Source organism: Pongo abelii, chromosome 2 (assembly GCF_028885655.2).
Source record: "Pongo abelii isolate AG06213 chromosome 2, NHGRI_mPonAbe1-v2.0_pri, whole genome shotgun sequence".
NCBI classification, from domain to species: Eukaryota; Metazoa; Chordata; class Mammalia; order Primates; family Hominidae; genus Pongo; species Pongo abelii.
The window spans coordinates 110,059,653-110,163,540 of record NC_085928.1 but is presented as its reverse complement, the minus strand read 5'-3'; the positions used below and the strand labels follow the sequence as shown (position 1 = coordinate 110,163,540).

The window sequence follows — 103,888 nt, the reverse complement described above, 5'->3', positions numbered from 1 at the left end:
AATGGTTTTCCTTTAGTGTATCTTAGAATACTAGATGAGTTTTGAAAATTTATGTGCATTACACTAGATAAGACACAAATATACCCAAAACTTAATTAAACAAGGATTCTTCCTTCCAAACCAATTTAGGAAGTTAAAACTCTTCTGAAGTCATATTCAGAATCTGTATCACATTCTCCAAGGTGGTAATCCTCATCTTTGATACTTTAAACCGTAACTTAAAATTATTTAGATTTTAAAAAGTGTGAATAAGGTGAGTAATAAGTTGCAATTAAGGGGACTGAAAGTATTTTTTTTTCCTGAGAAAGGGTCTTACTCTGTGCCCAGGCTCGAGTGCAGTGGCATGATCAGGGCTCACTGCAGCCTCAACCTCCCAGGCTCAAGCAATCCTCCCATCTCAGCCTCCCATGTAGCTAAGACTACAGGTATGCGCCACCATGCCCAGATAATTTTTGTTTTTTGGTGTTTTTTTGTTGTTGTTGTTTTTTTCTTGAGATGGGGTTTTGCTATGTTTCCCAGGCTGGTCTCAAACTTCTGGACTCAAGCTGTCTGCCCACCTTGGCCTCCCAAAGTGCTGGGATTACAGGCATGGGCCACCGTGCCCAGCTGGACCAAAAGTATTTCTTAAGGGAGTTCACAAAATATGGTAAATAGCAGCATCATTGGAATAAGTCTGTAACATCACAAGACTAGGAAGGTTAAATCCTAGCTCTTGCCAAAATGCCAGATTACTGTCGATGAAATGTAGAATGAATGCCATCACAAATGGGATATGAGGAAGTGAGGCAGGTGACGTCAAGAAGGATACCCAGTTCTTTAGTATGAAGGAACTGGGTGACTATAACCTGCCATTACTTCAGTGGAGCACCTAGGAAATGAATTAGGTTTGGAGATCATTTTGAGGCACCTTTGAAAACAAGGGGAGAATAGAAAGTGGGCATTTGTAAATTAGTCATTTACAAATGACTAAGAAAGGAATTAGAGAAATTCTTCTAACCCTCTCTAACCCTAAGAAAGGAATTAGAGAAATATGTGACCACTGAGATGCTGGTGGCAAAGATGTATTAGGATGAAGATGCAGGAGGGAAAGGATGATAAATTAAGGTTTTAGGAAAAATGGGATTGGATGGAATGGTTTACAAGTGTCTGGACTGGTTTCTAATGACAAGAGCCTTATTGCTGGAACAAACAGAGGCATTTTTGCCTGTCAACAGTGCCAAAAGATGGGAAAGGATTGTTAATCATTGCTGGGTGAGGTGTCAAAGCCCCGAAAACAAAAAGTGTTGGCTCTCGGGTAGTAAGAAGAATTTACTGACAACAGTGTAGGTTTGAAAAGGAAGTTTCATTAGATAGATAGAAGGATGCAGAAGGATGCAGCAGGGTGCTTCAGCAAGAGAGGACAGAGCTCACCACAGTGGATTTTTCCTTAGGAGTATTTATAGAGCTTAAAGCAGGAGCTTAAGGGTAATTTGGACCATATTAGCCATGTAGCCTCTCTTCAGCAAGAGAGGACAGAGCTCACCACAGTGGATTTTTCCTTAGGAGTATTTATAGAGCTTAAAGCAGGAGCTTAAGGGTAATTTGGACCACATTAGCCATTAGCCATATTAGCCAATTGGACCATATTAATCATGATAAATGATTATATTTGTAGACATTTTGGTGCCTTGATGTTAGCAAGGGTTGCACAATGAGTTTTGACATGCATGCATTTGGAGATGTATAGAAATTCTAGTTACTAGAGGAGCCAAGATGGCCGAATAGGAACAGCTCCGGTCTACAGCTCCCAGCGCGAGCGACGCAGAAGATGGGTGATTTCTGCATTTCCATCTGAGGTACCGTGTTCATCTCACTAGGGAGTGCCAGACAGTGGGCGCAGGTCAGTGGGTGAGTGCACCGTGCGCCAGCCGAAGCAGGGGCGAGGCATTGCCTCACTTGGGAAGCCCAAGGGGTCAGGGAGTTCCCTTTCCAGGGGTGACAGACGGCACCTGGAAAATCGGGCCACTCCCACCCGAATACTGTGCTTTTCCGACGGGCTTAGGAAACGGTGCCCCAGGAGAGTATAGCCCGAACCTGGCTCAGAGGGTCCTACGCCCACGGAGTCTTGCTGATTGCTAGCACAGCAGTCTGAGATCAAACAGCAAGTCGGCAGCGAGGCTGGGGGAGGGGCGCCCGCCATTGCCCAGGCTCGCTTAGGTAAACAAAGCAGCCTGGAAGCTTGAACTGGGTGGAGCCCACCACAGCTCAAGGAGGCCTGCCTGCCTCTGTAGGCTCCACCTCTGGGGGCAGGGCACAGACAAACAAAAAGACAGCAGTAACCTCTGCAGACTTAAATGTCCCTGTCTGACAGCTTTGAGGAGAGCAGTGGTTCTCCCAGCACGCAACTGGAGATCTGAGAACGGGCTGACTGCCTCCTCAAGTGGGTCCCTGACCCCTGACCCCCGAGCAGCCTAACTGGGAGGCACCCGCCAGCAGGGGCAGACTGATACCTCACACGGCCGGCCAGGTACTCCAACAGACCTGCAGCTGAGGGTCCTGTCTGTTAGAAGGAAAACTAACAGAAAGGACATCCACACCAAAAGCCCATCTGTACATCACCATCATCAAAGACCAAAAGTAGATAAAACCACAAAGATGGGGAAAAAACAAAGCAGAAAAACTGGAAACTCTAAAAAGCAGAGTACCTCTCCTCCTCCAAAGGAACGCAGTTCCTCACCAGCAACGGAACAAAGCTGGACGGAGAATGACTTTGACGAGCTGAGAGAAGAAGGCTTCAGACGATCAAATTACTCCGAGCTACGGGAGGATATTCAAACCAAAGGCAAAGAAGTTGAAAACTTTGAAAAAAATTTAGAAGAATGTATAACTAGAATAACCAATACAGAGAAGTGCTTAAAGGAGCTGATGGAGCTGAAAACCAAGGCTCGAGAACTACGTGAAGAATGCAGAAGCCTCAGGAGCTGATGCGATCAAATGGAAGAAAGGGTATCAGCCCTGGAAGATGAAATGAATGAAATGAAGCGAGAAGGGAAGTTTAGAGAAAAAAGAATAAAAAGAAACGAGCAAAGCCTCCAAGAAATGTGGGACTATGTGAAAAGACCAAATCTACGTCTGATTGGTGTACCTGAAAGTGACGGGGAGAATGGAAACAAGTTGGAAAACACTCTGCAGGATATTATCCAGGAGAACTTCCCCAATCTAGCAAGGCAGGCCAACATTCAGATTCAGGAAATACAGAGAACGCCACAAAGATACTCCTCGAGAAGAGCAACTCCAAGACACATAATTGTCAGATTCACCAAAGTTGAAATGAAGGAAAAAATGTTAAGGGCAGCCAGAGAGAAAGGTCGGGTTACCATCAAAGGGAAGCCCATCAGACTAACAGCAGATCTCTCGGCAGAAACCCTACAAGCCAGAAGAGAGTGGGGGCCAATATTCAACATTCTTAAAGAAAAGAATTTTCAACCCAGAATTTCATATCCTGCCAAACTAAGCTTCATAAGTGAAGGAGAAATAAAATACTTTACAGACAAGCAAATGCTGAGAGATTTTGTCACCACCAGGCCTGCCCTAAAAGAGCTCCTGAAGGAAGCGCTAAACATGGAAAGGCACAACCGGTACCAGCCACTGCAAAATCATACCGAAATGTAAAGACCATCGAGACTAGGAAGAGACTGCATCAACTAATGAGCAAAATAACCAGCTAACATCATAATGACAGGATCAGATTCACACATAACAATATTAACTTTAAATGTAAATGGACTAAATGCTCCAATTAAAAGACACAGACTGGCAAATTGGATAAAGACTCAAGACCCATCAGTGTGCTGTATTCAGGAAACCCATCTCACGGGCAGAGACACACATAGGCTCAAAATAAAAGGATGGAGGAAGATCTACCAAGCAAATGGAAAACAAAAAAAGGCAGGGGTTGCAATCCTAGTCTCTGATAAAACAGACTTTAAACCAACAAAGATCAAAAGAGACAAAGAAGGCCATTACATAATGGTAAAGGGATTAATTCAACAAGAAGAGCTAACTATCCTAAATATATATGCACCCAATACAGGAGCACCCAGATTCATAAAGCAAGTCCTGAGTGACCTACAAAGAGACTTAGACTCCCACACATTAATAATGGGAGACTTTAACACCCCACTGTCAACATTAGACAGATCAACGAAACAGAAAATCAACAAGGATACCCAGGAATTGAACTCAGCTCTGCACCAAGCGGACCTAATAGACATCTACAGAACTCTCCACCCCAAATCAACAGAATATACATTTTTTTCAGCACCACACCACACCTATTCCAAAATTGACCATATACTTGGAAGTAAAGCTCTCCTTAATAAATGTAAAAGAACAGAAATTATAACAAACTATCTCTCAGATCACAGTGCAATCAAGGTAGAACTCAGGATTAAGAATCTCACTCAAAACCGCTCAACTACGTGGAAACTGAACAACCTGCTCCTGAATGACTACTGGGTACATAACGAAATGAAGGCAGAAATAAAGATGTTCTTTGAAACCAACGAGAACCAAGACACAACATACCAGAATCTCTGGGATGCATTCAAAGCAGTGTGTAGAGGGAAATTTATAGCACTAAATGCCCACAAGAGAAAGCAGGAAAGATCCAAAATTGACACCCTAACATCACAATTAAAAGAACTAGAAAAGCAAGAGCAAACACATTCAAAAGCTAGCAGAAGGCAAGAAATAACTAAAATCAGAGCAGAACTGAAGGAAATAGAGACACAAAAAACCCTTCAAAAAATAAATGAATCCAGGAGCTGGTTTTTTGAAAGGATCAACAAAATTGATAGACCGCTAGCAAGATTAATAAAGAAAAAAAGAGAGAAGAATCAAATAGATGCAATAAAAAATGATAAAGGGGATATCACCACCGATCCCACAGAAATACAAACTACCATCAGAGAATATTACAAACACCTCTACGCAAATAAACTAGAAAATCTAGAAGAAATGGATAAATTCCTCGACACATACACCCTCCCAAGACTAAACCAGGAAGAAGTTGAACCTCTGAATAGACCAATAACAGGAGCTGAAATTGTGGCAATAATCAATAGCTTACCAACCAAAAAAAGTCCAGGACCAGATGGGTTCACAGCTGAATTCTACCAGAGGTACAAGGAGGAGCTGGTACCATTCCTTCTGAAACTATTCCAATCAATAGAAAAAGAGGGAATCCTCCCTAACTCATTTTATGAGGCCAGCATCATCCTGATACCAAAGCCTGGCAGAGACACAACAAAAAAAGAGAATTTTAGACCAATATCCTTGATGAACATTGATGCAAAAATCCTCAATAAAATACTGGCAAACAGAATCCAGCAGCACATCAAAAAGCTTATCCACCATGATCAAGTGGGCTTCATCCCTGGGATGCAAGGCTGGTTCAATATACGCAAATCAATAAATGTAATCCAGCATATAAACAGAACCAAAGTAAAAACCACATGATTATCTCAATAGATGCAGAAAAGGCCTTTGACAAAATTCAACAACCCTTCATGCTAAAAACTCTCAATAAATTAGGTATTGATGGGTCGTATCTCAAAATAATAAGAGCTATTTATGACAAACCCACAGCCAATATCATACTGAATGGGCAAAAACTGGAAGCATTCCCTTTGAAAACTGGCACAAGACAGGGATGCCCTCTCTCACCACTTCTATTCAACATAGTGTTGGAAGTTCTGGCCAGGGCAATTAGGCAAGAGAAGGAAATAAAGGGTATTCAATTAGGAAAAGAGGAAGTCAAATTGTCCCTGTTTGCAGATGACATGATAGTATATCTAGAAAACCCCATTGTCTCAGCCCAAAATCTCCTTAAGCTGATAAGCAACTTCAGCAAAGTCTCAGGATACAAAATCAATGTACAAAAATCACAAGCATTCTTATACATCAATAACACACAGACAGAGAGCCAAATCATGAGTGAACTCCCATTCACAATTGCTTCAAAGAGAATAAAATACCTAGGAATCCAACTTACAAGGGATGTGAAGGACCTCTTCAAGGAGAACTACAAACCACTGCTCAAGGAAATAAAAGAGGATACAAACAAATGGAAGAACATTCCATGCTCATGGGTAGGAAGAATCAATATCATGAAAATGGCCATCCTTCCCAAGGTAATTTACAGATTCAATGCCATCCCCATCAAGTTACCAATGACTTTCTTCACAGAATTGGAAAAAACTACTTTAAAGTTCATATGGAACCAAAAAAGAGCCCGCATCACCAAGTCAATCCTAAGCCAAAAGAACAAAGCTGGAGGCATCACGCTACCTGACTTCAAACTATACTACAAGGCTACAGTAACCAAAACAGCATGGTACTGGTACCAAAACAGAGATATAGATCAATGGAACAGAACAGAGCCGTCAGAAATAATGCCACATATCTACAACTATCTGATCTTTGACAAACCTGACAAAAACAAGAAATGGGGAAAGGATTCCCTATTTAATAAATGGTGCTGGGAAAACTGGCTAGCCATATGTAGAAAGCTGAAACTGGATCCCTTCCTTACACCTTATACAAAAATCAATTCAAGATGGATTAAAGACTTAAATGTTAGACCTAAAACCATAAAAACCCTAGAAGAAAACCTAGGCAATACCATTCAGGACATAGGCATGGGCAAGGACTTCATGTCTAAAACACCAAAAGCAATGGCAACAAAAGCCAAAATTGACAAATGGGATCTAATTAAACTCAAGAGCTTCTGCACAGCAAAGGAAACTACCATCAGAGTGAACAGGCAGCCTACAAAATGGGAGAAAATTTTCGCAACCTACTCATCTGACAAAGGGCTAATATCCAGAATCTACAATGAACTCCAACAAATTTACAAGAAAAAAACAAACAACCCCATCAAAAAGTGGGCGAAGGACATGAACAGACACTTCTCAAAAGAAGACATTTATGCAGCCAAAAAACACATGAAAAAATGCTCACCATCACTGGCCATCAGAGAAATGCAAATCAAAACCACAATGAGATACCATCTCACACCAGTTAGAATGGCAATCATTAAAAAGTCAGGAAACAACAGGTGCTGGAGAGGATGTGGAGAAATAGGAACACTTTTACACTGTTGGTGGGACTGTAAACTAGTTCAACCCTTGTGGAAGTCAGTGTGGCGATTCCTCAGGGATCTAGAACTAGAAATTCCATTTGACCCAGCCATCCCATTACTGGGTATATACCCAAAGGACTATAAATCATGCTGCTATAAAGACACATGCACACGTATGTTTATTGCGGCATTATTCACAATAGCAAAGACTTGGAACCAACCCAAATGTCCAACAATGATAGACTGGATTAAGAAAATGTGGCACATATACACCATGGAATACTATGCAGCCATAAAAAATGATGAGTTCACGTCCTTTGTAGGGACATGGATGAAATTGGAAATCATCATTCTCAGTAAACTATCGCAAGAACAAAAAACCAAACACCGCATATTCTCACTCATAAGTGGGAATTGAACAATGAGAACACATGGACACAGGAAGGGGAACATCACACTTCGGGGACTGTTGTGGGGTGGCGGGAGGGGGGAGAAAAAAATAAATAAATAAATAAATAAATAAATAAATAAATTCTAGTTACTTAAAAATTGGGGGGAAAGAAGCCTGGTACCAGATGCCAGGTTTTGATAATGGGGAAGTCTAATCACTTCTAAATTCCTCAGGTAAGGAGTTTTGCCTGCAGATGGTCTGCTTGATGGCCACCAGGTGATCTTTGCTTTCCTCATTTTCCCCCTGACAGATATCTTGGTCAAATATTTGACCCTTTCTAATCCCCCATGGTCCTCTGTACCTTCTGCCTATTATGGTTTCAAGAGAGGGGAAACAGCACAGTGAAGAGGGGTGTCAGGTCTGTCTGGCTACTTCTTGCTGAAAGGGATCATTGAGGGGATAAGTCACATTTTTCCCTTTCTTGCTCTCTGTCATGAAGGGTTATGAAAAACTTATTGGGGACAGGAGACACCGGATTCCATCAAGAGGCTCCATATAAGTGGAAGTTGCTGTTGCAGGCTGGTATTGGGATTACATAATCTGTAGGTGGAATCATTGTAATCTGGAAGACAGAAACTTAATGAGAGCATTAAAGAGGCAGGGACCAAATATTAGAAGAAGAATAATAAGGAATAAAGGTCCAAGGAATGGGAGAAGCCAGGTGATTTTTGGAAACCAATTAGTAAGGATTTTGGCCCAGTTTGGGTTACTTTGAGAAGGTGTGTGTAGCCATTTGGTTTGTTTGAAAATTTCTTGGACATCAGTTTCCACTTCACCAGACACATTAATGTAGGTACAACACATTTTGTTAATGACAGCACAGACTCCTTATTCAGCTAGGAGGTAATCTAGAGCTCTTCTGTTATCAACAACCATTCCTGCTAGTGAGGCTAAAGACTTTTCTAGTGCTGATAGACTTGTGCTAGTTTTTGCTATTTCGAGGGAGGCAGCAAGTTCCCATAGTGTGATTTCATGATAAGTACAACCTCCCCAAGGGGTGAGAGTTGTGATGATTCCCACAACTCCAACAATAAGTCCTAGGGCCCTTTTTCATCTAGAATGGGATTCTAGATTGGAAGTTATGTTTAAGACAGTGATTTGGGCAGGAGCTATTGTACCCAGGGTACAATCATCATAATGAAGAGCATTATCAAGGTGGGATAGAGCCAAAGCTTGAAAAGGATTTAAATAATTAATAGCAGTGCCACAAAACCATAAGAGTCCAGGAGGGGCAGGTAATACATTTTTGAGGCTTCTTGGACTAAGGGCCACTGCTGCTAAGGCTCTTAAGCCATCCCTGAGATACTAGGTCTAAGGTTTTTTTTTTTTTTAAATATGCTATAGGTGCCAGGCACAGTGGCTCACACCTGTAATCCCAGCACTTTGGGAGGCCGAGGCAGGCAGATCACGAGGTCAGGAGTTCGAGACCAGCCTGGCCAACATGGTGAAACCCTGACTCTACGAAAAATACAAAAATTAGCTGGGCGTGGTGGTGCACACCTATAATCCCAGCTACTTGGGAGGCTGAGGCAGGAGAATCACTTGAGCTTGGGAAGCAGAGGTTGCAGTGATCCAAGATCACGCCATTGCACTCCAGCCTGAACAATAGAGTGAGACTCCATCTCAAAGAAAAAAAAAATGCTGTAGGGCACTTAGAGGGCCCCCCAATCTTGGGCTAAGACTCCCAAAGCTATTCCCTTTTGTTCATGTACATACAAAAAGGCTTAGTCAGATCTGGTAGGGCTGAGGTCAGGGCTGAGATTAAAGCCTGTTTTAAAGTGTTTAGAGCATGCTTCATATCATTAGTCCAGGATAGAGAGTGTTCATGAGTTCCCTTGAGGGCTTCATATAAAGGTTTTGCTATTAACTCGAAGGAATCTATATTCTGCAAAACCCAGCCTTACCCAAAAATGACTGAAGCTGTTGTTTAGTTACCACAATTGTCACGTTTAAGATCTGTACAAGCACTACAAAGGCTTTTTCACTGGGAATTAAAATAAGACCCCAAAATTGAACCCTTTGTGTGGATATTTGTGCTTTAGAAGGAGATACTTTGTACCCACAATTAGCAAGTTTGTTGAATACTAATACTATATTTTGGTCTGGAACAGCCTTGTTAGGACTAGATTAGTAAGTCATCCGCATACTGAAGCAGATTGCTATCTGGGAGAAGCTGCAGGGGCTCTTCTGGTGAAGTGTTAATACAGCTAGAAGGTGGGGCCTTAGCTGTAAATTAGCTTGTAATTTTGTAAATCACAACCTAATGGAACAGGGCTAAAAAGGAGTAAAGGAATAGCCTTTCATTTTACAAGGGAGTGGCTGTGTGAAACAGCCTCATTGGGGTTTTCCATCAATATCCATGAGGAAAATGGAGGACTGGCACATCGGGCCATAGTAAATGTTTATAAAGCTGAATAACTGTCCCTTGTATCTATGAATAACATTATCTGTTGTTCAGCCACAATCAGATTTGCCCTGGGCTCATCCACAGAGATGGAAAAGACAGGGCCGTGGATGGCTTCAAGGCCCCATCTAGAGGATGGATGACTGACATTTCAGAGGCTTGATCATAATCCAGGAATAGAATTAGAGGTGTTTGCCCTTGCTCTCGCCCTCACCCTCACCCTCGTTCTGCAGGATCCCCTTGTCAGGTAGGTTGGTGAGACTGTGGCTGTCATAGCCTAGAAGGAAGAGGTGGCCCCCCTTCACGAGGGAGGGACACTCATTCTTCCAATTTGCAGTGAGGACAGGGTCCCAGGGATGGCATGCAACCTGGAGGTTTGGGACATTCTCAACTTCAGTGTCCTTAAAGGCTGCTTTTAATAAAGTACAAAAGGGAGTTTGTGGGCCTTTGGAGTTTTTGTCTGATGTCTGGGGAAGCCTGACTTATAAAATGTACAGCCAGAAGGGATTGGCCCTCAGGGCTTTCAGGATCTAAATCTGTGTATTTATGCATGGCCTCCATTAGTCTAGCTTGGAAAAGGGAAGGGTCCTTGGTCCTGAGTGATCTCTCATAATTTAGAAAAAGTAACAGGTTTTATTTCATTCCTTCCAACAAACATGTTATCATACAATCTTCTCTTCCCCTGTCTCTGTTTGGACTGGCATTGGCAGTGTGGTATTACCAATTGGGTTCTGTGTTGGGTACAGCTTCTGCCCCGCCTCTGTTATTAGGATTGCCAACATGAGCTTCGTCTGCCCAAACTCGAGCTAAAGACCGTGATTTTTTCTTCGTGGGAACAGCAAACAGTTAATACCACAAATGTGTCTTGCCAGGTTAAATCAAAGGCAATAAAGCCCAAAATTCTTGAATGAACTTAGAGGGATCCTGGCTAAATGAACCCAACTTGGATTGAATTTGCCAAAGATGAGACAATGGAAAAGGGACATGAACTCAAATTGTTCCCAAATCTCCGTTTGCCACCTTGTGGAGAGGCATAACACTTGGGGGATTTTCTGAGGACTTTGTACTAGTGGCATATGTAACTCCTGTGCAAGTATGTGAGGGTGATAAAGTATCTGGATGGTAGGGGGCAGGGGGTGATTGGGGCATGGAGCAGATGGCAAGGGGTGCACAATGAGTTTTGACATGCGTGCATTACGGAGATACACAGAAATTCTAGTTACTTTTAAATTTGGAGGGAAGAAGTCTGGTACCAGATGCTGGCTTTAGATAACAGGGAAGTCCAGTTACTTCTAAATTCCTCAGGTAAGGAGTTTCTGCCTAAGGATGGTCCGCTTCATGGCCACCAGGTGATCTTTGCTTTCAATTCTATTTGCTTGATTTCATCTGTGGCAGTTTCTGGGGGAATCAAAGTTACAGGAACAAAATAAAACTAACAGTAAAACTTTCATGCTGACTGGAGAATGCTTAACGTTTAAAAATAGGTGCTGAAGGGGCCAAAGCCAAACAACGCAAGCCGGAAAAGAAATGTTTAAAAGTTAGCTATATTTATACAAGGAAAACCAAAAGACTTAAACGAGACTTGTAAAATTCGAGGCTCTCCACTGAGACTTGTTCCCTGGCGCCAGCTCCGGGAGTTCCGCAGAGCCTCGCCCCCTGCCAGGGCGCCCGGGGCGAAGGACCGCACGGCGCATGCGCGCGTCTTCCGGCAGCCCCTTTCCTCTTCTTCCCCAAGATTCAGCGCGTGCTCGGTTGCCCTTCTCCGTTCCCTGCAGGCCCTTGGGTCAGGACCCACCACCTGCCGGCCCATCACTTTCCGAGTCCCTCCGGCCTAGTCGGAGTGCTCGCTCGCGCCTCCTAAAGCTTTCAGCCGAGCGCGCCGAGACCCCTCAGGGCGGCCGGTAAGAAGGCGGGGGGCGGGGGCTCAAAGCGCGCGGGAAAGGTGCAGCAGTCACCACGGTGCTGACGTCAGCTAGAGGCAGGGCACCGCGGAAGGTTGAATCCACGCCCTGGCTGTGCGCAGGCGCCATAGGGGGAAGGCCTGGCACGCTCCAGCCAACAAGGGCGTCACCTGCAGCTCGTCCCCCTGCCCGGGCTTGCCTCGAGCGCTCTGCCGCCGCCGGAGCGGGGAGGGTGTTGGGGGCAGGTGGAGCCGGGAGGGCCCAGCTGAGAATTCAGGGTTGGGGGCTTAGAGGGCACTGCGGCTAGGAGCCCGTCAAAGCCTGTCGCCCAGTGGGGCGAGGGCAGGTGGGAGCGCCTGGCCGTGCGTCGAGCGCTGGTTGGCCGGATGACGCCCCAGTGCGCATGCGCTCCCGAACAGCCCTGCGGGCGGAGCGACTGTCCTCCCTCCCGGTGTACTGGGTGGGAGGTGGAACTGGTCGGACAAAGCCCTCGCGTCGGATCCTTGCCAGAACTGTAAGGAGCAAGAGGGGAGGGGCTCCGGTGGTGGATTCATGCTTCTCTCAGGGGGGAAGCGGGGTCGGAGGGGAATGCTCAGAGCCACCTTAGCGCAAGGTGCTAACTTTTGAATTGAGGCAGTACCAGGGGCCGCAGTATCCGCATCGGATCTACATTTTAACTCGCTGTGAAATGAGAACGCAAAGACGATTTAGGTTTTATTGTTTCCGACTTATATTTTACTGAGGTCTTTGATTTACGGGAAATTGTTACGTACTAAATCGCATATAGCAAGAGATTTAGAAAAGGAAGCTACAGAATCTAGGCTAATTTATCTAATAGCATTTCCTGCTTTTGCTCTTTTTCTTTGCCTTTTTCCCCTACTCTAAGAAGTTCATTTACAACTGAAAAGCCATGAAAATTACCGCTTTTATCCCTCCTTGATATAACAAACTGCTTTCAGAAACCTTACAAGATAGTCACTAAGGGACTATCAAATGAGAGTGGCATGATATTAATTTTGTTAAAATAAATTACTTTCAAATAAAAGTTGTGCCAAATGGTCAAAGCTCAATCCTGAGAGCTCTGTTTGGCACACACTGTTATTCTTTCGGTGTTAGTTGAAAGTAAGCAAAACAAAACCGTTTTTCGTGTACTCTTCCATAATTTGGATTTTTCACTGATTTACTTATCTTTCCACCAAATTTGGTTTGAAACTGCACAGATTTAATGCGTCACTTAGAACAGATTTTAGGTAAAATTAGAAATTTTCATTTTATGAAACAGAAGCTAATATCACTTAAGTAGATTAAAGTAGTCATTTACAATGGTTTGTAAATAAATTTTATCCTTCCCGGTCCTCTGCCCCCTTCCAGGAAAGGCACCATTTCCTTAGAGAAGACCTTCCTGAGCTCTCCCCGCCCCATTCTAAGTGTAGCATCTGGGAGTTTCTCATATTCTGTGCATGTTTGTATTATTGCATTTACTGCGTTGTTTTATAGTTATCTGCTTGTGTCTGTTTTTACACTCCCCCCTCCCTCTAAAAGTCTTTTGAGTGTTAGAATTGTCTTAATATTTTTCTACTCCCAATGCTTTACGCAGGACCTGGCCCATAAGTGGTGATGAATGGGTGAGTCAAAGACTCAGTGTGCCTCCCATGTGTGATAAGACAGTGCAAACTCTTTAGTTATTTTATAGCATTTTCCAAATGGAAGTATAGTGGGCTAAGTGCAGTATGGACAGGAACCACCTATGTAAGAATTTATTTGAAGACGAGAAGCCTGCAGTTGATGTGGATGTCCCAGACTTTTGGAGCTAGTGTCTGAATGAGAGCACCCAACTCTACTCTGAAGCAATGTGTCTTCAGTCAGCTGATAGTAATTTGATTTTCTGTGTAGCTAGTCCTGAAAGGAAGAACATTAGATCTGAATCTTCTAGTTGTCTTAGCAGTTATAATATCAAAGTAAATTTACAGATTGACATTCTAGTTATCAGGCCTTCTAATTTAGCTTCCCCGAGGCCCGCGTATTTCTGTCTTGAAGTGATAAAATTGGGTACTGTTCTTACAAGGTTGAAGACTAACCCAAGATCTGGGTGTTGTGAAGAGGCAGGCAGCCATGCCTGCCAACCTGCTGGACGTTGTCTCTACTTAGAATTTTGTTTTTTATAATCTGAAAAGTACATAAACCAGGAAACAAAGAACTAATTCAAGCAAAAACTTGAAATCCTCCTTTGATTTTTAGCATAAATTGGGTAGCTAAAGATCCAAGTTTGTATTGAATAATTATTTTTAAAGAATTAAAGCTTAAACATTAACAGATGCCACAGAATCCTCTTTGGTGATAGAATCAGGATTCCCTAATACAGTGGTTCTCAAACCTGAGTGTGCATCAGAATCCCTGACAGTGTGTTAAAACAGATTCCTCGATCCCACCCAGATTCTGATTCTGCAGGACTAGGATGGGACCTGATAATTTGCATTTCTCACAGATGCTGTTGCTGCTTTGAAAACCACTGCCCTAAGAGTTATTTCTTTCTCTCCTTCCTACCCTGTCCCTTTCCTCTTTTCCAAAACTGGATCGTCATCTGTCACTTAGTCGTCAGAGCCCATTCTTGAAGAGCTTATAGGAAATACTCAAAAGACTCATAGGACTCGGTTTTTCATTCTTATTCTTAAACAGAACGAGAAAATATATTTTTAATTTTTTCCAATGATTTGTATAGGAAGTGATCATCTTAGAGCAATAATTTTGTTGAATGGATAGCAGAATTATTAACTGAATATATTTTTATGTATATAGGCATTTTCCTCTAGAAATATGAATTAGCTGCCATTGTGGGAGAGAGGAGAATTGTTGGAAAAAGGAAAAGTCACATTCCCTCGCATTTCTCCCCTATTGCTCTCTCATTGTTTCTCCATGACCCAGAACACTGTCTTTAAAAAGTCAGTATTAATTCATAAAAAGACAATTCCCACAGCACAATATAACTTTATCATATTCACTTTAGGTTTTTATTTTGAAGAGAGAAATGCTACTTCCATCAAAACTTGTGTTTTTATTGGTTAGCAAGTGCTACCTTTGTCTTCAAATGGTAAAAATAAACAAGTAGCTATTTTTTAATTCTGATGAATTATAAGTATTTTTCTAGAGAAAAATTTGTGAAATTAGGTTATTCATTTGTACTTTTTGAACTGTATGTAGCCTTGGCAAAATTGTCTACTACCTTGTGTTTTTTAAGACCTTCAGACATTGACTCCTTATTGTGATAATTCTGAGTTTTTCAACAAAGTTTTTCAAAATTTGTTTTCAAATAAAATGTTGTATTGAACTGCATGTTTGAGCAATATGTTATCCGACATTAGGTGGAAAAAAGAATTGTGCCATTTTTTAATACACTCTGACATAATAATAGTTGCAACTTTAATGAATTTTTTATTTACTAAATGTGGCTAAATCCCTTATGCATATTATTTTGCTTAAGCTTCACAAAAGTTCTATGAAAAAGATAGCCCCTACTTTCAAAAGTGATGTACCCCTGAAAACACGTACACAAAGTCAGATGTGGGATTCCACATCCAGAGTGCTTAAACATCATTATTAGGTTCTAAATTAGATTTCACCTTTTAGAAAAGTCTTATTGAATATTTCTAGCATTTTGTCTGTGTCTTTCCACCATTTTATCTTAAATGTGCTGTCCAGATAACTTCAGTTCAGTGAGCATCAGATACAGACCAAATATCAATAGAGATAACGTTTTCTTATTTGTATTTCATTTCGTATTCTTTATTACTAGTATTAGAATTGTAATTTTTCTTTTTTATAAAATAAAGACAAAATTCAATAAAATATTCACTAATTTCATTGACTGAATTGTACTCCTGTCTAGCAGATTAGCGTTGTGTTAGCTCAAAGTATTCTCTCGGTTAATGAAAACTTAAGATTCAGAATTAAAAGGCAGTTTGGAGTGGGGACAGAATGTTTATATATATCCACATGTTTCTGCTGTAATGCCATACTTGTATTCCTGGAAATCCTGACATGCTGCCAAACAATAAGCAAAAGTAACAGTTTGTGGAGAAAAAGCACACACCACTCAAAACTGAACAAAATTTTATAAGAGCCCTAACAAAAACCCAACCCTAATAAACATGGTAGTATAATTAAATCTAGTTTAGATCAGTTTCATCAAGATTAACATTCTAATCTAGGAGTAGCTTTATTTATCAATCAAATTTTTTTTTAAAGACTTGGAAATCTCTAGCTTTTTCGTTTATCCTAGCACATTGCCAGATGGTTTGATGAAGTGGAAAATGTAGCCAGACTTGAACCCCCTGAACATCTGCTTCTTAAACCAAAAGAAAGAAATACCAGGAGATTTTTTTTCCTTAAGGTCTTTACATATCACTAAAGCCTTTTTTTTTTTTTAATTGTAGAAAGCCTACCTCTGATCACTTCAAATCGGTAATATGTTGGGGGTAAAATGCGTATATAATGTCTTTCCCCTATTGACCAATTGCATATAAGCTGATTCACATTAAATAAACGTTTTGAGGCTGGACACAGTGGCTCAGGCTTGTAATCTCAGCACTTTGGGAGGCCGAGGAAGGAGGATCAGCTGAGGTCAGGAGTTCGAGACCAGCCTGGCCAACATAGAGAAACCCCATCTCTACTAAAAATACAAAAATTAGCTGGGTGTGGTGGCAGGCGACTGTAATCCCAGCTACTCGGGAAGCTGAGGCACGAAAATCGCTTGAACCTGGAAGGCAGAGGTCGCAGTGAGCCGAGATCATGCCACTGCACTATAGTGTGGGCGACAGAGCAAGACTCTGTCTCAAAAAAAAAAGAAGAAATGTTTTGGTGTTACAACAGACTTTTCTTAACCATCTGTGTTATTTAAGAGATGAGGAAACAGACTCCAGAAGGTAACGTAACTTGCCCTTGCTCACACAGTCACTGAAGATGTCAAGATTTGAATACAGATCTCAAGCGCCCTAGCCTCCATTTCCTAACCATTGTGCAAACTACCTACTTTGACAGTCACATTCACTTAAAGTGTTTAGATCAGCACGGTCCAATAAAAATAGAATGTAAGCCTTGGATATAATTTAAAATTTTCTAAAAACTAGATGTTTTACTTTTTAAAAAGTAAAAGTGGAATTAATTTTAATAAATTATAATTTCAACACATAACCAATATGAAAAATTATTACTGAGATACTTTCCATTCTTTGTACTGAATCTTTTAAATCCAGTGGGTACGTTAAGCTTAACACATCTCTATTTAGACTAACCACATTTCAAGTGCTCAGTAGCTACATGTGGCTAGTGGCTGCCTACTGTTTTAGACAGCAGAGGCCTAGATTGTAATTCTATTACTCTACTGAAATGTAAACCTTTTTAGGAAATAGCCTGCTTACAAAATAAGCAGATAGAAAACACCTAATTCTCGACCTGTCATTTTTTTTAGTGCTCTCTTTCTAAATCTGGAAACTGTGATTTAATGTTTAGATTTGTATTTGATAACATTTTATTTTTGTTGGGAAAATCTATTGTCACATTTTCAAGTGCTAATGTCCTTTATTAGTCATTTCTCAGTAGTAGTTTAGTTATACTCTATGATTACAAAGGGACTAGTGGATGAATGTATTTTTCTAGATAACTAAAGACCCTGTACTTTACACAAATTTTATTTTGCTTTGATTATTTTTGATGGAAATGCTTTTTTTTTTTTTTTTGAGAGAGAGTCTCACTCCATCACCCCGGCTGGAGTGCAGTGGTGCAATCTCAGCTCACTGCAAACCCCACCTCCCAGGCTCAAGCAATTCTCAGGCCTCAGCCTCCCAAGTAGCTGGAATTACAGGCGTGTGTCACCACACTCAGCTAATTTTTTTATTTTTAGCAGAGATGGGGTTTTGCCATGTTGGCCAGGCTGGTCTTGAATTCCTGCCCATTTTCACCTCCCAAAGTGCTATGATTACAGGGATGAGCCACCATACCGAGCCTCAGAAATGCTTCTGAAATGCTTCTAAAATGTGCTACATAATTCCATCTTACACACAACATACTTTATCCTCCATGATTAAAAGTCATTAAGGATACTATCTTAGTCTGTTCGGCTGCTGTGTCAAACTATCATAAACCAGATAGCTTAAAAACAACAGAAATTTATTTCTTGCAGTTCTGGAGTCTGGGAAATCCAACATCAAGATGTCTGCAGATTTGTTGTCTTGCTGTAACTTCACATGGTAGGGAGCAAGACAGCCCTCTGGGGCTTTTTTCTTTTTCCTTTTTTGTAATTTTCCTTTTTTCTGACAGTTTTGATCAGAGGACAGGACTTTTTATAAGCACACTAATGACCTTATTACTGTCACACACGTCCATGTGAAGAGACCACCAAACAGGCTTGGTGTGAGCAATAAAGCTTTTTATTCACCTGGGTGCAGGCGGGCTGAGTCCGAAAAGAGTCAGCAGAGGGAGTTAGGGGTGTGGTAGTTTTATAGGATTTGGGTAGGTAGTGCGGAAAATTACAGTCAAAGGGGGTTGTTCTCTTGGGGGCAGGGGCGGGGGGGTCACAAGGTGCTCAGTGGGGGAGCTTCTGAGCCAGGAGAAGGAATTTCACAAGGTATTGTCATCAGTTAAAGCAGGAACCGGCCATTTTCACTTCTTTTGTGATTCTTCAGTTACTTCAGGCCATCTGGATGTATACATTCAGGCTTGGGTTCAGAGGCCTGACATTCCTGTCTTCTTACATTAATAAGAAAAATAAAATAGTGGTAAAGTGTTGGGGTGGTGAAAATTTTTGGGAGTGGTATGGAAAGATAACGGGCGATGTTTCTCAGGGTTGCTTCGAGCAGGATTGGGGCGGTGTGGGAACCTAGAGTAGGAGAGATTAAGCTAAAGGAAGATTTTGTGGTAAGAGGTGATATTGTGGGGTTGTTAGAAGGAGCATTTGTTGTATAGAATGATTGCTGATGGCCTGGATACGGTTTTATATGAATTGAGAAACTAAACAGAAGACACAAGGTCCAAATAAGAGAAGGAGAAAAACAGGTATTAAAGGACTAAGAATTGGGAGGACCCAGGACATCCAATTAGAGAGTGCCCAAGGGGGTTCAGCATAATTACTTGCTTGGTTGGCGAGTTTTTGGGCTCTATCCTTGAGTTTTTGTATGTTGTCATATACCAGGCCAGATTGATTTAGGTAAAAACAACACTCTTTGTTTAATATACAGAGTCCCCTTTTTTTTTTTTAGCAGTGACTAAGTACGAGTCCTCCGTGATTTTGGAGGAAAGAGAAATACAAAGCCAGCAATTGTTTGTTAAAGAAGGATTAGAAACGGCTAGGAGAGAGTGAGTGAGATTGATAGTGTGGTGGAGATAGCTGGGGAGAGGCAGAGGGTGGCATAAGAATGGGAACAAGAATAAGAGTGAGTTTAAAGTAAAGAATAGGACTTCATCAAGGTGAAAGTATTGGAGTGTACCTGCCAGCAAAGATCATCTATCCACTTTAAGAGAGACTTAAGGGTGGTGGTTTGAGGTAAAACCAGAAGGTATCAATTATGATGGTTTGAAGGAAAAGTGTAAACCGGCAGTGTAAACAAGGGCAGGGCATTTATGAGTAGTTGAGAATGGTGAATAGGAGTATGACTAGACAGAAGATAGTAGGGATGACAAGTTTTTGGGGTACAGTCCAAGTTGGGCTGGTGTCTGGAATGAGACTGGGGCCTAATAAAAAGGAGCATCCATATAGGAGCTCAAATGGGCTGTATCCTGTAGCATCCCGAGGACAGGCCCAAATTCTGAGAAGGGCAAGTGGTAAGAGTATTGTCCAGTCCTATTTAAGTTGGAGGCTGAGCTTGATGAGGTGTGTTTTTAAAAGACCATTAGTCCGTTTTACCTTTTCCAAAGATTGAGGACGGTAAGGGGTATGAAGGTTCTACTGAATACCAAGAGCCTGAGAAACTGCTTGGGTGATTTGACTAGTAAAGGCTGGTCCGTTATCGGACTGTATAGAGGTGAGAAGGCCAAACCAAGGAATTGTGTCTGACAGAAGGGAAGAAATGACCGCAGTGGCCTTCTCAGACCCTGTGGGAAAGGCCTCTACCCATCCAGTGAAAGTGTCTACCCAGACCAAGAGGTATTTTAGTTTCCTGACTCGGGGCATGTGAGTAAAGTCAGTTTGCCAGTCCTGGGCAGGGGCAAATCCCCGAGCTTGATGTGTAGGGAAGGGAGGGGGCCTGAACAATCCCTGAAGAGTAGTAGAATAGCAAATGGAACACTGAGAAGTGATTTCCTTGAGGATAGATGTCCACGGTGGAAAGGAAATGAGAGGTTCTAAGAGGCACGCTAGTGGCTTGTAACCTACATGGAAGTTATGAGAATTGTAGGGAGTGAGTTGAGCATAGTTTGTGATTTTGAGGGCCTCTAAAAGTATTAGAGCAGCAGCAGCTGCCGCGTGCAGACATGAGGGCTAGGCTAAAACCGTAAGGTCAAGTTGTTTGGACAGAAAGGCTACAGGGCGCAGTCCTGGCTCTTGTGTAAGAATTCTGGCCACACAGCCCTGTACTTCGGCTGTGTGTAATGAAAAGGGTTGGGATGAGTTAGGGAGAGCTAGTATGGGAGCAGCTTTTAGGGCTGTTTTTTAAAGAATGGAAAGGGGAGCAGGGAAAGGATTTAGGATTTATGGTGTCAGCTAGGTTTCCTTTTGTGAGTTTATATAATGGTTTAGTCAGGATGGTAAAACTAGGTATCCAAAGGCGGAAGTACCTAACCATGCCTAGGAAGGAAAGGAGTTGTTGTTTTGTAGAAGGGGTTGGGGTTTTGGAGATTAGCCAGACACGATCAGCAGGGAGAGCATGTATGTTTTTATGAAGAATTTATGCCGAGATAGGTAACGGATGAGGAAGAAATTTGGGCTTTGGAGGACGACACAAGATATCCTTTTGATAACAGATGTTGGAGGAGTAGGAGGATGTCCTCTTGGGAAGATTTATAGGAGGGGCTATATAGTAGAAGGTCATCAAAATACTTAATAAGGTGCGAAGTAGGTGGACAGAAAGAGAGTAAATTATGAGAAGGGGCTTGACTGAAGTAATGGGGGCTGTCCCTGAAGGCTTGCAGCAGTACAGCCCAGGTAAGTTGCTGAGACTGATGGATGTCAGGGTCAGTCCAGGTAACAGCAAAGGGGGGCTGGGACGAGGAGTGCAGGGGAATAGTGGAAAAAGCATGTTTTGAGATCCAGAACAGAATAATGGGTGGTGGAGGGAGGTATTGAGGATAGGAGAGTATATGGGTTTGGCACCACGGGGTGGATAGGCAAAACGATTTGGCTGATAAGGCACAGATCCTGAACTAACCTGTAAGACTTGTCCGGTTTTTGGACAGGTAAAATGGAATTGTAAGGAGAGTTTATAGGCTTTAAAAGGCCATGCTGTAACAGGCAAGTGATAACAGGCTTTAATCCTTTTAAAGTATGCTGTGGGATGGGATATTGGCCTTAAGCAGGGTAAGAGTGATTAGTTTTTAATGGGATGGTAAGGGGGTGCGTGATTGATCGCCAAGGAGGGAGTAGAGGTGTCCTGTGCTTGTGGATTAAGGTGGGGAGACACAAGGGGAGGATGTGAAGGAGGCTTTGAACTGGGGAAAAGGGCGGCAGTGAGGTGTGGCTGTAGCCTAGGAATACTCAGGAAAGCAGATAATTTAGTTAAAATGCCTCCACCTAATAAGGGAACTGGGCAGGTGGGGATAACTAAAAAGGAGTGCATAAAAGAATATTGTCCAAGTTGGCACCAGAGTTGGGGAGTTTTAAGAGGTTTAGAAGCCTGGCTGTCAATACCCACAACAGTTATGGAAGTAAGGGAAACAGGCCCTTGAAAAGAAGGTAATGTGGAGTGGGTAGCCTCCATATTAAGAAGGGGACGGACTTACCCTCCACTGTAAGAGTTACCCAAAGTGTCTGTGATGGTCCAGGAGGCTTCTGAGGCCATCAGGCAGCATCAGTCTTCAGCCGCTAAGCTGAGAAGATCTGGGAAGGAGTCAGAGAGCCTTGGGCCAGAGTTCCAGGGGCTCTGGGAGTGGCTTCTGGGCAAGTTGGACAGTGCGATTTCCAGTGGGGTCCCACACAGATGGGACACGGCTTAGGAGGAATCCTGGGCTGCGGGCATTCCTTGGCCCAGTGGCCAGATTTCCAGCACTTGAAGCAAGATCCTGGGGAAGGAGGTCCTGAAGGAATGCCTGACCACTGTGGCTTAGGTGTTTTGAAGTTCTTGTGTGCTGGAGATGTGGCTGGGGTTTCTCTCACAGCAGAGGCAAGTAATTGCAACTCTTGTCTCTTATTGTACACCTTGAAGGCAAGGTTAATTAAGTCCTATTGTGGGGTTTGAGGGCCAGAATTTAATTTTTGGAGCTTTTTCTAATGTCGGGAGCAGATTGGGTAATAAAATGCATATTGAGAATAAGACGGCCTTCTGGCCCCTCTGGGTCTAGGGCAGTAAAGCGTCTAAAGGTTGCTGCTAAACGAGCCATGAACTGGGCTGGGTTTTTATATTTGATTGAAAAGCCTAAATGCTAACTGATTTGGGAAAGGTCTGATAGAGAAAAAGGAGCATTAACCTTGACTATGCCTTTAGCTCCAGCCACCTTAAGAGGAAATTGTTGGGCAGGTGGGGGAGGGCTAGTCGCGGAACGAAACTGTAAGCTGGACCAGGGGTGAGGAGGGGAGGTGATAGAAGGATTATAGGGTTGGGGAGCGGAGGCTAAGGAAGAATTGGGACCTGGCTTGGCCTGGCGAGGAGCAGCCTGGGGAGGAGGGGAGAGATCAGATGGGTCCATAGAAAAGGAGGATTTAAAGGACTCAGAGTTTGGGGTGGAGACTGAAGGAACAGACAGGAGAGAAAGAAGAAAGATTTGGGATGAGTCATATTGGAAGCAGAGATTAGGAAGGGACTGATGTGTAAAAGAATGCCTGGACATCAGGCATCTCAAACCATTTGCCCATTTTACGACAAGAATTATCTAGATCTTGTAGGATGGATAAATTGAAAGTGCCATTTTCTGGCTACTTGGAACTATTGTCAAGCGGTATTGCAGAAGAAAATAAGGCATTTAGGTTTTAGATTAGGTGTGAGTTGAAGAGGTTTTAAGTTCTTGAGAACACAGGCTAAGGGAGAAGAAGGAGGAATAGAGGGTGGAAGGTTGCCCATAGTGAAGGAGGCAAGCCTAGAGAAAAGAGAGGGTAGAGACATGGAGAGAGGGGGGTACTTACCCCCCAAGGGAGGTGGTGCTTGCCACCAAGGTGAAGGATCAAGGCAGGTGTCCCTGTGGTGATCACACACCTCTGAAATGTAGGTGAATAATCAGGCAGGCCTCCCCGCAGTGATTAAACACCAAGGGAAGACTGTCTTCCCAAATCTGTTACTGGTGCCGGAGTTTTGGGTTCACGGATAAAATGTGTCTCCTCTGTCTCTACCAGAAACGGAAAGGAAATGAAATTAAGGGAAGGGAGAGATTGAAGGGTGGCACCAAAATTGAAAGGAGAAAGAAGTTGAGGGATAGTGAGAGAGGCTGGAGAAGAGAGTAAAAAGAGGCCACTTACCCGATTTAAAATTGGTGAGATGTTCCTTGGGCTGGTTGGTCTAAGGACCCAAGGTCGTAGGTGGATCTTTCTTACAGAGCAAAGAGCAGGGGGACAGGGGATTGATCTCCCAAGGGAGATCCCCCGATCCGAGTCACAGCACCAAATGTCATGTGCGTCCGTGTGAAGAGACCACCAAACAGGCTTTGTGTGAGCAATAAAGCTTTTTAATCACCTGGGTGCAGGCAGGCTGAGTCCGAAAAGAGAGTCAGCAAAGGGAGTTAGGGGTGGGGCAGTTTTATAGGATTTGGGTAGGTAGTGAAAAATTATAGTCAAAGGGGGTTGTTCTCTTGCAGGCAGGGGCGAGGGTCACAAGGTGCTCAGTGGGGGAGCTTCTGAGTGAGGAGAAGAAGTTTCACGAGGTAATGTCATCAGTTAAGGCAAGAACCAGTCATTTTCACTTCTTTTGTGATTCTTCAGTTACTTCAGGCCATCTGGATGTGTATGTGCAGGCTTGGGCTCAGAGGCCTGACAATTACCTCCCAAAGGCCCCACTTCCTTCTTTTTCATTTTCTTTCTTTTTTTTTTTTTTTTCTTTTTTTTGAGACAGGGGTCTTGCTCTGTCTCCCAGGCTGGAGTACAGCAGCATGATTGCAGCTCACTGTAGTCTGCACTTCCCAGAGTCAAGCCATCCTTACCTTAGCTTTCTGAGTAGCTGAGGCTACAGACAAGCAACACTACCCAGCTACTTTTTTGTTTTTTAGAGACAGTCTCACTATGTTGCCCAGAGGCTGGTCTTGAACTTCTGGCCTGAAGCAATACTCCTGCTGCAGCCTCCTGAATTACTGGGGTTACAAGTGGGGACCATTATATGCAGATGATTTTTTTAAGAACATATTTCACATGTTTGTTGTAAATAATATAGAAAATAAGAAGCAAAATGAAAACATTTAATATCCTACCACATAGAGATAGCCATTGTTACAGATTGCATATTTTTCTAGTCTTTTTTTCTTTGCAAGCTTGGGGTCTGGCACTTGTGCTGTCTTAACTAAATCTAGGTTATTTTGTTCATCTTATGATGAAGTTTGGGTGAGAATTTAGTCCCTCACAGGTAACACTGAACCTTCAAATAGTCCAAAATTTTTTTGTGTTTTTTATTGTTGTTGTTGTTTTTGAGATGGAGTCTCACTCTCTTGCCCAGGCAGTGCAGTGGTGCGATCTTGGCTCACTGCAACATCTGCCTCCCGGGTTCAAGCGATTCTGCCTGTAGCTGGGACTATAGGCACACACCACCATGGCTGGATAATTTTTGTGCTTTGGGTAGAGACAGGGTTTCTCCATGTTGGCCAGGCTGGTCTTGAACTCCTGACCTCAGTTGATCCACCTGCCTCAGTCTCCCAAAGTGCTGGGGACCCAAGGTCGTAGGTGGATCTTTCTTACGGAGCAAAGAGCAGGAGGACATGCCTGAGGCAGGAGCCTCTGCATCTAGCCCCAAATGTTTTGTTTTTTTTTTTTTTCCTCATTGTATCTCCATTTGATCTCAGAAATCTTTGAAGTGATAGAAGTATTTTCTGTATCTTTGTATTTGTCTCAAAATATCAATGTGCATGGTTAAAAAAAATCACCTTTTTAAATATTTTTTTATTTTATTTTATTTTATTTATTTATTTATTTATTTTTGAGACAGAGTCTCACTCTGTTGCCCAGGCTGGAGTGCAGTGGCATGATCTCGGCTCACTCCAACCTCCGCCTCCCGGGTTCAAGTGATTCTGCTGCCTTAGCCTCCCAAGTAGCTGGGATTACAGGGTCCCGCTACCACACCTGGCTAATTTTTCTATTTTTTGTAGAGATGGGGTTTTGTCATGTTGGCCAGGCTGGTCTCGAACTCCTGACCTCAGGTGATCCTCCCACCTCAGTCTCCCAAAGTGCTGGGATTACAGGCGTGAGCCACTGCGCCCAACCCACCTTTTTAATATTTAAATGGATACCTATAAATGCATTCTGTCTCCAAGAAACTCTTGCCACATCAGTCAACCTGGAAATAAATTGAAGTATCCATTTTTGTTTAAGAATTTAAAAAAGATAATTCCTGATTTTTCATTTAAAATTTTCTATCATTCTATTAATAACAGTTATGCTTCATTAGATTTCTTCACATATATTGACCACTTCACTAATATATATATGTTATATATATATTATATGTTAGTTATATATGTATTATATATAAAGTCATATATATGTGTGTGTATATATATTATATATATAAAACATTTTGGTACTTAAGATGTGACAGAATAGGACTTTAGCCATGTGGTGATTGTTTTGAGAGAACATGCTACTCAGCAGCTCTCCACAAGAATGGAATAATGGAAAACAGAAAAAGCTCAGAGCTCAATTACATAGGAGAGAAAAAAATTTTTTACCTGATGGTTATTATGTGAATAATAGGGCCTTGCAAGACTTTAATAAGGTACTGCTCATAGGATTTTAAAAATCATTTGGTCAGTTGATATGGAGACCATAGTATATTCGAATATCTTGCTAAAGATCTAAATTATTGGAAAAGTTCATGTGATTCAAATCCTTTCCCCCACTTTTATCTCCATAGCTTGTTTTAAAAATAGACTAATTTTCAGAGCAATTTTAGGTTCACAGCAAAATTTAGCAGAAAGTAAAGAGAGTTTCATATACTCCCATCCCTACTCACGCATAACCTCCCTCACTATCAGCATCCATACCAAAATGGTATATTTATTACAGTCAGTCTACATTGACACATCCTTATCACCCAAAGTCCATGCTTTACCTTAGGGTTCACTTGGTATTGTCCATTCTAGGGATTTTGACAAATGTTGACACATGATGCTTCCACCGTTGTAGTATCATTCATACAGAATAGTTTCACTGCCCTAAAAATCCTCTGAGCTCTGCCTGTTCATCCCTCCCTATCGATTAACCACAGATCTTTTTATACTGTCTTCAGACTTTTTGCCTTTCCCAGACTGCCTGGAATTCATATGCTTGAAATCACACAGTATACAGCCTTTTCAGATTGACTTCTTTTTTTTTTTTTTTTTTTTTTTTTTTTGAGACAGAGTTTTTGCTCGTGTTGCCCATACTGGAGTGCAAAGGCGCGATCTCGGCTCACTGCAACCCTCTGACTCCTGGGTTCAAGCAATTCTCCTGCCTCAGCCTCGCAAGTAGCTGGGACTAGAGGCGCCCACCACCACACCTGGCTAATTTTTGTATTTTTAGTAGAGACAGGGTTTTACCGTGTTGGTCAGGCTGGTCTCAAAACTCCTGACCTCAGGTGATCCGCCTGCCTCAGCCTCCCAAAGTGCTGGGATTACAGGCATGAGCCACCGTGCCTGGCTGACTTCTTTAACTTAGTAGTATCCAGTTAAGTTTCCTCCCTGACTTTTTTTTAGCCTGAATAATATTCAATTGTTTGGATGTACTACAGTTTATCCATTTACTTACTGAAGGACATCGTGGTTGCTTCCAAGTTTTAGCAGTTATAAATAAAGCCTCTATAAACACCTGTGCACTAGTTTTTGTGTGGACATAGTTTTCAGTTTGTTTTGTAAATTACCAAGGACTACTGTTGCTGTATAATATGGTAAGAGTATGTTTAGTTTTGTAAGAAATTGCCATACTGTCTTCCAAAGTGGCTGCACCTGTTTGCATTCTCACTTCCCACTAGCAGTGAATGAGAGTTGCTGTTGCCGCACATCCTTACCAGCAGGTGTTGTCAATGTTTTGGATTTTGGCCGTTCTAATAGATTTGCAGTGGCATCTCACTTGTTTTAATTTGCAATTGTCTGACAACACATGATGTTGAACTGCATTTCATATGCTTATTTGCCATCTGTATGTCTTCTTGGTGAGGTGTCTGTTAAGGTTTTTTGCCCATTTTTAATTGGGTTGCTTGTTTTCTCATTGTTAAGCTTTAGGAGTTCTTTGTATATTTTGGATAATAGTTTGTTATCAGATGTGTCTTTTGCAAATATTTTCTCCAAGTGTGTGGCTTTTCTTCTCATTCTCTTGACATTGTCTTTCGCAGAGCAGAATTTTTCAGTTTTACTAAAGTCCAGCTTACCAGTTAAGCTGGATAGTGCCTTTGGTGTTATAACTAAATAGTCATTTCTATCCCCAAGGTCATCTAGATTTTCTCTTTTGTTATCGTCTAGGAGTTTTATAGCATTTTATATTTAGGTCTATGACCCATTTTGAGTTAATTTTTGTGAAAAATGTAAGATCTGTGTCCAGGTTAATTTTTTCGCATGTGGTTGTACGATTGTTTTAGTGTCATTTGTTGAACAAGCTGTCTTTGCTCCACTGGATTGCCTTTGTTCCTTTGCCAAAGATTAGTTGACTTTATTTGTATGAATCTATTTCTGGGCTGTCTATTCTGTTCCATGGATCCATTCATTCTTTCACCAACACCATGCTGTCTTGATTACTGTAGCTTTAGAGTAAGTCTTGAAATAAAGTAGTATCATTTTTCTACCTTTGTTCTCCTTCCTTATTGAGTTGGCTACTCTCTGGGTCTTTTGTCTCTCTTTATAAACTTTAGAATCCATTTTTCAGTATCCACAAACTAACTTGCTGGGATTTTGATTGGAATTTCATTGAATCTATAGATCAAGTTGGGAAGAATGACATCTTGACAATATTGAGTCTTCCTATCCATGAACATGGAGAATCTCTCCATTTATTTAGTCTTCCTGTTTCCTTCATCTGAGTTTGTAGTTTTCCTTATCTAGATCTTATACGTATTTTATAAGATTAATAACTAAGTATTTCATATTTTGGGGTGATAATATAAATCGTAATGTGTTTTACACTTAAAATTCTACTTGTTCATTTGTGATATCTGCTTAACTTTTAAGCAATTAATGGATGCCTGGAAGTTGACGTACATATATATTCAGAAATGTTTTGCCACCTGAGACCTATGAGGAGGTAAGCATCGTGGTCCAATCTGTAATAAGTGTTGTGGCAGGGGGAGGTCTGTTATGCATTTGGTTTATTTCAGTTTGTTATTATTTTTCCAATTCTGAAGTTATATTATGGTGGAAAGCTGGAACAAAAAAGGAAAGAAAATTTATATGAGAAGACAGGTCCTCCAAGAGTACATTCAGAGTAGAAGGTGAAAAGAATACTGTCCTTCAGAATAGTTAGGTGTGAAAAGCTTAAAAGGAAAAACAGATCAAGTTTCCTCTTAACAAAATTCACTTTATGGTATTATGTTTCAAGCATCTAGGGCACACAGTTTCTTTTCTTTAGAGTTTAAAAGAGGGAGAGACTAATGAGAATACAAAAGGGAAGGTTCTGGGGGAATAGATACAATGCCTCCTGGCACATGGCAGGTGTGCAGTAATTGTTCAATTTGGATAGGTAAAAATGCAGGTCAGGGAGGATGCATTAGGGCTTAGAAATTATGTAGGACAGAAAGAGGAGAATGAGGAAGATTCTTGGGAGCTGGAACTGAGGGTTTCTATAAGGAGTGATTGGAGATCAAGTTGGAAAGATAGATGGGGAAACCATGAAAGAGGGTTTCAAATACCAGACTAAGGAGTGGATTTATTCTGCAGGAATTCGGGCACCACCAAAGCTGTTTGAGTAAGGAATACAGTGATGGTGGAATTTTAAGAAAGTTAATCTGTTGGTGATACCCAATATGGTTGGAGAAAGAGACAGCAGAGTAGACTAATTATGTACAGTCCAGTTTTGTAGTGATGATAATTGATAGCAGAGAAAGTAGAAAGAAGGAATGATTTCATTGAACATTGTAAAGTGAGAAGACTTTACTAACTGATAGTGAATGGGGGTAGTGAACTAATTTGGGTTTTGTGCTTTGCAACATTGAGAAAGGTGGTACCACAGTAACAAAAATAAGGAAGATAATCCTGGATTGAGTTGCTAACTGCTCCCTGGCCTTCTGTAACCAGGCTGAATTTAGAAAGACAATAATGACTCGTACTTCTTTTTTAGATATGTAAAATTTGAGCAGCTGGCAAGAGAGCTAAGTGTATGTCAGACGTTGGGAAATGAGAACGGAAGCTCAGAGGGATAAGTGGAGTTGCCACTGTGGTTTACTTAGACTAGCTCATATTTAATCCTGGCTGATTGTTTTCTTTACTTTAAACTCCTGTTCTAATCTTTGATGTACAAATCCATATATTGACTTTATAAAAGGTTCAAATATATGGGAGAAACAAAAGATAATCTGCAGATAGGTTGGTGGTCTCCAGATTGTTTAAAAATCACCAGAAATGATTCCACAATCTCTACCATTTTAAAAACTTTTCTAAAGACTTGGCACACCTAATGTATGAGAACAAAAGCATGTGCAATGTTTAGAGACTTCATTATAAAAAGCTTAGGTTGGGCCAGGCACAGTGGCTCACGCCTGTAGTCCCAGCACTTTGGGAGGCCGAGGCGGGCAGATCCTTTGAGGTCAGGAGTTCAAGACCAGCCGGGCCAACATGGCGAAACCCCATCTCTACTAAAAATGCAAAAATTAACTGGGCACGGTGGCATGCACCTGTAATCCCTGCTACTTGCAAGGCTGAGGCAGGAGAATTGCTTGAACCCAGGGTACAGAGGTTGAGCCGAGATCATGCCACTGCACTCCAGCCTGGGCAACAGAGTGAGACTCTGTCTCAAAAAAAAAAAGCTTAGGATGGAAAAGGTAAATTATAACATTTAAAAATAGGTGTCGTGGGAGTGCTTTCAAAAAACCGCAAATAATTTCATTTGGATTTAAACACTGTACTTTTAAAAACACTCCCAGGTGGGTTACAAAACTTAAGAATGAGAATATCACGGCCGGGTGTGGTGGCTCATACCTGCCATCCCAGTACTTTGGGAGGCTGAGGCAGGTGGATTACCTGAGGTCAGGAGTTTGAGACCAGCCTGACCAACATGGTGAGACCCTGTCTCTACTAAAAATACAAAAAAAAAAAAAAAAAAAACAATTAATCGGCAGTAGTGGCATACACCTGTAGTCCCAGCTACTCGGGAGGCTGAGGCAGGAGAGTCACTTGAACCCGAGAGGCAGAAGATTGCATGCAGTGAGCCAAGATCATGCCACTGCACTCCAGCCTGGGCAACAGAGCAAGACTCCATCTCAAAAAAAAAGAATGAGAATATCAAGTTATCCAACTAGTATAATTTTAGCATGCTAATAATGAGGGAATGAACTAAAAGACATCTGTATCTCTTTTTAAGTATAATAATTATCAAAATGTTTGCTACTATAAAGAAAAAATTGAGCCAGGCATGGTGGCTCATGACTGTAATCCCATTGCTTTGGGAGGGTAAGGCGGGAGTATTACTTGAGGCCAGCAGTTTGAGATCAGCAAAAGAATTAGTTGGGTGTGGTGACACGTGCCTGTAGTCCCAGCTACTTGGGAGGGTAAGGTGGGAGGATCACTTGACCCCCGGAGATCGCACCGCTGCACTCCAGCCTGGGCAACAAAGCAAGACTCTGTCTGAAAGAAAAAAAGAGAGAAAGCGATAGATACGTAGAGATATATATATAGAGAGAGAGAATTACACTATTGGATATTAAGATTTTTTGATCTGAATAAGAAACTTATAAAGCAAATGTTATCATTTGCAGTGAAGTCAGCTGAATTTCAAAGTGGAGTATTGAGGGGAAATTATAATATTATTTAATATTTCTCATTTTGCACCAGAAAAATTTATAACCACTGTTTTAGAAACCATGTGGTACTCACCGCTTGTAAAACTAATAGATTTCAGAAAACCATAAAGTATCTATCTTGTTTCTGCTGTGCATAGTACGTTTAGTTTTATTGTCACTTTATACATTGAGGATTTGTGTGTGTGTGAGTGCCTCAATGAATAACAGTCCACATCTTTTTAAAAGGTTATGTCTAGAGAAGATATTTCCACACTGGTTTCCCTATTCAAGAGCTTTATCAGGAGCTGAAGCAGTCAATGCCTTGAGGCCTTTCTATTTTGCAGTACATCCAGATTTCTTTGGACAGCACCCCGTAGAAAGGGTAAACATTTATTTATTTTTAAACTATTAGTGTACATTTCTGCGTATTTACCTTTGATACAATATAATACATAGAGTTCTATAAATGTGGATTATTCTGTTGTGATATAATCAATGCTTTGAACTAATTTGAAATGTACATACTGAAAATTGAAAATAGAGCTTTTTTAATGAAAGCTGTCATTGTTTTGTGCAGGCCATAAAGCTGTCATTTAAACTCTTTAGAGTACTAGTAATCATGTTTTTGGTACCAATTTTTGAAGTACAGTTGAGGGTTTGAAACAAAACTTGAGACCTCTATTATCATGATCAATCTCTCTCTCTTTTTTTTTTTTAAAGGATGATACATGGAAGAGTTTTCAATGCCCTAGTGATTTTTCCTTATGATGCATGCTGCTGGACCACTCCCCTACAACATCAGTTAATGTGTGCTCCAGGAATACAAACTGATATGAAAAATGACTTATGGTAGATGTAGTTAAGACAGTCAATATATTTTAACATTAGAAAATACAGTCAGTCCTTCATATCCCTGGGTTTTACATCCAAGGATTCAACCAACCTCAGACTGAAAATATTAGGGGAAAAAAATACATCTGTACTACACATGAACAAACTTCTTTCTTGTCATTATTCCCTGAACAACACAGGATAACAACTACTTACATAGCACTTACATTATATTAGGTATTATAAGTAATCTAGAAATGACTTAAAGTATATGGGAGGATATACATAGGTTATTTGCAAATACTACACTATTTTATATGAGAGACTTGAGCATTCGCAGATTTCGGTATCCACAGGAGGTCCTGGAACCAATCCCCCGTGGATACCAAGGGACTACTATATATTACAAAGCCACGTGCTTTCGAATTACTTCATTGGTTCCTTCTATTTTCATTAACACTGATATCTAGTTTAATATGAAAAGGAACTTGAAATCTTGAAAATTAGAACACTGTTATTTTTTTCTACTTGCAATGGAAAATCTATTTTGCTTTTTGCTCCTAGGAAAATATTCTGATTATGATATTTGATACATATGTTAGCTACTCAAAGTCAGAACTTTTCAAAGTAATCAGTAAATTGAATCAACAGAAAAATATTCATTACCTCGAGGATGCATTAATAAAGTTTTTAAATTCAAAATGTATAGAAAATTCAAGCTTAGTGATACTTTAATATTATTCTACCAATGTATTTTTTTAAATTAAGACTTCTGTATGCAGCAGGGCATGGTGGGCACACCTGTAGTCCCAGCTACTAGGGAGGCTGAGGCAGGAGGATTACTTGAGCCCAGGAATTCAAGCCTGGGCAACATAGTGAGACCTCCTAAATTTAAAAAACAAACAACAAAAACTTCTATGTGTGGTAAAGGGTTAACTCAGCAAGCTTGGGTTGCTTAAACCTTGCTCATTCCAAAGAAAGGTCTGACCCCAGTGCTGACCTTTGACTGGGTACTGGGAAATGACCTCTGAGCCCCTGGAATATCCCACCTGATAGGAATGTTTCTGTTTGCCTGAGGCCTTAGACCATGCCAGATAGTTTATGCTAACAATATGATTTATAGTGAATACCTGTTTTCCTGTGTCTAAGACCCTGGGCTGCACTATATTCATTTGACCTCGGGGATCTGGGGAGCTGAGACTGAGTAGCTAAAGTGAGTCACATAAGCACTAAATGCTTACCTGACTGACCCCCAGTAAAACTCTGGACATCCAGACTCGGATGAGCTTCCTTGGTTGGCAACACTTTTATATATTGTCACACACCATTGCTGGGGGGATTAAGCACTGTCTATAAAACTCCACTGTGAAATGACAACTGGAAACTTGCATGTGGTCTCTCCTGATTCTGCTCTATGCACCTTTTCCCTTTGCTGATTTTAATCTCCATTCTTTTGTTGTAATAAACCGTAATGGTGAATAAAACAGCTTGTCTGAGTTCTGTGAATCCTTCTAGTAAATCATTGAACCTGAGAGTGGTCTTGGGGACCCCTGACACAACGTGCCTAGAGTTTAATGGTTCTGATAAGTTTACATTTTCATGTTATCTTTAAACTTGTATTTATTGACTCCTCCTTTGTGTCAAGCCCTTGCCGTAGCTGCTGCCTCTGTTTAGAGCATCCTTTTCCCAGATATCCCAGATATGGCTTGTCCTTTACTTTCTCACTGAAGTGTCACCTTTCAGTGAGGCTTTCCCAGACTACACTATTACTTGTGTTTGTTTTGTTTTGTATTTTTTTGTTTTTAATTTACAATTTACAATTTTTTGTAAATTGTTTTAAAAACAATTTATTGTAAATTGCCATCTCTGCTTTCCTTCCTAGCATTCCCTCCCCTCTTTACCCTGCAGTACTTCTTGTTTTTTTTTCCTTCCCATGTACCCTATTTCCTTATTTATTAGGTTTGTTGTTTATTTTTCTCCCCTCACTAAAATGCAAGCTCCATGAAGACTGTTCACTCTTCTTGTCACTCTTCTTGCCACCACATGTTCAGTTCAGTCTTCTTCCTGCTATTAGAGAACACCCTTGCCCCTTTTCTAAGGAAGACTGGCTTAAAGTCCCATCTATTCATAGCATCGAACTCAAAGTCCAGGGTTTCACAGTGATGCACAGGATTTTTGGGGTTTTTTTTTTTAATCCTCTTTAATTTAATTTAAAAATCTGCAAAACATTGTGGGTTTAAAAAAAAAATCAAAACTAAATACAAAGTTTAATGAGAAGTCTCATTCCTGTATTCCTGTTTCCTTTACCCAATTCCTATTCACTTCCTATATATAATCATTTTTTTTTTTTTTAATTTTTTTGGAGACAGAGTCTTGCTCTGTCACCCAGGCGGGGAGTGTGGTGGCACCATCAAGGGGCTCACTGCAGCCTCGAACTCCTGGGCTCAAGTGATCCTCCTACCTCAGCCTCCTGAGTAGCTGGGACCACAAGCATGTACCACCGTGCCCAACTAATTTTTGTATTTTTTGTAGAGTCGAGGTTTCACCATGTTGCCCGGGCTGTTCTCAAACTGCTGAGTTCAGGCAATCTGCCCACCTCAGCCTCCCAAAAAGTGCTGGGATTATAGACATGAGCCACCATGTCCAGCTTTCTTGTGTTGCTTTTTAGCAAAAATAGAAATATTTATCAAAAAATAATGATGAAGATTTAGTCTTACACTGGCAATAATTATCCCACACTTGCCTACAGGACTCATATGGCTAAGAACATCATATTAGAATAAATTAAACAATCATTTATTACTTTGGGATATTTAGTCATTGGCATTTTCCACATTTAGGTTATAAAGGAATTCAACCATGTTTTCTTCTATTACTTATATGGTTACATCTTTTTACATCTTACCCATATGGAGTTCATTCTGTTACATGTTGTGAGATGTAGATCCAATTTTATCTTTTACCAAAGAGCTATGAAATCCTAACATTTTTAAATACTAAATTATTTAATACTCTCAATGTGTTTAAAAGGTTAGATAGATATCATTTCTGATATTTCCTTGTTCTATTTTGTATGTAAATGCCCTTAATGTTTTTTTCCAGGAAATCAATGAAAATTCTCTTAAAAGGTTAAGTGTCTACTTAGAAAACCTCCAGAAACCAGGCTTCAAGTCTTTGAAACCAACTCAGCTTACATTTTATGTAAGAGAAACAGACCAGAGTTCCTCTGATGGCCAGGAACCTTTTAGTACTTCCGGTACGTTTTTTATTTCTGGTGTGTCCCTTGCAAGCTTCATGTTAAATGTGTTCATTAATTTTGACATTGCCAGAATACCTTTGGATCAAAACTTTGGTGATAGAAAAATAATAGCATTTAATTGATTGTTTTCCTAGAATTAGATTCTATTCCTAGCTGCATATGTTTGAACAAGTGATTTTTTGCGTGTTTAAACTTTTTTGTTTCTAAAACTAAAATGTTCCTATTTGTTCCCTTACTAGTTCAGTGTTATTTTAAGTGTTAAACATGTCCAAAAAATATGTATTTCTAAAAACTACAGCTTGCATTCTCTTATTTAGTCCTCTGAATACTCTGAGGCTGGTAGTATTTACCCAGTTGTAACTTAGTGATGTTCAGTGCCTTTCCCAAGACCAGAGAGAAAGAATATAAGTCTCGAACCCAGGTCTTTTAACTCCAACCTTATGCTGCCTCTAAAATGCAGTTGATCTTAGCAGATAGCCACCTTTTCACTACCTTTTGTCACTGCTTATCCATATTTAAAATTAAGGACAAATATTTAGGGTAAAGATTACACTAAAGGCCTATCATTTCTCTAATTATACATGCTTTTGATGATTCTTGAAGAAATAACTATATTTTTAGAATGAACTTAAGACAATTTAAGGATTCACTGAGTGCTTTCTGTGAGTTAAGGCTAAAACAGATACACTGTAATTTTTTTTTTTGAAACAAACTGTTATAAAACTCAGAATTTGATAGGTCTTTGAGATCTAAAATTTGTTTCTAGCTCTGCCAGTGACCTAGCTGTGTGACCTTTAACTTTTGGGTGTTCATTTATTAAAATGAAAGAGTTGGAGAACTGTGTAGAGGCCACTCACATGGAAGATCCCTAATTTACACCTCACCCTCCCACGGCTCTCAGGACTTCAAATGGAAGGAGGAAGAGCTTGATCTGAAGAATACTGAAGTATGTTGAAGACAACTCCTCACCCAGTCTCTCCAGGGACTAGTATTTGATAGTATATGATCTCTTACCTTTTGTTTTCTCATAATTCAATATGGTAGATCAGGAGTCACAAATTCTTTTTCTTGGCAGTTTCTCCATCTACCTCTGACTTAGAGTTTTGTTAAAAATAGCCCTATTCTTCAATATTTAAAGATAGAAAGTCAATTCATAGCCTTTTTGTGAAGGAACAGCTGTACTGAAGAATGCTGTAAATAATGAATAATAAGCATGTTGATCACTCTAAGTGACACAATTCTGTTTGAAAGTTTAAATACATTATGAATGTGCTGTTCCTAGCCATGAGTCTCATAAGCAACTGAGATAGATTGTTACTAGTGTAAAACCAAATATTCATAAATATTTTTAATAGATATATGCTCCTGTTAGTCAGGGTCAAGATTAGGCTAGGAATTAAATAACATCTTACTTATATGTAGTGGTCTACTTAGGTTTCATGATTTCTCCAGGAAGACAGATGGAATTTTTAGAGGCAGATTATATCCTTTATAGTTGTTAAAATAAAAATATTATCATCAATCTGTTTTTATTTGTATGTGGTTGAAAGAGTCGAGCTCGTTCCTACAGCTACCACTAGTGCTTATGCTACCACTGTCAGCTGGATTTGTCTTAAATATTGAATATGCATGGAGTTAAAGAATAAACTGAATTTAAAAGCTTAGTGGAAAACTTAGGAAGTTTCACACAGCAAATTAGGGACAGAGCTGGTACTAGAACTAATGTCTCCTTATTCCTAGTCCAGTGTTTTGATTTGTATACCACATTATCTATTAATTCTTCTTTTAAAATATTGTAATTAATCATTTTTCCTTTTGCCTTTATAACAAAGATTGGCCCTCTGACAAAGATTTAAAACATTTTTACTTCTGTAACATTTTTACCTGATTATAAAATTAAAATCAAGTAGATTTTTAAAAAATTTTTATTTCTAGAACACTAGAAATCATGAATCAGCTTTGGATAATTAAGATGGTAATAAGGTAAAATGTTTACTAGTGATTTTCATTACTGAAATTTTATGAGCCTTTAGCATTATTAATACATTGAAATCCTTAAAGGCTGAAATTATTTATTCAGCTCCGTATCTTTTTGGTGGTTCATGAGGAAGTAAATGTTGTTATTAGAATAAATTTTAAAATAAGTTAAAGATTTGCTAAGAGCTTTCTGTGAATTAATGCCAAGACAAATAGCTGTAGCCAGCTCTGGCTGAGTAAAAACAGAATCCTTTACTTTCAGTTAATGGTTAACTTTGAATGATTTCTTAAACAAAAATAGCTTATAGCTGGGCATGGTGACACAAGCCTGTACTTCCAGCTACTCAGAAGACTGAGGTGGGAGAATCACTTGAGCCCAGGAGTTTGAGGCTAGCCTGGACAACTGGACAACACAGCGAGACTGTCTTTTTTTTTTTTTTTTTTTTTGAGACGGAGTCTCACTCTGTCGCCAGGCTGGAGTGCAGTGGTGCAATCTTGGCTCACTGCAACCTCTGCCTCCCAGGTTCAAGCGATTCTTCTGCCTCAGCCTCCTGAGTAGCTGGGACTACAGGCAAGGGCCACAATGCCCAGCTAATTTTTGTATTTTTAGTAGAGACGGGGTTTCACCATGTTGGCCATGATGGTCTCGATCTCTTAACCCCGTGATCTGCCCACCTCGGCTTCCCAAAGTGCTGGTGTTACAGGCATGAGCCACCGCACCTGGCCGAGACTGTCATTTTAAAAAAAAAAAAAAAAAAATGTAAAATGTTACAGAAAAAATTAAACTAGAAATGGGAGAAAAGATAATAATAGCATATATGACAAAAAGATAATGCTAATACATAAAGAGTTTTTACAAATTAAAAATAAACCAGAGTAGTTCCATTCCAAAAATGGAGAAAGACAATAAATAGACAGTTCAAGAAATAACACATATAAATGTCAGTTAAGTATATAAAAATCTTTAGGCCATGCGTGGTGGCTCACGCCTGTAATCCCAGCACTCTGAGAGGCCGAGGCAGACAAATTGCTTGAGTCCAGGAGTTCTAGACCAGCCTGGGCAGCATAGCAAAACCCCGTCTCTACTAAAAATACAAAAAATTAACCAGGCGTGGTGGCACGTGCCTGTAGTCCCAGCTACTCGAGAGCCTAAGGTAGGAGAATCACCTGAGCCCAGGGGGCAGAGGTTGCAGTGAGGCAAGATGGCAAGCACCACTGCACTCCAGCATGGGTGACAGAGTGAGACCCTGTCTCAAAAAAAAAAAAAAAAAAAAAAAAATCTTTAGCCTCTGTATTCGAACGCAAACTGAAATAATTAGGTAGTATTTTTTGCCCATTAATTTTTTTCTTTTTTTGCTGGTAATACCCATAAATGGTAAAAATACATTTTCCCACATTATTGATGGGTATATAAATTAGTGCAAACTCTACAAACTCTGCAGCTTGGAATTCTCTCTCCAAAGCCACAAAATTCTTCTTGGAATGTATCCTGAGGAACCAGTAAAGGATATTTGCAGTGTGGTACAGGCAGTCCTCACTATATAGCAGCTCTTATGTTGGATTAAATAATGAGCTGATAAATTGAGACAGAAACAGATTTACTCCTTGACTTTGCACTTCTCAGGATGAGCTATTTTTTCTTAACTTCCAGTGCAGCAATTTGGGTTTTCCTTTCCTCCTTTACTGACTAGAATAATTCCCTTGCCAGTAGTTCTAAGTTTACCCAAATTATTGAACTAAAAAAAGTATTTCTTTGTTGGCATGTTCTGGATCTCATAAGTTGGTGTGGCAAGTAGAATGTGTATCTCTGACAATGATTTAAATTGTGGTGTCTGTCATCAGTTGCAAATACTTTTTTTTTTTTTTTTTTTGAGGCAGAGTCTTGCTCTGCTGCCAGGCTTAAGTGCAGTGGCACAATCTCGGCTCACTGCAATCTCTGCCTCCTGGATTCAAGTGATTCTCCTGCCTCAGCCTCCCGAGTAGCTGGGATTACAGGAGCGCACCACCACACCCACTAATTTTTGTATTTTTAGTAGAGACGGAGTTTTACCTTGTTGGCCAGGCTGGTCTCGAACTCCTGGCCTCAAGTGATCCACCTGCCTCAGCCTCCCAAAGTGGTGGATTACAGGCATGAACCACTGCCCTGGCCTCATACGTGATACACACATTCAAGCACATAGACGGAAAAGGTCAAAGACAGTGCTGCCCAAGAGAACTTTCTGTGATGAGGGAAATGTTCCATATCTGCATCATCTAATATGGTAGGCCCTAGCCCCGCGTGCTTATTGAGCACTTGAAATGTGGCCAGTGTGGCCGAAGAACTTAATTTTAAATTTTTATTTCATTTCAATCAATTTAATTTTAAATTGCCACATGTGCTAGTAGCTACCATCTTGGATAGAGCAGGTCTGGAAGAATATGTACCTGTTAATAGTGATTTCCTCAAGTAAAGATGGTAAAGTTGTATGCCTGCTAACAGGAGACTTTTGCTTTTAATTTTCAAAACTAATTAAAAATAGTTTTTTAAAAAAGCAAAGAGTCAGCATGTTGTAGTGGAGAAAATATGTGGCTTGGTGTCAACTCAGATTTAAGCCCTGGCTTCATTCTTAATCTATGTTCTTCACATTTGACAAGAGAAATGATAATGGCATAGTTGGTGGTAGTGTTGATTGAAAAGATATGTAAATTAAGCTGGAACCATGCCTAACACCCAGAAAAGAAAAAAAACAAAACCAGTGGATTTTTTATTGATGACTTAACTATTTAGATTACTTACCTTAGCCCAATGATTACCCAACATCAAAATCAGTAACTTTTTTTTTTTTTTTTTGAGACAGAGTCTTGCTCTGTCACCCAGGCTAGAGTGCAGTGGTACAATCTCGGCTCACTGCAACCTCCGCCTCCCAGGTTCAAGTGATTCTCCTGCCTCAGCCTCCCAAGTACGTGGGATTACAGGCGCCCCACCACTGCGCCTGGCTAATTTTTGTATTTTTAGTAGAGACGGGGTTTCACCATCTTGGTCAGGCTGGTCTCAAACTCCTGAGCTCATAATCCACCCACCTTGGCCTCCCAAAGTGCTGGGATTACAGGAGTAACTTTTAAACAACTAGAGAATTTTAAATCACTCCTGAAAATATTGGGTTACTGCCTAGTGGAGTGAGCAAGTATGAGGACTGTCTCCTTCAATCATAGAGAAAATTCAAGATGGGTTTCTGTGACCACTGAGACTAGATTATATGGCCCCTCTTACCTGAACTGCTGTCACAGTGTACACTTATATTCTCCTGTCTCCACTAGAAACTATCTTTGGTGGACACCTGCTTATAGGAGAGCTTTTCTCTCTCTTAAGAGACCAGATTTATCGACAGAGTTGAGAATATTCTGAATCCCCTTGTTGAGCTGGGGTGGGTTTGGTCACTGGAGCCAAACTAGAAAGTGGAGCTGATGATTGAAATAATTCATGAAGGTAAAAATAGTGTGGTATAGTTTTAGAGAAGGGAAGTCATTTTCCATTTACAGGTGATTTGCTAATAGGACGAATTTAAATCGGTAATAGAATGTTTTAAAAGATTTTGATTTTATATATGTTGAAATAAAGCAAATAATCATCTGTATTAATTGTTTGGGGGAATTATATTCTCTAGGATTTCGAGCAGTCAAATTTACTTTGCACACCAGAGATCTGCTAAGCACAGTGTTATATATTCTCAACTCCTGCAGTTTATCTGTTGAACATATCCAAAGCTTCAATACTAATGTGCATACCCAGCCTCTCAAAGAAGCTAAAAGGATGCCTGACAGGCCCATCAAATGGGACAAGTCTTATTACTCCTTTACTGGATTCAAGGACCCTGATGAAGACCTTGAACAAGTCTCGAGAGTGGAAACAACTCTCACGTATGTAAAAGTTTTTATCTAACTAAACTGTATTTGTAGTTTGTGTTTATGACACTGATTTATTGGGATGGCAAAAACATTTTTTTATAAATAAAAAGTGTAGTTCACATTTAAAATTAAAACCTAATTTTCCAGGAAAAGTAATACTATCAGTCTAGTTAATCCAGTAATCATTATGAAAAATATATTTCACGTTTCTTACTTAAAGCTGCCAAAATACTTCCAACTGTATTTAAAGTTGTGGTCTTTTGATACCAGACACATGCAGGAGATTGTTTTGTTTAACTTTTAAAAATTCTATTCAAGTTACCCCCAGTACATGGAGAAAGGCTATACCTAAGACTATACAAATATTTTTTACTCTTCTTCATGTGTTAGGCATTTCTAATGGATATTTCAGTAGTGATGTACTTTAGTGTAATAATCCATACATAAGAAAAATACATGGTGACAAAATTATTAAATATCATCTAGAATAGCTGCTTTAAAAAGTTACTTTTTAAATTATAAAAACCATATATAAAATGTTTTCTATTATTTGGCATGCCTTATTTGTAAAGTCACCTTAATGTTTTTTAAGTCATTTTTGGATTTCATAAAGACCCATCACATTCTCTTCCTATGATTGTATCTAAAAAGTCCAGTGGCTTATCAGAGGATTCTCTCATTATGGCATAGTAAATGATCCTTCATTATCCACTGGCATAATATCTGCTTTGTGGATTATCTATACTAAGGGATTCCTCCTTGTTACCTAGCTAGATTCTAAATAAGGCTGAAAAGGTAGGAAGGTAGCAGAGTCTAATACAGAAAAGTACAGAAGTATGTGTCTGGAAGACGTGTATGTGTGTACCTACATGTGATAGTCTATGATATTTGTCTATATGCATAACTGATGGATAAATCACTTCCCTAAATATGATGACTTTAATTGTTCAGATTCTCTTCTGAGATGGAAATGTGGGTTTGGGAATAACAATTTAATGATGGACCAGAAGTAATGACACAGTAAGAAGTCAGGTAAAAAATGAAGAGCCTGGCACTGTGGCTTATGCCGATAATCCCAGCATTTGGGGAGGCCGAGGTGGGAGGATTTCCTGAGGTCAGGAGTTCGAAACCAGCCTGAGCAACATTGCGAGACCGCATCTCTACAAAAAATACAAAAATTTAGCCGGTCATGGTGGTACACATTTGTAATTCTAGCTACTTGAAAGGCTGAGGCAGGAAGATCCCTTGAGCACAGGAGTTTGAGGCTGCGGTGAACTATGATCATGCCACTGCACTCCAGCCTGGGTGACAAAGTGAGACCCTGTCTCCAAAAAAATAATAAATAAATAAAAAGTAGAGTCATGGTGGCATAGAGGTTGCTGAATTGAAAATTTTGGTATAGAAAAACAGAAGAGATAATTTAAGGTTAATTGCACACAGAGGCTACAGTGGGAATTGAAGTAGATTTCTCTGAGCACAAACTGGAAAAGAGGTTCTCAGCCTTGCCTTCAAGTTTTATGTGGGACACAGCACATACAACTTCTGCTTACACCCGCAGGAGAATATTGTTGTACTTATCTTGCGCTGTGTCTAGATGAACAAAAAGTTGGGGATTACTGGCCTAAAGAGTATAGAAAACAGTGAGATTGAATACATCAAGCCAAAACAGCAAAAATAACAGTTTTTGGACTTCACTCAAGTTAAAAGGGCTTAAGAATAATGTATTAAAGGATTTCAGAGAAGCAGTTGGTCTGTGGTTCAGTTGAGTATTTCGTAGAACACAGTTTTTATTTGGAGCTGGATGTGCAGCCATCATGAAAAGAGTGCCCCAAGGACCTAGAACTGGACTTAGACACCCGGCAAAGTAATGAAAATACATTGAAACTATAGAAAGCCAACTCAACAAGATAAGTGGTATTCAACTGGGTTCCTTATCTAAGCTCAGTATTTATAATTTTTTTATTTGTATGTCATTTATCCAATAAAATTCCTTAGTCTTTAGTAAAAGGAGACTTTCTTATATTACATTAGACTATATGAGTTCTTAAGAGTAGGGAATATGTTTTGATAATCTCTGTGTCTACTAATCTACTTCATAAATTCATAGAATCCATCCAGTATTTTCATTGAACTGAACTAAAGAATTGTTGAATAACTAAATGTGATGTGCTAGAGGCTCAGTATGAAGAACTCAGGCTTTAATATGGGAATGCAAAGTAACATACATAGTGTAGCAATAGAAGTCACTTAGCAATGAATGTAGAGGGCCATTTTTTCTTGAAGTGCCTCTGTTAATTTCATTAATGTTAACTAAAAAAACTGCTATTTTTAGTGAAAGATACATTGTCTTAAGGAAAATTTCTATGCATAGATAAGTTATGTTGCTGTGAATTCTTGATTTCCTCAAAAGTCAGCTTTGTTTTAAATTCAAGCTTTCATTTTGACAGTTATGAGGACAAGCTCAAAAAACAAGTCCCTCTGACTTGTTGTCTACCCTTTAAGAGGATAGCAACATAAAAAATGCCTTGGGAGGCCGAGGCAGGCGGATCACGAGGTCAGGAGATCGAGACCATCCTGGCTAACACGGTGAAACCCCATCTCTACTAAAAATACAAAAAATTAGCGTGATGGCAGGCACCTGTAGTCCCAGCTACTCAAGAAGCTGAGGCAGGAGACTTGCTTGAACCAGGGAGGTGGAGGTTGCAGTGAGCCGACATCATGCCACTGCACTCCAGCCTGGGCAACAGAGTGAGACTCTTTGTCTCAAAAACAAAAACAAAAAAAACACTGTTTTAGAAAGTGAAGTCAGTGGAAATTTAGCTTTCTAAATCACTGATTATTATTATCCATCTTGTCAACAGCTATTTTATCTTTACAGAAATTAAAGCAAACCCATTATTAAGCAGTTAGAGCCTTTCTTTTTTTAGCTTCATAAAGTGAAATTAATAGTGGCATAGCATTACAGTAGATAGGTTTTTTGGTTTTTTTTTCAGTTTTTTATGCTTATATTGAAGGGCCTTAGATTGTATTTCTTTTTTAATTTCTTTCTTTTTTTTTTTTTTTTTTTTTGAGACAGGGTCTTACTCTGTCAGGCTGGAGTGCAGTGGCATGATCATAGCTCACTGCAGCCTCAAACTCCTGGGCTCAAGTGATCCTCCCGCCTCAGCCTTCGGAGTAGCTGGGACTACAGGCATGTGCCACCATACTTGGCTAATATATGTATATTTTTTTAAAGATGGAATCTCACTCTGTTGCCCAGGCTGGAGTGCAATGGCACTATCTCGGCTCACTGCAACCTCCGCGTCCTGGATTAAGCATTCTCCCGCCTCAGCCTCCCGAGTAGCTGGAATTACAGGCACACACCATCACACCCCTGGCTAATTTTTGTATTTTTAGTAGAGACTGGGTTTCACCATGTTGGCTAGACTGGTCTCGAACTCTTGACCTCAGGTGATCCGCCCACCTCAACCTCCCAAAATGCTGGGATTACAGGCATGAGCCACCGTGGCTGGCCCATACCCGGTTAATTTTTTAATTTTTAGTAGAGACAAGATCTCACTATGTTGCATAGGCTGGTCTCAAACTCCTGAGCTCAAGTGATCCTCCTGCCTCAGCTTCCCAGAGTGCTGGGATTACAGACATGAGCCACCATGCCCGGCTAGATTATATTTCTTAAGCATTGACATCTTATTGATTTACCTGAACCAGATCATCACAACTCATGGAGTTTGAGTTTAGCTTAAGAATGTGTAATTTTAGAGCAAAAAGTCCAGGTTGGGTAGGAGAGAGAGGACAGCACTACACTGAACCAAGACAAGACAAGGAATACTGCTCATTGGGCCGTTAGAGTGAAATGCAGTGTAGGCTAAATCCCTTTACCAGCATGTCTTACAGTGCTGATGTGGCATTATAATACCTGTACTCATCTGAAAGGTTTCATATCTCTTATCTCCCCAGCATAACCTGGTTTCCCAATTCTAGCATGTTCACATAGGCCCGGAGCCCCTTGACCTTTCCCCAAGCATGAGCATTGCCCAGTTTGAAGGAACCTCTGCTGAGGGTTTGTTCAATGTTTTAATATATGGTAGTTTTTCCTAGTAAGGGTTCCAGGAGCTTATATCATAAAAGCCGGAATGGTATCTCTATCAATTTCTCATTTGAATTACAGTTGACCCTTGAAGAATGTGTGTTTGAACTGTGCAGATCCACTCTTACACGGATTTTTTTTTCAACCAAAAGCAGACTGAAAATACCATATTCGCTCCCCAAAAACTATTGAAATAATAATAGAGAGAGAGAGAGAAAGAGAGAAGGAAGGAAGGAAGGGAGGGAGGGAGGAAGGGAAGGAAGGGAAGGAAGGAAAGAACATACAGTATTAGCAAGATGTGAAACCTATGTATAGGGAAGGCCGACTGTTGGTATATGCAAGTTTGGCGGGGCCAACTACAGGACCTGAGTATGCACAGATTTTGGTACCCGTGGGTGGGCTTGGAACTAATGCCTCATGTATAGCGAGAGAAAACTGTACTGATTTTTTTTTATATCTGTAATTATTTTACAAATAATTGTAAAACTGTTGAACCATTTCAGAGCTTTCAAATCATGTGAATCAAGTGACTGCCTAGTAGGGAGATTCATGGTGCCTATAAGTCTACTAAAACCTGTTAGCCACCATGGTCATTTTGGCCATATGCAGTTTAAATTTTTATTCATGTATTGTTTAATTCATCTTCATTACATATATAGATTATAGAGAGGAATCATAAGGAACGCATGCTGAATTATATAGTTCAGAAGTAGCATAAAAATGGTAATTCTGCACATTTATATCAATCTGATCTCCTGATTTACAAATTACATTCATTGGATCAAAATTTTCTTTTTTTTTTTTTCTTTTTTTAAGACAGAGTCTTGCTCAGTCACCCAGGCTGGAGTGCAGTGGTGATCTTAGCTCACTGCAAGCTCTGCCTCCCGGGTTCACACCATTCTCCTGCCTCAGCCTCCCGAGTAGCTGGAACTACAGGTGCCTGCCACCACACCCGGCTAATTTTTTTGTATTTTTAGTAGAGATGGGGTTTCGCCGTGTTAGCCAGGATGGTCTTGATCTCCTGACCTCATGATCCACCCGTCTTGGCCTTCCAAAGCACTGGGATTACAGGCGTGAGCCACTGCACCCGGCCCAAAATTTTCTTTTTAATTAAATCTTGAAAGCAAGTTAAGATGGTTTTAATGTTTCTGAGCACTATGTTAAATGAGAAAATATAATTACAGTATTATTTAGTATAGTTTAACTTTCAAAATAATTTTATCTGTTTTTGGTTTTGCTGAGAAGTGCAGGGTAAAATTGTGTCCTAGCATTTTTAAATTAAAATAAGAAATCATAAAAATAAATCAGTTGAGTTTTTTGTTTTTATTTTTTAATATTTTTTGAGACAGGTCTTGTTTGGTTGCCCAGGCTGGAGGAGTTTTTTAAAAACACAAAGTGGGAGATTTATCAGGTCATAAAAACTCTATTTAACCCACTTTTATATTATATCCGTTAATTACATTTTAATGTATATTTTAGGGCATGGTTTGTAATTTTGAATTTCTCAGCAGATTGTGTTTATCTTACTTCAACATTCTTTTGTTATATACCATATAAAAATGATAAAATGAAAGTTTTAGGCCAGGTGTGGTGGCTCACACCTATAATCTCAGCACTTTGGGAAGCTGAGGTGGGCAGGTCACTTGACGTCAAGATGGTGGCCAACATGGTGAAACCCCATCTCTATTAAAAAACAAAAAATACAAAAATTAGCCAGGCGTGATGGCGCATGCCTGTAGTCCCAGCTACTCGGGTGACTGAGGCAGGAGAACTGCTTGAACCCAGGAGGCAGAGATTGCAGTGAACCAAGATCGTGCCACTGCACTCTAGCCTGGGTGACAGAGTGAGACTCTGTCTGAAAAAAAAAGAAAAGAAAAGAAAAGAAAATTTTAATACCTAAGTAGTTTTTGAAAATTATATAAAATTATAAAAGGAATGTTCCAGTCTAAAAAAAATTAGGAAATGCTGTTCTGTGTTGTCAATTTTTGTATTTCTATATTTTGGGTATATTCTTTGATTATCAAATTATGTTAAAACAAAAATGTACTTTAATTATATAGCTTGTATTTGAGAGGAGCTAACCAGATCCATTTTATATAAACAAAACAATTCCATATGAAATGTCTATCCCACTGAACAAACATGTCATTGAACTAGAAAAAGACCATTGAAATACTATTCTTACAGCTACTAAGATACCAGTGAATGTCAGAGTTCCTTTTTTTTCTATTTGACCTTAGCTCAAATATATTTACATTTCACTTTCAGTGTCTAAACTTTGAATCAATTTTTGTGTTCATGAAATACCATATTGGACACCTACAACACTGGAACTATTCTATAGAATGCTTGGGATTTGATAGTCATGATTTAACTCATATCGTGCATTTATTTACTCTTCCCCTTGTTTATGGGCTAAGTCACTGTTTTTAAAATTACAAGTGATAATGCACAATTTAGTGACTCAGGACCAGCAAAGTTGTTTTGCTTTGCTTTGCTTTTTTTAAATTTTAACTATATATTGTGAATGCATTTCTAATAGTAAGTTTAAGTATTATTTCTCAAAATACTTCGTTTAGTTACATAAACATAAATACAGGTGTGTGTGTGTATGCTCGTTCACTATGTGAAATATTTCTCACCGTGTGTTGCCATCAGAGAAGTATAAAAAGCTTTTGGTGCCAGGTGCAGTGGCTCCTAACTATAATCCCAGCACTTTGAGAGGCTAAGGCGGGAGGATTGCTTGAGGCCAGGAGTTTAAGACCAACTTGGGCAATCTAGTAAGACCTTGTCTCTAGAAAAATAAAAATTAAAAAATTAGCCAGGTGTGATGTCATGTGCCTGTACTCCCAGCTACTCAGGAGGCTGAGGCAGGAGGATCACCTGAGCCCAGGAGGTCGAGGCTGCAGTGATCCATGATCATACCACTGCACCCCAGCCTGGGTGACAGAGTGAGACCCTGTCTCTCCAAAAATATATATAAAAATAAAAAAAACTATTGCTCTATGAACTTCAGGCAGTGAAAATAAAATAAAGGCTGTTATTGGTCTAAACTCGTTTGTTTTATACAGTTTGAAGCCTAGGAGTGTAAAATTTATGCAATTTTAACTTTATTGTAATTTGGATCATGGCTCTCCTTTTTCATCTCTTAAATCCATGGAAAACTGAGCTTCGCTTGAGTTACTAAAGTATTTTTATTTCAAAAGCATCATGACCCTAGGAGCTAAACCAAATGATTTCACAGTCCAGCATTAGTCCTTGTACATGGTATTCTGGCATTCATTTTTATGTACCTTTTAATGTTCTTTTGGCTTCATTTTATTATCAGTTTTTTTCTTTTTATTTGGATCTTATAACAATACATGTAATATATATATTATATATATTGCTGCAATTATAATGAAATCATTTTTAATCAAGCTGTCTTAGTCCATTTTGCATTGCTATAATATCAAGGGATACTAGAGGCTGGGTAATTTATAAAGAAAAGAGATTTGTTTGGCTCATGGTTCTGCAGGCTGTACAAGAAGTATGGCATCAGCATCTGCTTCTGGTAAGGACTTCAGAAAGCTTCCCCTCATGGTAGAAGGGAAAGAAGAACAAGCATCATGTGGCAAGAAAGGAGGAAAAAAAGAGAGGAGGAGGCGCCAGGCTATTTTTAGCAATCAGATCTTATGGAAACTAATAGTGAGAAGTCACTCATTACCATGAGGATGACATGAAGCCATTAATGAGAGTTCTGCCTCCATGACCCAAAACCTCCCACCAGGCCCTGCCTCCAACATTGGGGATTAAATTTCAACATGAGATTTGGAGGGGACAGATATTTAAACTGTAGCACAGGCCAAGGTCAATTAGAAAACCACAACCAGTTACCACTTCATACCCTATGATGGCTATATTCTAAAAGAGAATAACAAGTGTTGGTGAGCAGGTAGAGAAATTGGAACTCTCCTCCATATAAAATGGTGCAGCTGCTATGAACACAGTTTGGCAATACTACAAAATATTAAACAGAGTTATGTGACCGAAGAATTCCACTCCTAGGTATATACTCAAGAGAAATGAAAACAGACATTCACACAAAAATATGCTTATAGCAACATTATTCATAATAGCCAAAAGTGGAAATAACCCAATGTCTACCAACTGATAAATGGATTGTTAAAAAGTGGCATATCCATATAATGGAATATTATTTAACCAGAAAAAGGAATGAAGTACTGATACTTACTACAACATGGATGAACCTTGAAAACATGCTAAGTCAAAGAAGCTGATTGCAGTCAACCACATACTGTATGATTCCATTTTATGTAAAATACCTAGAATAGGCAAATCTAGAGAAACAGAAAGTAGATTAGTGGTTGGTAGGGCTGGAGAGCAGGACTATTAATGGGTATGTGATTTCTTATTCAGGTGGTGAAAGTATACTAAAATTGACTGTGGTGGTGGTTGTACACTTCTGTGAACATACTAAAAATGGATGAATGGTTGAGTTATATGGTATATGAATTGTATTCCAACAAAGCCATTTTTAAAAAGAACTATCACTACTCTTTCTAAAAAATATATTTATTAAAAGTATTATTAGTTTATGTTTTTGGACAGTGTATAAAGATAATTTTGTGGTAACAACTGAAAGAGTTGGGGAGAGCTAGTAAAGGAGCAGAGTTTTTGTTATTGAAGTTAAGCTAGTATAAATTCAAATTAGGGTGTTATAACTTTAGGATGTTAAATGTAATCCCCCCAGTAACCATAAGAAAATACCTAAAGGATATACACAAAAGGAAACAAGAAAGGAATTTAAATGTTTTGCCACAAAAAAAACAAAATCAATTAAACACAAAAGAAGATAGTAATGCAAGAAATAAGGGACAAAAAAGCGGTAAGACACATGGAAAATAAATAGCAACATGACAGAATTAAGTCCTATCTTATAAGTAATTACTTTAAATGTAAATGGATTCAACTTTCCAAAAGACAAATACTGGCAGAGTGGATTTAAAAAACATGATTTGGCTGGGTGAGGTGGCTCACGCCTGTAATCCCAGCACTTTGGGAGACTAAGGCGGGTGGATCACGAGGTCAGGAGATCAAGACCATCCTGGCTAACACGGTGAAACCCCATCTCTACTAAAAAATACAAAAAAAATTAGCTGGGCATGGTGGCGGGCACCTGTAGTCCCAGCAACTCTGGAAGCTGAGGCAGGAGAATGGCGTGAACCCGGGAGGCGGAGCTTGCAGTGAGCCGAGATCACGCCACTGCACTCCAGCCTGGGCAACAGAGCGAGACTCCATCTCAAAAATAAATAAATAATAAAAAACATGATTCAACTATATGCTATCTGCAGGAGACTCACTTTAGATCCAGAGTTGAAAGTGAAAGGATGGAAAAGGATAGTATTCCATGCAGTAGTAACCAAAAGAGAGTTATACTAATATGAGACAAAATAGACATTAAATTTGAAAAGATTACAAGAGACAAAGAAGGATATTACATATTAATAAAAGGCTCCACAGCAACAAGAGATAGCAGCTATAAATATTTATCTACCTAATACCTGATCATCAAAATATATGAAGCAAAAGTGGACTGAATTGAAGAGAGAAATAGAAAGTTCTACAATAATGGCTGGACACTTTAATACTCCACTCTCAATAGTGCATAGAAGAACCAAACAAGAAGTAAGGAAACAGAGGACTTGCATAGCACAATTAACGAGCTGGATCTAACAGACACATACAAGACACTCTACCTAACAACAACAGCATACACATTCTTCTCAAGTCCACATGGAACGTTTTCTAGGATGGACCATATTTTCGGCCACAAATTAAGTCTCAATAGATTTCAGAAGATAAATATACAAAGTATCTTCTCTGACCACAATGGGATGAAGTTAGAAATCAACAACAGAAGTAAAACTGGAAATTTCACAAAATTGTGGAAATTAAAGCACTCTTAACCAGCAGATCAAAGAAGATATCATGTACCACATAAATATACTTACTATGTACCCATGAAAATTAAAAAGAAATCCCAAGGGAAAATAGAAAATACCATTCTAGACATAGGGGCTGGCAAAGATTTCATGATGAAGATGCCAAAAGCAACTGCAACAAAAGCAAAAATTGACAAATGTTATATAATTAAACTAAAGCTTTTGCACAGCAAAAGAAACGATACATCAACAGAATAAACAGACAACCTACAGAATGGGAGAAAGTACTTTCAAACTATACATCTGACAAAGGTCTAATATCCAGAATCTATCAGGAACTTAAGACTTACAAACTGCTGGGCACGGTGGCTCACACCTGTAATCCCAGCACTTTGGGAGGCTGAGGTGGGTGGATCACCTGAGGTCCAGGGTTTGAGACCAGCCTGGCCAACATGGTGAAGCCCCATCTCTACTAAAAATACAAAAATTAGTTGGGCATGGTGGCACATGCCTGTAATCCCAGCTCTCGGGAGGCTGAGGCACAAGAATCACTTGAACCCAGGAGGTGGAGTTTGCAATGAGCTGAGATCGTGCCACTGCACTCCAGCCTGGGCGACAGAGTAAGACTCTGTCCCCAACCCTACCCCCCGAAAAAAAAATTTTACAAGCAAAAAACAGCCCCATTAAAAAGCAGGCAAAGACATGAACACACACTTTTCAAAAAAAGATGTACATGCAGCCAACAGACATATGAAAAAATGCTCAATATCACTAATCATAAGAAAAATGCAGCTGGGCACGGTGGCTCACACCTGTAATCCCAGTGCTTTGGGAGGCTAAGGCAGGCGAATCCAAAGACTGTTCAAGAACAGCCTGGCCAACATGGTGAAACCCCATGTCTCCTAAAAATACAAAAAATTAGCCAGGCATGGTGGCGGGTGCCTGTAATCTCAGCTACTCGGGAGGCTGAGGCAGGAGAATTGCTTGAACCTGGGATGCGGAGGTTGCAGTGAGCCAAGATCACTCCACTGCAACAGAGCGAGACTCCATCTCAAAAAAAAAAAAAAAAAAAATGCAAATTAAAACCACAGTGAGATACCATCTCACACCAGTTAGAATGGCTAGCATTAAAAAGCCAGGCCAGGCACAGTTGCTCACACCTGTAATCCCAGCACTTTGGGAGGCCAAAGTGGGGAGATTGCTTGAACTCAGGAGTTTAAGACCGCCCTGGGCAACATGACGAGACCCCTTCTCTACCAAAAATACAAAAAAATAGCCAGGCTTCATGCCATGCACCTATAGTCCCAGCTATTGGGGAGGCTGAGGCAGGAGGATCGCTTGAGCCTGGGCCTCGGTGGGGAGGGTGGGGCGGGGTGCATGCAGAGATTGCAGTGAGCCAAGATTGTGCCATTGCACTCCAACCTGGGTGACAGAGCAAGGCCCTGTCTCAAAAAAAAAAAATTAATTAATTAATAAGTAACAGATGCTGTGGTCAGGTTGTGGAGAAAAGGGAATGCTTATTTAGTGTTGGTAAGAGTGTATATTAGTTAAACCATTGTGGAAAGTAGTGTGGCAATTCCTCAAAGAACTTAAAACAACTAACATTCAACCCAGCAATCTCACTACAGGGTATATACCCAACGGAATATAAATCATTCTACTGTAAACACACATGCTGACATATCTTCATTGTAGCACTGTTTGCAATAGCAAAAACATGGAATCAACCTCAATGCCCATCAATGGACTGGGACTGGTTAAGGGAAATGTGGTACATATACCTAATGGAATACTATGTGGCCATAAAAAAGAAAGATCATGTCCTTTGCAGGAACATGGCTGGAGCTGGAGGCCATTATCCTTAGCAAACTAATGCGGGAACAGAAAACCAAATACCACATGTTCTCACTTATAAGTGGGAACAAAATAATGAGAACCAATGGGCACAACATAGAGAACAACAGACACTGGGGATAACTAGAGCGGGGAGGGAGAGAGAGGGGAAGGGGGTTTCTAACTATCAGGTGCTACATTCAATACCTGGGTGACAGGATCAATCATGCCCCAAACCCCAGCACGTTACAATACACCCATGTAACAAACCTGCACATGTACTCCCAAATCTAAAATAAAAGTTAAAATTATATCTAGGGAGGAGAGTGGGAGGAGGGAGAGGATCAGAAACAATAACTATCAGGTACTGTGCTTAGTACCTGGGTGAATAAATGGTCTGTACACGAGACCTCCATGACATGAGTTTGCCTTTGTTAACCTGCACATGTGCCCCAAACCTAAAATAAAATAAAAAAAAAATTAAGAATTTCAACTCAAAATAGATCATAGACTTAAATGTAAAATGTAAAGTACTAAGACTTTTAGGAGAAAAAGGAGGGGAAATTTTTCAGGGGGATATGAAGAGAGGTTGATTAATGGGTCCAGATATACAGTTTGATAGAAAAAAATAAGATCTGTCTGATAGATCAGTAAGGTGACTATAGTTTACAGTCATCAGTCGTGTATTTCAGAATAGCTAGAAGAGAATAATTGGAATGTTTCTACAATAAAAGAAATATTTAAGGTGATGGATATACCAATTACACTGGTTTGATTTTTACAAATTATATGAATATTACATTACTGAATGTACCGTGAAAATTAAAAAAATAATAAAATGTATGATTAACAATTTTGAGCAAAAAAGAAAATATAGATGAATGAAAACAAAAACACAATGTACCAAAATTTACGGGACACAGCAAATTCAGTGAAGCAATGCTAAGGGGAAATTTATAGCTATAAAACACATTTAAAAAACAAGAAAGATCTCAAATCAACAATCTAACTGTACACCTTATGGGATTAGAGAAAGAAGAATAAACTAAACCCAAAACTAGTAGAAGGAGGGAAATAATAAAGATTAGAGCAGATAATCAAAATAGATATTAGATAAACAAAATGGAGAATAGAAAAATGATAGAGAAAATCAACAAAACCAAAAGTTGGTTCTTTGAAAAGATCAACAAAATTGACCTTTAGCTAGATGGACTAAGAAAGAAAGGAGACTCAAATTACTAAAATCAGAAATGAAAGCAGGAACATTATTACCAATTCCACAGAAATAAAGATTATAAGAGAGTACCATGGGCAATTGTACACCAACAAGTTGGATAACCTAAATAAAATGGACATATTTCTAGAAACACAAAATCTACCAAGACTAAAGCACAAAGAAATAGAAAATGAGACTGAGTCAGTAATTTTAAATTTCCCAACAAAGAAAAGCCCTGAACTGGATGGCTTCACTGGCAAATTCTACCAAACATTTAACAGCAATACTTCTCAAACTTTTCAAAAAGAAACTGAAGAAGGAACACTCCCTAACTCATTCTGTGAGAGCATTACCCTGATACCAAAGGCAGACAAAGACACTACAAGAAAAGAAAACCACAAATCAGTATCCTTTATGAACATTAATACAAAAAGCTTCAAAAAATCCTAGAAAAATTAATTTAACAGCATGTTAAAAGGATTCAATACCATGACCAAGTGGGATATATTCCTAGAGTACAAGGATGGTTCCACATACAAAATCAGTCAGTGTGATACACACTAACAGAATGAAGGAGAAACCCCACATGATCATTTAAATCATCTAGAATTATCATGATGCATGATCTAGAATGATCAAATGCAAAAAGTATTTGACAAAATTCAACATACTTTCATACTAAAAGCACTCTAGAAATAAAGGAAACTACATAAACATAATAAAAGCTATATATGAAAACCCACAGCAAACATCATTCTCAATAGTAAAAGACTGAAGTTTTTCATGTAACATAAGGAAGTAGGCAAGGATGCCTACTTTCACCACTTCTATTCATCATACTACTGGAAGTCTTAGCCAGAGCAATTAGACAAGAAAAAGAAATTAAAGTCATCTACTTGGAAAGGAAGAGGTAAAATTATCTGTTCACAGATGATAATGGTCTTATACATAGAAAACTCTGAAGATTCCACTGAAGCATCTATTAGAACTAATAAGCAAATTCAGCAAGTTAGCAGGATACAAACTCAATACACAAAAATTAATTGCATTTCTGTATACTAGCAATGAATCCAAAAAGGGAATTACAAAAACAATTCCACTTACAATAGCATCAGAAAAGATAAAATGCCTAGGAATTGACTGAAGAGATGAAAGACTTGTAGTACAATGAAAACTATAAAACATTTCTGAACGAAATTAGAGAAGATATAAATAAATGGAAAGGCATTCTATGATCATGGATCAGAAGATAATATTACTAAGATGTTAATACCCAAAGCAAGTACAGATTTAATGCAATCCCTATCAAAATCCTGATGACATTTTTTGCACAAATAGAAAAACCCATCCTAAAATTAGAATTTCAGGGGACCTCAAATAGCCAAAACAATCCTGAAAAAGAAGAGCAAAGCTGGAGAACTCACATTTCCTTATTTCAAAACTTACTACAAAGCTATAGTAAACAAAGCATTGTGATACTGGCATAAAAACAAACAAATAGGCCAGGCGTAGTGGCTCACATCTGTAATCCCAGCACTTTGGGAGGCTGAAGCAGAAGGATTACTTGAGTCCAACCAGCCCAGGCACCATAGTGAGACCCCAATATCTATAAAAAGAAAAATACAGAAACATAGACTAATGGAATAGAATAGAGAATACAACAGTAAATACTTTCATATATGGTCAACTGATTTTCAACAAGAATGCCAAGACCACTGAATGGGGAAAAGATAATCTTTTCAACAAATGGTACTAGGAAAACTGGCCACATGCAAAGGAATGAAGTTAGACACTGACTTATACTAAAATTAACTCAAAATGGATCTTTGACTGAAATGTAAGACCTAAACTATAAAACTCTTAGAAGAAAACATATGGCAGAAGATTCATGACATTGGATTTGCCAGTGATTTCTTGGATATAACACCTAAAACACAGGCAACAAAAGAAAAATAGACAAATTGGATTTCATGAACATTTTTAAAGTTTGTGCACTAAAAGACACTATCAACAGAGTAAAATGGCAACCCACAAAATGAGAGAAAATGTTTGCAACTCATATATGATAAAGGAATTGATATCCAGAATAAATAGAGAACTCCTAAAACTCAACAACCAGCAAACAACCCATTTCAAAAATGCAAAGGACTTGAATAGACATTTCTCCAAAGAAGGTATATAAATGGCCAATAAGCACATGAAAAGATACTTAACATCATTAATCACTAGGGAAATGCAAATTAAAACTAATGGGTGTGAGGTACCTACTCACACCCATTAGAATGGCTACTATCCAAAAAACAAAATAACAAGAGTTGATGAGGATTTGGAGAAACTGGAACCCTTATGCACTGTTGGTGGAAATGTGAAATGGTGCAGCAGCTATGGAAAATGATATGGTGATTCCTCAAAAACTTAAATATAGATTTACCATAAAATTGAGAGCAGTGTCTCAAATAGATATTTGTATACCCATGTTCATAGCAGCATTATTCACAATAGCCAAAAGGTGGAAGCAACCCAAGTGTCCATCAGTGGATGAATGGATAAGCAAAATTTGATATACTCGTACAGTGGAATGTTCGCCTTAAAAAGGAAGGAATTCTGACACAGGCCATAACACGTGAACCTTGAGGACATCATGCTACATGAAATAAACCAGTCACAAAAAGACAGATGGTGGATGATTCTACTTTTGTGAAGTACAAGGAGTAGTCAAATTCATAGAGACAGAAAATAGAACAGTGGTTGCCAGGGGCTGGAGGGAGGGGAAAGGGGCGTTAGTGTTTAATGTGTACAGAGTTTGAGTTGTGCAAGATGAAAAGAGTTCTAAAAATTGATGGTGGTGATAGTTGCACAACAATGTTAATGTACTTAATACCACTGAACTGTACACTTAAAAATGGTTAAGGGGCTGGGTGCAGTGGCTTATGCCTGTAATCCCAGCACTTTGGGAGGCTGAGGTGGGAGGATCACTTGAGCTTAAGAGTTCAAGATCAGCATGGGCAACACGGCAAGACCCTGTCTCTACAAAAAGAAAAAAATTTAAATTAGCCAAGCTAATTAGCCAGGCATGATCACACCACTGCACTCTAACCTGGACAACAGAGTAAGACCCTGTCTTTAAAAATAATAATAATAATAATAATAAGGTTAGGAAAAATATGTTAGTGATTACTAATTAGTATTTACTTGTTTATAGGTAATTTCATTTCTTATAAAATTAGCATTTTTAAAAAAGTTCTTGCTTAGTAGAGGTTAAACAGTCTGGCTTACTTGGTATTTTACTATAGAATAAATATGAGATTTCTCTATTTCTTTTATCTCAATAGTAATTAATTGGACTTCTCACCCTTAAAAACAAAGGCTCTGAATTTTTAAATCTCTGTGATTATAAAATTAAGCTAAGAATTAAAATGATTTATGTGGCAAATTCAGGCAGTAATGATCCTTTTAAAATCCAATAAAGTATTCTCATTTAGAGAGTAATTTAGAACTTTATTTCTGACCTAGAGTCTGGTTAGACAAGGTGACCGTGTGTTTCCACATTGATCAGAAAGGTATTCTTTTCTCTTTGCCTTATGATTTATGCTGTCTAGTGATCTCACTGTGATGACATTCAGATTAAGTACACATTAGATAATAAAACACTCATCTTTCCCTCATGGGGGTAATAGGATAATGGGGGACATAAGACATGTAGAGATAAATTATTATACAAACAGGCTGTGATTGGTCCAAAAAAGAATACTGAACAAGTATTACAGCCAATCACAGGACATACATTAGGGAGCTCAGAAAGATTTTCAAGTAAATCTAGCTCTTGGCTTACTTCCAGTTTTCATAGTTTTTGCTTGATGTGGGAACAGATCATTCAAAGTTGTTTAATGGGAATCTTCATTGCCACATTCATTTTTCTCTAGACTATTGGAATAACTTCCTAAGGATCTTTCTACCACCAGTTTCTCTTCCCTGCAACTTGGGTTCTACATTTCTTCTATATTCCCAACTTTACCAAAGGCTTTGGTCACATCATTCCCCTTAATAGCTCATGCATTGTTTAGAGGAGATCCCAGTTGGTAGCCTGCAAATACAGGCACTTATTAAATTTCATGGAGCTTGATAAATGAGAAAATACTAATAGAGACGTTTTTAGGAATTTTTGAAAGATAGAAAGCAGATGAGCTCAGAACTGTGGAGAAACAAGCCAGCCAAAATGCCTGCTATCACCTCTACAATGTATTTGTCCTGGAGAGCCCAGCCAATGTATAATAAGAAACAGAAATGGGATACGCAAATATTGGAAAGGCAGAGATACACTTGGATTACTTACGATTGTCACTAAGAAAATCAAAGGGAATTTTATTAGTCAAGAGTTTTTGATTGCCAACAAAAGAAACCAGCCCTATCTAATGTAAGTAGAAAATAAATTACAAGGATATGAAGTCTCTTGTCATGTTTACAGAAGATTAGAGGACACAGTTGAGAAAATGTCCTGATGGGTATGAGTTGAGAAGAGAGACTCTCACTTTACTGTAGATGCTTTTGTGCAGAGTGTTTTACCCTAAAAAATAGATCCATATACTTACTTAAATTGTTTTAAAGAAAAATACAGGGACTGCTGATCCTGAAAAAGTTAATGAGCATAAAAAATAATTCTGAAAGGCCAGGCGTGGTGGCTCACGCCTGTAATCCCAGCACTTTGGGAGGCCGAGGTGGGCAGATCACGAGGTCAGCAGATCGAGACCGTCCTGGCTAACGTGGTGAAACACCGTCTCTACTAAAAATACAAAAAAAATTAGCCGGGCGTGGTGGCGCACGCCTGTAGTCCCAGCTACTTGGGAGGCTGAGGCAGGAGAATTGTTTGAACCCATGAGGCAGAGGTTGCAGTGAGCCGAGATTGCGCCACTGCACTCCAGCCTGGGCAACAGAGTGAGACTCCTTCTCAAAAACAAAAAAAAATCTGAAAATTTGTCTCTGATTACCTTCACCTGACCTGTTAGTTGCATTGATTTGATCAAAATTCAGAAACACACGATGGTGTCTCTTGTACATAAGCACCAAAACTAAAAAGAAAATGCTTTTGTTGACTTTATTTTCAGTTTTGTTTTTCACATATTCAAGAATAAAGACATTCTCTACAATTTTTTTTTCTCTAGAGAAATGCTTACAAACAGTAGCCAGCAACTTATACTTTCTTTTTTTTTAAGCTGTTTTTTAATTTTAATTTTGACATAATTTCAGACCCACAGAAAATTTGCAGGAATAGGGCCAGGCAGAGTGGCTCGCACCTATAATCCCAGCTACTCAAGAGGCTGAGACAGGAGAATCACTTGAGCCCAGGAGGCGAAGGTTGCAGTGAGCTGAGATTGCACCACTGCACCTCAGCCTGGGCAACAGAGCCAGAAGCTCCAAAAAAAAAAAAAAAAACCACTTTAAAATTAGCCACACCTGTAGTTCTTTCTACTCCTGAGGCCGAGTGGGAGGATTGCTTGAGCCCAGGAGTTCAAAGTTACAGTGAGCTATTGATGGCAGCAGCAGCCCATCTGGAGCAGCCACTGCTAAGACACCAGCTGCAGCAGGAGAGACATGGCTGGGGCTGCATGCTCTACAGAGCTGGTGTGGGCTGGGAACAGGCAGGAGCCCCACTTCCTACTGAATTGGTAGGGTGGGAGCCCCATGCTCCCTGGTGCAGCTGCAGCTGCCCAGCCACCCACTCTGGACTGGGACATCTCTGGGCTCTCAGGGGCCTGGGAACCCCCACCCCTGTCAGCTCAGAAGTACCTGCTCCCACTCCCTGGCCTCTCTCCACTCCCAGTGCCCGCTCAAGTGCAGAGCAAATTTGTGGCAGAGCCTGGGCACTGTCACGACCTGGCCAGTGTGGCACTGACACACCAGCCCCCTGCTGTCTCTGTCCCTCTGAACTTTGGGCGCTGACAAGCATGGGAGGGAGGCATGGTGAGGGTGGCTGAGGGCAACTTGGCCCAGGCCTGCAGGAGCCCCTCAGAACAAACAGCCTGGGCACCATGGAGGGCATGTTGATGGCAGGAGGCAGATAGGTTCCTGGGCAGAAAGGGCCAGGTCCCTGATGAAACCCCACCTTCAAGCCAGGAACAGCCTGAAGCGTGGGGACTGGGCTGCCAGTTCCAGGTGAAGTCCGTGGCCCAGAGTGAAGACTTCGCTGATGACCGTTCAGCCAATTGGATGGTGCTTTTTCCAGGCCCACCAGGAAAAACCTCCTTTCTGAGCACATAAAAACCCCAAACTCAGCCAGACTCATGCTGACATTGGGACTACCAGCTGTGGGAAGGAGTTACCCACTTCAGGTCTCCTCGATGTTGAGACAGCCTGCCTGTGAAAAGGAGCTACCCACTGTGTGTCTCCTCTCTGCTGAGAGCTGGACACTGGTGGGGACGACCTGCTGGCAGAAAAGAGCTATTCCAGGTCTCCTGAGAGCTGTTCTGTCACTCAGTGAAGCTCCTCTCTGACTTGCTCACCCTCCAGTTGTCCACATACTTCGTTCTTCCTGGACATGGGACAAGAGCTTGTGAACACCTAATGGTGGGACTTAAAGAGCTGTAACACAAACAGGGCTGAAACACGCCCCCTGCTCACCACATTATGAGTGACAAGGAGAGAAAAGCTGCAGCCCTTCAGGGAGCCCAGACCTAGGGGCTCCCCAAACCAGGGCTGTGACACCCTCTTTGGGGCCCCACAGTTCCTGGTGTTTCCAAGCTTCCAGGAACCACCACGTTCCTCAGTTCCCACAGTGGTACACCTGGTCATCTGCAGCCTTGCATGGAGCCGGTGCCTGTGCTGGTGCATGGGTTTGCCCGCTTTCCACTGCAGTCAGCACGCCTGGCTATGCATAGTGGCTGGACCCTGCACTCACTCACACACCCCTTGCCACTCTGTGCCTGGCTGGCCCTTGGCAGACGTGGGATCTGGGCTGGTAGTGTGAGCTGAGTGCAGCCTGCCAGGCCAAGTGGGCAGAATGAGCCCAGTGGGCCCGAGCCAAACTCGGGCAAAGACACTACCAACCACAGAGGTTTCCAGCTGAAAAAGCGACACCCCAAGGATCCTGTGACACTATGATTGTGCCGTTGCACTCCAGCCTGGGCAACAGAGCAAGTCCCTGTCTCTAAAATAAAAAAAGGTAGAGACTAAAATAAAAAAAGGAAGAAAATTTGCAGAAATAATATAAAGAAGTCCCATGTAACCTCCACCCAGATTCCTCAAATGTTAACTTTGTACCACATTTGCTTTATCATTCTCTCTATATATATATTTAAATATTGAAATTATGTATGTATATTTATACACATTTTTTCCCTGAACCATTTGAGTAAGTTGCAGCCACAATGTCCCTTTACCCATAAATACCTAGGTTGTACTTTTTTAAAATATAAAAACATTATCTTATATAAGGAAATAATAAAAATTAAAAAGTTAACACTTACGACAATAGTATTAGCTAACCCAGAGACATTATTCAAATGTCGCTCATTTTCTGATCGCTGTCCTTTATTAGGAAAAGAAAATCCCAAATCATGAGCCACATTTGGTTGTCAAATCTCTTTAGTCTTCTTTAATCTGGAACAGTTCCTCAATGTTTTCTTGTCTTTCATTACCTTGATGAATACAAGCCAATTATTTTGTAGAATGTCTTTCCATTTGTTTATCTGATGTTTCCTCATAATTATAGTCAGAGTTTTTTGCAGGCCTACCCCAGAAGTGACGTTGTGTTGTTTTCAGTGGATTATATAGGAGGCATGTGATGTTTATGTAACACATTACTAATGATACTAATGTCTTCCAGGAAGTTATAATTTTTTTCCTTTAATTAGCTTCTGTTAAGGAGATATTTAGGGCTATATAAATATCCTTTTACTCATTATATTTTTACTCCCTCACTTGCTCTAATATTCATTGATGATTCTTGCTTGAATCACATTTTACTCTGCTGGTTGCCACATGTTGATTTCCTCATTTCATCATCTCTTCATATGGGGACTATGTGAAGTGCCTATGTCCCCATCTTTCCTTGAGTACTCCCTTACTTTCTGGTTCACCAAGTTGTTCCAGGTTCATCTGGACTGTTCCTGCTCCAAAGTTTGATTCAGCAGTTTTGCCAGGGAGCTCTGGCTCTTTCTAGTAGGGATTGGTTTGTAGACACCAACATCTCAGTGCTACATGTGCTCAGTTACTACTAATCCTCTCAGTGGCCAGAGCCAGGAAACGTATCTTTATATCTGTATATATTAAAAGCCCAGCTGGTGGCTTACGCCTGTAATCCCGGCACTTTGGGAGGCCGAGGTGGGTGGATCACAAGTTCAGGAGTTCGAGACCAGCCTGGCCAATATGGTGAAGCCCCGTTTCTACTAATAATACAAAAATTAGCCAGGCATGATGGTGCCCACCTGTAGTCCCAGCTACTCAGGAGACTGAGGCAGAAGAATCACTGAAACCCGGGAGGCAGAGGTTGCAGCGAGCCAAGATCGTGCCACCCAGCCTGGGTGACACAGTGAGACTCCATCTCAAAAAATAAGAATAATAAAATAAAACAGAAACCATGTTGAGAGTCTTTGTTTTTACTTCAGTTTTTAGAAACAAAACACAAATATTGTTAAGCTAGACCAGTTGATTTTTATACATTAAATGTAAGAATTCCAAAAATCAATTCATGAATCTATAAGATCATATTTGAATCTATGTTGCAAAACATTTGGGCCCCAAACCAAACATGGTGTGTCATTTGATAATTCATATGTCAATAAATCATGCTTTCTCTTACATAATTTAAAGTAAGTTGAACAACATGTATTACTTAATAAGTGTGGAAAACTTGGAAAATTGTAATGTCATATCCAATAGTAGTGATGTAAATTAAGATGTTTTTACCTGCTTAATCACACACCATGCAGAAGTGACAAAATGTTTACCAATATTCATAAAGAGGGTATAGGAAAGATTATTAATTGCTATGCAAAGTCCTTGAATTAAAAAAAAAATTGAACACTTTCACCTAGAGGATAAGCTTCCAGTTCCCTTTCTCAGCATGTAAGACCCTTCATAGTCTGACCCCACTTCACCCCTAGTCCCTCTCCAGTCTCTTATGCCCTTCTCTCCCTCTAAGCATCCTGTCATCTGGGCATATTGGTTCATCTCATAGGTCTTTATGCACTAATATGATTGACATGCCATTCTCTCTCACCTACCTGGAAAGATCTGATACATCTTTCAGGTTCCAGATCACATACTACCTGTTCTACAGAATCTTCCAGGAAGAATTACTTCTTCTTTTCTCATAATAGTTCTTATATTCTAATTGCTTATCTCTATATTCCTTATTAAATGTGTCTTCCTTTAAAACAAGGACTTTATCTTCCTTGTAATCCCAACACAACACAATGTCAGGCATTCAGTATAAGTGTTTAATAGATGCATAATAATTTGTCAGTTTCAATATTCTAAATTTGATAATTTTTAAATGCTTTAGATCACAACATCTAAAACATTTAAAGTGACTATTAAGGAACCTAGCGCTCGCTTCACCAGTACATATACTAAAAATGGAATGAGGCCAGATACAGTGGCTCACACCTTTAATGCCAGCACTTTGGGATGCCAACGCGGGAGGATCATTTGAGCCCAGGAGTTCAAGACCAGTTTGGGCAACATAGCAAGACCTCATCTCTACAAATAATAACTTTAAAAAATTAGGTGGGCATGGTAGCACATGCTTGTAGTCCCAGCTACTAGAGAGGCTAAGGCTGGAGGATCACTTGAGCCCAGGAGGTCGAGGCTGCAGTGAGCCATGATCATACCAATCTATTCCAGCCTGGGCAACATAGTTAGACCCCATCTCAAAAAAAATTGGAACAATACAGAGAAGATTAACATAGCCAATTAAAAAAAAAATTTAAGAAAAAATGGCCAGGCATGGTGGCTCATGCCTATAATCCTAGCATTTTGGCAGGCCAAGGCAGGAGGATCACTTGAGCCCAGAAGTTTGGAGCCAGCCTGGGCACCAAAGTGAGACCTAGTCTCTACAAAAAAATAAGAAGAAAGGGAACCTCTGGTTTTCCTGGACTTTTCTCTTGCATAGTAATGCCTGGGGCCCACCCCCAACCACTTTGTTTTGGAATCTGAAATGTTCCCCTCAGCCCAGAGTCACTTTACCATTCTGTCCCCTCCCCATCACCACCCACTCCTGCAGCAGCTCTTCAGCCTCCCAGGACTCCATCCAGGTCACTCATTTCTCTGGACTTCCCTTGGGTAGCCAGTGACCCTGAGCACTAACAAGCACCCTTATGTCATGATTATAGCACCAAGTGAGAGTCTCTGCAGAGGCAGTGCTGCTCTCTAGAAGGCCACACAGGCTTTCAGCTCTTTTCTGAAAGCTATCCCTTCTAATCCTTACAGATTTTTTTTTTTTTTTTTTTTTGTAATTTTTAGATGGAGTCTCGCTCTGTCACCCAAGCTCTGGAGTGCAATGGCGTGATCTCAGCTCACTGCAACCTCCGCCTCCCGGGTTCAAGCGATTCTTCTGCCTCAGTCTCCTAAGTAGCTGGGATTACAGGTGCGCGCCAACACGCCTGGCTAATTTTTTTGTATTTTTTAGTAGAGATGGGGTTTTACCACATTGGCCAGGCTGGTCTCGAACTCCTGACCTCATGATCCACCCACCTCAGCCTCCCAAAGGGCTGGGATCACAGGTTTGAGCCACCACACCCAGCCAAAGCATTTTTGATATTTAGTTCTTCTTGTAAGACTATTGAGGTAAACATTCTAAGAAATACAGGTTTAGAGAACACCTTTCTGCTGAGCTTATTATAGAGTTGATATAGTTGAGATGAAACTGAAACTGGACAGTTGGTTGGGTGGAAAGGAATGGAGGTGTCACTGAGCACCAGGGTAGTGAAGAGGCCCTCCTGGAAGGAGGGTGTGGCAAAATGACTAGATTGGTAAGGTCTGACCAGTCGGAGGGACTAGGTTACAGGGATGAGGGAATAAGCATTGGGAGCTCAAGGTAGTAATATCCAAGACTAAAATAAAGGGAGAAACTGGAGTCCACCCAGCCAGAATCCACAAAGTAATCTTTTCTATTCCTTCATCAGGACCCATTGCCTCTTAATTGTCACTAGTCCCATCGGATATGTCTGTTGAGTTTGACTTTTACACCTTTTTAGCTCTATTATAATATTTGCTCACTTGCTCCATAATTAGTATTAGTTCTACCCTCCCATATGTGTATGACTGACATCAGTGAAGATCCAGTATAGCTTACTGAAGGTTGTAATAAACACACTTTGAAGTATTTTTAATTTAAAAAATTATTCTATCTCTAGGAATCTAGTGACAGGTTTGATATAATTAAAATTTAATTTTTTAATATGCAAAGGAAGTTGTCATAACTAGAATATGATTTGACAGGTGTTGGCAGTTCACCAAGCAACTTATTTTAAAAGTAGGTATTTCTAAAAAAAAGAATAGGTAGAAGTAAAGGTTTGATTGAAAACTCGGTTTAACACCGGGGCTGCTTTAAGGTAATGTATGTGTCCTTTTTTTCTGAGTACAATTTTTTTTTAACTTTTAGGTTCGGGGTACATGTGTAGGTTTGTTATATAAATAAACTCTCATCATAGGGGTTTGTCGTACAGTTTATTTTGTTACCTAGGTACTAAGCCTAGTACCCAGTAGTTGTTTTTACTGATCCTCTCTCTCCTTCTATCCTCTGCCTTCGAGTGCGTCCCAGTGTCTGTTGCTCCCCTCTTTGTGTCCATGTGTTCTCATCATTTAGCTCCCGTTTATAAGTGAGAACATGCAGTATTTGGTTTTCTGTTCCTGTGTTAGTTTGCTAAGGATAATAGCCTCCAGCTTCATCCATGTTCCCATGAAATACATGAACTCATTCTTTTTTATGGCTGCGTAGTATTCCATGGTATATATGTACCACATTTTCTTTACCCAATCTGTCATTGATTGGCATTTAGGTTGATTCCAAGTCTTTGCTATTGTGAAAATGCAAGTGCATGCATGTGTCTTTTAATAGTAAAAATATGTATGTTTTAGTTAGTATTATAAAGTATGTATCTCTCTCTCTCTCTCTCTCTCTCTTTCTAGATCCTGGTTAGATAACAATGGGAAAAGTGCTGTTAAAAAGCTAAAGAACAGTTTGCCACTTAGAAAAGAACTAGATCGTTTAAAAGATGAACTGTCTCATCAATTGCAACTCTCAGATATCAGGTAATAAAGAAGAGAGAACCTAATTTAGAAATTGAAGTGAATATGAATTACCAACTGATAAGGTTTTCAGCACCTAAATATTTGCATCTTTAACTTTAATTGCTCTGATAACTGAGTACTCTTCAATTATCTTTATGAACATCATGAAATGTTCATCTGTGTAAGAAAACTCTTATTAATTTCTTATTTTAAATATTGAAGTAAGGCTGTGCACAGTGGCTCTTGCCTGTAATCCCAGCACTTTGGGAGGCCAAGGTGGGAGGATTGCTTGAGCCCAGGAGTTCAAGACTAGCCTGGGCAACATATGGAGACCCCATCTCTACAAGAACTTAAAAAAAAATTAGCTAGGCACTGTGGCCTGCACCTGTAGTCTCAGCTACTTGGAAGGGTGAGGCAAGAGGATCACTTAAGCCCAGGAACTTGAGGCTGCAGTGAGCTATAATTGCATCACTGCACTGCAGCCTGGGTGATAGAGCAAGACTTCATCTCAATTTATATATATGTTACTTCTTTCTTCTATATATAGGTAAAGAAGTAAGGTTTGTTTAAGTACTGACATTTTTGGCGTAATAAACTTTTTTACATAATAAGTTTGTAAGAAAAATACCCTCTTCCATATACACATAATATATAAAAAATAATTATGCCCCCATCTTGTAAGATATTTAAGGCCAGACACAGTGACTCATACCTGTAATTCTAGCACTTTGGGAGGCCAAGGCAGGAGGATCACTTGAGGCCAGGAGTTTGAGACCAGCCTGGGCAACATAGCGAGACCCCATCTCTAAATAATAATAATAATAAGTGTTTTAAAAGATTAGTATTTGAGTTTAAAAAGAGGAGGGGAGAGATAAAATGGATGTTGTATTCTTGGTTCTATATTATATAGCAGGACTTTTTAAGTAAGTTTTCATAAACTTGGAAATTGCAGTTATATAAAGATCCATGCTGAAATTTATTGCGGAATAGATTTAACAGTTCTTAAAATTGTAAGGAAGGGAAAAGGAGGAGTCAGGTCATTCAGTCACTGGACTTCCCATCACTAGAACTCAGAAAAATCGTCATCCAGACTTCATGTTTAAACATCTTTGTTACTTTTTGCTATAGCCTGTTTTGTTGTTTTCAATTCTCATTATTAGGACTTTTTTTCTTATATTAAAACAAATGACTATTTGGGTACCATAAAAACACCTTTTTTTCCTGTGTTTACAGAGTACAGATAGTATTTACATGTTCTGTTCTTGTATAATCAAATCATCATAAGATAATTCAGAATTTCAAAACATTCTTTTAGACTTCCATGTGTGGAATGTTTGAATGTATGCATATATCCATTATTTTATCATCACACTAATCATTTTCAGATTAAACTTTATTATAGGGGTTTCTTCCCATTCCTTAGTCTATTAGCATAAACTTTTCTAACTAAAAATAGTAAGATCATTTTTAAAAGTTTATAAGATAAATAAATTAAGGTGCATGCAAATAACTTTTTCTAATAGAAATTTTAAAAGATCTGTCAAAGCAGACTGGAGTTAGGAAAATGAAAGGATTTCTTAAACAAAAAAAGAAATAAACATTATTTTACAGTATCATGGAGAAATTTCTCAACTTTAATTTATATTATGGTAAATGTCAATAGATATAACCCGGCCGGGTATGGTGGCTCACACCTGTAATCCCAGCACTTTGGGAGGCCGAGGTGGGCAGATCACGAGGTCAGGAGTTCGAGACCAGCCTGACCAACATGGTGAAACCCCGTCTCTACTAAAAATACAAAAATTAGCCAGGCCTGGTGGCATGTGCCTGTAATCCCAGCTACTCAGGAGGCTGATGCAGGAGAATTGCTTGAACTCAGGAGACAGAGGTTGCAGTGAGCCGAGATCACACCACTGCACTCCGGCCTGGGCAACAGAGCGAGACTGTCTCAAAAAAAAAAAAAAAAAAAATATATATATATATATATATATATGTATATCCCACATAGACAAAATATCTTTGGAGTTTTCAATTTTTAAGAGCGTAAAAGGGTCCCTGAGACCATAACATTTGAGGACCATGGGCATGGGGGCTTCTTTACTTGCTAAAAAATTAGCCAAAACTCCAGCAAACAGAAACATTAACTAATGACATTGTTTTTCATTCTAAACAGCCTATATAAAACACCATTTTTAACGAAAACAGCATTTACTACCTTTGTCACTTAAATTTTTTAATTTCAAATAAAAATTAACATTGTTTGAAATTACATTTTACTTTTTAAATTGTAGTTTAAAGAAAAAAACAATTTTTTAAACAAGTGTTTTAAACAAGTTTTAAACAAGAAAACGGCATTTACTACCTTTGTCACTTAAATTTTTTAATTTCAAATAATCAAAAATTAATATTCTTTGAAATTATATTTTACTTTTTAAATTGTAGTTTAAAGAAAAAAACAATTTTTAAGCAAGTTTTCATTTTATCAGAAATGACATTCATCAGAATTAGTATTAGGATAAAAGAACCTACGTTTCTTGAGTGCCTGTTTTGAATGCCTGACTCCTTCACACACATTACCTCATTTGATACTATCTGTGCGGCAGGAAACATCCTCACTTTGCAGGCATGAAAGTGAAAACCTCAGGAAGGCTAAAAGCAGCTTGTTCAAGGTCACAGAGCTAGTAACCACAGGATTAGAATTCCAAGGTGGGTTTTCTGACAGCACTCGAGACCAGTGCTCTTCACAGTCACACAGCAGGGCCTCTGACATCGTGTCAATGTCAGGTTCCATGTGTCACTGAGGTTTAATATTAATTTATAAAATGAGCAGATTACATGATCTCATCAAAATCACTTTCTCTAGAATGAGATAAAAAGAACCTGAGGTCAGGTACGGTGGCTCACGCCTGTAATCCCAAAACTCTGGGAGGCCGAGGCGGGTGGATCACTTGAGCCCAGGTGTTCAAGACCAGCCTGAGCAACATGGTGAAACCCTGTCTCTACAAAAAAATGTTTTTAAGTAGCCGGCCATGGTGGCGCATGCCTTTAGTCCCAGCTACTCGTGAGGCTGAGGTAGGAGGATCTCTTGAGCAGAGGAGGTCAAGGTTGCAATGAGCCGTGATTACACCACTGCACTCCCGCCTGGGCGACAGAGTGAGACCCTGTCTCAGAAACAAAAAAGAGAACCTGATAAACCTAACTGGAATTCCTAGTTGGAACTTGAATCTAAAACAAAACCATCATCATTGTAACAATGTGAAAAAGAAAAACACTTTTTTCAAAGTTTTCCCATTTCATCATCTTATTTTTAAATAGAAACATCTTATATTTGCTTATTTTACATCTTTGGATACCTGAACATAGTAGTAATATTTCTGCCCTCTGGTAAACAATTCATTTTCCATTTGGTTGCTTTTTTAAAAATTAGCTAGCTTAGAAACATATGATCAATCAAAACATGTTATGTGTCTGCTTCAAAAAGAGACTCATTGGCTTCCCAAGGACTCCAGTAGTTGTGGTGAGTGCTTGCTCCTTCTTCGGGGTGCCACTTGTTAACATGCGTGTGTGCTCTGTTGGCCCAGGTGGCAGAGGAGCTGGGGCATCGCCCACCGCTGTAGCCAGCTGCATAGTTTAAGCCGCTTAGCACAGCAGAATTTGGAAACACTTAAAAAAGCAAAAGGTAAACTTTTTCCATTTTCTTTTAAAAAATCACTTAGCTGCTATGTACATCTATAAATTTTAATGGAAAAACCAAATAACTTTATCACAGCTGAACTTTTAAATCTGTTCTTTGAATAAAGCAGTGGCATAAAATTAGCCTTTAAGCTTCTACTGAATTTAATCCTGGGTTTATACACTATTTGCACAGTGCTGAAAGAATGAAGCACCTCGACCATGACCAGAGGTTTTGTGTTTTATCATCAGGGTGTACAATCATATTTACAGACCGTTCTGGCATGAGTGCAGTGGGCCATGTGATGCTAGGAACAATGGATGTCCATCACCACTGGACAAAAGTAAGAAAGAGCCTTAAAAGTAAAAACTCCTTGTCATTCATATACTTTCATTTCCAACAATGCTGTAATGTTAATGAACTAAAAAAAAGTTTTGTTGTGTTTTTGTTTTTTAATGTTTTTAATCATAGTATCAGCTGTTTTCAGGTCAGATACTTAAATACCACGTACTTAAAATACTTAAGAGGAAAGACTGATTTTTAAGGCAGTTTTTATCTGGTAATATTGCATTCTTTTCTGAAGCACAGCCTGAAAGCCTATATTTTGTTGTTTTGTTTTACTTGTTCTTAATAGATTTATTGAGGTATAACTGACATTTAATAAACTGCACGTTTCTTGTGTGTTATTTGGTAAGTTTTGACATATATGTATGCCCATGAAGCCATTATCACAGTCAAGATAGCAAACGTATCCAACAACCGGGCATATATGTGAGCATATGGCCCTTTGTAAACACTCCCTCCCATCCCACCACCCCCTCTCCAAGCAACCACTGGTCTGCTTTCTGTTACTATAGATTAGTTTTGGAGTTTTTCATAAGTGGAATCATAGGGCTTGCAAACTTTTTGTCTGGTTTCTTTCACTGTCTCATTTTGAGATTCATCCATGCTGTTGCATGTATTGGGAGTTTATTCCTTTTTATTACTATGTACTATTTCATTGTATAAATATACCACAGTTCGTTTATTCATTCACCTGTTGATGAACATAGGGTCGTATCACTTTGTGACTATTACAGATAAAGCTGCTATGAACATTTGTGCACAAATATATGGACATATATTTCCTTTCTCTTGGGTAAATACCTAGAATAGAATGGCTGGATCATATGGTAGAGTATTTTAACTTTTTAAAAAACTGCCAACACTTAACTATGGTCATCTTTTTAATTTTAGTCAGTCTAATAGCTCTGTGGTACAATCTCATTCAATGTTTAATTTGCATTTCTCTAATAATAAATAATGGTGAGCATCTTTTCATGTGCTTATTTGTCATCCACATATCTTCTTTAGTGAAGCGTCTGTTCAAATCAAATATTTATTTGGTAGAAATACTTGCAAACCATATATCTGACAAAGACATTATATCTAGAATATATTTTAAAACTCTCAAATTTCAGCAGGAAAAGAAAAAACCAATCCAACTAAAAAAGGGAAATCTAAAACTTTCAAAATTCAGCAGAAAAAAAAAAAAAATGACTAAAAAGGGCTACTAAAAAAACTAATCCAACCAAAAACGGTGACATGAAATGACATGTTGCCAAAGAGAATGTACAGATGACATGTAAGCACATAAAAACATGTTTATTGGCCGGGCACTGTGGCTCATGCCTGTAATCCCAGTACTTTCGGAGGCCAAGGCAGGTGGATCACAAGGTCAGGAGTACGAGACCAGCCTGGCAAACACAGTGAAACGCCGTCTCTACTAAAAATTTAAAAAAAAAAAAAAATTAGCTGGGCATGGTGGCAGGCGCCTATAGTCCCAGCTATTTGGGTGACTGAGGCAGGAGAATCATTTGAACCCAGGAGGCGGAAGTTGCAGTGAGCCAAGATTGCGCCACTGCACTCCAGCCTGGGTAACACAGCGAGACTGTCTCAAATAGATAGAAAAATATAGATAGATAGATAGATAGATAGATATAGATAGATAGATAGATAGATAGATAGATAGATAGATAGATAGATAGATTAGATAGATTAGATAGATAGATAAAACCATAGTGCATTATCACTACACACCAGGATGGCTAAAATGAAAAATAGTTACATGCTGATAAGAATGCAGAAAAAATGGGTCATTCATGCATTGCTGATGGGAATGTAAAGTGGTACAGGCATTCTAGGAAAAGACTATAATGGTTTCTTACAAAACTAAACATGACCCAGCAGTCACCCTCAGGTATTTACAGCAGAGAAATGAAAAATTATGTTCACACGAACACCTGTGTACATGAATGTTTATAATAGCCAAAAACTAGGAAAAAATGAATGTTCTTCAGTGTGTGAATAGCTAAACAAACTGGTACATCCAAACCATAGGATTCTACTCAGCAATGAAAAGGAATGAGCTATTGATACATGCAGCAACTGGATGGATCTTAAGGGCATTGTGCTGAGTGAAAAAGTCAGCCTCAAAAGGTTACAAACTGTATGATTCTATTTACATAACACCCTTGGAATAATAAAATGATAGAAAAGAAGAAAAGATTAGTGGTTGCCAGGAAGTAGACAGAGGGGAGCAGAGGTGTCAGTGCTATAAACGGGATCCCTGTGATGGAACTCTTGTGTGTTTTGACTGTGGCAGTGTCACACGGCTCTATACACATATAATAAAATGCATACACGTGTGAAAAATACACAAATGCATGCAAGTAAAACTGATGAACTCTGAGTAAGATTAATGAATTGTATCAATGTCAATTTCCTGGTTGTGATATTATGCCAATAATTGTATAAGATGTAGTGTGAAGTGAAAGGTATGTGAATCTACAATTATCTCAAAATAAAAAGCTTTTAAAATGTAGTTACCATATATACATGAGTAACCCATAGAAAAATTGAAAAATAGGGAGTAAAATTATTTTCCACAAGATGTTAAAAGTAGATTATAAATAATTTGTAGAACTTTTACATAGCTATTGCTTTTATTATAGCAGAGTTTTTAATGCCTTCCAACTCTTCTAAAAGGCCCTGGCTTTTAATAGAAAATCTTAAGTCCTTAGTGGTCCTTCCCTGACCCAGCCCCTACGCCCCCCTTCAGCCCTTCTCTTTCCACTCAATTGCAGCAGGTCACTTGCCAGCCATACCAAACTCCTTATTGTTTCCAAACATGCTGTTCCTTTTCATGGTTCCATATTTGCACATGCTCTTTTTCCTTCCCCCAAAACATCCCTTACATTCATGTGCCATTTCTAAATCTTACTTAATGTTTAAGATTGATCAAATTAGACTCCCTTAGAAACCTTTGCCTGAACCTCCTCTGTATCCACTCACCCTGATTTGGCATTTAGTATGCTAAACTGTGAGTCCCAGCCAAACAGGGACAAATTCTTATAATCTGTACACTTGAAGTGTCCAGCTCAGTGCTTACGTATATGGTAGGTGCGCAATCATATTTATTGCACTTAATTGTATTTAGTTGCTTTAAAGTAAATTTTGAAGGAATAGACTGCGTTGAAATACATACACTTTATTTCTAAAAGTTTTCTTTATGCCATTTAATAATTCTAAACTAATCTAAGATTCTTACCTAAATATTTAAATATTAGTGCTTAGGATTAGGACTTACTTTTATTTGGAGCATATTTTTTTTTTGGAACCTCACAAATTCCCATCTAAAAATCCCAAAGATTTACAGTGGCTTGTTTTGAATATTAATATTTCCAGCATTACATTAAGTTTTTTTAATCTCTTGCTTGAACTTTCCTTCAATGAAAATCATTTTCTTGTTAAAAATGTCTTAATGCCATTTATTGGAATTCTAAAATTAAATTACTATAGTAACATAAAACTAATTATTTCTTTCCCTTTGTTAACACTGTAGCTTTTTGAAAGATTGCCAAGTTATTTTGACCTTCAGAGGAGGCTGATGATTTTAGAAGACCAAATAAGCTATCTTTTAGGTGGCATACAAGTTGTTTATATTGAAGAATTACAGCCAGTATTGACACTTGAAGAATATTACTCTCTTCTTGATGTGTTTTATAATAGACTGTTGAAAAGTAGAATACTATTTCACCCTCGAAGTTTGCGTGGTTTACAAATGATCCTTAACAGGTAAATATCTAAGATAGAAGGATTACTTTTATTCCTTCGTCTAGGTGGGTTGTGTGTGTAAATGCATTAAATTTTTTTGTATTTCAATGGGTAGTTCTTAGGAATTAAAGAAAAAAATGCCACTACTTGCGTTAGCAACCCTCTTCTACACACTAGAAAAGCCAGCATGGGAGGACTGAAGGATTTAATGTCTAGAACATTCTTTGAATATATTGCTGAGCAGATTTACTGGGCAAAGTCAATCCAATGGAAAACATTATAAGATTAAACTAATAGTAAATCAGTAGCCAACATTTGTGGTGTATACACTGTTTGCCGAGCACTGTGCTGGGTACTTATATGCATTCTGTCTTTAGCTCTCACAACCTCACTGTGCAGCAGGTCACCCCTGGCATGTGACAGATAAGGAAGGTCAGAGGGCTTGCAAGTAGGTCGTGATCTTGAAGAAGTGTGTCTTTGGGGGCAGCAAAGCTTTAAGTCAATGTTGCTGTACTTTTGAGGTGGCTTTTCTTGATGATTTTTTTTTAATTTTCCTGAAGACTAATAAAACATTTTCTCTGGTGGGGGAGAGGAGAGGGTCAGTGGTTTTTCCTTTAATGTATATTTTATTGCAGTGACAGATATGTTCCAAGCTTGCATGAACTCGGGCATTTTAATATTCCAACAATCTGTGATCCAGCAAATCTCCAGTGGTTTATTCTCACCAAAGCTCAGCAGGCGAGAGAGAACATGAAAAGAAAGGAAGAGTAAGTACTGCCAGTCCTCTGTAAAGTCAGATCATTCAGCCTAACTGAAAACTTCAGATATTTGGAACCCATAAATATGGGACCTGGAAACAGTATGAAGCTTAGGAAATTGACTAATTATTAGATATTCCATATTTGTTTCTTCCCTACCTAAATTATGTTACCACCATGGACCTCAGTTTGAGAAGTACAGCTTCTTAATATAAAAGTCAATTCAGGAACAGAATGGTTATTTCTTGATTAACAGGAATCTTTATTGTTTTAAAATTTTCAAACTGTTGATATAAAAAGAACTTTATCTGTATCTTAACTGAGAAGAAAACTTAAAGTAAAAAAATCATCTTAGGCCCGGCGCGGTGGCTCATGCCTGTAATCCCAGCACTTGGGGAGGCAGATCACTTGTGAGGTCAGGAGTTTGAGACCAGCCTGGCCAACATGGTGAAACCCCATCTTTACTAAAAATACAAAAGTTATCCAGGTGTTATGGCGGTCACCTCTAGTCCCAGCTACTCAGGAGACTGAGGCAGGAGAACGGGTTGAACCCAGGAGGCGGAGGTTGCAGTGAGCCGAGATCATGCCACTGCACTCCAGCCTGGACGAAAGAGCGAAAAAAAGAAAAATAATAAACCTTTTAACTATTGATGTAAAGAAAACTTTATCGGCATTTTAATTAACTTGAGAAGAAACCTTAAAGCAAAAAATCATTTTAGGCCGGGCACAGTGGCTGAAGCCTGTAATCCCAGCACTTTAGGAAGCCAAGGCAAGGAGATCACTTGAGCCCAGGAGTTCAAGACCAATCTAGGCAACATGGTGAAACCCTGGGCAATATGGTGGGGAAAAAAAAAAAATTAGCCAGGCATGGTGGCATACGCCTGTATCCCAGCTACGCAGGAGGCTGAGGTGGGAGGATTGATTGAGCCTGGGTAGTCAAGGCTGCAGTGAGCTGTGATCACACCTCTGTACTCCAGCCTGGGTGACATAATGAAATCCTTTCTCAAAAAAATTGTTTTTATGTTGTTTGTATCTTTGAAGGAGTCCTATTATAGCCAACAGTTTCCTGTTTTGTAGGTGGTAAGATATTGCTTGATAATGTTTTATGTATCACCTGTGAAGAAATGAAGTCATTTACTTAGCCAGCATTTACTGTGATTGTTATGTGCCCAAAGCTGAGATCAATGCCATTGATAGAAAGACTCAGACATGATCTCTGCCTCCTGGAATTGTTTCTAGTAGGAGACTTGAGTGCTGTAAATTTGCCAGTGGTAGCTGGAGCACAGTCAAGTGGGAAGAGCCAAAGCTGACACCCTGGTAGCATAGGGGACAAGGGAAGGCAACGGCAGGGAACAGGATGGAAGCTGGAGAGAATGCCATTCCACATGTCCATGGAGGGAAGTTTCAAGGAGAAGAGAAGAGGACAGGGTGATGGGACCTGGTTGTTTAGCAGGGTGCCAGTGGAAGCAGTTCTCCTGCCTTACTGTTCATTTGAGGCTCAGTTTCCACAAAGTGCTCATTTAAAAAGCCAGGAATCTTAAATATAGAGAGAGGCTAGGTATGGTGGCTCACACCTGTAATCTCAGCACTTTGGGAGGCCGAGGTGGGCGGATCACTTGAGGTCAGGAGTTTGAGACCAGCCTGGCCAACATGGCGAAACCCCGTCTCTACTAAAAATACAAAAATTAGCTGGGTGTGGTGGCGCCCACCTGTAATCCCAGCTACTCAGGAGGCTGAAGCAGGAGAATCACTTGAACCTGGGAGGCAGAGGTTGCAGTGAGCTGAGATCATGCCATTGCACTCCAGCCTGGGCGACAGAGCGAGACTCCGTCTCAGAAAAATAAATAAATAGAGAGAAGGGATGGCAACTAACCATGGAAGCCATTCTTTTAGCAAGAGACAGTGAGATCATTTTATGTATAAAGTAAATGAAGGAGCAGCATCTCTTTTGTTTTCCTGTTTTCCTTATGGAATTGATGACAACTCGGTAGGCCAGATCCTATCACACCGTACCTCTTGATTGGTTGTTAAGTATTTGTTCATGCTATTTCTTTTCTAAATTTTACGTCTGCTTTAACCCTCAAGAGCAATTCTAGCCAACTGTTCGTCATTAGGACTGATGATTTTGTTTGCTACAACCTAATCGGCTGCTTTTTCTCTTTTTCTCTATGGCCATTTTATAGCTTTGGAGTAATGCTTATTAGATTGTGAGAAAGGAAAGTAAAAAGTAAAAAAATTCAAATGGGTCAATTTGTGAATGTTCCATCCTACCAGTTGCTCAGGCGAATAAAAACCCATGAGTCATCTTGATTCCTCTCCCCTGTCTCACTCCCTACCCCAGTCCACCTTCAGAGCAGACATGGAAAGAAACTCACCTCTTCTCCTTTCCTTCCTGCTGCACCTGGTCTAAGCCTCCATCATTTTGTAATGGCCTCTTGTCTGGTCTTCAGGCTTCCACACTCAGCATCTCCCCGACCCGCAGTGGACTCTCGCCAGAGCAGTAGTGGGAACCTAGTCAGAGCTGTCACTCCTCTTCCCAGTGCCCACAGACCCTCTGCCCACTCCCTTGCTTCTCTCAGCTCAGCTCCTGGGACTCTTCTCTCACTCGTTCTGCTCCAGCCTTTTTATACTCCTCGGGCACTCTTGACATGTATCCACTCATGGGCCTGTGTGCTTCCCCCCAGCCTGAGGCACTCCTTCCTCAGAAATCTCAGCTTCCTCAGGCCCTGCTCACATTCCACCTTCTCTGGCCACACAACTCGCAGCATGGAGCCCCCACCCTCTGCCGCACTCCCCTCTCCACCTCAGCTGGCCTGCCTTTCTCCATCCACCTCAGCAAATTTGCTGTTTCCTTATTAATGTATTCTGTCTCTCTCCTTCCCAACAGAAGGTAAGCCCACTGAGGGCTGACTTCAGTCTATTTTGTTCCCTCCGGTGCCAACTGGGATGGGTGCCTGGCACACAGGGGGCCTTCAGGAAATACCAATTGACCTTTCACCTGCTTCCTTAGCCTTTTTCTGGCTCTGGGCCCCAGAGTCCTCATCCCTATACTTAGCCCCCAAGAAGAGGAAGCACTTGCTGTTGGTCCCAGCCTTCCTTCCTGCTCAGTCATCATCCTCTTGCCCCTGACTCTGGGCCCAGGAGCCTCTCCTCGCCTTTGCTGTCTTTCCTTCCTTTGCTCTGCTGTCCCTGCCCTAGTAAGACACCTTCATTATATTCACAGAGCAGTAATGAAGACTAACTTCTTTCCTTCGATGAAGCATGTTCCTAGAGAGTGGTTTTCAGATACTTTTTCACTTATAAGGTGGATTCTTAAGTGGAAACATAGTTTATTTTTATTAGGTTGGTGCAAAAGTAATTGCAGTTTTTGCCTTTTTTTTTTTTTTTATGGCAACAAACTGCAATTACTTTTGCACCAACCTAATAAAAAAGATTAAAGCTCTCAGCTGTTCTAGTTCAAAAGAAAAGGAGCCAGAGGCCACTCATGCTCACAGGGTCCTCACAGTAGCAGCTCTGCTGGACTCTCAGCTTCCTGAACAGTGAAAAAAAGGGAAAAAACCCACACTATTCTAAGCTAGTATGTACAACCCACATGACCATCCCAAAACTGTGTGACTTGTAGCTCCTGTCTCTTGGCATTGCCTGGCTGGCATGTAGACAGTATTTGCTGCCTGTGGAACCCCCAGTCCTTTGGAGGCTGGTGATAACCTAGTTCACAGTTCCTCTGTAGGGTGGTAATAACCCAGAGTAACCTGCGCCTGAGAATCAACCAGCATTCCCTAGCAGGGGCATTCCTCACTTTATGTTTTTTTAGTAACCCACTCAGATATTTCCTTTTACTCTATATATTTCAAATTTTAAAATCACTTAGATACGTTGGAAACAATCAAAATGTACAGTAATAGAAGAATGTTTAAGTAGTTCTGATACTTGCATGTAGTAGAAACAATGACTGAAAGGCTGGGCATGGTGGCTCACACTTATAATCCCAGCACTTTGGGAGGCTAAGGCAGGAGGATCACTTGAGCCCTGGAGTTCAAGACCAGTCTGGGCTACATGGTGAGACCTCGTCTCTACAAAAAAATTTAAAAATTAGCTGGGTATGGTGGTTTGCACCTGTAGTCTCAGCTACTTGGGAAGCTGAGGCAGGAGGTTTGCCTAAGCCTGGGTGGTCAAGGCTGCGGTGAACCATGGTCACGACACTGATACTCCAGCCTGGGCAACAGCAAGACCCTATCTCAAGGCCAGGCACAGTGGCTCACACCTGTAATCCCAGCACTTTGGGAGGCTGAGGCAGGTGGATCACCTAAGGTCAGGAGTTGAAGACCAGCCTGGCCAACATGGCAAAACCCTGCCTCTACTAAAAATAGAAAAAATAGCCGGGCATGGTGCTACATGCATGCAATCCCAGCTACTTGGGAGGCTGAGGCAGGAGAATCGCTTGAACCTGGGAGGCAGAGGTTACAGTGAGCCAAGATCGTGCCACTGCACTCCAGCCTGGGAGACAGAGCAAGACTCCATCTCAAAAAAAAAAAAAAAAAAATTAATCTCATGCTGACTGCAGAGGCACCCAAGGATGAGGAAAGGCTGGTACACATTATTTTCCTGTTGAGGGGACAACCCTGGGCAACCTTAACAAGGGCTGCCTTCTCAATGCTTCTCTAAGATTGTACCTCAGAAGAACTGATGGGTTCTCCTGATATAAAGCTTGTGACCCATGGGTCTGGGAAACCTGGGGATGAGACTGTAGGCTTCTCCTAAAAGGAATGAAAATGAGAGTCTTGCCCAGATTTTAAAGATATATTGTTGGAGAACTATGCAGCAACATGGTCACACTACGAGGCTTTTCACTTCCAAGCATAGTTGTTAATATCTTTTCTTGACAAATGAAAAATCCCTTTACAGAAAAAGTTACTCATCCCCTGCTATTGATAGAAGTTTAAGGGTTCTTTCTGTCTAATCCTGGAGAGATTAGAAACAGGCCCAGCTGTGAAACATTTTCAGAACCATCAGCCCTGACTGCTGTCTGTCTGCTTGAATCTCTAAGCAGCACTGTGTAGGGGAGTAATCTCACAGAAAAAGCAAACAGCACTTGAGAAAGTGATCAGTATTATAGGCCAGGATAACTAACTGCTATGACCATTTCTGTTTTTTACTGTCTAGTTTATGGAAATTTTATAGTACCTACTTTTCTATGCAGAGTTTGAGGGTGATTAAATGTAAGATATTTGGACATTTTAAACCAATGAAGTATTTTAAATAGACTGGCTCAGGGACATGACCATGGCAGTTTTGCTTTATTCACGTTGTTAAATGGGCTTGCTGAGTAACTCATGTGTTGGTCTAGATGTAGCACATTGAATCCACTTATCAAAACACTGTATCCTTAAGCACTTGCCACCTGTGGGAGAAAGTATTTGAGACACTGAGTTCTGCCTAGAGTTGTATACTTTGTAGACCTGAACTGAAGCCCCTGATGGAATAAGAGAGTTGTAACCTCAGGCAGAGGGGAGGGAACAGACAGGGGGCTGGTGAGGTAGGAGAGTAAGAATGAAGAGAACCTGTCCTCCTCAGGATCCTGGTTTTCTGTGAGCCTGCTTTTATCTGGGAAATCTTTAGACAGCATTACTGCCCAAGGGTTAAACTTTAGGTGGGTCCTAAAACTAGGGGTTTTCTATTCTTCATTTTCTGCTTCCTTCAGTCACTAACAGCTGCTAGGTAAGGCAATATAAGAACTTTTTAAATTTTATGTTATTTTTAGCCGTTTACTGCTAAAAACATTAACAAATACTTTTAGAAATCCATGTGACAGTAACTCAAAAGATTTAACACATGATGGCTATTGGCATGTCTTCCAAACGTATAATTTGGCCTTTGTGGGTGGCATTTTCAGTGTTGTGAGTGCACAGTTGGGGCCCCAATATGTAAGAATATATTTACATTGTGTGTCCTTTTATTTGGTTATAGCTTATGACAATATTTTTATTTTCTATATAATAGGTTAAAGGTTATTGAAAATGAATTGATACAGGCATCAACAAAGAAATTTTCTTTGGAGAAGTTATATAAAGAGCCCAGCATTTCTAGTATACAAATGGTGGATTGTTGTAAGAGACTTCTAGAACAATCACTGCCTTACCTATATGGGATGCACCTCTGCATTTCACATTTTTACTCTGTTATGCAAGATGGAGACCTTTGTATTCCTTGGAATTGGAAGAATGGAGAAGCCATTAAGTAACACAGAAATCTTTTTATTTTTTTAAGAGATAAGAAAGGAACTTAAATTAAAAATATTTAAATCCACAATTTGATATAACAGTATTATTTACATATCATAAGAACAAAGTTTCTAACTGCTGCTTTAAAAGTAGACCTTTTTAAAAAAAATTAATTCTGCTAGGAGAGGTTTTATAGGCTAGGCGTGGTGGCTCATGCCTGCTGTCCCAACTACTTAGGGAGGCTAAGATAGGAGGATCATTTGAGCCCAGGAGGCCAAGGTTGCAGTGGGCCTAGATTACACCATTGCCCTCCAGCCTGAGCAACAGAACAAGACCTTGTCTCAAAAAATAATAATAATAATTTAAAATAAATAAGTAACTAACAAAAAGATTTTATATCCCAGTCTTATGATGTTGGTTGGCAAGGCTAGATAAAAAGATGTTAGAATGAAAGAACATATTTTAGTGATATGTAAATGAAGGATTCTACAATAGTCATATATTTTTATATGAATGAATGTTGGGTTGGGCTGGAGAGGTATGTGTGTGTAAATATAAAGGTCTCACATTCAGAGTATAGCTCTGAAATAATGGAACTCATGTCTACAATTCAACATGCATCTGTATACTTATATCTCATGTACATATACACACACATATTTTGCAGCCAGTAATTGACAGTTAATGTCCAAAACAGGTGATTGATAGGTAGCAAAAATTAGATAACCACCAGTTTTGCCCAAGAGAAAGACTAGAAGGGCTAAAAGCAGTTGAATGTATGGTACTGACATTGTCATAAGCAGTCTGATAACCAGTTTATTAAAACATGTGCATTAACAGAGAATTTAATTTTAAACCCATAATTTCTCCTATCCATTAAAATATTATAATTGTTGGTAGTATGAAACCAACAGGAAACGTTTTTGAATCATTTAGTGAGGTGACTCATTTGTTTCATGGGCAAACACTATCCAGGAAAAAGCCTTGCCTGTTTCCCAAAGAGCTCTAAGAAATAGAATCAAGTGTAAAATGGTTCAGACCATTCAGGATTTCTTGTCACTCTTCTCAACCCTGATCTTCCTGTTATTACTGATGTTTGAAACCCTCTCATTAGCCCCGGCCTGGTTAAAGCCCCTCAGAGTCACCTTTCATTCATAGCAATACAGTTCAACCCCAAGTGGTTGATGGTGTCCCCAGCATGGCCGAGAGACCTGATCTCTAGATTCAGTGCTTTTAGCTCTTCGAGTTTACCCTAAGATACCTTCGGGCAATATTTTTAACCAATCCAAAAGCTCTTCAGGTCACTTCTGAAGAGGACAGGGTGAATCCTGGCTTGGAACACCATTTCTGGGCTCTTGCTGCTGAATGAATCAGAAAGGAATTTTTTCTGAAGAGCATTAGAAAGTAAAGGAGATGTTAAAATAAGTTCTTGAAGTATGTTTTATATTTATCTAAAACACTGATTATTTTAAAAGTTTACATTCAAATGTGTATTCAAAAGAAGTACTGATTTGTAATTATTATAGTTTGTGTGTATTGTCCCTTTTAACCGTGCCTAACAACTATACTTAAATTTTGTTTTCTAGTGTAACAAATGTTTCCCATAAGATTTTACAGAGCCAAATAATGGGAGTGAAAAATTCCGTAAGTGTTATATAAGAAAATATATTAGAAAATCAGGTTTGGATTATACCATTTCTAAAATATACTAATATAGAATCCTCAGTAATATGTTTTGAATTGGATTTTTTCTCAGAACTAATTGTTACATAATAAATAATACATCAACCAGATAACTGTTTTTTTCTTGTTACCCAACTGTTAGTAGTTTTGGAACTATTGTAGTATAATAGGAAATAAGAAGAAATTGGTACTTGTATATGCCTGTTTGACTTCCTCTCCCAGTCTAACATGAAAGAGAAAATTCTGTCCCACCACTGAAAACTGGCACAGGAGCAGGCCCCCCTCACTGTTTCTACAAAGTCTCAGGTGATAAGTGGTCTCCAAAGGGACCTGAGCTCCAGCTCAGGGCTAGGCCTGTCCCAAGGGAGAAACAGGCCTGCACTCCCCTGCCCAGGCTGTCCCGGCAGGAAGGCATGTGTGTTTCCCTAGGACAGGTTCTTACCAGGCCCTACTTCCTCCTTTCTCTTAAAGGACTGCACCTCCAGGTGGCCTTCCTGAGCTAATGAGAGGGTGGTGGGCTTTCAGAAGTGGCCAGGTGGGACAAAAGGGACGAGGGCTGTCTCAAGGGCCAGCTCACCTTTGGCATCTCTAGGGAGTAAGTGTATATCCCAGATAGAGGTCCCTGGAGTTAACCCCCTCCAGCTCAGGTCACTGTCCTAGCAACCTGATGCCCCTGTGTCCCCCATACTAACGTGACCTCTTTCATGGAGTCTGCCGCCCCACCCCCAGCTGCCCTGGAGAATTCTGCCCAGGCTTCCCTGGAGCAAACCAAGCAGATCAAATCAGTCCCGTGGAGACTGATGGGCCCCAAGGCTGCAGGCTCCTCTGTAGGGGACCATGGTCCTGGCAACCTCCCACCCACAGGCCAAGGTATAGAAGCCACAGAGGCATGCAGTGAGGCCTGGCAACTGGCTAACCATGAAGTGCCCACCCTGTTCCAAGACTACACTCCTATCTGTGCCACCTGGCCAAAGACCCCAACCACGGGCCCTCTGACATGGCAGGGTCACAACAGGTCCCATCCCATGGGTGAAAACTGACCCCAATATGGAGTCCCAGTGGCCGCAGATGTTAAGTGGCCCTGGGTGCAAGACCCACCCCTCACTTGTCCTCAGTCTCCCCACCTATAAAAGGAAGCACCAAGGCATGTTCTTAGAGGTTCTTGCCACCCTGAGAAAATCTGTCCCAGGAAGCCAGACTGCTCCCATGGGTGGTCCTTGGCCAGCCTAAGTACCCCTTGTTCCATAGCAGTTGGGCAAGAACAAGAAGAAATGGAGCAGCCAGTGCCCCAGACAGATGAGACCTGCATTGGTGCTGTGGGACCCTTCTTCCCCCAAGTCTCGGCTACTACAACCTGGTTCTCTTGACTGCTCAAAACCCTTCCCTCAGGCCAGATGCAGTGGCTCACACCTGTAATCCCAACTACTTGGGAGGCTGAGACAGGAGAATCACTTGAACCCAGGAGGCAGAGGTTGCAGTGAGCCAATATCGCACCATTGCACTCCAGCCTGGGTGACACAGCAAGACTCAGTCTCAAAAACAAAACAAAAAAAACCCTTTCCCTCATGGGGAACTGTTACGGAATTCTTTTAGGGATTTTTTTCCCTAAGCTGACAAATACTACATATCGGGGGACTGAGGCCCAGACTAGGGAAGAGACTTGTCCAAGGCCCTTCTGCCTGCTGCAGGCAGGAGAGGTGAGATTAGAATCCAGGTGTCCCAGGGGCTGGACGGATCTGAGCAGGCAGAAGCACCCCCAGCTCTGGGCAAGCCCACCATGAGGTCAGCACCAGGTCTAGGGTCACCACCATGTGGGACCTCAGAGCAGCACTGCTCCATCTGGGAGGAGGGTAGGATCACAGCAGAGAAAGACACACAGGGACCCTACATGTTCCTGGGTGGCCAGGCATGTCAGTCCTGGCACGGATGGTAGGAATGAATGAGCCAGCAGCTGAGAGGGCCTAACTTGCTACTACAGAACTGCTGTGCAGATTGGGTCAGGGTGACACCCTGCAGCTCTGCTCCCCACTGCTCCCACGGGAATCCCGGCAGGCCTCGCCCCTCACACCTCCCACCAGCTAAGCTACTCAGGGAGCCCCATTCTCCCTCTGCTCCAGCCAGGGCACGGGGCACCCTGGGACCACAAAGGTGCCTAGGAGTGTCATGCTCAGAGTGACGTTTGCACACCTCTGCCCCAAAGTGCCCACCACCAGCCTGAGCAACATAGACCCCTTCTCTATTAAAAATAAGAAAAATTAGCTAGGCATGGTGGCATGTGCCTGTAGTCCCAGCTACTAGGGAGGCTGAGGCAGGAGGATCACTTGAGCCCAGGAGGTCTTGGCTGCAGTGAGCTATGATTGCACCACTGCACTCCAGCCTGGGCGACAGAGTGAGACCCTGTCTCAAAAAGTCCCCACCATGCCACTCATTCGGGGGAAAGTGGCTCAGCAGAGTGTGCTGCCCAAACTGAAAGGGCCATCAGATTTTCACCCTCACAATCTTCAGGAGTGGGAGGCGGTCGGTTTTTCTTTTTCATTTTCTCATTTGTCACTACCACAGGCACTGGCCTAGACCTGTTGGCCGCCTGCATGAGCCAGAGACTTCTAGGTCAGCAAGACAGCAGAGATGCCTCAGGAGGGGCTGTGTGATTGGGAGGCAGGGATAATCTGTGTAGGTGCCAGCCCTGGTGCCTCACTTGTATCCCCACCCAGAAGTGCAGGATTTTTTTTTTATTTTGGTTTTTTTTTTTTTTTGAGACAAGGTCTCCCTCTGTCACCCAGAATGGGGTGCAATGGCACGATCTCACTTCACTGCAACCTCTGCCTCCTGGGCTCAAGCAATCCTCCCACCTCGGCCTCCTGAGTAGCTCATACTACAGGTATATGCCACCACAGCCAGCTAATTTTTGTATTTTTAGTAGGGTCGGTGTCACTATGTTGGCCAGACTGGCCTCAAACTCCTGGGCTCAAGCAGTCCACCTGCCTTGGCCTCGCAAAATGCTGGGATTAGAGGTGAGAGCCCCTGTGCCTGGCCCCTGAAGTGCAGGATTTTTAAGCCTTGGGGTAAAATTCTCAGTCTTTTCCTTTCTTGCCAGTCATCCAATAAACACTGAGGGAGCACCTCCTGTGTGCAGGCCCTGTCCGGGGCACTGAGGACACAGCAAGGACAAACATGCTGCCCTTGAGGAGCTGACGCCGCAGACGCTGACTGTCATGCAGGCTTCCTTCAGTGCACTGGTTTCCTGTGACTGAACTAAGTTATCAACTCGGTGATTTAACACAATAGAAATTGATTCCTTCACAGCTCTGGGGGCCACACATCTGACATCAAGGTGTCAGCAGGGCTGCTGGCCCTCCTCGGGCTCTGGGTGAAATCCCTTCCTTTGCTTCTTGCCCCCAGTTCCTGGTGGCTGTTGGCACTCCCTCACTTGCAGCTGTATTTCCCCCAGCTCTGTCTCTGATGACCTGGCCACCTCCTCTTCCCAGTGTCCTCCCCGTGTCTCTGCCGGTCTCTTATGAGAATATGTGTGGCTGCATGTGACCCACCAGATCACCCATGACAAGCTTCACTGGAGCTTAACTCCCAAGAGCCTTAACTAGATCATATACTTTGCCACATGAGGTGATATCAAGGTTCTGAGGTTTAGCAAATGAATGGATGATTTTCAGGGCCACCACTCTCAACCCTCCACACTTGGTGGCTTGGCCTCAACACCAGCCCTGGAGAGGGGACTCCCTTCTAACCTTCCTTTTTTTTTGAGACGAAGTCTCACTCTGTTGCCCAGGCTAGAGTGCAGTGGCGCCATCTCGTCTCACTGCAAGCTCGGCCTCCCAGGTTCAAGCGATTCTCCTGCCTCAGCCTCCCGAGTAGCTGGAACTACAGGCACATGCCACCATGCCTGGCTAATTTTTGTATGTTTAGTAGAGACGGGGTTTTGCCATGTTGGCCAGGCTGGTTTTGAACTCCTGACCTCAGGTGATCTGCCCGCCTCGGCCTCCCAAAGTGCTGGGATTACAGGCGTGAGCCACACGCCTGGCCTAACCTTCCTTTCCTGGGAGTCTCCCGCAGCCCTGTGTGCAATATTGAGATTGTTTACATCCTTTAACAATTCTTTAGCATAATTTAACAATATTTATATTAAACTTCTCATGTTTATATTTTTTTAATTTTTTTGAGACAGGGTCTGGCTCTATCACCCAAGCAGGAGTGCAGTGGCACGCACCATCAGACTCACTGCAGCCTTGACCTCCTGGCCTCAAGCCATCCTTTCTCCTCAGCCTCCCAAGTAGCTGGGACTACAGGTGCATGCCGCTACGCCCGGCTAATTTTTGTATTTTTTGTAGAGATGGAGTTTCACCATGTTGCCCAGGCTGGTCTGAAACTCCTGGAATCAAGTGAGCCACACACCTCAGCCTCCCAAAGTGTTGGGACTGCAGGCGTAAGCCACCATGCCCAGCCTTAAAATTCTGTTTAAATCACTGTGTGTTGGCCAGGCGCGGTGGCTCACGCCTGTAATCCCAGCACGTTGGGCGGCCGAGGCGGGCGGATCACCTGAGGTCAGGAGTTTGAGACCAGCCTGACCAACATGGAGAAACCCTGTCTCTACTAAAAATACAAAAATTAGTCAGGCATGGTGGCACATGCCTGTAATCCCAGCTACTCAGGAGGCTGAGGCAGGAGAATCGCTTGAACCTGGGAGACGGAGGCTGTGGCGAGCTGAGATCGCACCAGTGCACTCCAGCCTGGGCAACGAGAGCGAAACTCAGTTCCCCTAAAAAATAAATAAATAAATAAAAATAAATCACTGTGTGTTTCTGTTTTCTGATTGGACCCAGACTGATACAATGATTCAGCAATGCCCCCTGCCATGAGTGGGAGGCCAGGCTTGGCTCCTTCCTGGGCACTCCCCAGCTAGAGGCCTATGCCTTTGAATTCCTGCTCGCATGTTGCTCATTCATTTAAAATGCAAAATGTAGTGACTGCTGTCATCCTCTGTGCTGAGAGATAGCAGCCTTGCTCCTCATGACCTTGGCCTTAGCAACCCACCTCTTCCTCAAAGTAAGGTGCATGGGCTCTGCAGCTGACATTTCTCCCCAGTCGGGGTAACCCCGATGTGTTCCAGAGGGAAGAGTTGCTACAGTCATGTGGTCTGGATGGCTGGGGCCTCACTGTGCGTCCAACCCAGCTATAAACTGGCAGGTGGGGAACACTTGTGGCCTGGCTGCTGAAAGGAGGGTGTCTGTGGTGTGTGAGCTCTGCCGTGAAGTCGAGGGAGGTGATGAGCATACATGTGGAATGGAGCCAGTGGCCGTTAGGAACTGGGCCCTGCCATTCTCACCCCAGTGGCCCACTGTCCCTGGAGTGACCCTCGAGTGCTCTGCTCTGGGTGTGTCTCCCAGTCCCTTCTGTCAGAAGCAATGCACAGTCACATTCTCCAGCCCACGGGGTGATGTCTGGTTCCACATGATTCGAGGCACAGCTTATCTGGCTACCCCCTCATCTCCCATTGTGCAACCTCAGGGCAGGGCCCTTGTCCCATCCCAAAACTGCCTCACCAGGCCCCCTTGTCTCTCACCAGCCAAAGTCCAAAGTGAGTCCAGGGAGGTGTCCTAGCCCATCCCCCATGTGGGCCTGGAACAGGAGATGGCAAAGGAGCTGCCCCCACCTAGTAGTCTCCTTAGGTCAGAGCAGCAGGTAGCCCCGCATTTATGAGGGTCAGGGAAATACCCACTCACTCTCTCCAGATGGCTCTTAGCCAGAGGGCCAGGCAGGGGGCTTTGAGGGCTGGGCTCCAGACACCTTGCCTCCCCATGCTGAGCCCACAGTGACTCTCAGCAGCAGAGGGAGGGAGAAGCAATGGCTCTCTTGGGCAAGTGGTCTCAGCACCACAGGGCTGCATACAGCAAGCCCCCAGCCTTAGGAATCTGTTTCCCTCCTCAGCCAGGGCTGGGCTCCCCTTATGTACACCTCATTCCATGAAGTCTTTGCTGCAGCCTCCAGGGTGGGCACAGAGCAGGGACCACCCATCTATCCCCATCTTCAGCTTAGCTTGCCAGGAAGTGAAGAAGCCAGGCCCCAAATCAAGGCCTACTGGCTCCAGAACTCAATGCTCTGCTCACTAATGTCTGTACACCCAGCACGGCCCCAGGCAGGGAGGTCGCCACATGTTCAAGGAAACCACACAGAGGGCCCTGTGTACCAGACTGGCAAGGCGACGTCGCACGTATGACAGGGACCGGCCCGAGCCAGGGTTGTGTGCACTTCCCACATCCCTCAAACCCAGGGCCAGGGATCACTGCAAGAGGAGCCAGCCAGGGCCATCTGGTGTGTCCCAACCCAGGGCCCTCCCCACTGCCTGATCTGTAGGGCCAGCCCACCCAGGCCTGGGGCTCACTAGGGACCTCTGTCCCAGGCCATCACCTGGGATGGCTGGAACTCTCTGTTCTGACCAGAACCACTTCCTTGGGGAAAGGTGAGCTCAGCAGTGGGACAGCAGAGAACCTGGATGTCCATGAAGCCATCTTCCCCCAACAGCCTGAGGTTAGAATGTCCTTCATCCTGAATGGTTGATCAGCTGCCCTAATATTGGCTTAAGCCAAAGCAAGTGAGGCAGTGGTAAGACAGAAAGAACTTTCTGGCTACCACAGGCCTCACCAGAGTCAGAATATGGTAATCCCATCACTCAGGAGGCAAATAAGTCACCATAGAGCATCTCAGGGCCTCGATGGCCACCCAGCTGGGCACATGAGGATGTCTCTGGCCTTATTTTTCCAGCATGTAGTAGGTTCTCAGCAAACATGTGAGACAGGTTCATATGATCAGTGTGCCTGAGGGCTGTGACAGGCTCCCGAGGGCAACTTGCCCTTGTCCACGAGGTTGGTATCCAAGTGACCCAAGTTCATGGGTTCCCCTCCCCCCACTCCTGGACCTCCATCCATGTAGGTCACCAATGGGGACATGCAGGTCCAGGGAGCATGGCTCAGCATCAGGCCATCACTAAAGCAAACTCCAGCCCACCGAAACCTGGCACAGGGTAGGAATAGGGGCCCTGCGGGTCAAAGGGGAGTCATGCCCTCTGGAGGGCCTTAACATCCTTTGTCAAGGACCCTTTGAACGTCTTCTCTTGGCTTGGTCCAGCAGGCATTGGAAGCCTCACTGGGGAAGGGTCATGGGAGGGTCACGGGCATCTTCAATTTCTAGCAGAGAACCCGGAAGTAAGTTTCCCTGCCCTGCTGAGTTCATTTTCAGGGGGCAAGACCCAGTCCCAAGCTGAGGGTGCTGATAGTCCTTAGGATTAGCCCCTTAGGGGCTCCTGGCCCACTGTCCTGGTGCCCCTCCCTGGCCACCACCAGGCACCTGAACACCAGCTTCCCAGCAAAGCCCCCACCCACAGCGAAGACCACTCCAAGGCCTGCCCACCATAGGCCACAGGTGTTTGGAGGACAGGGACCAGATCAGGTTCCAGCCACACCAATATTTTCCTCCACCAGAGCCCCCAGTGTCAAAGGAGCTGCTGGAGGGCCTGTTCAAGAAGAGTGTAGTGACAGAAGCCAAGGAGACTGTCCCCACCCCTCTCCATCCTGCTCCCTGTCCATCACTCCAGGCTTCCATGTCAACTCTGCCCCAGCTTCCCACCCTCTCCCCCACTCTACCTGCGCAGATGGCCTGGCCCTGCAGATATCTACACCGTCTCAGCCCTTGAGCGCTCCCCTGCCTACCCTTCACACTTTCAGAACCGCACTCCCTGCTCAAACACCTTCTGTGGCTCCCTAGGATGGAAGAAACAGTCGCAGCTCCTCAATGGGTCTCTTAAAAGCCTCCCACTCCCACCTCACCTCTTCCTGCCCATATCTGCAGCTGGACCTGCTGGGCCAGCCAGCGCCCTGACCTGCTCCGTTTCAGCTTCTGGCCTCCATAGCTTTGCTCAAGCTGTTCCTGCCCTCCAGGATGCCCTCCCGGATGCCCTCCCCATGCCTCAGGACCCAGTGGCTCCTCCTGTGCCTCGGCCCTCAGAGCCAGGCACACAAACTCTGCAACTGCATTCCACGGAGCTCTCACCCAGGGGGACTTGTCCTTGACCCCAGGCCTGCAAAGGAAAGCAAGAGGGAGCATTTCACATGGGAGAAGCCACTTGAGTGGCTGGGGGAGAGGCACAGAGCCGGGAAAGAGCAGACGTGAGAGCAATCCTTGAGTCAGAAGGCACTGGAGATGGTGAGGGAGCAGATAAGGTGGCTGGGGGCAGAGGACTGGGTCTCTCCCTGAACGCCCTCGTCCTTTAGCCACACCTGAAGACGCATACCCAGCAGCTGGGGGAGGAAGGGGAGGACAGAGCCTGGATGCCCCTGGACAGGAGGGTGCTTGGCTCAGGCCACTCCCAGTCCTGGTAGGAGTGTGTGGTCAGTAGGACCCTGTAGCCATCTGCAGCCTGGGAGGCCCTAGCAGGGCTTGCCCAGACTCTGCTTGCATGCCTGCAGTGATGGAGCGCTCACTCACTTACCAGGCAGCTCACAAGGTGGGGTGCAGCTCTGAACAAGCAAAACCTCTTCCGAATGGAACGGAAATCTGCCCCTGGGGCTCCACAGTGAGCTCCCCACTGACCCCACGGTCCCTGCGGGATAGCCCTTGCTAGACCCTGTGTCTCCTCCTCCAGACCTGGCAGTCTCAGGACACTCAGCTCTTCCCCAGGAATCACCTCCTTGGTGCACAACCCTCAGATGACCTTGATATGGTTTGGCTGTGTCCCCAGCCAAATCTCATCTTGAATTGTCGCTCCCATAATCCCCATGTGTTGTGGGAGGGACCTGGTGGGAGATAATTGCCTCACGGGAGTGGTTTCCCCATATTGTTCTGTGGTAGTGAATAAGTCTCACAGGATCTGATGGTTTTATAAGGGGTTTCCCTTTTCACTTGGCTCTCATTCTCTCTTTGCCTGCCGCCATGTAAGGTGTGCATTTCCCCTTCCCCCATGATTGTGAGGCCTCCCCAGCCATGTGGAACTGTGAGTCCATTAAACATCTTTTAAATTACCCAGTCTTGGGTATGTCTTTATCAGCAGTGTGAAGATGGACTAATACAGACCTGGAACCCCCTCACCCTTCCCTCATCTCTGCCCTAAACAGGCCACCACCCCCTGACACAAATTCTACCTGGGAGACATGAAAACCTGAGATTTGGGCTTTACTCAAAACATCACCCTATCAGAGCCACAGTGCAGCAAGTTCAGCTCACCTGAGTGGAATCTCAGAACAAACCCCCAGGAGCAAGTCAGCTGAATGCATGGCCTGGGCATCCCTGCCCAGGCCTGACAGCTTTTGTCTCTATGGTCTGTGATCCCCAAGGACACTCGACTCCCAAGATCCCCCCAATTCCCACTCCTGCCACTGGGGGCAGAATGTGAATTCCATGACCAAATAGCCCCTCTCCTCACAGTTGTGTGGCTAGAGTCTCTCCACCTCTGACCTTCCATCTCCTCATCTTTCAGGTAGTGGAAGAATGAGATCACCCATAGATCCCTACTCATCCCACTTCCATCCCCCCCACCCTTTCCCTACCACACACACAAACATATCCTGGCCTGGGGTGAAGTTACTGATTTTATTAACTGCAAGGCCCCCGTCATCCAACACAGGGCAACATGCCCACGTGAGTGGGGGCCACACCCACTGTCGGTTGCCTTTCCGGATTAGAGACTCTGAGAACTCAAACTGATAACTGTCTTGGAAATGGGCAACAAGGCCAACTTTGATAGGAAACTGCTGCCCAGGTTTTTTCATACATCCACTGTCAGCAGAAGTGGCCCTGCCAGGCCACAGGGCAGAGCACGGTGGCTCGTCCAGGGGATTTGTTGCCCTGGAGACTCTGCTGGTGTACACTGAGCCCTCATCCCCACCCCAGGGTGAACTCAGATTCCTGCTGCAGGCTGGGCTTGTATCTCTCTGGGCATCTCTATGACACTTGTTGGGGCTCCTGTGGGTTGGAGGAGCATGAGGCTTAAGTGCCCATGCCAGGTTAGGATTGGAGGCCCTGGTCCCAGTCACCTGCCCGAGAGACCCACAGCCCCTGCCCTGGCAACCTTTCCCTCCAAGGCCCAGGGCCCAGATGACCTTGCAGGCTCCGGCCCTCCCTCTGCCCTCCAGCCTGGCCTGCTCTCCGTTGTTTGCTGGCCATGTTACCATGCACAAGTGGATGTCCTGGAGCACCTCATGAGTGCCCACCAGCAGTGACACCAAGGACTTCATCAAGGCCACCCTGCAAGGGGCACAGGGAGTGCACACCAGTCCTCCTGCCCACCCTGTGGAGCTGATGGGCCCTGCCCCCTGCCACCCTCAGAAGCAGCCAGGCCCTCGGGATCAGCTGACCCCAGCCTAGGGCTGACCTCCATGCTACCTCTTGTTCCCAGCATTTGTCACAGCCTGTAGGTTGAGCAGGCTTGACAGACTGGCTTGCTCACTCCCATATTGTGCAGGGAGGGAAACTGAGGCCAAGGTAGGCAGAATCCTGCCGACATCACAGGACATAGTGGCCGCAGATTTGAGGTTGGATCCCAGGCCCATGCCCCCAGCTCAGAGAACTCTCAGAAGGGTCAGGGTCCTCCATGGGCCCATTTCCTGGAATAACATAGAAGCCCTAGTCGGAAAGAGACACGGAGCCACACCCTAACCTTTGACCTCTGACCTGCCCCACCTAGGATGAAAGGCTCCGGAGGCCTGGGTCCAGCCAAGAATCAGATGAGACCTGGGAGCCGCCTGGGGGTGATGATTCCAGGGCTGGGCTGGTGCAGCCTGCTGAGAGGCAGGGGAGGGTGTTTCTCCACCAGGACTCTGTGGTTAGGCACCCATGAGCCTGGAGCACCAGGGTCTCCTCTTTTAGGTAGCTCTGTTCTTCCTCCCTCTCAGAAGTCCACTTCCTTGGTACCCAGCAACTCAAGCTCCTCGTGGCAGTGCACAGTGCTCCATTGGCAAAGCCAAGAATGCACTGCAAGGCTGGCTAAGGCTCAGAGATGCCAGCCAGCCTGCATGTCCGATTCTGGCCGCACCTACCTGACATTGGTCTGCATGCCCCACTCCTCTCTAGGGTTCCTGATGTACTTGAAGTCCATCCTGATGACACATTTCACCTGGAGCTGCTCCAGTACAACTTGGAGCCACCTAGCATCTGTTCAGGGACACTAGTGGGGCTTCTCCAGCAGCTCCTCCTCAAACCAGGTCACTCTGTGTGCCCAGGCCAGGTCTGTGTCCTTCCCCCAGGATGTACTCCTGTACCCGCGAGGCTTCCTCCCGCCCTCAGCCAGCCTGATCAAGGAGGGCCAGGTCTGTGATGGGGCTGCTTCCCACACTGCCTGAGTCACTGCATGCCTGGAGGGCTGAAAGGCAGTACCCAGAGAAAGCACAGAGCTGGGGATGGGGGTGACCCTACCCTACCTAAAAGTGTGGTGTCCCCTGCTGGCTTCCTCCAGCCTCAGGCTGTCTCAAAAGGGAGCTCCATGCAGGGCCCCAGCCCCTCCCTGCCCTGAGTGCTGTCCTCAAGCCCAGGAGGCCCCAGGCTGTGCCCCAGGGACACTGGGCCTGCAGGTCCGTCATCCTGGCTTGTTCCCATCCCCACCCAAGGAGATCTCCTGGCTCTGGCTGGAAACTAAACATATTGCTTTGACACCAACGTCAGAAGCTCAAAGAATTAAGAGTAAAATAGCAAGACGGTTTGGTATTTTAAAGGAAGGTAAGGGAAGCTCTAGGAAACGTTATGTCAAAATCTAAGTAAAATTTTACTGGGTTTGAAAGCATTGGGCATGTTCCTGTGAGACTCCTGGGGTGAGTCCTGTCCTTCCGGGGAAGGCAGATGGGGCCAGGCAGATTCGGCCTGCAGAGCCTGGCCACGGGTGGCTCAGGAAGTTGCTTAAAGAGTGTAGCCAGACAAATTTTCTTAAGATTCAAAAGGAAAACCAGTTATTCCCAGTAAGGACATTTTTCAGCTTGCAGGTGAAGGCCCAGGGTGCAGAAGGGCTTAGAGGAGAGGTCGAGACCGGTGGCTGAGGGCCTGGTCCCAGGGGCCCGAGTATGGGCGGAGTCACTCCTGGTGATGAGATGGTGACAGGGATTGCTGAGAATGGTGGGGGGCTCCTCACTCCTCCGGCTTTGGCCTGGCCCCAGGTGGGCGCAGATGGGCAGGGGTTTCTTGAGCCTGTGTCTTTCAGAGAAGCCTTAGATGGAGGTGCAAGGGCAGGCCTCTGTGCAGGCGGGCCCTGGGGACTGCAAGGAGCCCCCTGCACACTCCTGGGCTGAGATGGGGGCTTCTCTTGTGGGCGCTCAGGAGAAACAGCAGGTGCATCTGCCTTCTGTGGGGGGTAGGTGATTTCTCCGCTTATCTCGTTCACCCAGAAAAACATGTCTAGAGGTTCCTGCCCCTGTCCAAACTGACCTCTAGACATACCTAAAAGGGAGAAAAGTGAGACAACACAGGTAGGCCTTCCTGCCTCCATATGTCGGGTGGAGGGCCAGGGGGAACTGCCAGGGCCTGGGCTTCCCTCAGCCTGAACCTCTCACCAAGGGACTCACTCTCTCTCCCGGAGCACCAAGCCTTCCTGGGACAGGGACAGGCCTAACTGGAGGCTCCAGATGAATTCTAGGGTCATCTTCTTCTTAAATGGTCTTTTCAAAATATTTTCATCTTAACCAAGTATACTAAGTATACTTTACGTCCTGACCTAGTTCAGAGATGTGTGTATACTAATAATTTCATGGAATGTAAATAGTTATGTACAATAGTCTCTGATATTTTCAATTCTTTTTATGTAATTAAATCTACTATGTTCCTTAAGAAAATGCTGACTGCCATTCGAATTCATTTTGTAAGGAAAGCAGCAATGATGAACCATAGCTTGAAAAATACAGTCTTCAATTAAGAGAAGGATGGAGAATCTGATACAAAAGAAGACCAAAAAAATCACTCTTGCAAATTTTACACAAACATGACCATGTGTGGTCAGCAGAATGGTCCCCCAAAGATGGCCCTGCCCTAATCCTTGGAACCCACAACTGTGTTTCATTATATGACAAAAGGGACTTTGCAGATGTAATTAAAATTATGGACCTTAAACTAGGAATATTATCCTGGATTATGCAAGTGGCCCAATCTAATCACTCGAGCCCTAAAAAGCAGAGAGCTTTCTCTGACTGGCATCGCAGAGATGCAGCAGCAGGAGAAGCAAGAGAGATTCTAAGCATGAGAAGGACTCAACCCACTGTTGCTGGCTTGACAATGGAAAGGGCTTACTGAAAACTGTGTCAACAAAATGAGCTTGGAAGTGGAAGTTCCCCAGAGCTCCCAATAAAAGCTGGAAGTAGACAAAATCTTGATGTTAATCTTGTGAGACCGTAAGCAGAGCCATGCTTGCTGACTTAGGGACTTCAGTGGTATGAGATAATAAATGGGTGTTGTGGCTGGTTCGATGGTTCATACCTGCAATCCCAAAACTGGGAGGTGGGAGGATTGCTTGAGCCCAGGAGTTCCAGATCAGCTTGGGCAACATAGAGAGAACTCATCTCTACAAATAATAATAATAAGAAGAAGAAGAATAGAAATAAATTAGCTAGGTGTGGTGGCATCCACCTGTGGTCCTAGCTACTCAGGAGGCTGAGGTGGGAGAATCACTTGAGCCCAGGGTGGTCAAGGCTGCAGTGAGCTGAGATTGTACCACTACGCTCCATCCAGCCTGGATGTCAGAGGGAGACCTCATCTCTAAATACATTAATAAATAAATGATAAATAAATGGGTGTTGCATCAAGCAGCCACACCTGTGGTCATTTGTAAGAATAAGTCATTTCCTGGTCAGGTGCAGTGGCTCACACCTGTAATCCCAGCACTTTGGAAGACCAAGGCGGGTGGATCATGAGGTCAGGAGATTGAGACCATCCTGGCTAACAAGGTGAAACCCGTCTCTACTAAAAAAAAACAAAAAAATTAGCCGGGTGTGGTGGCGGGGGCCTGTAGTCCCAGTTACTTGGGAGGCTGAGGCAGGAGAATGGTGTGAACCTGGGAGGCGGAGCTGGCAGTGAGCCGAGATCACGCCACTGCACTCCAGCCTGGGCGACAGAGTGAGACTCCGCCTCAAAAAAAAAAAAAAAAAAAAAGAATAAGTCATTCATTTTCTATTCTTACAAATGGCCACAAAAGGAAACTCCTATGCCATGTGAACACATTCTCAGAATCAGCACAGGAGGCAGCCTGCAAGTCTGAGCAACGCTTCCTACTTTCTTTCCATCAAATTCCTTCACCTTCTTTAGAACGGACACAATGACTGTCAATCCTGAGAAACTTCAAGGTGCGCTACCTAGAATATCAACCAGCTCAACCAGAAGCTGATCCTGACACCTGCATCCTACAGGAAGTTCTGATTTGCTCAAGTGGAGAGGATTTCCCCAGCACCCCCTGGTGGCCACAAGGCCATGGGGGAGTCAGCCCAACCTGCAGGGATACCCTGATTCAGGGTGGTTGGAAACAGGGGGTTCAGGGGCTCAACAGTTAGAGGCTGGCCAGGAGCTAGAGAACTGGATAGGTATGAAGGGTTTGAAGCTTACCTGTCGGAAGGTTCTGGGGTGGAGGAGTCTGTGGAGGGAGCTTCAGAGAGCAGGAGGAGCATTAGAAGGCTGGGCCTCCTGCAATCTAATCTTTGTTGTGTAATGCGTTTCCCGCCCTACCCCAGCCTAGCTTCTGCCTGGCGATCTCAGACCCCTGCAGGGAAGCTCCCCACTCACCCCTGCGCCATCCTCGCTGTCACAGTGCCTGATGCCCCTAAACTGGAAGTGTGCCTGCCATTGCCTTTCCCTGCCTGGTTTCCAGCAGTCCCATCACATGGCTCCAAAAACAGCATCGGGGTTTTTTTCTAGAACCCAGATTTATAAACAAGGGGCAATGTCCTCTGACAGGGTTGGTTTGTGTTCAGTATAATGGTAGCCAGGGCTACCTGGATTAGGAACATCTTGTGATCCGCTCCCTACTCCCCTGGGTCTGGCTTGCTGGGCCTCACACCCTCTTCACACCCTGGTCTCCCTGAGAATTAGATGCAGCTCCCCATGTCACCAGCTGCTTACTGGGACTGCCCAGCCCAGGCCCACCTTGAATCCTCACCAGGTTCCCCACTCTGTGGACCCAGCAGCTGCTGTGTGTCCCATGGAGCCAGCCCATGGTGCTGGCAGAAGATGGAATGGTCGTCCTCCTGGGCTGGCCCCAGGTCACCCAAGCAGGCTTTTCTCCTCTCCTTACCTGCCTGATGGTGCCCACCCGATGTGGCGCAGTCCATAGGGCTGCTAGAGCTTAGTGAGAAATGAATTCCTTCCCAGCCCCCAAGGGCTTGCCCAGCAGCCTTTCCCCATTGGTGCTAGTAGCCTTGGGCCTTCCCAGAGACTGCTGCAGGCCTGTCCGTAGCATGAGGCCATTGCTAAGGTGAAGGAGAAGCCTCTGTCCCCTCTTCCCTCCCTCGCTCAGCTCGCCTGCTCCAGCACTGTGCTTGATGAGGCCGGGTGTGCTTCCTCCCTTCCTCCCCAGGGCCTCTCCACCTCGGTCCACACAGGGGCAGTTTCCCCAGGAAACTCTAACTCATTCCATTACCTTCCCCCAGCGGATCTCGGAAACCCCCTTGCTGTGAATATTGGCAAGCTTAAGAGCTTATTGCCCCCACCATGGCGTCCAGCTCTTGATCAGTGTGCTTTGAGGGCTTTGTCTTCCAAGCCTTGGACAACCCTGAATGCTGGTTAGTCTTTGGCTGGCTCCAAGACGCGGTGTCACACAAGTACCACCCTGTGGACACGCTGAAGTTCCCATGGAGTCTTTTCTATCGAAAACTCGGCCTCTTTCAGGCCAAACACCGGCTCCTTTCATGTGCATAGCTTTCTAACTGGTACAATTTCCCCAAAGATAATTTAGAATTATAGTGATCACTTTGGGGAAACTCTGATATACACAAAACAAAAACAAAGCAAAATTCTGAATATCCAATGGTCTGCTGTTTTTAATTGGTATGAGGAGGCTCCCAAACACAATTTGGACTCAAAAAATACTTCTCTAAAATATTCTTTAGCTATAACTAATATGAAATCAGAGCATCTTTTCCCTCATGAGCATCTTTTTTTTTTTTTTTTTTGAGATAGAGTCTCACTCTGTCACCCAGGCTGGAGTGCAATGGCACCATCTCAGCTCACTGCAAACTCCTCCTCCCAGGTTCAAGTGATTCTCCCACCTCAGCCTCCTGAGTAGCTGGGATTACAGGCATGTGCTACCATGCCCAACTAATTTTTGTATTTTTAGTAGAGACGGAGTTTCACGATGTTGGCCAGGCTGGTCTCAAACTCCTGACCTCAAGTGATCTACCCACCTCAGCCTCCCAAAGTACTAGGATTACAGGCATGAGCCACCGTGCCTGACCAAGCATCTTTAAATGTTGACATTTCCAATGCCCTTGCCACATTTTGTGAAACGCTTCAGGTCCAAAACTGTCACTATGTTGGGTAAACAAAAATGTTGGCTGGCAAATCACTCTATCGCATAAACATCAATATTTGGCTAAACATTTTTTTTTTTTTTTTTTTGAGATGGAGTCTCGCTCTGTCGCCCAGGCTGGAGTGCAGTGGCGTGATCTCGGCTCACTGCAAGCTCCATCTCCCGGGTTCACGACATTCTCCTGCCTCAGCCTCCCGAGTAGCTGGGACTACAGGCACCCGCCACCGTGCCCGGCTAATTTTTTTTGTATTTTTAGCTGAGACAGGGCTTTACTGTGTTACCCAGGATGGTCTCGATCTTCTGACCTCATGATCCACTGGCCTCGGCCTCCCAAAGTGCTGGGATTACAGGCATGAGCCACCGCACCTGGCCTTGGCTAAACATTTTAAGGAGACTCTGGATATCAAGAATAAAAGATCCCTCATGGGAAAATCTTTGTCTTGTTTGCCTAAATGACAGATCATTTTGTTTCACAGGGAGGCATCACTTCCTTCCTTTCCATACGTTGGAGATTAATACATTCTGGCTTTTAAAAAATTGTATGGCTTGATAGAATTGTCACGAACTGAAATTATGTCAAAACCAGATATAGGACACTCTCATGTGTGTATTGTATATATGTCTAAACTTTCATCCCTCTTCTTACAGAGAAAAATGATCAGTTATTTGTCTAAAGCCAGCTCCCTCTCATTTTTTTTCTATCCCACTTCCTCTCCTTTTCCCTCTTTTGAAAACATGAAAGACTTAACAAAAATTACATTCAGCCGTTATGCATATATTCTAGGAATTTTTAGTTCAGGTAAAGTCTAAATTGTCTAAAGAAAAAAATTATTGAACTATTTTTTATGGACACTAGAAAATGTATTTCCCTGATAACCTTTTAAACTAGCTATGACATAAGAAAAGACACCAACTTCAAAATAAAAATGTTAGCATGATTCACTCTTTAATTATTAGTTTATCTTTTAAAAAAAATGTTAGTACAATATTTTGGCTTATTCCAGACCAAAATTAGATTTCTCATAATTCAAACTTCCTAAATTTCCTACATTAATTTTATTTATTTATTTTTGAGATGGAGCCTCACTCTGTCCCCAGGCTGGAGTGCAGTGGCACAATCTCGGCTCACAGCAACCTCCACCTCTCAGGTTCAAGCGATTCTCCTGTCTCAGCCTCCCGAGTAGCTGGGATTACAGGTGTGTGCCACCATGCCCAGCTAATTTTTTGTATTTTTAGTAGAGATGGGTTTTCGCCATGTTGGCCAGGCTAGTCTCAAACTCTCGACCTCAGGTGATCCACCCGCCTCGGCCTCCCAAAATGCTGGGATTACAGGCATGAGTCACAGCGCCCGGCCCACATTTATTTTATAAATGAAATGTTTTCATCATTTCCATAACTTATTTAAAATAAAAAATTTTGGCCAGGCATGGTGGCTCACGTCTGTAATCCCAGCACTTTGGGAGGCCGAAGCAGGTGGATCACTTCAGGCCAGGAGTTCGAGATCAGCGTGGCCGACATAGTGAAACCCCATCTCTACACCAAAAATACAAAACTTAGCTGGGCGTGGTGACACACACCTGTAGTCCCAGCTACTCGGGAGGCTGAGGCACAAGAATCGCTTGAACCCAGGAGGCGGAGGCTTCAGTGAGCCGAGATCATGCCACTGCATTCCAGCCTGGATGACAGAGCAAGACCCTTTCTCAAAAACAGATAAATAAATAAAATAACAGATATAAATTCACCCTTGAAATATAGAGCACTCTCAAAAACTGAATTGACTTGACTCTCCCAGAAATCGAAGCTCATATGACTAAAATAATTGCCCTCACCCAGGCATGCCAACTTGTGAAAGTGAAGTATGTAGTTATGCTGGTAGTAAAGGGGCTTTTGTCCACAAATTCAGAGTGCTTAGAGAACCCCAGGGGAGGAGCTCAGTGGGTGGAGTCTCCAGGGATTTGCCTTGGAGGCTGTTGGGAGAGCAGGAGTGAGCGCTGTGATTGGCTGGGACCTCGATGTCACAAAGGTCAGGGACAGCTGCCAGAGAATGAAGCAGAAGGCTGTGGGGTGAAGGGACTGCCAGTCTTCCGCCACTCCTTTTTGTGGTCCTTCCCTTCATTGCCTTCCTTCTCCCAGACAGACTGGGCATCCAGTTCCAATCCAAAGGCTGCCCCTTTGACCAGGCCCATTTTCTCCACCTCACATCAGACAGCCAATCGGCTGCTCAGACCTCGAAACCTCAGTAACCTAGAAGGTAAGGACTTTCAGATTTCACCAGGAAGGATTCTCTCTTCATACCTTATAAAAGTAATAGAACCATTCGGGCACAGTGGCTCATGCCTGTAATCCCAGCACTTTGGGAGGCCAAAGCGGGTGGATCACCTGAGATCAGGAGTTTGAGACCAGCCTGGCCAACATGGTGAAACCCCCTCTCTACTAAAAATACAAAAAATTAGCCAGCCGTGGTGGCACACGCCTGTAGTCCCAGCTACTTGGGAGGCTGAGGCAGGAGAATCACTTGAACCAGGGAGGCGGAGGTTTCAGTGAGCCAAGATCTCATCATTGCACTCCAGCCTGGGCAACAAGAGTGAAACTCTGTCTCAAAAAATAAATAAATAAATAAAAACTAATAGAACCTATAAATTCATAGGAAATGGACCTTGGCAAACGTGTGTCAGGAGAGGGTGACTTGGAGGTGTCCAACGTGTTTCTTACTGAAGGTTTGTTCAAACCTAGAAATTAACTTGGGACAGCTTATGAGCCCTCTCCTATTCTTGGAAAAGCTTTTAAAGTGTCTGACAAAGTCTGTACCCCTGGAGCATGGGTTAGTTTGTTGAAGTCCACAGACCACACATTTTCTTCGAAGGTGTGCAGCATGAGGGTGAGTTTCTCTATTGCCCACTGATGGAGAACTCACTTAGGCTGTCTTTCCTCTCCTTCAGATGTCTAGAAGTCAATTGGGGTCAAGGAACAAGCCTCTACTCACATGCATGTGGGCAAATGAAGTCACAGAACGAATAACCTACCCTGCATCCAGGTTAGATCCTCCTGCACCATTTCCTGCTTCTCTGCAGAGCCTGCAATGTGGACCCCTGTCTGGATGTGGGGCTGGGGAGGTGGCTCCTCCCTGTCCCAGAGGCCCATCTCATGTTCCCACACAGGCACTGAGTCCAGGGACACCCCCTGCTGCTGCCTCACCTAAGAGAAAGTGGCCCAAGAAGCGCTGGCCTGGTGCCTGCTGATGCCAGGAGCCCTCTGCTACTGCCTGACACAAGCATCCTGTGCTTCCCCCTCCCAGGCCCTCCCCGAAAGCGTGGGCCACAGGTACCACTCCCTATGCCACTGAGCCCCACATTTCCCATCCCCCAAGCCACCCCCGCCAGCCCCAGAGCTTTCCTACATTTATGATTTGTCCAAAAAGGTGATGTCCTTCAGCCCCCAGAAGGTCATCCTCCAGGCTGTGACCGTCACACAGGGGGTCCTGCACGGGGTCCTCACAGGCCTTCAGCCCAGCACAAATCGTGGCCTGGTTTGACCTTTGAAATATCTCAACATCTAAAATTCAGAGCTTTTTTGGAATATTTATTTTCCATAGATATAATTCTTTCAAATAAATTCCTTAGAAAACAATATCCAGTGTTTCATTATTTGTGCTAACATGTGCTTTTCCCATTTTGGAGATGAAAAATATCATTAGAAATAAAAAACTCAATGGACAGATTAAACATCAGATAAGATGCAGTTAGCAGGCCGGGCGCAGTAGAGGTTGCAGTGAGCTGAGATCGCGCCACTCCAGCCTGGGCGACAGAGCAAAACTCCATCACCCACGCACAAAAAAGATAAGATGCAGGTAGCAGAGAGGCCAAGTGAACTCGAACAAGATCTGAAGTGCAATCTTCCTTAAGGAGTCCAGAGATGGGTGACAGGACATTTGAAGGAAAAGTTCCAACAGAGCACAGGCTCTAGGAGATCACACAGGGAAAGGGGAGGCTACATCCAAGAGATAAAGCTGAGAATTTCCCAAAACTGATGGAAAACAGGAATTCTCAGAGTGAGGGATGCCACTGAATCCCACAGAGCATAACTGAAAACATCCACACTTAGTTACACTGTAGCAAAACCATGAAACACTGAAGACATACCTTGAAAGCTGCTAGGGAAAATACCTGATGACTTGAAATTAAAAATGATAAAGTTTAATGAAATAATATCATTAACATACTGAAAAAAATCAGACATCTCAAATTTGTACGTTCAGCTAATTATTCAACAATTAGGGAACTATGAAGACTTTCAAGATAAAAAGTTTACCATGAGCAGACCTGGACTAAAGGAATGTCTTTCTAAAGAACGGTTTCGGTCTGGGCACTGTGGCTCATGCCTGTAATTCCAGCATTTTGGGAGGCTGAGACAGAAACAACACTTGAGGTCAGAATTCAAACCAGCCTAGCAAGACCCCTATCTCTACATAAAAGTTTTTTAAAAATTAGCTGGGTGTGGTGTTACGCACCTGTAGCCCTAGCTATTCAGGAGGCTAAGGTGGGAGGATCACTTGAGGCTAGGAGTTTGAGGCTGCAGTTAGGATAGCACCGCTGCACTT

At 42.2% G+C, this 103,888-nt stretch overlaps 1 protein-coding gene and 2 long non-coding RNA genes across 13 annotated transcripts; 2 read left to right on the top strand and 1 right to left on the bottom strand.

Moving 5' to 3' along the window:
• The first annotated feature begins 11,670 nt into the window (after window positions 1–11,670).
• TCAIM (T cell activation inhibitor, mitochondrial) lies at window positions 11,671–82,912 on the top strand. 10 transcript variants are annotated; one of them, XM_054550421.2, is made up of 12 exons: window positions 11,859–11,879; window positions 28,347–28,419; window positions 31,355–31,490; window positions 35,042–35,195; window positions 40,896–41,072; window positions 64,600–64,723; window positions 66,268–66,390; window positions 69,951–70,048; window positions 70,294–70,385; window positions 73,926–74,158; window positions 74,773–74,904; window positions 80,896–82,912. In XM_054550421.2, exons 2-12 carry the CDS (start codon window positions 28,391–28,393, stop codon window positions 81,134–81,136), a joined length of 1,539 nt encoding a protein of 512 aa, XP_054406396.2. In that variant the 5' UTR covers window positions 11,859–11,879; window positions 28,347–28,390; the 3' UTR covers window positions 81,137–82,912.
• An 11,624-nt stretch (window positions 82,913–94,536) lies between these two features.
• Window positions 94,537–97,800, bottom strand: LOC100936235 (uncharacterized). Its single transcript, XR_008523333.2, has 3 exons — window positions 97,374–97,800; window positions 96,255–96,339; window positions 94,537–95,225 (listed from the first exon to the last, which is right to left on the bottom strand). It is a non-coding gene; the product is annotated as an uncharacterized LOC100936235 (long non-coding RNA).
• A 3,496-nt stretch (window positions 97,801–101,296) lies between these two features.
• On the top strand, window positions 101,297–102,918 carry LOC100936180 (uncharacterized). 2 transcript variants are annotated; one of them, XR_150808.3, is made up of 4 exons: window positions 101,306–101,542; window positions 101,939–102,008; window positions 102,231–102,325; window positions 102,450–102,918. It is a non-coding gene; the product is annotated as an uncharacterized LOC100936180 (long non-coding RNA). The 2 variants fall into 2 exon arrangements; XR_008523334.1 differs by lacking the exon at window positions 101,939–102,008 and having other exon boundaries at window positions 101,297–101,542.
• The last annotated feature ends 970 nt before the right edge of the window (window positions 102,919–103,888 follow it).

Excerpts from the sequence above, each read along its gene's own strand:
- TCAIM (XM_054550418.2), top strand. The coding sequence starts at position 11,671 with ATGCGCGCGTCTTCCGGCAGCCCCTTTCCTCTTCTTCCCCAAGATTCA. Across the intron at positions 35,196-40,819 it reads GGAACCTTTTAGTACTTCCG|GATTTCGAGCAGTCAAATTT; the intron begins GTACGTTTTTTA and ends TATATTCTCTAG. Across the intron at positions 70,386-73,925 it reads TCCATCACCACTGGACAAAA|CTTTTTGAAAGATTGCCAAG; the intron begins GTAAGAAAGAGC and ends TTAACACTGTAG.